The 122,229-nt window shown below is 46.2% G+C and overlaps 7 protein-coding genes and 2 long non-coding RNA genes across 18 annotated transcripts; 2 read left to right on the forward strand and 7 right to left on the reverse strand.

Annotated features, from left to right (window-relative positions):
* Positions 1-14,749: 14,749 nt before the first annotated feature.
* LOC114084049 (major vault protein) lies at positions 14,750-38,142 on the reverse strand. Of its 3 annotated transcripts, XM_071605673.1 has the most exons (16): positions 38,045-38,104; positions 37,147-37,299; positions 28,821-28,965; positions 28,480-28,675; positions 26,870-26,993; positions 26,620-26,751; positions 25,170-25,264; positions 24,646-24,882; positions 23,059-23,340; positions 21,802-22,046; positions 21,530-21,727; positions 20,041-20,427; positions 18,852-18,968; positions 18,569-18,695; positions 17,693-17,881; positions 14,750-17,305 (listed from the first exon to the last, which is right to left on the reverse strand). In XM_071605673.1, the coding sequence occupies exons 3-16, from the start codon at positions 28,943-28,945 to the stop codon at positions 17,087-17,089; spliced, it is 2,673 nt and encodes an 890-aa protein (XP_071461774.1). In that variant the 5' UTR covers positions 28,946-28,965; positions 37,147-37,299; positions 38,045-38,104; the 3' UTR covers positions 14,750-17,086. The 3 variants fall into 3 exon arrangements, with proteins under 3 accessions (XP_071461774.1, XP_071461772.1, XP_071461773.1); XM_071605671.1 differs by lacking the exon at positions 37,147-37,299 and having other exon boundaries at positions 38,045-38,142; XM_071605672.1 differs by lacking the exon at positions 37,147-37,299 and having other exon boundaries at positions 38,013-38,110.
* Positions 38,143-39,265: 1,123 nt separating this feature from the next.
* Pagr1 (PAXIP1 associated glutamate rich protein 1) lies at positions 39,266-42,155 on the reverse strand. The gene is made up of 3 exons (XM_071605674.1): positions 41,251-42,155; positions 40,966-41,048; positions 39,266-39,657 (listed from the first exon to the last, which is right to left on the reverse strand). Exons 1-3 carry the CDS (start codon positions 41,727-41,729, stop codon positions 39,458-39,460), a joined length of 762 nt encoding a protein of 253 aa, XP_071461775.1. The 5' UTR covers positions 41,730-42,155; the 3' UTR covers positions 39,266-39,457.
* A 221-nt stretch (positions 42,156-42,376) lies between these two features.
* Prrt2 (proline rich transmembrane protein 2) lies at positions 42,377-45,934 on the reverse strand. The gene is made up of 3 exons (XM_034636376.2): positions 45,840-45,934; positions 44,217-45,161; positions 42,377-43,923 (listed from the first exon to the last, which is right to left on the reverse strand). The coding sequence occupies exons 2-3, from the start codon at positions 45,096-45,098 to the stop codon at positions 43,654-43,656; spliced, it is 1,152 nt and encodes a 383-aa protein (XP_034492267.2). The 5' UTR covers positions 45,099-45,161; positions 45,840-45,934; the 3' UTR covers positions 42,377-43,653.
* Positions 45,935-47,085: 1,151 nt separating this feature from the next.
* Positions 47,086-52,221, reverse strand: Maz (MYC associated zinc finger protein). Of its 5 annotated transcripts, XM_027948447.3 has the most exons (7): positions 52,135-52,221; positions 51,408-51,494; positions 50,470-51,320; positions 50,005-50,068; positions 49,556-49,727; positions 48,522-48,746; positions 48,117-48,203 (listed from the first exon to the last, which is right to left on the reverse strand). In XM_027948447.3, exons 1-6 carry the CDS (start codon positions 52,168-52,170, stop codon positions 48,544-48,546), a joined length of 1,413 nt encoding a protein of 470 aa, XP_027804248.1. In that variant the 5' UTR covers positions 52,171-52,221; the 3' UTR covers positions 48,117-48,203; positions 48,522-48,543. The 5 variants fall into 5 exon arrangements, with proteins under 5 accessions (XP_027804249.3, XP_027804247.3, XP_027804248.1 ...); XM_027948448.3 differs by lacking the exon at positions 48,522-48,746 and having other exon boundaries at positions 47,086-48,203; positions 52,135-52,220; XM_027948445.3 differs by lacking the exon at positions 52,135-52,221 and having other exon boundaries at positions 51,408-51,671.
* Positions 52,222-52,928: 707 nt separating this feature from the next.
* Positions 52,929-65,999, reverse strand: Kif22 (kinesin family member 22). Of its 2 annotated transcripts, XM_027948687.2 has the most exons (14): positions 65,861-65,999; positions 60,424-60,619; positions 58,763-58,890; positions 58,522-58,676; positions 58,125-58,334; positions 57,812-58,042; positions 57,538-57,691; positions 57,298-57,433; positions 55,429-55,597; positions 54,691-54,859; positions 54,271-54,338; positions 53,344-53,556; positions 53,193-53,252; positions 52,929-53,068 (listed from the first exon to the last, which is right to left on the reverse strand). In XM_027948687.2, exons 1-14 carry the CDS (start codon positions 65,916-65,918, stop codon positions 53,021-53,023), a joined length of 1,995 nt encoding a protein of 664 aa, XP_027804488.1. In that variant the 5' UTR covers positions 65,919-65,999; the 3' UTR covers positions 52,929-53,020. The 2 variants fall into 2 exon arrangements, with proteins under 2 accessions (XP_027804488.1, XP_027804487.2); XM_027948686.2 differs by having other exon boundaries at positions 53,193-53,556; positions 65,861-65,980.
* Positions 66,000-66,096: 97 nt separating this feature from the next.
* LOC114103051 (uncharacterized) lies at positions 66,097-67,295 on the forward strand. The gene is made up of 2 exons (XR_003584595.3): positions 66,097-66,256; positions 66,985-67,295. It is a non-coding gene; the product is annotated as an uncharacterized lncRNA (long non-coding RNA).
* Positions 67,296-81,507: 14,212 nt separating this feature from the next.
* Zg16 (zymogen granule protein 16) lies at positions 81,508-84,078 on the reverse strand. Of its 3 annotated transcripts, none has more exons than XM_027948551.2 (4): positions 83,983-84,078; positions 82,940-83,001; positions 82,646-82,778; positions 81,508-81,927 (listed from the first exon to the last, which is right to left on the reverse strand). In XM_027948551.2, exons 2-4 carry the CDS (start codon positions 82,992-82,994, stop codon positions 81,627-81,629), a joined length of 489 nt encoding a protein of 162 aa, XP_027804352.1. In that variant the 5' UTR covers positions 82,995-83,001; positions 83,983-84,078; the 3' UTR covers positions 81,508-81,626. The 3 variants fall into 3 exon arrangements, with proteins under 3 accessions (XP_027804352.1, XP_027804350.1, XP_027804349.1); XM_027948549.2 differs by lacking the exon at positions 83,983-84,078 and adding an exon at positions 83,887-83,976; XM_027948548.3 differs by lacking the exon at positions 83,983-84,078 and adding an exon at positions 83,682-83,867.
* A 17,630-nt stretch (positions 84,079-101,708) lies between these two features.
* LOC114102976 (uncharacterized) lies at positions 101,709-106,522 on the reverse strand. The gene is made up of 3 exons (XR_003584586.3): positions 106,439-106,522; positions 103,485-103,590; positions 101,709-102,746 (listed from the first exon to the last, which is right to left on the reverse strand). It is a non-coding gene; the product is annotated as an uncharacterized lncRNA (long non-coding RNA).
* Positions 106,523-106,549: 27 nt separating this feature from the next.
* C19H16orf54 (chromosome 19 C16orf54 homolog) lies at positions 106,550-109,055 on the forward strand. The gene is made up of 2 exons (XM_027948485.3): positions 106,550-106,659; positions 107,286-109,055. Exon 2 carries the CDS (start codon positions 107,286-107,288, stop codon positions 107,961-107,963), a length of 678 nt encoding a protein of 225 aa, XP_027804286.1. The 5' UTR covers positions 106,550-106,659; the 3' UTR covers positions 107,964-109,055.
* The last annotated feature ends 13,174 nt before the right edge of the window (positions 109,056-122,229 follow it).

Consider the following 122,229-nt stretch of genomic DNA (forward strand, 5'->3'; position numbering starts at 1 on the left):
GATTTGTCATGGAATTACTCATTTATGAGTACTTTTGTTAGATATATGATTGATTTACAAGGTTAAAATGCTAAATTTTAAATATACCATTGAGTACTCTGAACTCCTTGAATTGCATTGGGTAACATTATTGATGTTTTTGTAAGTTGGTAAATGAAAAAAAAAAAAAAAGCTTTAAAGTTTTTCATCACTGACACTTAGACGTTGTGTTTTCATGAAATGGTAAACAGATGTGATTCTAGATACAAGGGTTTATAGAAGATTTCTATATACAAAGGCCCAAAAGTTTCAACTGTTACAATTAAGATTAATGTAAGTAAAATCAAGTATTTCTTTTTATTAAAATGAAATAATCTGTCTAAATTCAGAAATTTACAAGGATAGTTTCAAAATGTGAAGAGAAAAGGAGGTTAACAGATGGAAAGGAGAAATTAGAAGGTTCTAGGTATGGAAATCATATTTAATAGAAGAAAAGCAAGTGTTCCTGGATAAGAAAGTCTTTATGTGATGAAGTAAATAAGAGAGTTTAAGTAAGTGATAAAGAAGGTCTGTGTAAGTTTGTTTTTACAATCAGTCATATGTTAAAAGGACAAAGATTTCTTAAAACATTAATAAAACACAATGTTATAGGTAAACTAAGTTTTGTTTCTTGTTCCTAGAGCAAATAATCTTAAAGAAATTAAACAGCTAGTTAAACAAGAACTGTTATTTTAGAGAATTGTGCTATATTATGTCTTTAAAAGCTAAACTTGGTTAATATAAAAACATCAATGTAATTGTGTGCTATTAATGTGTTCATATCTTCCAGGTGTACAAGTCTGTAAGGTAGAAGCTTTAAAAGAGCATTATATCAAGCTGGTGTGTGGGAGGCCATCCTCGCACGTGATTTTTTTTTTTTTTTAAAGAAAGAATTTTAATATTTATTTTTTAGTTTTCGGCAGACACAATATCCTTGTTTGTATGTGGTGCTGAGGATCGAACCTGGGCTGCACGCATGCCAGGCGAGCGTGCTACCGCTTGAGCCACATCCCCAGCCCCCTCGCACGTGATTTGAGTTACCTCCCTGGCTGGGCAAGAGGCGCTTAGACACATCCTTGTGTCCAGAGCTTTCCCCACCCTTCTCAGGTCCGAGGGCTTGTCCATGTGGAGGCGTGTCTGGCCACTAGCCCGAAGACCCAGTCGTCGCACCTGACCTTGGGACACTGCCCCCCTTAATCTTCATTGGATGGGATTTTCCCCAGAATTTCTTGTTCCCCAATAAAAGTCCACTCCCTGGCGTGTTCTCTCTCTCTCTCTCTCACTGGCCTCTTCAGTAAACCTCGCTACCACAGTAAGTAGCTGGAGGCTGGAGCTAGGAGAAGCCATCCTGGAGCTGGTTTAAAGGTAGTTAGAGTCTGTCTCTTTAATTTAAAACTCCCTAAGGATTTCTCACATATACTGAACCTTCATCTATGAAGCCTGTGCTGGCCACGGGCTAAATTTGCCACCCAACATGGGGCATGTGAGTCAAATCCTCTAGGTTTAGTGGGGAAGCGCGCTATAGAAATTTAGTAAATTGTGAAAATTTTTAGGGTCATGGAGGTACCAGGCAGTTTTGTGGGCTAAGGTCGTTAAAAATTAATAATGGGAAATTCAGCTTCTACTGATAAGGACATGTATTTGACCATTTTAGAGACAATAATTAATCAGAAGGGAAAGCAGGTCAGAAGGACCCAGCTACTACATAAAGACTCTTGGTGAATTCTGTCCTTGGTTTTGTGACCAAGATTCACCGGGTTTACATACTTGGGACAAATTAGGAAGGAAATTACATAAAGTTTGTCTTTCTAATGAATTACCTGGTAATACTGAAAATATTCAAAAGGTTAGGACTGCATTAGAGATTTGCCTTTTTGATTACATGGGTCAAAGTCCTTGGCCCCCTGAAGATCTATTGAAAGGTATTCAGAGAGCCATTAAGTCTATGCAAATGGAAAAATTGCCTGAGGCTAAAGGAATCTCTCTTCCTTTACGAGGTTGAGAGCAAAATCAAATTCCATTCAGGTGGAAAACCTTGGTGCCAAGCCCAAGACGAAAAACTTAGCTTTACCTGACCAGACCATATTAGTCGGGAGGAGAACCATAGAGAAGAAGCCTCCGGAGGGATAGATAATCCCTCTTGGAGAGAGGAAAATCAAGAGGAAACTCATAGCGAGGCAGAGAGTCCTCTTCCTCCTAGAGGCTTTGGAGGACAAAGTCAAGATGGCGACGGGGAAGAGCTCACAGGTGGGTCTCGGACTGAGGGAGAAAATCAGACAATGAAGTCCAGGAATTACCAGGAAATTTTAACAGATTATGCCTAACAGGACTTACTACGGCCATTCAAATTCGGCCGCTTCCTGTTAGGAGGACAAATTTTAACAGATATGCTGAACTGGCGATGACCTTTCTTACGCTATTACTGTTACCGCTGTTGACCGGTAACGAGAGTCCTTGCTTCCCCAATGTTGAAGAATAACACCAGAGAAGCACGCCGAGGCAAGGTCAGAGTAGAAATTAGAAGTTTATTAAAGGACAGCAGAAAAGACTTCTCCCAGAGGAAGAAGGGGACCCAAGAGGTAGAATCCATGGAAGTGTGGTTGTCTCTCCATTTTATAGTTTTTGGTGATGGAATGTAGGTGGGAAGGCCCGAAGGGTTGGGACACAGGTGGGCCAAAGAAGTAATCTGGGCAGGAAGGACTTCATTAACATTTCTTTGGGATGGGCTATCTTTAAATCTGCTGGGGCTGTTCATTAACATTTCTTTGGGATGGACTTTGGGCCTAGGGCTTTTCTTGGGACTTCATTAACTTTAAGAGTTGCTCAACTTTTCTGGAAATTCATTCTCAACATGGCCTCGATTTAAAATTTCACTCGATATTAGACCCGATTTACCTAACTACACTGACTGCCTAATTTTAAATCTGGCTTCATTCCCCTGCTCTAATTTTGGGAGCTCCTTACTGCTGTAAGGAAAGGGGGCGAAGATCGTTCTGGCTTTTTCAGGCTGAAAGGGGACGATGTTGGGCAAGCAGTTTGGAGTCCCCTTTAAAAATCGGGTCTATCGAGTGGTCCACGATAGAAGTCCGATTGAGAAGTAATAGGCTGGAGGGCCATTTGAGTGATGGGTGGTCTATAAGAGAAACAAGAATTAATTAGTACTGGAACCAGATTGATGCAGCAATAAATGCCACAGCACAGGAATATGCCAATGAGTATGATGCCAAGACAAAGACTAACAATGTTTTCCACCAGGAAGTAACAGAAAACCAGGAGCTAAGATATTGTTCCCATGACAAAGTTGGTGAGGACATGGCTTCTATCTGAACATGTAAATCTTTAAGGATATTTGTCAAATTGCCAGAATTGTCAGGGATGTAAACACAACATTTAACTTTTAGGGTTATAGATGTCCTTTTTCTTAAGATACAGTTTAATAATTTAATGTCATCTGATCTTGCAAAATCTTTTTTCTAGTATGACCTCTGTGTCTAATAGAGAAACCTTTAATCTTGTTACTCAGGGCTGGATAATCATACTAGCAAACACCAAGCCTACCTGTGTAGGTTAGAAATAGCTGTAGGCCTTAAACTAAAAACTACTCTGGCAGTTCCTTTTGATAGTTATCAAGCATTTCTGTCTGAGAACCCTTCTTTGTAGCCTCCAGTCTTACTTATTTTGGGAGGCTAACATAAAGTGTATACCTTAAAATATTATTATTATTATTATTATTATTATTTAAAATGTCCAGGAATGGCTGTGTTTTGGTTTTAACTGTCTTTGCTAAGTGTTTAAGATGAAGCAGTCAAACTGACTTTTGTTTCTATCTATTGTTAACAGTCAGCTGAGTTTTTATGGGAGTCATTCCTGGGGAAATTTGAGAGCAGCTTCTCAGTTCTGCTAGTGCCATTTGCGCTAGGATGGGTCCAGGTCTTGCTTGACCATGTGGCTTCCCTCGGAAGCATCAGGGATATCTCCCTTTTCTGATGACCCTCCTCTTCATAGCAAATGCACTGATTGGCTTTCTGTTCTCCAGTGGTCTCATTAATCTCCCTGATTGGGAGGTTATGAGGCCCAGAGTTGCAAAGCTCTTTGGAGAAGTCCCCTGCTCCCTGGATTCAGACTGACTCAGAGGGCAAGAACCAAATATTGGTTTTCTTGGCCCTTTTAATTTAACTTTAATTTTAAAACTTAATCTTAAACATCCAGCAAATAAATTTCAACAGCCTTATATTAAGAGTACTGGGCTTTAATGTCTATCTCTCTATCCTGTAGGTGATAACTCATTATCTTAAATCAACCCAGGTTGTGTGTTCTTAAATGAGTGTTCTTAAATCTCTGCAAAACATTAACAGGCAGTCTTTAGACCATTTATAAGAAAACTACAAAATAAAATTATCAAGAGTAAAAACATATTTAGTTCATGTAATAGCTACCTTGAATTTTGGCAGAGTTATACATTATATCCCCTGTTTGAGATCCAAGTAATCTTGACAAAAACCAACTTTTGGACACAACTTTAAATGTACTGAAATCTGGCCTACTTCTTTTGTAGTCATTTTCACATGTAGTGAGATGGGACATAGAACCTTTTCTCAGGTAAGGCAGGGCTCTTTATAAATCTTAAGTACTATAGTTCTGAAGCTGATCTTTGTTTTTTAGACATTGTTTTATAAAGCCCACATAAATTGTTGCTCAAGTTTACAAAAATATTAACTAACACAATATAATATCACATCTAAAACATGAATTAAAGAAAGACTGAAAGATTTTAACCTTTTGTAGAAAAGTAGCAAAGTACTTTTGTGTTTTGCAATAAAACCTTTACATAGATTAGGCTCTCATTAACTTAAAAATACTTTTAAATTGTATCTTATGTAAAGTTCTATGTTACTTTTTACACTATCTTATTGATAACAAGTCCAGCAAGTCCAGTTATAGAACACAAATGATATAAATACACCTCCAACATGTTTTTTTTTTTTTTAAGCCTAAAATTACCATACAACTTTAGAACACCAGCTTGATATAATGCTCTTTTAAAGCTTCTACCTTACAAACTTGTATACCTGGAAGATATAAACACATTAATAGCACCACAATTACATTGATGTTTCTATATTAACCAAGTTTAGCTTTTAAAGAAATAACATAGCACAATTCTCTAAAACAACAGCACTTGTTTAACCAGCTGTTTAATTTCTTTAAGATTACTTGCTCAAAAAACTTACACATATAACCAACTTACACAGACATTCTCTATCACTTACTAAAACCTTTTGATTTACTTAATCACATAGACTCTCTTATCCAGAAACACATTTTTCTTCTATTAAATCTATATCTAGAACCTTTTAATTTCTCTTTTCCATCTGTTAACCTCTTTTTTTGTTCACATTTTGAAACAATACTTGTAAATTTCTGAATTTAGTCAGATTATTTCATAGACATCAACATTAGTTGTTTTTTTTTAATCACCTAGGAAAAACTTATAAGCTTAATTTTAAAGACATCTTTACTTTTATCTGTTTACCCAATTTAAATTGAACCATTTGAATCATGTGAATCAAAGATATTTGAATCCATTTTTTAAATTTTTTTATGAGCGTTCCTCATATATCTGCCAATTGTCATATCACTGCATGATATATGGACATACATACAGACATACAACATATAACACAAGTGTAACACATAACATAATAGTAAAGGCCTTGTAGCTTTTCTCAGGTGAAATCTCCATTGCAATGTTCAAAAAACTCCACAGTTGATCAAAAATAGAACTGATCAGAAAAACATTAACTTAGGTCTGTAGGATCAAAATCATGAGCTCAAAAAAATACAGAATCTAAGAAAAAGCAAGAGTCCTAGAAAAAATGACCGGCCAGTAATTAGTAAATACAATACAATTTACTTTTTGGTCTAGTTTTGAGTTCAGGTAAAAGACACCTTTACTTTTTTTCCCTTGGGCCTCAGATTAGTCTCCTACTGAGCTCGCAGGCTTCTTTTATTGCATTTCAACTTAAGTCCTGGCTGAGGTCTGGAAGGAGCAAGAAAAATTGGAATTCTGAGCAGAAACCTCATGCCTAAGGCATTTTAACCATAAGTCACAATTTTCAGGTTTGGATGTTGAAAATTATGATACAAGTTTAAGATACAATTCACAAAATTTCATACCTCTATATCTTCCTACACTAGAAAACCTTGCTCACACAAAACTGAAAATAGGATCTCACTTGATAATATAAAAGCTACCATCAGAAGAAATTCCTTCAGGATCATTAAGCCACTTCCTTTGTTCTGAAGTTTCTAAAGTAGTATTAAGTTACATTAAATCACCTGAAAAATTCCAAAAGAGAACCACACACTACCATGTATATCCAAAATTAAGCTTTAAAAATTTCCAAGACTGTTGCTATTTAATGTCATTTCAATAAGCCAGACCAACGTCCCAATCCAACACTTTTCTTTCCTAAATCGTACACACTGAAGGGAACAGATACCAAATCATAATTTACTATTCTTGCCCAAATTAATGCACTGGTACACCTAGTGAAATCTTCTCAGGCTACCCAGTTCAAAAATTGATGAAAAAATAAAACTAAATGATTGGGAGTTACTTGCCAACTTGGAAGTAGAGTTTTTTTAATTTTACATCCTAAGTATTTAAGTTCTCTAGCATGAACTATTTGAAATCATAAACTAAACAATTACCTAAACCCAACTTTTAACTGTAAGATTATGCAATGCTTCAAAAACTCATTCAGATACCAGATTATTACAATAAAAAAAAATCGTCTTTTAGACACACATTTAGCCTAGATTATCCCCAAGAAACAATTTATATTAACCTTTAAAACAGATAGACCAGATAAGAGAAAATCTCCCCAGGTTTCTAACTCCTATTTAATTATGACTCCTACATCAGTGGCACCATAGATTTCCCCACGAGTGGACCAGATGTTTTCACATAGGGGCAACTATAGGTGTAAAATCAAGGGTCTCAGTGTGGCAACTTTACTGCATTCAGTGTCCCCTTCTTTTTAAGTAGACAGAGATGGAGCAATCCTTACAGTGCAGGGAAGAAATAAGGGAGGTTCCCCGAAGCTCAAGAGGCTTCGGTAGCTGCTGGGAGTCCCTCAGTCTTTTTACTTACAGGATTAGCTCCTTTGGTTAGGTCCAATCCCAGGCAATCTGGCTTATCTCCTAACTTTCCAGTAGCCAGTTTTTATCTGCCTTAGGTCTTGAAGGGAGAAGGGGGTATGTACTTTGATCGGCTCAAATTTTCTTCCTGGCATCTCCTGGAGAGGTAATATATTTGGTTTGCCTGTTGGGGCAGACGCAGAGAGGCCAGCAGATGGAGATTTTGTGGGTCCTCCTGATTCTTTTTCCTCAGTGGGTCCTCAAGATTTTCTCTCTTCATGGCAGATATCATAGCTAAGTCTACTTTACACTGTTGGCATAATTTAGGATTTTCTCTTAGAGCAAAGAAAACCTGAACATATGGCACCTCACACCATTTCCCTTCCTTTTTGCAAACTTTATCAAGCTGTAAAATTGTATTAAAATTGATACTTCCCTCTGGTGGCCAGGTTTCTCCATCAGAGAGTTTGTATGGAGGCCAGGCCAAGAAAATGAGGTGCTTTTTCTTGAGCGTCTGAGGGTCAAATCTATCCCAATTTTTCAATACACAGGTTAGTAGTGTACCTGGCGTATTGGAGAGAGAAGCTCCCATTTGAGTGAGAAGAAAACAGGACTCAGGCGCCCACGCCGCACTGGAGAAAACTGTTCTCATTAGGGACGTCTCCCTAAGCTTGAGCTTCCTAAACGGTCCAGAAAACCCATCTCTCACCTTGCTTTGCCAAGGGTGTTTTTGGTCCCCTTGGGCAAAGTGCTAGGTCTCAGTTTGCCCTGTGCCAGAAACCCTGGGAGGATTCAGACTTAAGGGCATTACTGTTTATCCTCCCGGCCACTAAAAACCCATTGCAAAAGAGAATCATGCACTCTTTTGTTGCCTTTGCTCTGTAGACTAAAGGAATCCCCTAAGGGTAAGGGATATCTACTGGTTGTAAGGTAGCGCTTTCTATCAGAGAGATTACCGGAGGAGTTGATTCTAAAAATGCCTCTCTAGCAGCTTCAAGAGAATGATACCGCTGTTGACCGGTGATGAGTTCTTGCTTCCCCAATGTTGAAGAATAACACCAAAGAAGCACGCCGAGGCAAGGTCAGAGTAGAAATTAGAAGTTTATTAAAGGACAGCAGAAAAGACTTCTCCCGGAGGAAGAAGGGGACCCAAGAGGTGGAATCCGTGGAAGGGATGTTGTCTCCCCTTTTTATAGTTCTTTCAGTGATGGAATGTAGGTGGGAAGGACCCAGGGGTGGGACACAGGTGGGCCAAAGAAGTAATCTGGTCAGGAAGGACTTCTGAGTCAGCACCTTTTTGCTGGGGGCTGTTCATTAACATTTCTTTGAGGTGGACTTTGGCCTAGGGCCTTTTCGGGACTTCATTAACATTCCATGAGTTGTCCTGCGTTTCCTGGAATCATTGCCAGCATGGCCTCCATTTTAGATTTCACTCGGCATTAGACCCGATTTATCTAACTACACTGACTACCTAACTTTAAATCTGGCTTCAAGAACATAGCACATTTTAAACATTGGGGCGGTAAAACAGACTAGTGAAAGTTACCTATGCACCTTAGGGAACCTGGGCAGATTTTACTAATTATCTCATGCCTTTCTCTGAGTCCTACAACCTGAATTGCTAACATTTCTGACCTGCGAAGTAAGGGGAGCATCCAGGAGGGAATGGATGCGGGGTTGGGAGTGTTGCGTAGCCCATACGGAAGCAAATGTAATTGGGGCTTTCCCTCAGTGCCATTCATCTACTGATCACCTAGATACCCTTTAGGGCTGTCGGGAGGGGGCTCAAGAGAAACAAACCTTAGGAATATGTCTGAGTGTAGCCCAGACCGGAATTCCGCAGTTGTTCCAAACTCTTTCCTCCACCTCCACGCATCCAAGGCAGATCGGGATTTAGGGACACTGTGTACTCATGCCAATTGCTCTCCGGGCCCAGACAGAAAAGTTGGAAGCGGCTTTGGCAAAACTCAACGTGCCTGCTCTGTATTGAACAGGTGAATGAGAGCTGCCTAGGCCAGGGAACCTCTCACCTGAGTCTTGAAGAGTGGCAGCTGCACTAATTGCATTTAAGTAGCTGTCGGGTGCCCATCTTACCCTCCAGAAAGAGAGAGAAAGATGCACCTCTAGATGTAGGGTGCGTGGAGAGGCTCTTACCTCAGTGTAGAATCTCGGTGGAACCTCCAGTATGTTACTTCTGTTGATCGGTGATGAGTCCTTGCTTCCCCAATGTTGAAGAATAACACCAGAGAAGCACGCCGAGGCAAGGTCAGAGTAGAAATTAGAAGTTTATTAAAGGACAGCAGAAAAGACTTCTCCCAGAGGAAGAAGGGGACCCAAGAGGTAGAATCCATGGAAGTGTGGTTGTCTCTCCATTTTATAGTTTTTGGTGATGGAATGTAGGTGGGAAGGCCCGAAGGGTTGGGACACAGGTGGGCCAAAGAAGTAATCTGGGCAGGAAGGACTTCATTAACATTTCTTTGGGATGGGCTATCTTTAAATCTGCTGGGGCTGTTCATTAACATTTCTTTGGGATGGACTTTGGGCCTAGGGCTTTTCTTGGGACTTCATTAACTTTAAGAGTTGCTCAACTTTTCTGGAAATTCATTCTCAACATGGCCTCGATTTAAAATTTCACTCGATATTAGACCCGATTTACCTAACTACACTGACTGCCTAATTTTAAATCTGGCTTCATTACAATGAGGTTTTAGAAAGGCACAGGAAGCTGGGGAAGACATTAATGGATTTCAGCTTTTCCCAATTTTTGAACATGTTAACGATCAAGACCAACATGTTCATGTCCATGCAGTAATTCCATTTAAAACTATTAAGGAGTTAAAAAATGCTTGCGATGTTTATGGTCCTAATTCGCCATTTGTACAAAGTTTGCTCGAAACAATTTGCAATCAGCTACTCCCCCCAGCGTTTGGGTCTCCATTGCTAGATCCTGCTTGAGTCAGGGGGATTTTTTGCTTTGGCAATCGTACTGGACTGACTTTTGCTCGGAACAGGCAGAAAGAAATCGAAGGCAAGACATTCAAACGCCTGTGGACATGTTTTTGGGAATGGGCAAATTTATCAATTTGGAAAGGCAGCTAAATTATGAATTTGCAGTGTACGGTGAGATTACTGCATGTGCTAAACATACCTGGCGCCAAATTGCCTCCAGGGACCAATATAGCTTAGTTCTAACTAAAGTTAAGCAGGGTGCCAATGAACTCTATTCTGACTTTGTCTCAAGGCTCTACCAGACCGCGAACTGGACAATTGGAGACCCAGGTGCTTGTGAATTTATTGTTAAACAGCTAGTATTTGAAAATGCAAATAAATTTTGTCAGGATGTTCTCAGACCTCATAGGAAAAAAGGAACAGTTTCAGAATTCATTGGCTTGTGTTCTAATATTGACCCAGCTCATTTACAAACTTTTACTCTTTCTGCAGCTTTAAAACAAACATTCCAACCACAGGAATCGGTTCGCTGATCCTGTGGGCGATGCTTCAATTGAGGGAGAAATGGCCACTTTGCACGAAACTGTAATGTCCACCATTATAAATCCAGAGCTCCCCGTTTCACATAATCAATATTACAGAGTTAGATACCACGTGGCAGGGGAAGAAGATGACCAAGGTGGCGTCCACCTGCCTGCATTTTGGCCTTCACTTCCGCCTAGTAGGGAGTCAAAAAACTTCCGGTCAGCCCCTCCCCAGGCTGAAAAAAAAGGGGAACCGGAAGAGAGGTTGCGCAGCCTAACATCATCAGGGCCGACCATGGGGAGCCGCCATTTTTACCGGTGCAAGCCACCTAAAGGATTCTTTTACAACCATCAATGGTAGTTGATTTAATTCCTGAAAAACGACCACAACATATCCCTACTGGGGTGTTCAGGCCACTCCCTAGAAAAAATATAGGATTAATTTTGGGACGTAACAATTTAAAAGAGGCACTTGAGGTGATACCTGGAGTGGTGAACTCTTGTTTTAAGGGAGAATTAGCAGTCACTGTAAAATCAAATTATGCCATCCGGCTTTCTCCTGAAATTATAATAGCTCAATTAATCCTTTTACCCTGTAATTCCGCTGAATGTCTAGGAAAAACATTTAGCTTCCAAACCGCTGGGACAGAGTGCACTGGTCTCAATTAGTGCGGCATGAGCGCCCCCTACTGGAACTTAAAATTAATCATAAAAAATCCAAAGGTGTGGTGGACACGGGAGCCAACAAATCAGTTCTGTCCCGTCATTTCTGGCCTAAGAACTGGCCTTTACATATAGCTCCAGCTAATTTAGAAGGAATAGGGCAAGTCTCACAGGCTGCTCAGAGTGCCCACTATCTTTGCTGGGAGGACCAAGATGGAAATAGTGGAGCTTTTAAACCCTATGTGTTAGAATCTTTACCAGTAAATCTATGGGGAAGAGATATATTAAGCAAAATAGGATTATTATTAATAACTCCAAATTCTATGAGATCATTTGAAGAATTCAATCAAGGGTTTCTTCCTGGAGATAATGAAAGATTATCAGGACGAGTATCTGCTTACAAACCAGTCTCCTCAACAAAGATTAATAAATGCTCCAGACCAAAATTTTTACTAGGGGCCCTGAGTGTCTCCCGGATCCAAAACTCCACAGAAAAAAATCACCTGGCTCACAGAAGAGCCTATATGGATTTCTCAGTGGCCCACATAAGGGGAGAAATTTAAGATAATTCATATGTTGGTTGAGGAACAACTTCAGGCTGGTCATATAGAATCAACGCTTAGTCCTTGGAACACCGCTATTTTTGTTATTAAGAAAAAGTCAGGTAATTGGAAGTTACTACAAGATTTAAGGGCAATAAATCATGCAATTCAGCCTATGGGACCATTGCAGCCTGGACTTTCTTCTCCTATGGCAATTCCTTTAAATTATAGCTTAATGGTGATAGATCTAAAAGATTGGTTTTTTTCCTCAATAAAATTGCATCCTGAGGATTGTGAAAAATTTGCTTTCAGTGTCCCAGCAATTAATTTTAAAGAACCAGTTAAAAGATATTGCTGGAAAGTTTTGCCTCAAGGAATGCGTAATAGCCCAATTTTGTCAAAAATTTGTGGGTCAAGCGATAACTCCTGTAAGAAATAACTTCCTGATGCATATATTATTCATTTCATGGATGATATATTATTGGCTCATCTAATCCAGAACTACTTTCAGAAATTTTTACTCAGTTAGAGGCTTCACTTATAGCAATGGGTTTGTGCATTGCTCCTCAAAAGATATAAAAGATGCCTCCCTTTCAGTATTTGGGTCAGATAATTCAAGGATGGATAATCCTTCCTCAAAATCTACAGATAAAAGTTAAGGAGTTACGTACCCTTAATGATTTTCAAAAACTATTAGGAGATATCAATTGGCTGAGGCCATCCTTAAAACTAACTACTTCTGATTTAAGTCCTTTATCCCAGATATTACAAGGAGATCCTTCTCCAACTTCTCCTCATCAACTGACAAGAGGCTAGAGCAGCTTTAAAAAAGTTTGAAATTAGCAGAATACAACAGTCACTAATATGGCATTATGTAAAAACGTGGATGTGTAATCGATGTGATTCTGCAATTTGTATTTGGGGTAAAAATGGGAGTTCATAACCCACTTGAATCAAATGTATGAAAGATGATATGTCATGAGCTTTGTAATGTTTTGAACAACCAATAAAAAAAAAGTTTGAAATTGCAATTAAAAATACACAACCTACTAGAATTAATCCTCAAGAACTGGTATATTTATTAATATTTCCAACTGCTCATGCCCCCACAGGAGCTATATGGCAAAGATTGGGAGTTATTGAGTGGATTAATTTAGCCCACTCTCCCCAAAAGACATTAATTCCTTTTCATGACTCTATTGCTCAATTAGTAATTAAAGGTAGAAGGAGAGTTTTACAACTAGTTGGATCTGAATCTGATGTAATCATTCCATTTTCTCTTCAACAGAATAATTGGCTTTTTTAAGCTTCTAGTTTATGGCAAATAGCTTTTGCTGATTTTCCTGGTCAGATAGAAAGTCGTTACCCTTGTGATAAAGTTATTCAATTTGCATCAATAACATCATTTATTTTTCCAAAAATTGTACGTGCCCAGCCCATAGGTGGAGCCCTAACAGTGTTCACTGATGGTTCAAGCTCAGGTAAAGCAGGTTTTTATAGCCATGTCCACACAGAGGTAATACAAACCTCATATACTTCTGCCCAAAGAGCAGAGCTACAAGCTCTCATTTGTGCCTTAAAATTACTTTACAAATGAGCCTATTAGTATTTATTCTGACAGCTTATATGCAGTTGGAGTTACCAAAAATATTGAAACTTCACTCGTTGGATATACATCATCACAAGAGCTATTTAAATTATTTCATAATCTACAAAAGGCAGTGCAAATGCAAAAATACCCATGTTTCATAGGACACATACGAGCTCATACTAATCTTCCAGGACCTTTAACTTCAGGTAATAAGATTCAAGAGACTGAAAATTGACCTGAAGAAGCCTTCCCTCAAAAAGAAGAGATATCGAAGAAGAATGAAGAAGACCCAGCTGAAAAGCTGATCTCATGGGAAGACGTGAAAAAGCTGACAACACACGCTTCACGAATGATTCGACTCCTAGGGAGAAATAAGACCCCATTGATGATGGTAGCCCTGCTGGACTGAAGGTAAAAGGGAGTCGAGCAGACACTTACTGGACATATTTCCCAGGTCCACCCTTAGTACACCCAGGTGTGTGGACTGGAGAATTTATTCCAGTGTTTACTAATGACACTCGTATTACTCCTAATCATGTGACTAGATTTAATTATTCTGGCTACACTGCCCAATTAACTGTGTTGGTCCCACGATAAACATGCTGTCTCAGAATATCATTTGAGGAAAAGACAGCAATTGGGAGACTTAGACTGATCGTACTATTGATGGAGACTTAAAACCTTATACTAGATCAGTGATCAAAATGGGAATTTCCCATAACAAACCAGTCATTTCTGCAAAACCTTCACAAATTCCTCATTGTCCTAATAGTTCTACAATATAAATTGGCACCTTTCCTAGATGGATAGATTGTGTAAATACCTTTCCAGTGCAACATACGGTGTCTAAAGATACTGGGTATATTTTAGATTGGTCTCCAAAAATTGATAAAAGACAATTGCGAAAAAGTTCTGCTATGACACCTACAGGATTTGTTAGCAATATTTTGACCTACAGTTGCTGAGAGCCACGGCTGAGTCTGTATGGCCCCTGGCATTTTGCCAACAGTATTGATTGACAGGCGAGGCATTACTATCCGCCTCTGCCGCAACTTTTGAGTTCTCGCACTATTTTGGAGTTCTCGCGGGGATTTCCGGGGATTCCCCGAGAGTTCCCATTGGTTGGGGAAGTGCAGGAGGAGGGATTTCCGGGAGAGATATTTCCGGCTGGGGGTTCCTGGACAAGCCTCATGGCGTTCAGGACGATTCCCCGGGAGCTGTGTGAAGTGTTTTCCTGCAGTTTAAAAATAAAGTTTGTTCCTGCTTCAGTGGCTAGTGATTTGTGCCCAGCCAGACTGCGGCATACAGTGAGAGTGGTATTCAAAAGGATGTTTGGCACTTTATTGCTGCCTCAGAATTCTTACATTTTACAGACAAGCCTTTACAGAAATTTGTTGGCAAGAGCTGTAAGGAAGGTTCTTGCTATGGCTTACAAGCTGTGTCCAATCTCTTTACATTTTAATCATTGGAAATGTAAAAGTTAAATGGATAGATGACAGATATATTGTAACATGTAACAAATGTAACCTACCCAATTATATTACTAGATATAATAGAGGAAAAGGAGTGCTGGTACTTCATCAGCCCTCTTTTGTTTTATTGCCAGCTAATATTTCAGAGCCATGGTACGCTGATGCTGGTTTTCAAGTCTTACAACAAATTCATACTCAGCTAGCAAGACCTAGACATGCCATCGGAATTATAATTGTGGGAGTTATAGCCTTGGTTTCTTTCACTGCATCCACAGTCACAGCTTTGATGACTTTATCTCAAAATATTCAACATGCAAAATTTCTTAATAATTTAGCTCAAAATACTTCCAAGGCTCTGCACAATCAAGTAAATATTGATGAAAGGATTGAGACTAAGTTAAACGCCTTAGAGGCGACTGTTAAAAATATAGGTAATGAACTTTCGGCTTTAAAGAAAGGCTTAAATGCCACGCAAGTTATAAATATGTGTGTGTTACAGCTGCCAAGTACAATGCTTCTCTCTGGGATTGGGAGAAGGTTAAAAACCATTTGTTGGGTATTTGGCAAAATAACAATAATAGCTTGGATCTTTTGGAACTCCATCATTATATCCAAGATATTCAAAATAATAGAGCTGATTTTTCAGATCCTTCTTCTTTAGCTAATCAAATATTAACGGAGTTAAATGGATTTAACCCTGGAAACATTCTTAAACACTCAGAGACAAGGAGTTAGGGGAGGTTTCATATGAATGAATTACTTGGACAGATCACAGATGCTAAGCTGGGTACAACTGAAATGACAAGGGATGGGGGCTCAAAAAGTGGTTGGAGTCAAGGTCACTGAAGCTTTAAGTGGAGGTTCCAGAGGTGGTGTCATTGCTAGTAATGCTAAGCAAGGTGGAGGGATGCCCATGGTCAAGGTTGGCCATGCAGAAAGGAACATACCCACCATGCATAATCTTACTTGCTTCTGTCACTAGTCCCCAGAGGCCCTGGTAATGTACAGCCCTAACACAGCAGCACTTAATATGTGCCAGGTACCAGATGAAGAACCTTAAATTAATTATCCCTGGAGGGAAGAAGTGGGAGACTGTGGGGGGAGGGAGGGGCTGAGTCACTTGCCTATTCCACAGTCAGCTTCACCTTGCTGTGAGCCGAGTAAGTAGTCCCTGGTCTCAGCACGCTCAGACTTGAGTGGAGCCACTGATCCTACAAACGCAATTCAACTTGGAGGTCAGTCCACAGAGGGGAAATAAGAATAAGAATAAGACCTTAGAAAAGAATCATTATATTTGCATCAACCCTTTCCAGTGCTGGCCCACTGCACAGATGGGGAGAGAATAGAGAGGTTGTGCAGCCTTACTCTAGCCACACAGCCCAAGCTTTCCTCTCCCTCCCTAGGATCTTTTAACTTCCTCAGTAGAGATGGGGTGGGCTTGGCACCTACAGCTCGACCTGCCACAAAGAGCTGGTGTGCTTAGACTGACTATGCCTGGATCCTCCCAAATAATGGGCCCTTACTGGTTGTGGGGGAGGTTGGGAAAAGGGAAAAGGGTACCCTTGGTGCTCCTGATTATCCCAGACCAGAAAATAGTTCCTACAACCCTTGGGCATAGTCCTCTTCCTCAGTGCAACATCCCCATCTGAGAAGGGAAAAGTGTACAGGTGCTGGTACTGGCCTGGCACACCTATGGGTGCTGTGGACTGCTGGTATGACCAGCAGGTGGCGCCAAAGGGGAGTTGCCTAAATAGGCTGGGGGGGTGGGCTCCATGGTGGCTGGGGGTAGATTCCAGAACTGCCAGGCCACCCTGGGTTCTTAGAGGCATGAATGGACGGAGAGGTTGCCAGTCCCAGCCATCCCAGAGGGCTTGGCAGGCAGACTGCATTCTCCCACAGGTGACATCATCTTCCTGACCTGGGATCTAGGAAAGTTGACTCCTTAAAGGACAGACAGCTTGCTAAGGCTTTGGGGATCCCATTGTGATCAGGGCAACTTTGGGCTCATCTCTGACTCCGTTTCCTCTCCACTTTACAGATGTGCATAGTCTCTAGTAATTATCTTCCAGATGTCAGGGGTACACTTCCCTCCACCAGTAAGCTCCCTTGTAACCCAGGCTTGAGATTAAATTCTTTCTTTAAGGCCCAGAAATGTCCACTTTATTGGTCAGTTGTGAGTAAGAGCTAAGGCACAATTTGGTTGCCTCCAGCAGTCTGAGGGGCGGGAGGACCCTGAATATGTAAACCATCCTGGGGGCTGAGCCCACTAGCTGCCTTTCGGGCCTGGGGCTGACCATCAGACCCTAGCCCCAGCAGCCCAAAGGCTGTGTTGAAGAGGTTGATGGGAGAGGAGCCATCAGTGATCAAGGTGGATTTCAGACCAAGGGACTGGAGCAGTTTGACCTGGAGGTGAAGAGGAGGAGGGGGAAGGAAAGAAGACAGGGTTAGAAGTTGGTCACTTCTTGCACTTCCAAGTGACCCTCCTGAAACCAACTGATTTGAAGTGTCAGCTCCCCTTCATCCCATCACCCGGCCAGCCTTCCTTGGAAGCATCGGTCACAGACTGACACCCCAGGTATTCACTGTCTCCCCCAAGAGTTCCAGCTCTCTGCTGAGTCTAATACAGTGCCTGATGTTGACACACATGACACTGTGCTCAAGTGACAAATGATAAAAGGACGTCTGCTCACTCCCTCTCCCTGACATTCTAGATGTCATTTCTCTTCTGCCTTCTTAGTTCCAAGGCTGGTCCCAAGCAAACACGCCTCACCAACCTCCCCTAACCCTCACCTGCATCTCTGGCCCGGCCACAGCCAGGTCCCTGATGGTGCTGGGGCCCAGGGCCTCTGTCATCTGCTTGAACTTCTTTGCCTCCACCTCAGCCAGTTGCTGGGCCTTGCTCACTTCCAGCTCCAGCTGAGCCCGGGCATAGACCAGTTCCAGCTCTCGTACTTTCTGGACCCGCTGGAGCTCAGCCTCCTGCAAGGGAAGAAACGTGGCTGGCTTAAGATCATGTGGTCCCTGGGAACTGTCCAGAAAGTCACCCTAGCCAGCGAGCCTGAAGGAACTGAGGCAGAGGGAACACCGCTCTAATCTTTTAGTCAGCAGGGTGTGAATCCTCGCTATGCCACTGCTTAGCTAGTGACGCACAGGTGCTCCTTAATCTGAGCATCAGTGCAGTGGTGCTCATGCCTGTGATCCCAGCTACTTAGGAGGCTGACACAGGAGGATTGCCAGTTTGAGGCCAACCGGGGCCACATAACAAGATCCTGTATGAAAATAAAAAAGGGCTGGGATGTAGCTCAGTGGTAAAACACCCCTGGGTTCAATCTCTGGTACCACAAAAAAAAAAAAAAAAGATAAGACTTACCTCAATGGGATTTCAAGCACAAAATAAGAACATGAATGTAAAGCACATGCTTCACATACTTGGCACAAAGGTGCCAGTGCTTGAGTCCTAATCTGTAAAATGGGTATAATAATCTTTACTTTCAAGGAATGGATTAAATGCATTGCTATAGGGCAAAGGTCTTTGTAAAACACAAAGTACTTGAAGAGGGCTTTATATTAGGGTGCTTGGTATCCTGCTTGGCTTCAGGGACCATAATGAATGGGTCTCTTCCAGGTTCCAAGGCCACACCCTTTCACAAGCAGTCCCCAACTCACCGTCTCAATGGCCAAAGCCTGTGCCTTCAGCTTGGCCTGCAGCACGGAGCCTTCACCCTCAATCCGCGCAGCCTCTGCACGGGACTCGGCTTCGGCCTTGGCAGTCCCGGTGCTCTCTACCGCCATGCTGGAGGGGGAGGCAGAGTCCCATAAGACTCTAAAGAAAGCCCTGACCACTTGGGGCCTTGATTTAGGCCATGCAACATGCTGTTCCATCTCAAACACACCCTGGTGCCCCCACCCACCATTTCCCAAGACCATCCTCCTCTGGTTCTCCACCCACCTCAAAGCTTCAAGCTCCAGGAGTTCTTTGCGAGCTTTTTCAGCTTCTGATTGGTCCAAGATCTTCTGCCTCTCTAGACGGCCTCGGGCTTCTTGTTCTAGTCTCTGGGCCTCGTGCCTGGATGAGATCAGGGACAGGCTGAGATGCTGGCATGGGGCCACAGCTGGATAGGACTGCCAAGGGCAGAGACTGCCAAGCCTTAGGGAGCCAGGACAGACCCTGAACTCAGAGGGCACTGGACACGCACCCCCACTCAAAACAGCGTGCACGCTGTTCGCATCCCCAGGGTGGCTCTAGACCTGGGGAAGGCAGCATGCTCAGGGCCCCTGCTTCACCCAATATCCCCTCCAGTGGTAAAAACAAGTAAGCAAGGGCAATTTCAGATAGAAACAAGCACCTTGGAGATGGTAAAATGGGTGTCTAGGCAAAGAGGGTGCTACTGCAGACATAGGAGAAAGAAAAGGAGGCGACCTTCAGACTGAGATCAAGAGGAGGAGCCTGGTTTGAAAATGCTCTGGAGGAAGCGCTTTCTAGGCAGTGGAACAGGCTGTGCAAAAGGCTGTTGGGCTGGGCGCAGTGGCACACGGCTGTAATCTCAACTGCTCAGGAGGCTGAGGCAGGAGGATCTCGAGTAAAAAACAGCCTCAGCACTGGCGAGGTGCTAAGCAACTCAGGAAGACCCTGTCTCAAAACAAAATCAAAACAGGGCTGGGATGTGGCTCAGTGGTCGAGTGCCTGGGAGTTCAGTCCATAGCACACCTCCCCCAAATAAAAGGTGGGGAAAAGCTGCATATGTGGGGACAAGAAGGAAGTCAGTGAGGCTGGAACATTTCCGTCCCCTAGGGAGGCAGGTTGGGAGTTGGGATGCAGGGAGGCCAGACTTGGAAGCCCTTAGAAAGGAATTCATTTGCGGTGCCAGATGGAACCCAGGGCCTCATGCACGCTAGGCAAGCACTCTACTGCTAATCCGTACCCCCTGCGCCAGTAGAAAGGTGGGAAGCTAAGGGAGTACACGTGACACCTTAGTCACATTTTTAAGTGGGTCACGTTATCCACAGTGTAAAGAGGTCCTCGAGGACAAGGATGCAGCAGGTGGACATAATGGACTCCATGCTACTCACGCCCTGGGAGTATAAGATGCAGACCTCGGAGAGGCATTCTAGGCAGCTGAGCCCCAGGTGTCACTCACTTGGCTGCTGCCTCCTGGGAGTTGGTGGTGATCTCAATGGCCAGCTGGACACTGCGTTGCAGGGCGTCCCGGGTCCTCTGGTCCACAGGCTCCACCGACTGCACATCCACACTGCTGACTACCAGCCCATTTTGGGGGAAGACGGCCTGGTCCCGGGGCTTGGGCAGGCTCATGCCATCAGAGCCCTTGACTTCTGAGGTCTCAAAGCCAAAGACGGCTGTGCGAATGATGCGAGCCGAGTTCTTATGGAAGTCATCGAAGGTGACGGAGGCCACAGTTCCTCGCACCCGGGAGGCGATGGCCTTACAGGCATCCCCCACAAAGTCAGGCACCGAGAAGAGCTTGGCTGCCTCCTGAGGATCATTCCGGTCACTCAATTCAAAGTGCCTATGGACAATGAGGTCCAGAAGAGAAAGCTGTTTTCTTAACCAGGCACAGTGACACAAGCCGGTAATCTCAGTGGCTCAGGAGGCTGAGACAGGAGGATCACACATTCAAAGCCAGCCTCAGCAACTTAGCAAGGCCCTAAGCAACTCAGCAAGATCCTGTCTCTAAATGTCCAAATAAAAAATTAAAAGGGCTGGAGAAGTGGCTCAGTCCCTGCCCCCCCCCCCCAAAAAAAGACTTTCTCTGAGTAGAATTTCAACACTCATCCCCTATAGTGGGCAGGGCCCCTTAGAATAGATAATGCTAACTTTTACCCAGTAAGGTCCCAAGGAACTTACCATGTTTCCATTTAATCTTCTCAGCTACCCTGGTAAGCGGGGATAAACATTCTCCCCATTTTACAGAGGTTAACTCACTCGCTCAAGATCATATAATGTGTGGCAGGAAGGAATTCTGAATCCAGGCAATCTGTCTCTTAATGATTATGCTACAGTGCCCTGGAATATGCCAGAACCATCCACCTCACATGGTATTGGCTACTCTCAGCCAAGAAATGAGAAACACACACTTGGGAGTTGGTAAGCATTAGTTCTGCAAGTAACTTATCTCACCCTAATTCTAAGGGCTGCCATTGGAACTCTTGTCATATACAGGGACTGTTCTAATTCTCTCAGCACCCTGTCAACAGCCCTGTGATGTAGGTGATGCTGTTACACATAGGTAAGCTGAGGAGAGCACCAAGTGGTTTGCACAGGTCCATAGCTAGGGAGAAGCAGAGCTAGGCTGTGGTTTCAGAACAGGTGCTTTGGCCACATGGTCTGCCCACTCCTGCCTGCTGTATCCCATTGATCTTTTAATAACCTTTCACTTGTGTTGTGTTAAATGCATGTTGGGAGTTTCCCTGGGGTAGTGTTCAGCTACTGGTTCCCCATGTCCCAGAATGTGAGTGAGCCCACAACTTCCCTGGATTTACTAATGCCTGGCTTCCCTCTGCACCAGGCATGGAGTCAGGCATTCTGCCCTCATTAGGAGGCATCTCTCTTTCTCAGGGTTCCCCAGGACTGCACCCAGCAGACCCTCACCCAAGACTCCCAGCCCTCACCAGTTGTAGGCGAGCTGCAGCTGCAGTCTGGCATGATCCGCTGTTTCTATGGTGATGACATCTGTAAAGAAGTCAGGTCCCAGCAGCAGACAGAGGGCTCGGCGGGCATGGGGACGTTTGGGCCGCCCCGCCGACAGGGACAACACTGTGAACTGCTCCTCAGGACCCAGGGACACCAGCTCTGGCCCAAAGACCACCCTGAAGGGAGAGCCAGAAGTCAGGTGGGGGGAGAGCCTCCCCTACCACCCCGCAGGCTGGGGCCAGCCGCTCACCGGGCTCTCTTCTCTCTGTAGTCATACACCTGCACGGCTGCGTTGTGAGGGACGCGGTAGCTGACCACACGCGTCTTGTTCCGGGGAGCTGAGGGCTGAAGGGTCTTAGCTGTGTCCTCCTTGCCCCTGTCTGCCAGAGGGTCATGCCTCTTGTTCAACAGCTCCTCCACCCCAGGGGGCAGCTCCTTCTCCCACAGAACTTCATCCTGTGTCAGCATGTAGGTGCTTCCGATCACAGCACGTACCTTGAGAGGTGGGGACAAGCAGAGGTCTTATCAGTGAGGGTTAGAGGGACACCCCTGTCGTCTTGAGCAAAGCTGATCTATCCTGGAGCAGCACAGGGGGTCAGCATGGTCCATACAGCAAAGCTTCATCTGGGCAAGCTACTCGAGCCTTTGCTTTGGGTTCTTCATCTGTAAATGGACATGACAGTGGCCACATTGTGGGGTCAAGGATCTAACTGCTTCATGTGTCCAGTTCAAACAACAACACTTGGCATACAGCAAGTACTTAATATTATTATTCCTGGGATGCTTAGAGGGCATCACAGAGAGATGCAATGCTAGGAAGTACCTCCTCAGATTCTAATGTGTATTTCTAGGTTGGATTCTTAGAAAAAGAGGTTGGAGATGTGGTCCACAGTCAAACCAAGGTTGAAAGTTTTAGGTGAAGCAGCAAAAAGGAAATCTTTCACTAGCATATGGGCATGGGGGAGGAGGGTATTATTGCTCCCAGGTCACACTCCAAGCTAGGACCAGATTTGCAGTGGGGCAGAATCCCCATCCCAGTACCAGGCTCATCCCCGCAGTTTGAGGTTTTGGGTTTTTTTTTTTTTTTTTTGCTACCAGAGATTGAACCCAGGGAGCTCTTTACCCCTAAGCCACATCTCCAGCCCTTTTTAATTTTTGAGACAGGGTCTGACTAAGTTGCTTATAGTCTTGCTAAGTTACTGAGGCTGCCCTCAAACTTGTGATTCTCCTGCCTCAGCCTCCCAAGTTGCTGGGATTACGGGCATGTGCCATCATGCCCGGCTTCAGTTGCAGTTTTGAAGTAAGATATTTTAGACAAAGAAATGGCAAATATTCCATGGAATGCCCTCGAGTCCACCAGCAGCCCACACAGATGCTACTATAGATATTGTGGCGTCCCCTCCCCCATGCCCACCACGCCTCTCTCCAGCAGCATCAGATGCTTGCTCAGAGGAAGTCACCACCATGGTCACATAGCAGTGACAGCCGCCCATCCCTCAGCAGTTACCCTTCCAGTCTTGACGTCCTGCACATAGATGCCCTCATTCTCGTCCAGAGGGATGGCCTGCCGCTCCTCCACCACCTCCACCTTGGCAGATGGCACATACTCCAGGGGCCCTCGGATGAGCCAGCGGTCCCCTGCCTGGTGGGAGACCTTCTCCTCCTCCTCCCCCTCCTCCAGGGACTGCAGAGCCCTCAGCAGCAGCCCCTGCTGCTCCGACAGCACATACACATCTTGAATGCCTCGCTCCAGCCTCTCCCCTGGCTGCAGGAAAAAAGACTTCTCTCCCTGGTGGCGAGACAGGTGAGGAGAGGGTTAGGAGCAGTTGCCACCCAGGGATACAGGTACCTCCAGTGGCACCTCCCCAGCCCTTTGCTATCCTGGGCTTTTGCTGAGTACAGGAGCCCCAAAGCATGTCCCACCCCCACATTATAATACTGTGATGCACTATCTGGACTGTGAGGCTCTTAAGGCTATAGAATCTCACTTAGTCAAACATGTCTCTGAAAGATTCTGTGAACTGTCACACCTGGATCATTACAAGTTAAACTTTTTTTTTATAGCAGGGATTGCACCCTGGGGTGCTTCATCACTGAGCCACATGCCCAGCCCTTCTTACTTACTTGTTTTGTTTATGTGGTGCTGAGGATCAAACCCAGTGCTTCACATGTGCGAAGTGAGCACTCTACCACTGAGCCACAACTCCAGCCCCCTTTTTATATATATATTTTTTTAATTTTAAGACAAAGTCTTGCTAAGTTGGTGAGACTGACCTCAAACTTGGAATTCTGTTTCAGCTTTCAGAACTGCTGGGATTACAGGCATGCACCACGACCTCACCCAGCTCCAAGTTAAACTGTTTAGAGTTAACCTATTCACAAGAGTTACAAAGCTGGATATGGTGGTGCATGCCTGTAATCTCAGCAATTCAGGAGGCTGAAGCAGGAGGATCACAAATTTCAGGCTAGCCTGGGGCCATTTAAGCAAGATCTTGTTCCAAAATAACAACTAAAAAGGGCTGGAGATAATAGTTCAGGGGTAGAGCGCCCCTGAGTTCAATCCCCAATACCAAAATAATAGATAAATAAAAATAAATAAAACAATGCAATATTCTGGGAACATGGCGGCCTCCTCTGTTTACGCGTTGTCTGGGCTGCATTTACAAGACAGCAGCTGAACCTTTGGGCTTCAATAGCAACCCTGTGCTATAGGCAGAAACTACCTCCTGCACAGCCCTTTAGAGGAAGTGTGCGGTCCCTGGAATCCCCACATAAAGTTCATGGAGCAGGGGAGAAGGGTAAACTGGGATTTGTTTTACACAAGATGACCAAGGTTCCAGAACACAGAAGAGACAGGGTTTCAGGGTCTTCGGGCATGGGGTGGGGGGCAGGATGCAGAACAGGAAGCACGTCCCTGAGGTTCCCTGGAGGCTGCCCGGGTTTCAAATGGGAAGGGTCCTAGGCACACAGAACTAAGTGTGCAAAGGCACCAAGGGTGTTTCTAGATTGTGGAATGAATGGAAGTCAGAAGCCTCCTGTCACTCAAGAGCACTTACCCTCATAGGACAGGCTCTGGGGAAAAGGAGGAACTCACCTTGATGACCCGCTTTTGTCCCAGCTGGTTCTTGCCATCTGGTCCGACGGGGTCAAGGACCACACAGTAGTTTTGGGGGCCCAGTGTGGTGATGGGCACGACTCCTAGTACTTCCTCATGAACATCGGGCACGTGAGCTGCTGTGTCCTGGACTGTCACCAGCCACTCCTCCCCAGTGCGGCGGGTCACTCCACGCAAGTCCTGGAAGTTCTGCCGAGCCCGGAGGTGCAGGGCTGTCTGCAGAAGGAGACGCTGGGTGTTCAGTAAGTCTCCCTCCAACTTCCTCCTACCACTTCCTTGGGGGATTCTGGGAACACCACTGGCCACTAATTCTGCTCCCAGGTCTGAGTGACTTTTTAACCCTTCCAGATAGCCAAGATAGTCCTCAGTTGATGTGACCTCTGGGGGTTTTATAGTGACCCTAGTAATGTCTTCCTTTCACTCTCACATTGTCTGCTGCTATTCTCTGCCACTAGGAGCATTCCCTAGCCCAGGGTCCCTTTTCTCATCCCCAGGCCACAAACCTTTTCCGTAAGGATTACAGCATCCACCAAATCCAGAACCTCCTCGAACACTGCTGGGAGATACGCACCCACAGAGCGGACCAGCCATTCTTCTCCTGGTCAAGGGCAGGAGGTCAAGGTCAGAAGTTATGCAGCCTCCCCCAGATGTCTTTTCCACAGCTTAGATAACAGGACAACAGGACTTCAAAGGTGAAGAGAAGTCACTGCCCCCAGGTTCAAAGGCCTGACAGGAGCCCTTGGACTCATTCCTTTCTCCCTCCAGAATTAAAGGGAAAAAAAAAACTTCTAGAATGCTCAAGGAGTTGCTACGCGAACACTCTGCTATTCCTTCTCTATGCCCCAAAGACTAAGTTTTTCCCTCCCCTAAAATGGGCAGGAAAAGTGCCTCTATTAGCCAGGCACGGAGGTGCACACCTGTAATCCCAGCAGCTCAGGAGGCTAAAATAGGAGGATTGGGAGTTCAAAGCCAGCCTCAGCAAAAGCAAGACACTGAGCAACTCAGTGAGACCCTGTCTCTAAATAAAATACAAAATATGGCTGGGGGTGTGGCTCAGTGGTTGAGTAACCCTGAGTTCAATCCCTGGTACCCTGGTGCCTCTAGTAGAGTTGTGGGTATCCTTTTGTTTCCTGGAGCAGCAAGGACACCCAAGCTACAGCCTTGCCCCATCTGGTCACATATCCTGGGCAAGTCACCGGACCTCTGTGCCTCAGCCTTGCCATATGTAAAATGGAAAAGTAACATCTCAAGATTGTTGGTGGACTCAATAAGCCACAATTTGTAAAGCATTTTGATCCACATCCCGCAATGCACTTGGCTGCATTTGTTCACTGTATTTGAACCTCTGCATTGTTGATCCAGAATCAGATAAGACCTGGCCACTGCCCACAGCTCATGGTGAAGGGTGGGAGAGGGAAAGGCCACACCCATGTGCTTATGATCACAGGATCAGGGCTGGGGCAGAGCCAGTGCTGGACAGCCCTCCACAGTTCTCAAGAAATACCGAGGGCTGGGGATGTGGCTCAAGTGGTAACGTGCTCGCCTGGCATGCGCGTGGCGCTGGGTTCGATCCTCAGCACCACATAAAAATAAAAAATAAAGACGTTATGTCCACTGAGAACTGAAAAATAAATATTTTAAAAATTCTTTCTTTTCTCTCTCATTAAAAAAAAAATACAGAAACACCAGAGTTTTGTAAAAATGAACTCAGTTACTATGCATAGCTATGATGCTCTACTAAAAAAAGGGTGTGTTTTTTCTGGTGCTGGGAATCAAACCCAGGGCCTTGAGCACACAAGGCAAGCACTCTACCGACTGAGCTGTAGCCCATCCCTTAAAAATAAAAGAGAAACCAGGGAAGCACTGCCCTCTGGCTACAAGTGGCTTTCCTGCCTCCCCTGCAAGCAAAGTCCCTCCTGCCCACCCACCATCAGTGTCCCTTGGGGTCCCCACCTGTCACCCTCTCCTTGCCATCCCGGTCCAAGCACTCCTTGCGGGCCCTCAGCCTCAGTGCCTGATTCTGTCTGATGACAGTAGCCTGAATGATCTCCACAACCTCCACCTCCTTCCGGGGGATGTACGTGCCTGAGAAAGGGGAGATGGAACAGAAGCTGAGGATAGAAGAGGTCAGGGCGATGGTGGGAAGGCAAGACCCTGACCCCAACCAAAGACCCTGACCTCTCCCAATGGAGAGTTAACTCACCCGGTCCCTCAAATAGCCATTCGTCTCCTGCTACTATCTTGTATCCATCCTTATCCTCAAAGTCCAGCAGCGCCTTAAGATGCAGGGCAGTGTTGGGCAGGACCACTTGCAGTGGTGTGATGTCCTAGTGGGGGAAGAAGAGGCCATGGGCACTCAGTGCTATGACCTTGAGGGTTAAACCTGATAGTATGAAGGTCAGAACCTATGGCATCAATCTTTATATGTCCCAAAATAAGACCCAGGTGGAATACCCAAGGTAGAGGTGGTCCCAAGGACATCTGATCTGAAGAACTAAAGGATGGAGTAGATCAAGTAGGAGGATACTGTCATTGATGAGCTCAGGAGTTGTTTAGAGCTAATAATCTAAGAGGGATATTAAGTAGAAGGCTTGAGATGTGTTAGAAATATCTGGGAAGCTGAATCAATGAAATTTCCTAGTTTGTTGTTCACCGGTGCTCTCTAGGGATTATATGAAGGTGGGAAGATATAAACCATTATAACATTAACAAGCAAGTTTTAAGCATGGTTTTGCCTCATGGTTATAAGATAGTTATTGGTGTTCCAATCATCACATCTTCTTCAGATAAGAAGGCAAAAAAAGTAGATGCACCTTCTAAAAATTTGTAGAAATGTCTCCACAAACATGAATTCATTTGATATTTGACAATGTTCTGAGAGAGAGAGGAAAGGAAAAAAAAAAAAAAGGATCACAGACATTAGGAGACACGATCAAGGTCACACAGCCAATAAAGAATGGAATCAAGACTTGAATCCTAGGGAATCTTGCCTGCTCTCCTGACTCCAACTAAACTGGCCCTGGGCTGTGGAAGATGGAGTAACCACTCTGCCCTCTGGCCACACACTGGCTAGAGTCTCCCTTTCCTTGTTCACCTCCCATACACAGGATACTCTGGTCATTGTGACTGAGGACACAGCCTCTGTCTTCATGAAGTTTCAGTTGCAGCAGGGAGATAAGGCAGGACTATTCTCCCCAGACTGCAGATGTCAGGGAGGGTGGTTCTGCAGAAACTCACTTGAAGGAGAAGTTTGGGAAAGCCCTTTGAACTGGGGCTTAATGGAGGAATGGGCTCTTTTTTTTTTTTTCTTTTGGTACTGAGAACTGAACCCAGGGGAGTTTTCCCACTGAACCACATCCCCAGTCCTTTTTATATTTTATTTTTATTTTGAGACAGGGTCTCATTAAGTTGCTGAGGGTCTTGCTAAATTGCTGTGGCTGGCTTTGAACTTGCGATCTTCCTGCCTCAATCTTCTGAGTTGCTGGGATATCCAGCTAAGAAGTTAGATGGAAAGGAGAGAGAAGTGAGAGGTGAGAAGAGCCTCAGGAGATAGAGGATGGGTTGGGCTCCATCACGTCCACTTGATGGAGGGGAAGCTCCCCAAGGCTCCAAAGTGGAGACAGGAGAGGAGGGTAGGTTGGGGACACATAGGAGGAAGCAGAGGGCTGGCAAGGCGAGTAGAAGGATGGTGAGTCAATTTTGCCCTGGTGAGAACCAGCAAATGTCCCTCCCAGCCCTTCCCACTGTCCCCTCAGAAGACAGTGCAGAGCCCTAGGACAGGCAGAGTGGGGGATGGGGAAGCAAGCCAAGTACCTTTTCCAGCACTTCCCCTGGGTACAAGGGAAAGGGGTCCTGGGCCAACCGGATCTCTTGGTCAGCGTGGCGAAGCCGTACTTGCCCTGTGACATCGAACAGCACGGAGCCCTGGGCATCCCGGGACACAGGGTTGGTCACTGTGCAGTAGTGGCGTGGGGGGACTGTTACCATGCGCACGGGGGCAAACAGCACCCTGTTAGAAGGCGAGAAGGGGTGTGAAGACTCAGGTCCCCGTTCCCAGAGGAGACAGCAAACAGGAGAAAGCTCCCTGCCACCCAAGTTTGTGAACAGGGCAGAGACCAATGCGCCCTTCTTGGCCCTGAGGGCCCCACACCAACCTCTCATTATCCTGCCGGATGTAGGTCTTTGGCCCGATCTCCACCCGAGACACGTTGCTGTTCTGGTCCAGTACATGGATGTAGTGGTATGGGGGGATGCGGATGATGGACTCTTCAGTTGCCATGGTGACTCCTAAGCACAGGGCTATGACAGACAGATGGGAAGAAGACACAGGATAAGCACAGGGGACCTGGGATGAGGCAGGCCCCAGTCTAAAGATGGCCTATGGGTGGCCCTTCATTTTTCAGCTCAAATGACGTCTCCCATTTCCTGTCCCCACTCCCACATCCCCTTTGTTTTTCCCACCCAGGACACCAGAGCCCATCCACAAAAGGTTAGATCAAAAGGTTCCCCTCTAGGTGCACAGAGTTAGAGCTACCTCCAGCTGGAAGTGTAGATCCGTCTATGGGGACAGCGATGTAGCCTCTCCCAGCACACAGTGGGAAGCAGCCACTCTGCAGGGCGCTCTGGCTCCTCCAGAGGCAGGCAGCTTTTGTTTCAGGGGATCCCAAAGGCCAGGCAACATAAAGTGTTAGCCCGCGGCCAAAGAATATCTGCATGATCTTTTTCTGCCCCCTCCCCTTCCTTGAGCATTATGCAATCCTGGGGTGAACAGGTGAGACGTGATCCACCAGGGAAGGGATCCCTGACCGAATTGATGCTCCCATAGAATCACCCAGATTGGTAACAGCCAGTCATTCTAGTGTTTGCCTCTAGTTCCCTTTCTGGTCTGTTGTCACCCTGTTGTTATGGGATTGGGGAAGGGAAAAGGGGGCAAATAATTTTTGTATTCCACCCACCCCAGGCTACCTGCCTCCATATCTGGGTAGTTTCATCCAGAGGCTGGCCTGTTCAGGAACATCACACACATGACCTAATGCCCATCCCTACATCCGGCATCCCTTGGACTCTGGACATGTTTTTATGAGTCAGCAAAGGAAATCAAGTTTACTATGCAACTCTAAGCCTTGTCCTTAGATTACAGTCAGATTTTTTTCATTCTTCTGTTTGCTTTTTTTTTGGGGGGGTGGATATTGGGGGGTAGGTAATAGACGTGAGCCTTGGGAACATGAGGTTTAGGGGATAATTCTATAAACTGGGTCTATCATGCTAACCCCACATGCTTTCTTTCAAAAAGTAAACTACCCACCTAGCTTAAGAGATGCTACATTCCTCACGAAATACCTGTGATCTGCAGGAAGAATGCTGAACACAGTTACCCTGGGGAAGGGACACTTTTGTGACCCTTACACAGACCAGATCCCTGAACTCAGGGAGATAAGGATAATTCCCCCTAACTGGTTCCAATTACAACCGGTCAGTGTGGGCATAGCTCACTCAAAGTTGCCTCTAGATCTTTAGCAGGTCATTAAAATGTAAAATCTCCCCTCTAAGGGTAAGACCATACAAAGTATGGACATCTGGTGCAATCCTGCCTTCCCTGGGGCCCCCATTAAAATTGGTGGGCGGCAGGGGTATGTCATTGTCCTGAGAGGACCCCCACTCTCTTGAGAGCATGCCCCCTTTTACCTTTTCCTATCCCTTCTAATAAGCTCCTGCTTGTTACTCTGAGCAACGTGTCTGAAATCATACATACAACAGGGCCCTGAATTCCACCCTGATATCACAGAGCAAAGACTCGCCATTCCTGAGATGATCCCAGGAATGGCGAGTCTTTGCTCTCATATCAGGGTCGAATCCAGGGCCCTGTTTGTAAGTACTCTACTGCTGAGCAGCACCCTCAGCCACCACATATTTCTGAAGTCACCACCAAAAGGAGTGGTTCTTCATTTATTCACTCAGGCAGTTTTCCATTTGGGGAACAATGAAAGTAAGATGGTTTTGAGTGGTTTCTCACAGGACAAATAGGCAGAAGCCCAGAAATTACAGAATCAAAACTGGAAGAGAGACCTGAGAGAACAGTTTTACTTGATTTTAGCTGGGCATGGTGGCACATGCCCATAATCCCAATAACTCAGGAGGCTGAGGCAGGCAGATTGCAGTTTGAGGCCAGCCTCAGCAGCACAGTGAGATACTATCTCAAAAAACAGAAAGGACTGGGGTGAAGACCACCCCTGGTTTCAATCCCCAGTATAAAACCAAAATAAGACAAAAGCCCCAAACCAAATCATGAACTTTTACAAGCTCTGAATTCCTGCTTTTCTTAATGCTTTTGAGACCAGCAACACAACATCCACATTTCCAGGTGGGAAAGTTGGCAAGAGCCAAGTAGCAAGTACACCCCTGTTCTTTCTTTTGGTGGTATTGGGAACTGAACCCAGGGTGCTCTACCACTAAGCTACATCCCCAGTTCCCAGTCTTTTTGGGTTTTTTTTGGAAATGCTAAGTCACTGAGGTTTTCTCTCTAATTTGTTGAGGCTGGCCTTGAACTTGTGATTCTCCTGCCTCAGCCTCCCCGAGTTCCTGGATTACAGACTTGCACCAGCATGATTGGCAAGCTGCACCCTTTCAATGAGACACAAACTTTTCTGCTCACCCCAGTCCCCGGCACTTCATATTATCTTATACCTGAGCAGCTGCATGCATATCAGCTCCCTGGCTCCTATTTACAATGCATTAACTCGGGCAAGGGTTGTGGCTCAGAGGTAGAGAGCTCGCCTAGCATGCGTGAGGCACTGGGTTCAATCCTCAGCACCACATACAAAAATAAAATAAAGATATTATGTCCACCTATAACTAAAAATAAATATTTTTTAAAAATCCTTTAACTCAGCATTATCAATAGAACTTTATACAATGATGGAAATATTCTAAATCTGCTGTCTTTAGACTAATCACATGTGACAACTGAATACTTGAAATGTGGCTAATTTTATCTGCTGGGTGTAGTAGTGCATGCCTGTAATCTCAAGGACTCTGGAGATTGAGGCAGGAGGATCCCAAGTTTGAGACCAGTCTCAGGAACTTAGGGAGACCCTAAGCAACTTAGTCAGATCCTGTCTCAAAAAATAAAAGGGGCTGAGGGTGTGGCTCAGTGGTAAAGCATGGGTCTGGCATGTATCAGAGCCCTGGTACTCCCCGGCCATTTTGTTTTTATACTGGGGTTTGAACCCAGGGGTGCTTAACCAATGAGCCACATCCCCAGCCCTTTTTATTTCATTTTTATTTTGAGACAGGGCTTTCCTTGCTAAGTTGCTGAGGCTGGTCTCCAACTTGTAATCCTGTGATTATAGGTGTGTGCCACCATGCCCAGCCCCTCAAATTTTTTAAAATATTAAATAGAAAAATGAGGCTAGCTGATCCTATAATGAACAGTATGGCTTTAAGCAGTTGAGACCCAGATAGAGTCAATGAGTCACTCAGGGCCACAAAACAAGTTAGTGATACTATCAGCATTAGATGGATTTCTGGTCCTTTCTTCCTCAAAAGGTGCAGTGGGACATGAATTCAGACTGCCTGGGGTTACAACTTGTTGCCTGCCTCATCCATTTCCTGCTGGTCTTATCTCCCATTTCTCCCAGCTGGTGGCTTTCCACATCACATGGTGGTTACCCTGCTACTTAATCTTTTCTTTTTTGGTACTGGAAATGTAACCCAGGGGCACTTTACCATTGAGCCCAAATCCCCAACCCATTTTTGCTTTTTATTTTGAGATGGGGTCTCACTAAGTTACTAAGGCTGGCCTCAAACTTGGGATCTTCCTGCCTCAGCCTCCCGAGCTGCTGGGATTACAGGCATGTGCCACTGTGCTGGGCTTCTCATTCTTTTATCTTGTAATTTTGTATGGAATATGACTTTGATACTTTCTCTGGCTCATTTTTACTTGATGTTAATTTCCCTAACTTGTAGGAAGGTGGTTTTTTCAACTTCAGGGCTCTCTTTCCTGTGTTTGGAGAACCAGGGGCTCCATTTTCAATCTCTTGGCCCTGTTCTCCAACGGGCTCTTATTCGAGCCTTCTTTGCTTTCTCTTGCTCGTTCTGCTAGGCTTTGTTTCCATTTTCTAGTTGTTCTACAACATGATCTGGGCCCTACCCTGGAAGGACTCCTTGCAGGAATCCACCAGCTAGCACTGCCTGGACCCTGGACCCTGGATGGTGGCTCTAATCCCTTATTCAATGGGTGACCTTATGTGAGTCCCTTTGACCTCCCTGAACCAGCTTCTTTGCCTACAAAAAGTGGACAGATAATAGCCTCTTATTTCAGCATCCTGAGATTAAGTTTATATACAAAGTGCTCAGAGCAGCTCCAGGTTCTCCTTAAGCACGGAGTATTTTGCTGTGGAGGGACAGTGACCAAGGCCCAATTTCCCTACCCAGCACCACAGGTCCCTTCTCCACCTGGCATTCTGGCCTAACCCACACTTGTTTGCTGACTAGGAAAGTGACAAGTCTTGTGTCACCCCAGCTGCAGGACTAGAGGCATAGCAAAGTAGGGGCTTCTGACAGCCAGGTGAAGCTTTCCCAGGGACTGCTTTGCCAGGATCTCTGCAGGGTGGAATCATGGCCAGGAAACCAGATGGGGCAAGAGGAAGTGCTCCGGCTGTAGGCACGGAGGTGCGGCAGGGTTCTGAGGCCCCACAGGGAAGATTTGAACTCTAGAAGGCCACATAGGCTGGAAGCAGGCTGTGGGAGCAGCCTCGATTGGCTCCTTATTGGGCCATCTCCCCCTCCCCGAGGGCTGAGGCCTCTTCACCATCTGCCACTCCAGCTGGGCCCAGTCAGGGGGGCCAGAGCCTCGCCCAGCTCAGTGACTCAGCGAGAGTCCTCCTCATAGCTGATCATGCTGGGCTCCTGCCTCACTGGGAGAACAAGCCTGGGCTTCAGTACCCTCAGGCCCCCATCTTATCCCTGACCACCTCACCTGCCCTAAAATTGCCTTTCACCTAGACTGCTTGCCAAATTCTCTCAGAGCAGGTCTTGACATTATACTATGCCTGCGATCACATTTGTGACAAGTCTCAGATTTAGACTTTTGTGGCTTACCAGATGACATGCACAACACGTTAGAGCATTTTATATCCAATATATCAGGGCCCTCAAAAGTTAATGGTAGGTTGGGCGCAATGGTGCATGCCTGTAATCCCAAAGGCTCAAGAACCTGAGGCAGGAGGATCATGAGTTCAGGGCCACCCTCAGCACCTTAGCAAGGCCCTAAGCAACTTAGCAAGAACTTAAGTCAAAATAAAAAAATTAAAAAGGGGTGAGGGAGCTGGGGTTGTGGCTCAACAGTAGAGCGCTTGCCTAGCACGAGTGAGGCCCTAGATTCAATCGTCAGCACCACATAAAAATAAATGAATAAAATAAAGTCATTGTGTCCAACTACAACTAAAAAATAAATATAAAAGGGGGGAGGGCCTGGGGATATGGATCAGTGGTTAAGCACCCCCAGGTTCAATCCCTGATACAAAAAAAAAAAGGTCAATGGTGAAGGATGGTGTTGGCTTTTGGAAGGTCTAGATTTCAGGCCTGGCCCTACCTCCCCAGATCTACTCCCCCACCCATCTCCCTTCAGTCCCTTTGAGACCTGTCCCCTAGTTGGCTGGGTGGGGGGTATGGAGAACATGCTCAGCCTGGTCTGACCACAAGTGCCTCAAATGTCATGAGGTTTTCTGAAACAGCCAACATTCACCTGAAGTCTCAGAGACCACTGTTCCCCTAACACAACACAGATAATGGATGTCAGGATGGAGGGGCAGAGAACTAAACAGCCTGTCCTGTCTTCAGCTGAAGCTGGGTTCATCCTCTATTTTTAAAAGGGGCTCCTGGGCTGGGGAGTAGCTCAGTAGTAGAGCACTTGCCTAGCATGTGCAAGGCCTAGGCTTGAATCCCCAGCACTGTGAAGACAAAATAAAACAGAGGGGCTCGTGATCCCAAGCTCCTATCTTTAAAATAATACCAGGCTTCAGCCAAAATTAAAGAGTCCTGAATCCCTACTTATCAGGGGCCTTCAGAATCACCTGGTAGATGCAGTAAATTGGAAACAGCAGATGCCCAAGTTGTGTATGTGGTGTGCAGTGAGCGAGTGGCAGAGCACCAACTAAAAGCTTAATAGTGATGCAGAATCTTGTCCCCATCCCCTAACTGTAGAATCAACCATCATTTTTACAAGATTCTCCGAGGATTTGGGCACACTGCAAAGTATGGGAAGAGCAGGTGCATAGCAGCCACACCCAACCCAGGCTGCACAGGAGAGGTACCTGGAGATCTTCTAAAGCCACCCATTTCTGGGCTGGGGAAGGGTCCAAGCACTGGTTCTAATATATAGTCAGGACTGAGGACGAGTGGGGAAAGTGTCAATCTGGCAGGTTCTGGCATCACCAGCACGATCTTGGGTCACCTACTAGCACCTGAGCCTTGCTCTGCTCAACTGTGAAGTGGGAATAAATGATGCTTCCTGAAGCTGCAAGCATTAATTAGAGAGAAGGAAGTCTGGAATGCATAGTAGAAGCTCAACAAACAGCTAGGAGCAAGAGTGAACCTGAGATCAAATCAGAATGCTCCTGGAGGGCAGGGAATTTCATTTATTCTCCTTCAGCCCTTCCCCTGTCCCAGCTCTAAGCAGCCCCTTTGTCCCCACTCCTGGGGTCTCTATCCAAGTAGGCCTGAAGTTGGAGGTGAGGATGGTCACCCCAGCTCTGGCACTCGATCTCCATCAACCTTAGGTTTAGAAAAGTGTGTGAAGTTCAGTTTAAACAGGAATTTTTTTTTTGGTCAATGGAGTTTGCCTTCATGATTCTGAGTTAAACATTCTATTTTATGAGTCACATGACTCCGAAATTGCAGAGAGCTTGTTTTTCATTTGGTGGTTTCCCGGTTTACCAAAACCATTTCCTGCTTTAGGGGACTATTAATGGGAATTGAAAATGTGTGGCTGAAGTCAAATCATTTTAAAATTTTTTGGTGGCAACGTCTTGGAAGCTTTTCTTCTTAAGAAAACCCTCCCTGAGATCTAACCCACTTTGGGGGAAGTGGAGTAGCTCAGTGGCCTCAAGGGGGGCAGAGCAGTTCTACCAGCCCCAAACCCTACTCCTTTGATCTCCTGGATGCTGCCAATAAAAGCCAATCACTGAAGATAAGGATTGTAATCTAGAAGTGACCCAGAAACCAGGATTCAGACTCTAAGCTAGATCAATATTTTCTTTTTTTGGGGGGTGGGGTGGGGATTGAACCCAGGTATGCTTAACCACTGACCAACATCCCAAACCCTTTTTTATTTTGAGACAATCTCACTAAGTTGCTGAGGCTGGCTTCAAACTTGCCATCCTCCTGCCTCAGCCTCCTGAGTCACTGGGATTATAAGGCTGCACCACCCTGTAATAAACAGCCTGTCCTGAACCCACCTTCAGCTGAAGACAATACTTCCTAAACACCCCCAATCATAGGACTTGGATGCAAAGGGGTCCTGTCTGTCACTCAAGCTGGCCTTGAGCTCCTAGGCTCAAATGATCCTCCTGTCTTAGTTTCCCAAGTAGCAGGAACTACAGGAACATGCCACCATGCCTGGTATCTGGCTGGGATACTTAATCCGTTCATGCCGTTTCCCAGCATGAACCCACTGGGTCAAGGTTTCCAGGAGAGACTCCCCAACTTGTATTTGAGAAAAGTACCCTCACATAATAGCTCTTAACTTCAATCCTGGTACAGGTTAGGTTTGCAGTAAGTTAAGTGCCTTTAATCAACTCATTTTTCCTTCCTAAGAACTTGGAAGTTATGGAACTTGCTCAGGATCACACAGCTCTCAAAGGCTGGAGTCAGAATTCCATCTGGGGCATTGTGACCAGAGGACTCTGGTTTTCCAGGCAGAAGCATGAAGATTTGAATCCTACATTGAGGACTTAAGAGCCTGGGTGCTTCCCAGGAAATAGTGCGAGTGGGGGTTCATAAGTGAGCATTTTCTTGAGTGCAGGCAGGATCAATGCCCACTTCTGCTCCTTCAGAACCTGAGAGAGCAACACCAAACAAGGAGGCCTGAGCACCCCGTTTCCTTAGAGCCCTGAGGTCGTCTCTAGGCTATCCACTCAAGGTTACAGAGAACTGTCCTAACCAAACAGCCCCACCCCAGGGCAGGCCAGGTGCTCTGTGTGCCAAAGGCTGTTCACAAGTGGGAGTTTCCAGGGAGAACCACCAGGCACACACCACAGGACATATCTTTCCCCCATATCCCAGGGGTTTCCCCCAAGCAGAGTACACAGGGGACATGTGTCAACTGCCACCACCACCCCCTCCTCTGCTCTAGAGTAACAGCTCCAAGATCCCCAGAATCACAGGCTGGTGGGTCCAACTGAGCTTTCTATTTTTCACTTCCTCCTCCTCAAGAGAAGAGAGCCTCTCTTACCAACTCCACCTTTTGGAAATCAAGCCCACCTTAAGATCACTCTGGGGCTGGGGATGTGGCTCAAGTGGTAGCGCGCTCGCCTGGCATGCGTGCGGCCCGGGTTCGAGCCTCAGGCCCTGGGTTCGATAGAGGTTTGATCCTCAGCACCACATACAAACAAGGATGTTGTGTCTGCCGAAAAACTAAAAGATAAATATTAAAAAAAAAGATCACTCTGCCCATGATCTGTCCAGTGACTGGCCAAGGCTCACCACTTGCACAGCCCTGCAAAGGCAGTAGGAAAGCCTAACATTTGGCAGTTAAGGAACCTTCAACGGGGACAAATCACATTCTAGGAACTTGAAGGGACAGGCCAGAACCCAGGTCCCTACAGGGTGAAGGATGAGGGCAGCCAAACCAGTCTAGCTCCAAGATAGAGTCTGAATGGACCCTCATATTTGCATGTGTGTGGGGGTGGGGTGGTGAGGGTGGAAGAAACCCAGGCCCTTGTGCATGCTAGGCAAGTGCTCTACCCCAGAGGTACAGCCCCAGTCCCTACCTTTTAAGAGAGTGTGTATGTGGGGGGGCGGGGCGGGGGGTGTCTCACTATGTTGCCTAGGCTGGCCCTGAACTCTGGGACCACAGCTACATACCACTGTGTCTAGTAAGGTCCCCATCTTACTTTGGGAGAGACTTCTTACTGAAGTCAGAGAGAGGCCTGAGATTTGAAGAGTGGGAGTGGTGGCCCTAATCTACCTATACTCCAAAACGCAGCAAACTCCAACAAACAAAACCTCCCAAAGCAGCCTCCTTGCTCCTTTCTTCCCCGGGTTAAGGGAGGTCTTAGCTACCCCAGCAAAAGGCCCAAGAAAGCAGGACAGGGTCAAAGAGAGCCTTGGAAGAGACAGATACCCACCACTGGTTTGGGGGCCAGTGTGATGTACTCACATCTAGAAGCCAGGCTAGCAGCAGCACCCTCAGATCAGGAAACTCTCTCACAGTCCAGGGAGCACTTCCCGGCTGCAGAGGGTAGGGCAGGGCAGGGCAGGGCTGGGCTGGGCTGGACGAGGGAGGTGGGGCAGGGGCGGGGCTTGGATGTTTAAAGGGCCCCTGCCAAGGGGCTCATTTTCTCCTTGGGGCTACTTTGGCTACAGCTGGTGGCACCATAGTTCATTCCACACAGGAATTTCTGCCTTAGAGCCAGCTGGCGGCACTGGAATGAGACTAAGAGGATCAGAAGGCCCGAGATAGGAGGGCAGATGGTGACTGAGTTCTCCTCTACCACATGTGGCTTTCATTGTCCAATCTGGGTGAATAAGATTCTACCTTTCTGCTCAAGTGTGGCCAACTGTTTGGGCTCTAGCTGCAGCCCCCTCGAGAGAAGGTAAGTTTGCATATTTTATTTTAGATTCAGAAAATTTCACCCAAGTTTCCAAATAGACATTCAACCCAATATACACACACGCACGCGCGCGCGCACACACACACACACACATACACACGCACACATACATACACACACACACACCCTCTTTCCTGCTGAAAAACTGATGTGACTCCATTTTTGAAAATAAATAACAGCAGCTTCTACCTCAAGGCCTGTCCTAAGGAAGGGGACGTGACCCTTGTCCTTGGAAAAACCCACAGAGCACTCCTAGGCACATACCCACCCTGCTGAGTTGTTTGTCTACAAATAACAGGAGAAATCTGTGGTGCCAGGTGTCCCTGACTCAGTTAAGCTAGGTGAGGACCCATAGCAACCCCCTAAGGACTTCCAGTCAGCATGAGTCAGGGAAAATACCTGGGATGCCAGATGAACCCCCCCCCCCCCGCCCCAGTAGTTTATGGTGGTTGATAACATGTTGGGAAACCATGTAGTTTAGCAGGTACACCCCTCGTGGCCTAAACCAATCAGTTCAAAGGAACCCCCCCCCCCAGTACTAACCAATCACCCCTACCTAACTTGTTCCCGCCAGTGAATGTGCTAATCAATATTAAGAGCTGTTGTTTGATTTTTCAGCGATATGGAATGATTTGCTGTGTGATGTTGTGAAGCATAGAGTATCCCCTCAAAACCTATAAAATCTCACTGAACTCACTTCCTGGGACCACTGCGCCGGAAACGGTTGTAAGTCCAGGCTCGAGCTTACAATAAAGACTCTTGTGTGATTGCATTGGATTCGGCTCCTGGAGGTCTATTGGGGTCCCACGAATCTGGCATTACACTGCAAGGTGCTGTGTTGGGAGCTTGGGGTTCTTTCTCCCAAGTTTCCCAGCATCCTGGGTTAGGAAAGTTAGGAAAAGAGGACTCAGGCCCTAGCAGATACAGTCTCTGCATTCTAGAGGCAGTAGAAACAACAGTCAGTATTTCCGCTGTCGAGGGAAGAGACTACTCCCCGATGACCGGAGTGGGGGGCTGGCTGGGCTGGGGTCCTCTGAGTCCAAGCTGAAGAGGTCCCTCCCAGTACGAAGAATCTGCTCCTCCAGCTTCTTGTGTCGCTTCATGTCTGAGAGGACCTTGTCCAGGCGGGCCTCCCTTTTTTGGCTCCGGGTTGAACTTCCTAAAGAGGAAGGTAGGAAATGTTGAAGAAATTGAGGGAGTGGATCTTACTCATCACTTGGGGAGCTTCCTTAATACCCAGGTTTCCAGGCCTCAGCATGGGGATTCTAAGGAAACTGGACCATAAATGGGGAGAGGGGCACAGCAATGAAAGTCTTGAGTTAAGAGAAGGCACCACTAACGTGATGAGCAAGCGTGATGGCCTTGGGGCAGGAAGAAAAGTTTGTTCAGAGATGGTAGGGGGAATCTCAGATGCTCTCCCCCCAACCCTTGCAATGGAATCCCTGGAGATGTTAAGCAGAAAAGTGACATGAATTCTGTTTTAAAAGGACCACTCTGATGCTGAGACTGGAAGCAGGGAGGTAAGTTAAGAGCTACTGTAACTATGTGGCAAGGGAGATGGTGGCATGGATGAAGGTATGGAGCTGAAGGCAGACATTAGCAGATAGACTTGGAAACGTTGTGGAGCAGAGCTGGTGGTACTTGCTGCTGGCTTGAATGTTCAGGTAAGAAAAAGAGAAATCAAGAATGACTCAAGAGCCAGGCGAGGTGGTGCATGTGTGTAATCCAAGAGGCTCAGGAGGCTGAGACAGGAGGACCTCAAATTCAAAGCCAGCCTCAGCAAAAGTGAGGTGCTAAGCAACTCAGTGAAATACTGTCTCTAAATAAAATACAAAATAGGGCTGGGGATGTGGCTCAGTGGTCAAGTGCCCCTGAGTTCAATCCCTGTTACCCCCTCCCCCCCCAAAAAAGAAGAATGACTCAAGAGTACATTCTAGAATGTCAAGGAGGTGGGAAATTGGGTCAGATTAAGTAATTTACACAGTAGTACAGGGATGTGGCGCTAGATAATAATGAACAGGACTTGGACTTTTGAGGAGAGGATAAAAGGAACGGGAAACATAATACAACTATCTGTAATAGTCTATCAAAATAAGACAAGGACAGGTATGGTGGAGCACACCTGTAGTCCTAGGGACTCAGGAGATTGAGGCAGGAGGTTCACAAGTTTGAGGTCAGACTCAAAAACTTGGTGAGGCCCTAAGCAAGTTGGTGAGATCCTGTATCAGAATAAAAAGGGCTGGGATGTGACTCAGTGAATGCCCATTACAAGAGAGAGAGAGAGAGAGAGAGAGAGAGAGAGAGAGAGAGAATGAGAATGAGAATGAGATTAACCTAAGCTCACTGGAGCAGCTACAAGTTGTATGACAATTGAGGCACCCAGCAAAGGCCTCTTCAGGGGAGTCATTTTTGATGTAACTGAGAGGAGAGGCCCTTCACCTCCTCCCCAAACTTTTCCCTCTTGTACCTGGGGTGCGTCTCCGGTCAATCAAGGAGTCCTTTGGTGTCATTGGCTCATCATCGAAGTCAAATTCCGTAGGCATGTGAGGTCTGGGACAGGTGGACAAAGAATGAAGGGTAAGAGTAGTCCTCCCAAACACCCACACGTTTTTCCCCAACCTGTCGGCTCTTCCTTTCCTGTTCCCTTCCTCCACTTTCTAAGCTCCTGGGTCCCACTTTTTTTTCCCCTCTCTATTTTCTCCTGGCATCAGGAGAGCAGTCCCAGTGACAAAGTGTAAGATTGTGCTCTCACTTTTCCTCTTCTTCTTCCTTGGCCTCCGGCTCCTCATCAGATCTCTCCTCTTCACTCTGGGCTTCGGGTGTAGGGGGCCGTCGGGGCAGGATCTCCGCTTGAAGCTCCAAGGTACCTTGGACAGCCAGCAACTCATAGAGCCGCTGGATTTCAGAGGGCGGGGGCATCCAGGGCTGTCCGTCCTCGGGCAGCTCCACCTCCTCGTCGCTGCAGGGCACGCACCAGTCCTCGGATTCTCCCTCGACACGCTCCTCCCCCTCGGCGCTGGGTACTTCTGTTGCCTCCTCAGTCCCGGGCCCGGCATGCTCGGCCTCCTCCTGTCCTCCTTCCCCCTCTTCCTCGGCCTTATTGGCCAAGACAGAGGGACCTCCGGTATCCTCCACGGCCAGAGCCTGGAGGCCGGAAGTCACTTCCCCTTCTTCAGACAGAGGCGCCGCCGTGGTGGACGCAATGTCTCCATGACCCCGGGCAAGGGACATAAGCCACTAGGGAAGGGGCCTAACAATATAGGAAATGCTGGAGTACCAAACCAGGTCCTCCCGCCCCAAGTGATTGGGATCCCCAGGGTTTTAGAAAAATCTCTCTTCAACCAATCAGGCTCCAACAGTATTCTAAGTGGCCAGAGCGCCTATCCCCGGGAGGGGGCGCTCAGACCCCTGCAAGGTAGGGTCCCACCCCAAAGATCGAGATCCGGCACTCTGACGGTCCCGAGGACCCGCAGAATCCAATTTCCGAGTCAGAGAGGGGCGGAGCCACTAGTCTCGCCTTCATATCACTGCTTTCCACAAGTGGACCCCGCACCCTCTCTCCGGACCTCGCAGTTGGGGGCCGCGTCGACTCAGCCGCGGTACGCACCTGGAGCTAAGACCCGCCTCCCGGGCTGCGCAGAGTCACAGTACGCAGGCGCATAGAAATGGCGCGGGAGGCTCCGCTCTAGTCAAAGCTACTTGGGATAGGAAGGCAAGGGAAGGTTTGCACATGCGCAGGTAGGCCTCTGGCATAACAGGCTTTGGCCCACAGTAAAGATGGCCACCACGCCGGCGCATGCGTATACCATCCTTTGGGTTCTGCCGGGAGGCAGTGCTCTGGCCGGGCAGACGAACGCAGGGACCAACAGAGACTGGAGGCGAGTCTCATGCAGTCTCCGTTTATTGGTGTTTCAGACTCATGCAGCATTCAGCATACAAAAAGGGAGAATCAGTTTGATATATTTTTCTTAAAGGAGTTTTAGGGTTTTTTCCCCCAGACTTTTTTTTTTTTTTTAAGAAAACAAAAAACCCGCCAACTCTGAACCTCGTCGTAGCTGGCTCCCTGCCTCCTCAGTGGCTGTCGCGTGCAACCAACCTCCCTCGTCCTCTTGGAAAACAATTATAGAAGTCACCCGCCCCTCCCTCGCTCTGGGCTGCTGAAAGCTTTGGTCCTATTTTTTTTTTTTTTTTTAATTCTTTCCTTACAAAGCACGCAAGTGGCCCGAGCCCTTACACCTTCAAGGAAGAAGCTCGTGGGCTGAGGTTAAAAGACCCAGGTGGGCCGGTCAACCCTGGCTGACTCCTCTACCGCCGCGCCTCTCCCTACTTCCCTGTGTTCAGAATTGCTTCCACCATTGCACAAGTCCCCAGATGGGGCCTGGCTTGCAGCTCTGCGACCCAAAAGGCGCCCGGTGAGGGGGTGGTCTGAGCCTGGGTGGTCCCAGCAGAGAACAGTCGGAGCCCCAGGCTAGGTAGCCCCCTCCCAATACTGCTCCCTTTCCCCCAGCCTGATCTAAGTGCTGGAGCTCTTGCAGAATAAATGATGGCAGGAGGGTGGAGGAAAGGATGCTAAGGGAAGATGAGGAGGCAGAAAGAGGAAGGGGGTGGGTGATGTAAAAAGGGGAGGGAAGATGATAAAGGAATGGAGAAAAGGAATGGGGTTAGATGCCAAGACAATGAAAGTCAGGAGAAGGAAGACGAGGATGAGGTTCAGAGAATTCAGAAGGCTGGGAGAAGTGCAGGGAGGTGGGGAGAGATGCAGGGAAGCTGAGAGCTCAGAGAGTTTGGGAGATGTTCAGGGAGGCTTCCAGAAGTAGGAAGGTTTCCAGAAGTGCAGGGTTAGGGAGGCCAAGAGGCTGGAGGGGCTATCCACAGGCAGAAGTGCAGGGAGGTTGGAAACAGTGCAGGGAAGAGGGAGGCCTACGGTTGGCAGAGGAGCCTGGCAGGATGCAGGAACAGGAGAGAAGCTGTAAACAAGGCCGCTCAGGCTCCCTTGGTCCCTAGGGATGGGGGCCAGGGCCATCAATTGGGCTCCCCCCAAGGGAGGGATGGGCCCAAGGCAGCTCCCAACAGGAAGAAAAGTCTTGGAATGCAGGGCAGAGCCCCTCACTTATACACTGTGGGAGAGGAGAGGGAGGGAGAGACAGAGACAGGGTCAGGGAGAAAGGGGAGACAAGGAGAGACAAAGGAGAAGTAGGGAGGACAGACAGGAGAGAGCAGGGGCAGGGGTTAGTAAAGCTGCCCTTGCCAACCCTTCCACTCCTCCCCTGCGTGTCCCTGACCCCCACTCACCGCCCAAGTTGATGACGCAGGAGGCGATGATGATGAGGACCCCCCCCACCAGCGCCACGATGCTTAAGAGCTTGGCCACACGGCCCAGACGCTGGGCCCCATCCACGTCCCCCTGCTGCAGACTGTTCCGGGACTGGGGTTAGGGTGTGGGGTGGAGGTACCATGGCCCAGGTCAGGAGAAGCCAGCCCAGCAGGGATCAGGTGAGTCGTCCAGAGGCCAGCCCCATGAGGTTACGGGAGGAAGGGGGAAGAGGGCACAGGTCAGTGAGGCTGTGTGACATGTCTCCATATTCCTCCCACCGAAGGGGTAGGGCAGTGGTGGCTCAGAAAGTTAGATCCTGGGCAGGACCAGCAAAGGCTGTATAAGTGGGGCAGTGGGAACCATGCAGAAAGGGTAGGGAAAGTGTGGTTTATCCTGGGGCTCACCATGACGGCATAAGCGAAGGCCACGATGTTGACAGGCCACATGGGGCAGAAGCAGGACAGGATGGCAAGGATGATGTAGTCACGAGGTTTCTGGGTGCCTTCACCTCCCTCCACCCCAGGACCTGCCAACTGGGAGCTGGGGTGGCGGCTTAGGCTACCAAGGGGAGATCCTGGATGCCCACTATGGGCCCTTCCTATTCTGTCCTCCTCAACCAGCTGCTGCAGCACACGGGGGGGAGCCCCATTGGCTGGGGGCGTTTTTGTTGAGGGTGAGGAGTGAGGCTGGGGTGCTGGGCCCTCTTCCCCATCCCCAGCCTGTAAAGGGATCACTGCCCCATTCTCTTGCTTTTCCCCTACACTTTCTGTCAGGACCTCAGGGGTGGGGTCCTCCTGGGTAGGGGGCTCTATTTGAAGGGCTGGTTTGGGGGTGGGCTGGGAAGCTGGCTGAGGGTCTGACTGGGAGTCTAGCTGGGAAGCAGGCTCTGAGGCTGGCTTGGGAGGGGCTCCAGACTCCTGCTCAGACCCCTGGTCTGCAGTGGCTTCTTTGTTCATTTCTGGTTTGGATGCTGGCTCTTTGCATGCCTCTTCAGGGATGGAGTTGGCTTTTGAGTCCCCTCCTGGGCTTAAGCTAAGGTCTGTGGCCTGAGCTGTTTCTGGGGCCCCAGCTGGGGTGTCTGTAGTTTCTGGAGCCAGCCCAGCATCAGGCCCTGAGTCCACAGGGGCTGCAGTGGTGTCTGGGCCTGGCTGTGGGGCCTCTGGCTGGTCTGGGACCTCTGCTAGGGCCTGGAGAGGGCCAGTTCCAGCTTCAGAATGGCCAGGCCCTTCTCCCTGGGTCTCCGGACAATCCTCGACCCCCTTCATCTCAGAGCTGCTGGCTGCCATCTTGAGATGGGAGAGGGGAGAGAACCCCTGTGGGAAGGAGGGAACAGCAGACAGTAGCAAACCCTGCAAGAGGAGGAGACAGGCTTGGTGTGAGGAGAGAAGTGGGGCTGTCAGCACTGCAGACCCAAGAGGGCCAGGCTCCTGTCTCAAGGCCAGCCTTGTGCTGTCTCTGGGACGAAGAAGAAAAGTTGGGGTTTCCTTTGTTTTGGGGTGGGACATCCCTGGGGGAGAAGTGCTCTACTCAAAGCTTCCTGCATGGGCGCCGGTGGAAGAAAATTACTTTTATAAACAGGACTCTCCTCAGGGTCTCATCTTTGGTCTGCCCAACAGAATCCAGTCTCTCACATCCCAGCAGATACCCCAGCACCCCCAAATCAACAAACTGTGCAGCCGCCACCGGGAAACTCCGACAGGCAGATTGGGCAGGGGATCTGACACACACACATTCCACTCCCTCGGCATCCTTCTCTCCTCCCTGGACGCCCAGGCGGTGCCGGTATTCTTGCTGCGCGTTTGGGGCGCAGACGCCCCTGCCTTTTCCTAGGGGACCTGGGCATCTCCTGAGTTGCTTTTGAGCCCCTCTTAGGGATTTCCTCGCCCTCCGCGGGCTGGCACCTCCTCCTCCCCATGGCGCGGGGCACCCAGCACCACCTTCCAGCTCGCCCGGCGCCCGCATTCCCGTGCAATCAGGCCGTCTGTAGGTCCACTCCTACCCGCAGCTTCAGTCCGTCCCAGTCTCACCTCGACGCCGGCCTTCAGACTGCTCCCGCCGCCGCCACCGCCGCTGCCGCCGCCGCCGCCGCCGCCGTTGCAGCAGCCGCAGCCCGGGAGGGAGCAAGTCAGCTTAGGAAGGAGGGAGGCGGCGGGTCTCCCCTCCTCTCTCCTCGCGTTTGCTCGTCCCCTCTTCTCTGGTCCCCTCCCCTGCGCTCCACTGCCGCCGCGCGCCCGCCCCCGCCCCTTGCACGCCTCCGGCCCCTCCCGGCCAGCCCAAGGGAGCCTCGCGTGCCAGGCCCTGCGTTACCAAGGCAACAGACCCAGGGACCACTCGCGACCCCTCCCTGCCCCTTCCCACGCGCGCCTCCCGGCGGGACGCCCCCTTCCTAAGTCCTCGGCCCCTCCCGCCAACGGTCACCGGGGGCCCTGGCAGAGACCGGGGGTCTGCGAGGAGAGACGGGACTAATGAGGCAGGCAGGAATGGGTGGAGGCACCCCTACAGCAGAAAGAGGGCAAGGGAGATGGGGCAAAATTTGGGGAGGCTGCAGAAAAGCAGGGTGGGGTTTCAAGAGAAGGGAGACTGCAGAACAGTAAATCTTCCTATCCCCAGGGAAGGAGCAGCAGAAAATGGATATTGGAAGGCTCAGGAAAGGGTTCTTGGAAAGGACGGAGCTAGGCAAGGAAAGGGAATTCCAATAGAGCCTGCAGGGACAGCTTGGAGCAGGAGGGGCTAGGACTGAGGATCCACCGCAAATGCAGGGCGCCGATGCGGATGATGCGGAGATCGTGCAGGTGGAGTGCAGTTATTCTGAATCTTCCTGCTCCTGGCCCCAGGGCTCAGGCCCCCTCAACCTTTCTGCACCTACATTACCCATGATGGCTTTTCAGGGTTAAGGGTGTGCAGGTATTTGTCCAGGGTCCTGAGCAGCTGGCAATGAGTACAACCAAGGGAGAGCAGTGTTTATGTTCAATAGCTGTTTGGATGCCTAACCTGGGCCTCTTCAAACCTTTAGTGGTTATTCTGGACCTGCCCAGATTATTTCCCCAGAAACCTGGGAGCCCTAGAACTTGCTCTCCACATCCATTGGAGCTTTGGCCACACCCTAAATCTGTGCTGCCACCCCGAGGGCTGTCCTTGGGGAAGGAGGAGCCAGAGCACAGAGCTATATACAGCAAAGCAAGGTTGGGACTGATACCAGGCACAAGAACCACCCCCTACGAAGTAAGGACAAGGGGCTTAGTGAAGGAAATTCATTGAACCCAGAGCCAGAACCAGGTTTTATTTAAAATTTATTGTAATAGGGTCCGCGCAAAAGGAGGGGGGTGGAGGGTGAGGAACATGCAGGGGACACAGGAACACGATGACATGGCCAGGGCCACAGCTTCTGTCATGGGGAAGAGGGATGAAAAGAAAAGACCAGGGCAGGAGCTGGGGTGGAAGAGGGAAGGGGGAGACACTGGTTGCATTCCCCCTGCCCCCAGGAAGCACCTCTAGTCCCTGGTTCCCCTTATTTACCCTGGGCCCCTCAGATTCCATCTCCTGTTCTGCCTCTGGCGCTAGTGGCTCCTTCTTTTGCCCCCTTTGACTTTCCCCACCCCCACAGATTTTCAAGTAGGATGACGTTTAGGGACTAACCCCCAACAACCCTACCTAATGAACTTCTGCCTTCCCTGCTTCTGCCCCTTCTCTAATCTCAACTTTCTCCTTCTCTGGGACAGAATCTTTGACTCCCCTCCTTCCTCTCCTCCCTCCCCCTGGAAAACAAAACAAAACAAAAGAAAAAAGAAAGAAAGAAAAAAAAAGCACCAACTCCCCAGGGAGGGGCAGCAGACAGAAGGGAGAGGACTGGAAGGAGGAGAGCAAGGACCATGGAGGGAAAAGGCTCACAAATCCCTGGGAGGGCAGGGCAGGGGATTACAGAGAGGAGAGGGGGTGAGGGCAGTGGCTGCTCCTGTCCTCTGCCACCCCTGCCCACTGTCCAGGGGACTTCAACACAACCAAGGGAACAGGTGTGTATAGGGGTCAGCTCTGGTAGGGAGAAGAGAGGAGCAGGAGAAACAAATCGTTAAATCTAGTGAATTCCCCTAAGAACACATTTCTCCCTCCTTTCCTTCTGGAGGCTCCTTGGTTGGTGAGGGAGTAAAGAGAGTTGGTGGGAAGAGAGGGGGAGAGGAGATTGTACCAAGGGGCTTTTCTCTGCTCTCCCTTCTCCCCCCACCAACTTGGAGCTCACCAGGGCTGGGAGGGAAGTGGCTGAGAGCTCACTGGCACCCCCTCGGGCCCAGAGAGGGAGCCCACAGCTGTGGGAGGGGCTGCCACTGCTGCTGCCGCCGCTGCTGCCGCCGCTGCTGCTGCTGCCGCCGCCGCCATTGGACAAACCTCACCAGTACCTGCACAGTGAGAAATACCAAGGATCACAGCGCGACCTGAATGGCAAGAGCCATACCCCTTAACCCAGACTCTTTTTCCAGACTACTTCCCCTGGGACACAGCCGTTGGTCACTTCCTATCTGGTCCCCAGAGGCTTTGGCCTGACTCCTTACCCAGACAGAGCAGTTCTCCTGAAGGGCCCTCCCTGGCCCTGGAGTCTCCCTAACCTGAGTGATAGATTGGTATCCCTAGCCTTCCTGAGATCCCCTATAGGGCCCTTTGAGCCCTCTTGTCCCACACACCCCATCCCGCCCCCCCAGCCATGCCCCACGCCTTGCCTGGTGGGTGCGGGGGTCCCCCTCAGCAGGTGGGCTGTGGCTGGGGGGCATCTCCCGGGATAGGGGGGGCGGCCCCCCCCAGATGGGTCTGCATGTGGCCGGCCAGCTGGGCAGGGGTCTTGCAGTGCACGCTGCACAGCTTGCACAGGATGCGGTCAGCCCGCGGGGCCTGGAGCCCATGGTCCTTCACCGCGTGGATGCGCAGGTATGCTGCTGTGGTGAAGCCTATGGGGGGGTGGATTGGGATGGGGGGTGGGGGTCAGCCAGATGGAGACCCCAGAGACGGGGCTGTTCTCCTAGGCTGGGGACGCCCTTCTCAGATGGCCCTGTCCTCCTCCCACCACATCCTTGGTAGCCTGGGGCCAACTACTCTGCTGGAGCTGGTGGGGCACAGGCAAGGCCCCTCCCTGAACCAGGGGCCTGATTTGAGTGGTGCCTACTTCTCAGTCTTGGAAAGCACAAAGCTCATTCTTTCTTCATGGCTGGGAGATCTCTCCAGGGACAATAGGACACTGATTCCTAGCTACTTTAAGGGTTGACTCTCAGGAAAGACGGCTGTGTCCCTTCCCTCCAGTGTCCCACAGTCTCAGCCCAGTTACTGAGTTAAGTGCATTTAAAAGAAACTTTTTCTGCTACTGGGCCAGGATGTGTGCTTGTTAAACCCCGGCCAGTGTACTCCATTTGCCCAGGAGCTGGAGACAAGAACTTGTGGCTACATGGCTGAACCTTGCCTTCTGACCCATGGGGACTGGCTCTCTTGACTAATTCTTTCCCAAAGCAGCCATGTCCCACTTCCAATTCTTCCCCCACACACCCAGGAGGTTCAATCTTTCTGGTAGATCGTCTCTTCCAGCTATGGCTTCTCAGAATTTAGCAATGTTCAGTTGTTCCCAATGCTGCTTGGTTTGCCTCCCAAAGGGCTCTAGATGCCACGAGCTCTTGGCTACAGCACCTTTAACCCACATCTGTGGAAGAGCCACCAGCTTTGTGCCTCCCCTTTTTCCCTGGCCCTCTTGACATCCCAGAGCATGTACCTTTGTTGCAGAGCTCACAGACATGGTGAGGGCCCTGGCTGTGCACCTTCATGTGGTCCGAAATATAAGCCGAGCTCAGCATCTTGCCACACACATGACATGGCACCTTCTCCTCGTGTCGTACTGTGTGCGCCCGGAGTCGATCCTTCGTAGCAAAAGCTGCCTCACATTTCTGGGGAGGGGGGAGGGGCGTGGGGGGTGTCACAGGAGAGTTAAAGTTTCGGGGAGTAGGGAGAAGGGAGCAAGAGGTTAAAGGGATCAGAGCCTTGGGGATCTTTGATCTGTAGGAAATGGGAGTGTGATGACGAGGCCTTGAGGAAGAAATGAGAAAATGGAGTGAAAAGGCAAAAAGAAGAGAGAGAAAAAGGGGGTCTGAGAGGCTGAACTCAGACAACTACAATGAGGCTCAAAATCATGAAAACCAGGACAGGAGGAGGCGGGCTTCCTACCTCACATTTGAAGGGCCGCTCTGTGGAGTGCACTTGTCTGACGTGACTGTTGAGGTGATCCGGCCTGGGGATACGTTCGGGTCGGGGGTTAGGGCCGAGGCCCTGAGATTGGGAGGTGCTGCCTCAAGTCTTGCCTAGCTGCCCATTGCAGGCTGTTTAAAAGTCCCTGCGTTTTCTCCCAAAGACTCATGGTCCTACACAAGCAGGAAATCCCTCCCATCCAACCCGGCTTCCTCCTCCTCCTCCCACGCGAAGCTATCCTTCCACCCAAAGACCCACCTCCTTTGCAAAGTACCACCCCCTGCTCCCTGGTAACCAGGAGAGGCTTTCCTCCCTCCTCCCTGGGAGTGGCTCCCCTTCCCCATCCTCGGAGCCGCTTCCCTCCCCGCCAGCCAAGGCCTGGCCACCTCTGTAGGCGTCCCTCCCTCCCCACCGGCCTAGTGGGCGACCGTGGCCCCTGCACACCGGGAGAAGCTCTTGCCACAGTGGGAGCAGTTGTAGGGCTTGTGCACAGCGCCGTCATGTGAGCGCACGTGGTAACTCATGCGGTCCTTGCGCTTGAAGCGCTGCTGGCACACCGGGCACTGGTAGGGCTTCTCGTCCGAGTGCGACAGCTTGTGTCGGTTCAGGTGGTAGACGTCGCGGAAGGCCTTGCCGCACATCTCGCAGGCGTGGTTCTTCCGGATGCGCTTTCCCGAGGCGGTCGTGGTCACTACGCCACCGGCGGCCACTGCAGCCGTGCCGCCGCCGGCACCCGCTTCTCCCCCTCCCCCGCCGGCTCCGCTCAGCTGGGGCACGCTCAGGAGGCTCAGGGGCACCATGGTGGGCATCTTCATAGCACCCGAGGGGACCCGGCCGGCCTTGGCTCCGGTGTGGATGGCTTCGTGCCTCCGGAGATTGTAGCCGTTCTTGAACTCTTTGGCGCACAAGGCGCAGATGTAGGGCCCCTTGCTCTTTGTCTTCTTCTCCAAGGCAGACGCAACAGGGGCCACGGCGACCGTCGAGGTTGGGGAGACGACAGCGGTGGCCGCCGCTGCGGCGATGGTGGCGGCAGAGGCGGGGGGCGCGGCCTCGGCGGCGGGCGCCGACACAGGCGGGGGTGGCGGAGGGGGCGCCGGGGGCTGCTTCAGGGCCGCTGTGTCCACTGTGGAGGCGGCGGCGGGGGCCGGGGGTGCAGTAACCACGGCGGCGGCTGCAGCCGCGGCGGCCGCAGCAGCCGCTGCGGATTCCTGGGCGGCGGCAAGGACCGGGAGCAAGTCCACCTGGAGGGGCTCGGCCGCCGGGGCCTGGGGCGTGGGTGGGGGCGCCGGCGCGGCCTGCAGAGACAAGGACCGTGTGGGCCGCGGCCGCGAGTCGGCGCCCTCCCGGCCCGCCACGGCCCGCCACGGCCGGCCCCTACTCACCTGGAATGGACTCTGGGCGCAGCCCTGGGAGGCAAAGAAGCGGGACTGGAGCTCAGCCCCGACCTGCAGGGGGTTCTGGGCGTGACCCTGAGGTGGCGGGAAGGAGTTCATGAGGCCGCCCACCCCCCGGGAGTCCAGGCCCAGCACGGGGAAGGGGGGGGCCAGCAGCGTGCAAGGGAACACGGGGAACATGGCCTCGGCCACGGTGGGGCCCCCGGGGCTCAGCGGGGGCCGGGGGCGCGGGCCGCGCGGGGCCCGGGCTCGGGGCGCCGCCCCCGGCCGGCCGGGCTGGGCCGCGCCGAACGCATGGCCCGCGGGCCGCCCCGCCGCCCGCGCACCCCGGCCGGCGGGAGGGAGGGAGGGAAGGAGGGCGCCTTGCGGGCCGCGGAGCGCGGCGGCGACGGCGGCGGCGACGCCCCCTGGGTGGGGGCGGGAGGCCCCGCGGGGCCGGGGGCCGGGGCCGGGGGCGGGGGCCCGGCGGCGGCGGCGGCGGCGGCGGCGGCGGTTGGAGCCTGGCGGGGCGGGGTGGGGGGAGCGAGGGAGCAGCCTCGGCCCCCGCCGCGCGCGCGCCCAGCCGGCGCCTCGGGGAGGGCGGGGGAGGGCGCGAGGGAGGGAGGGGGACAGCTGCGCGCGCACCGGGCGCGCGGAGGGGGGGTGGGACGGGAGGGAGGGCGGGCAGGAGGGGGTGTGGGAAGGGGGCGGGGGGGCGGGGGGAGGGGGTTGTTACCTGGAAGATGAAGCTGCTCCAGTTGCTGGGATCCATGGCGGAGGGAGGGAGGGAGGTGGCTCGCGCTCACCCTGGGGCGGGAGGAGGAGGAGGCGGCAGTGGGGGAGGGGGAACCTGGGGAGGAGGCGCGCGGGGCGGGCGGGAGGGGGGAGGAGGAGAAGGGTGGGGGGAGCGGAGCACACTGCGCGCGGGGAGGGCGGGCGGGGGGCGCGAGGACACACAAGAGGCTGGAGCGGGCGCGAGCGCGAGCGCGCGCGAGGCCAGCGGGAGGGGGGAGGCTCGGGAGGGACTCTGGCGGGAGGAGGGACGGGGGAGCCACCCGGCAGCCCAAGTCGCCCCAAGCGCGAGACCCCTGAGACGGCTGCTGATTGGCTGACGATGGTGCAGGTGGTGGGCGCGCGGGAGACAGGGCGGCTTCTCTTACCCCCCTTCAACGATTCCACCCCCCCCACCTCCCTGCGCCAGCGGCCGTTATTTCGCGCGCACGCGCACACAGCACCGCTGTCGTTGCTGAGCGGGAGAACAGGGGAGCGCGCGCCGGGGTACGGATGGGGCGGAGCCAACTTAGGCGCGCGCCCGTCTAACGGTCGGCATCCTCTGGCTTTCGCTTAAGCTTTTTGTTTCTTTTCGGCCACCGTCCACTCCCCTCCTCATTCCAGCGGTTTATTTACAAGCCCGTCCTGGTTCGTGGCTTCCTGAAGATGGCGTCCAAAGAAGTTTGCCGGCACCGCTCCCGTCCGACCCCAAGGGCAATTATACCTCAGCCCCCCTCCCCCCAAAAAACCAGGCTGAAGCACGGGAGGAAAAGCTGTATTTACAACACGCGGTGATACAAGGACTTAAAATTATATATATATATATAAAAGGCAGCGTGAGGAGTTGGCTGTCAGGAGGGACCACAGCGCTGGCCGGCGGCCAGGCCCAGGATGTTCGCCTGCAACACAGGAAAGAAGGGGACAGCAACGTTAGCGCCTAGGGGCAGAGCAGAGGCCAGGGAGAGCGCGCGCGCGCGTGTGTGTGTGTGTGTGTGTGTGTGTGTGTCCACATTGCCAGATTACCTTCAGGAACGACTCCATCTGTTTCCCGGAGATGCCCTCCACGCGTTCCAGGTCCTCCACCTGGCAGGGCAATAGCGATGGCGAAAGAGGCCTGGGGGCCACCGCCCACCTTGCCCCACCCCCAACTCAGCTGCCCACCCAGGGTTGTTACCTGAGTAAAGGGGCCATGGAGCTCCCTCCAGCCCACGATGAGCTGGGCCTTCTTCTGGCCAATGCGCTGCAGGCTGCGCAGATCCCGAGCTGAGCCTTCGTTCAGCAGATCAAGTATTTTTTGGCGCCCATGGGCCAGCAGCTCTGGGCTGATCTGTAGCTCCCAGCAGTCCTCAGCCTTCTCCTGGGTCTCTGAGGCATCCAAGGACTCCAGCTATGAGGCAAGGGGAGGTGAGTGACAGAAACAGCAGCAAAGCGCTTTGGACTCTGCCAAGACTAGGAGCCTAGCAGCAGCTACCTCCCCGCCCTCTCCAGCCTCTTCTCTCCAGTCAAGTGTCTGACCAAAAATCCTTCCCTAATCTACTTCTTATTTTAGTCAATTTTTAAGAATGGTGATACCAGCACCTTTCTCAGAATTCTGGTGATCCAATGAAATTAGTGAATGTAAAGCACAAAGCAAGAATGATCTTTCCTTTACTGCTGGAAGAATGCATGGGAGAAAGCCATAAATAAACACCTCCTCATAGTCCTCTCTGTTTGTGGGTAGTTCTAGTGGTGTTTCATTTTGGGCACAGGAGCTTGTGTGTGTTTGAGTTTCTTGCGACCTTAGGTCATATTCCTGTAAGTGGGCTCCTAAGTATGTAGAGGGCAGGAGCAAGGCTACACATAATCAGCAGCTGAATGAGGGAGGGAACCATTCAGAAGGAAAAAAACCTGCCACCTGTCAACCAATATGATAGGGACATCAACATTGTTGCATTTCACTCTTAACTGCCTTAACAGGTACCATCACCACACACAGGGTAAACAAGCTGGAAGGTATCAGCCAGGATGTATAATTTCAAGGCCAGTGCTCTGCCCCCTACAGCTCACTCCCCTTTACCTCTGTTAGATTTGATGTGCATCCTAAACCTCCAGCTAGTCTTACCTTTCTCTTCTGGCCTTTCTTCTTTAGGATATGGATCTCAGCACTTGGGGATGCTGCCTGTTCCTGAACTGAAAACAGGAATTGTGAATTGGAATCAGGGCAGAGGCCACTTCCCCCCCTCTGCTGGAAGCCACCAGGTTCTCCCATCTGATTGCCCAGTTCTCTTCCACCCTGGTTAACCATTTGTTGGGTTACCACATGACCTTATTTCTGTATTGGAAAGTAACCTCAGTTAGTCTTATATTATCACACTAACCTCTCAACCCAATGTACTAAACACGTGAAGGCAAAGCACCCAGCACTGCTTCAGATCCTCCCCAGCCCTCCCTGAGGCCAGTATATGCTGGAAAGACATGAATGACATGGTGGCTACTCCTTCCTTATGGGATTGCAGTTATCTGGCCCCTAGATCCAACTTACTGAGTTGTAGGGGCATCACCACAGCCTTTTTCAGGGGTTTTGCTGTTGTGACTGTGCGACGGGGAAGGGGTCGGAGCATTGTGAGAGAGCAGTTCTCCTTCTCCTTTGCGTCTGAGGCCTCCTGAGCCAGCACCTTGGCCTCCAGTTCTTTTTGCTTCATCTTAAGCCTCTATTGGAAAGGTTCAGGAAAATATATGAACTAGACCCCACCCCAGAGCAGCAGATTAGGAAGAGGAGGCAGAAATCGAAAAGAAGAAGCTACCAGGAGACAACTGGGCCTAAAATAATTAATGGCTTTCAAATGATCCAGAGGTGGAACAAGACTGTAAATACTGAAGGGAAGACTGTTCAAATAGGGTCCTCACTTAATGTGAGCTGGGTTTTAGGAAATACAATGTAAAATCTCTTTGGAATATTTTCCTCTTACCTCCTCACATCTCATCAAAGTTGTTTTTTTCAAAGTTCAATCATATTAAGGATATTCAAGCAGAAGTCTAAGAACTTTCAGTTGAGAGTGAAAACTGGACTCTAGTCTAGCCTGAGTGTCCTGCCCTGTCTGGAGATCCTGGGATCACTTCTCAAGGCCATTAAAAACCCTAGCCCAGGGCTAGGGTTGTGGCTCAGTGGTAGAATGCTTGCCTAGCATGTGTGAGGCACCACATAAAAATAAAGGCTTAGAAAATAATTATTAAAACACACATACACACATTATTATTATCACACACATTAAAAACTTACCTCAATCTCCAAGTCCTTCTCCTCCACTGTCTTAATGAGCACCATCCGCTCCCGCTTTGGGGTATTCAGCAGAGGGGTCCCTTGGGTCCCGTGGGAACCCAGCAGGCGGTCCAGGCTCAGGAGGCGTTCCAGCATGGCTGGATCCATGCTGCTTAGCTTCTGCAGGGGGCTGAGCAGTCAAAGAAGTTATTCCCCATTCTCCCGCCTTTCTCATTACTTTTTCCAGCAATAAGATTCTTCTTGTGGCTTAATTTGGTGTATCTGTGATTCCAGAACCCTGATGTTTAGTTGCTAGACAATCCTGAACAAGTCATCCAGCCTGACTATAATGTTTTCATTAGGCAAAGTAACCTCGAAGAGATGTCAGTTAAGAACAATCATTTAATGAACACTAGAGTGCCAGGTATTAGAGATCTATGACAGTGCCCTGCCCTGGAGGCGCTGTCTAATAAGTAAAGAGATCATAATAGGTGACAGCAAGGACTCAGGCGGAAGTCATCTTTAGCAGGGCTATAAGAGCCCCTAAAAACCTCAAATGCCAAGCCTTTATCATGTGGGAAGCAAGAAAGGCCTATCTTCAGTCCTGGCTGAGCACAGAGATGTCTATCACTCATTTCTGCCTGGAATATCACTCCTCATCTGTCACTTCTGACCTGAGTTATCTTTCAAAGTTAGTCTGATGCTGCCTTTCCTATGATGTTCAGATTGATTGTTCATCTTCTTTACTACACTAAGGACTAGCTCATCAAGGACAGAGACTATATCCTGTTCTTAATGTGCAAATGCCTTAGAAGACGAGGATCACAATACATGGGGGCAAACGCTAAAAGTTATTTCTTCCTTCTTTGCTTTCACAGAACAAGCAGCTTACTCTCTGTACTACATACCTGGCATCATACGCTAACTTTCCCATCTTACTTACCCCTTTTGAAAAGTGAGACCTCAGGTCTTACTATGATGTGCTACATCTCTGAGCCTCCCCTTACCAGAGTATCTATTTGGGAGACAACCTTCCTGTTCATATAATACACTTGTGTAAGTTTCTCTAAGTCTATGCACATAGGGGAGGGAAATGCTAACATATAGCTTGGGAAGGACAAGATTGAGAGATGGGACTGTGAATAAGCAAGCACCTTTTGTGTGTAGCATCTTCCTCAACTATAACTGCTCCCTGAGGTGTGCAGTGATCCTTGGCATTCTTAGGTCACCTCTGTTCAGTAGTCTTAGCACTTACATAGAGAGGCTCTATTTGGGCTAGGGGTCAAAATGAGGCAAAGTGGCTCCTTGGGATCAGGAAAGGTTAAGTGTCAGAGAGAATCCAAGGCCACTGAACAGAAGTGATCTCAGAATTGGTATATATTGGGCATGAGATAGGACAATCAGAAATGGGGAGGGTAGATAGCAACTAGTTCCCTAGAGAGTTCTGGAGAGGCTTGCCCCTAACACACAGACTGAGAAGTCTCAGTGAGGCATCTGTCTTCATCTTATCTCCTTTGCTTTGCTCTCATTCTCTGAACCTGAAAAATCTCATTGATTATTCTTGAACAAAAAGTAAAACTGCTCATCCTTCAAACAGTTGCCCCCAAATTTGAAGTTTTGCTGCAGTCATGTAAAGGGACTGGAAAATGGAAAGGGAGGGGGCCATAAGCCCAAGAAAGAGGCTTCCGTAGTTCCCAAGGCAGTGGCACCAAGAATAGACTGATCTGAGCACTTCAGTATTTCAACAGAGTATGATTTTGTGTGAATTCACTGGGAGAGGAACAAGTTCACAGCTATCTTTGCTCAAGGATCTGACAAGATAAACCCACTGCTATTCTGCAGCTGAGACCCAGCAGGAATGGGGGTACATCCAAGGGCATCACTTCTCACCTGAGTTTCTGGGAGGCAGAGACTGGAGCTACTGTGGGCTCAGGGCTTCTAATCTCCTCTTCCTCAGAACCTTGGGCTTGCTTCACCTCTGATGGGCCTAGCAGTTCTTTCTGAGACGGCTTAACAGGTGCCAAGACTAAAAGATTGGGGCAAGGTGTAAGAGGGGTGAAGTGTGGCTTCAGCAAACTTCCCTACCTGTCCAGACCTGGCCTTTCCACTCTTGCATCCTCTAGTCCTCACCATGAAGCTGTAGGCTCTCATTGGTGAAAGGCCGGTTGATGACCTCCTTGGACCTAGCAGCAAAGTTGAGTGCAGAGACTGTATCTAGGTAGAAGCGTCTCTCAGGGGCAATGTTGGCAATGAGTATGCTGTGGGCAGAGCCACCCAGAGAGTCCTGACAGATGGGGATTAGAGTAGATGGGTCAGAATCTTAGCCTTCCCGTTCCTTTACTACTATTCCCCCAAACCCCAGCAGGCCTAAGAACCTCCTTTCCTGGTCCCTTCTGGGCCTGACCTGCAACAGGCGAGTAAGCTTGCTGTCCCGGTAGGGTACACGAGGGAGGCCCTGGTTCAGCGCATCCACCACCTTGCCCAGTACAAACAGGGAGGTGTTGATGGCTCCACTCTCTTTGAGCCGTAGACCCTGGTTGCCTGTGCGCCGGTTGTCCTCTGAGCCAGCCAAATCAATCAGATAGAGTTTTCCCTCCCGCTGCCGAAATGGGGCCAAACGTTCCCTCTGATCCACCTGAAGGGGAAGAGTAAGGGCAGTAAGCTTAGCTCAGGCTTCCAGAGCTTCCCAGGGCCTCCCCTTTGTCAATGGCTCTCACCTTAACCAGGAGCACGGCATGACTGCGGGAAGAACGCTGGTTGAGACGGGTGGCTCCTACAGTCCGATTTCTACTGGCTGGCAGGAAGTGCCGCTCAAAATCAGCAAAGCTAGTGATGGGTTTCTGTGTGAGGCCTGGAATCAGGATGTTTCCTCTACAGTCTTCTCGGATCACCAGGTCTCCTGATGCAGGGTCCAAGAGGTCTAATACCTGAGGAGTAATAGGTAGGGCCAATTCTCCATGCACAGGCTTCTTATTTCTTGGGGACCAGTCTCCTTTTCTCTGTTGGATTCTCAAAGTTATGTAATCTGCTACTCTGACCAGAGTAGAGCTTCACAGTCTAGAACCCTGTCTTGGCTCTTTGTTTCTTCCCTCCCCAACCAGCGACAAGCCTCACCTTTTCCTGGTAGATCTCTAAGTAGGACATAGTAACAGAGAGGGCCCATGGCCGGCCCTCAGCACCTTCCTCCCTTGTCATCTGTAGGAGGTCCACGAGAGCCCGGGGAATCACTCCAGGTAGCTCTGGGCTACCCAGCATTGTGTGAGTCTTCCCTGGGGAAAGAGTGGAGGAAGCTAAGAGGTTTCCCTGTTTCCTTAGCCCTTTCTGACCCACAGCTGTTCCCCTCTGGCTCCCTCACCTGCCCCAGTAGGTCCATAGGCAAGCACACTGGCATTCTGTCCTTCTAGCAAGTGCCTCAGGATGGGCTGCACTGAGCCTGCATAGATGTCCTGCTGAGAGCTCTTCTCCCCATAGAAGGCATCAAATCTGTAGGCAGGAAGAAAGAAGTTTTAACAGGGTGTTCTGATAACACCCAGAACCAGAGCATACTGATTTTAGATTAAAAAGAAAATCTATGTCCCTTTTTTTTTTTTTTTTTTTAGCTCAAAGACCTTAAAAGCATCCACTGAAGAGCTCCTGTTTCCCAGTCTTTGTATTGGGTTAGAAAAACTGAAATAAATCTGATGTTGCTACTCTTGGGATTTTGCAATCTAGTGGGATAGACAAATACCCATACTTTGCTATGAAACAGAAAACAAAAATCATACTGGGAGTTAATTAATTCTACTGAAGGAAGATTTTGCCAGAAGAGAAAGAAATTTACCGGGCATAGTGGCACAGGTTTGTAATCCCAGCAGCTTGGGAAGCTAAGGCAGGAGACCACAGTTTCAAAGTCAGCCTCAGCAACTTAACAGGGCTGTAAGCAATCTGGTAAGACCCTGTCTCAAAATTTTAAAAAATTGGAGCTGGGTATGTAGCTCAGTAGTAGCCTAGCATGCATGAGGTTCTAAGTTCAATCCCCAGCACCACCACCACCACCACCAAAAAAAAAAAAAAAAAAATTTTTTTTAAAGGGATGGGGATATGGCTCAGTGGTTGAACACTCTTGGGTCTAAACCCTGGTACAAAAATAAATAAATAAATTTAAGTATAAAGAGTAGCACATAGACAAGACATGATGTGAAAGGGCTCAGCTTCCCATCTGTTTCATATGGCAGCACATATAGAATAGTATTTGTAGGGGTACTTAAGAGGATGCTGTTTAGGAATTGACTGAACACACACCTGCAGCTCATTTACTTGCCCTGGCAGAGAGGCTATGGTTTAGACTACTTACATTTAGTACATATTGACAGGATATGCCTGTAAAGAAACTTAAGCCAAATTATTAAGGGCCTAGAATAGGAGACAGCAAACTTCTGTAAAGAGCCAGACAATAAATATTTTAGACTTTATGGGCCATGTGGTTCCTTTCACAACCACTTAACTCTGTGACTGTTGTCCAAAGCAACTAGGACAATATGTAAATAAGTGATAAAACTTTACATAAAGACTCCTTGTCAGATTTGACCTATAGGCTTACCACCCCTACAGGCCAAGGAGTTTGAACTTTGAATCCCCAATGGAATTTTCAAGTAGTTGCCTTTATGAGTTCCATTTCCCAAATCTGCGTGATCCTCTCTGATACTGCCCAGCTGTACCTTGGTTGGCCTATATTCTCATATCCTCATATCCCCCAAACCCTACTCAAGGATCCCCTGCTCCCCTTTGCTATTTCTTCCTCCATTTGTGCCAGTTTCCCCTATAAGAATGAATAGTAATATATGTCAGATTCACCCTCCAGTCTTTCCCTGTTAGCATGTGCATCCATGAACATTTCCTGAATAAACAAATGAAGGTTTAGAGAACAAAGCTGTGCTGAGGAGGGAGCAGGATCCTAGGGAGACAGATCTAAGAAACTGACTAGGAAAGTGATATGATCAGGCCTAGGAGAGGAAGGAGGAGTAGCCTGAACCTTACTGGTATTTTAGAGTCTCTTGGTAGTTCCTCCAGTTGGCAACCTCAAGAGAGCAGCTATCTATGCCTCGCACACAGGGGGTTTCACTTGTTCCAGATGTTCCATCCACAAATGGCCGCAGCCGCACAGCCACCCTTACTCGAGCTGGAGGTGGGCGCCGGCCAGACCCCATCTTGCTTAGCCGACAGCGACCAGCTCCTGGAGAAGAGAAGGTATAAACATAAAGTATGGTGGTAACACAGAGGAAACAGAGACCAACTTTGCTGGGGACCACAGCTCACTTAGAGGAAAACTCTTTCCATGCTTGGTTGTGCTGTGGGTGCCCCCCACCCCCACAAGCTCAGGCCCAGTTCCTGCCCTCTCTACAAGTTCACTGAGGTGCAGAGGCTTCTCAAACTATACTGTGTATATAAATAACCCATATTTCCTTGTTAAAATTCAAATTTGGCTTCAGTCCATAAGGTGATGCCTGAGATTTTGCATTTCTTTTTCTTTTTTTCTGAGGTGCTGGGGATCAAACCTGAGATTTTACATTTCTTAAGAAATTCCTAGGCACTCTTGCTGTTGGGGCTAATGTTGAATTGTCAAGGTGTAGTAGACTAGTACTTCACAGGGTTGTTCTAAAGAATAAAACAATATCCAGGCTGGGGATATAGCTCAGTACCTCCAGTAATGGAAAATTAAAAAAGCAGAAGAAAAAAAGAAACAAACAAATTTGACATCTGAGCCCACCTAAAAACAGTCTTAAGTTCTCTGTAATTTTTTTTTTTTTTATGGTATTGAGGATTTAACCCAGAGGTACATTATCGTTGAGCTATATCCCCAGCCCTTTTTATCTTTTGAGACAGGTCTCAGTAAGTTGCTGAGGCTGGCCTTGAACTTGAAATCCTCCTGCCTTAACCTCTCCAGCTGCTAGGATTACAGGCGTGTGACACTGCATCCATCTGGGTCTCTATTTCTTATCTGAGGTTATAATATACTCACATGTCTCCCTAAACTATTAATAGAGGTTTTCTCCTGGTGGATGATTATGTGGGTTTATTTATTTATTTTTTTTAATGGTACTTACTTCTGTAATGCTGTATCACTGACATTTAAAAAAAAAAAAAAACCAACAACATTGTGAATGTCTTTCTTTGGAAGGAATCAGGTTGAAGAGCAGCCCCTAGTCCCCTTCTGTCCTAGTTTAGTCTGAAAAAGGTACTGATATATAATTCTTCTCTCTCATAAGCTTTTCATCACTTGCTTCCGATGATTAAATCTAAGTTATTTGAGGAAAAAATAGCAATTATGAATTATTTTTATCATTAGAAAACACAGTGACAAATCTGAAGAGGGTATTACTCTATTTTATGTTGGAGGATAGAATAGTAAAGCTGATAGCTAGTAGCAGAATTCAAACCTAGATCTCTTCACTCCCAAAATTCTGTTTTTAACAAGGATGCCATATTGACTCCTTTTTATGTACTACCATGGAAAGCTCTTATCAACTCTGAATTTCTCTTCCTTCCTGGTGGTAGCAGCTGGTTGCCCAGAGCCAGAGGCCCCTAAGAAGGCAAAAGAATGGTTGGTGTATGCAGTCATCATTACCCCTGGAAAAAAATTTTATACATAAGTAAGGCATGCCCATAAGTAGATGGCCTGTTTGAAAAACTAGCCTTCTGTTTCTTCATCTGACAAATGGGGTCAGTAACTCTGTTTCCACTGCACGGTTCACAAAGCACTTGGCTATCTAGTCCTCGTTTGTTCCTTGTGGCAATCCTGAAAGTCGAGAGGCAACAGGTAAAAACCTTCAATTGCATGTGTGCAGATACAAAATTGAGGTGCAAAGAGCTTTGCTGTCTTGTCAAAAATGTGTGCAATAGCCTCCTGTGTGATTTTTTTGAGAGAATAGAGAAAGAAAAGATACACTTAGGGAAGCTCAGTGATCCATATAAGAAGAAGTCAAGTCCACAATGAGGAAGAGTATAGATTTTGGTCAGACAGCTGTGTTTAAATTCTAGTTCTGGTCAGGCGCAGTGGCATATGCCTATAATCCCAGCTACTCAGAAGACTGAGACAAGAAGATCACAAATTTGAGGATAGCCTGGTGAAACTTGGTAAGACTCTGTCTCAAAATAAAAACAGCTGGGGATATAGCTCAGTGGTAGAGTACTCCTGGGCTCAATCACCAATAACATTAAGAAAACTAACAAGAAAACAGAGGTGGGGGGTGTAAGGATTTTATGAGAATTTAAAGGAATAATTGCAAAATGCCAGTACAGTGATTAGCATGTAGTCAGGAGATTCATTATTCAAGGTACAATGGCCTGGGTTCAACAAATTGAATAACCTAGGGAGACAATTTTTCATTTCTGTGCCTCAATTTCCTTAATCATATAATGAGAATAAATTAAAAATACCTATTCATGGGTTGTTAGGGGAGAAAGTAATTCATGAAAGTGCTTAAAACAACATCTGGTACTTGATTAAAAAACAAAAACAAAAACAAAAAAACCCTCAGTTTTTGAGGCTGGGGCTATAGTTCAGTGGTAGAGTGCTTGCCTCCCACATTTGAGGCACTGGGTTTGATCCTCAGAGGGAGGGAGGGGAGGGAGGGGAGGGGAGGGAGGGAGGAAGGAGTTGTGTCAATCTACAACTAAAATAATAATAATTTTTAAAAAAAGCTCAGTTGTCTTATTTTATATTCATCCCCCATTCCCATTTTCCAAATAAGGAAACCTCAGAATAGAGAGGTTAATATATTTGCCCATGTTCAACAGCTAGCAAGTAACAGCTTCAAATGAAAGTCTAACTTCAAAGTCTATATGTGAATCCCTCCTCAGTCCCTTCCATCTTTGTATCCCTGTGGGACTTTGAGTCAGAGGCAAGTTCTACCTATTAGCTGTGTCATCTTGGAAAGGTTACTTAACCACCCCAAAGTTCAGTTTCTCTTTATAAAAATAATAACAGTAACTATCCACATAAGATTGATTCAAAGTAAAAATGTACATGTTTAGCAAAGTGCCTAGCAGTCAAGTACTCAATAAAAGTTAGCTGTCATTATTATAATTATTATATGTTCTTGCTACTTACACTTCAACCCCTGCAACTTGCTTCTGCCCTTATTATTCAGCAGTGTCACCAATACCTCTCTACCACAAGATACAGTAGACACCTTCAGTCCCAATCCGATCTGACTGCCCAGCAGTATTCAATATTCTTTGGAGACACACTATTCTCTCACCATGCCATCCACTCCTCTGGTTTTCTTACTACCTCTTAGTTCACTCCTTGGCCATTCTTAAATATTTATCCTCTTTCTAGACCACGGTCTCTCATCATTGACATTATGGGCTAGATAATTCTTTGCTATGTAGCTGTCGGGTTTTCCCCTGCTCTCCTTTCTATTCCCGATGCCTGGCACAGAATAGGTTCTCGGGAGCACTTGCTGAAGAAATTAAGATTGGATAATCTGGCTTGTTCATTTCACATTTTCATCATTAAAATGTCTCACTGCTATCCCTGCCCCAGAGCTCACAATCTAGGGGTGAAGGCGAGGCACATGTTAAGAACTGCTTACAGTACAAGAATCTCTCTCTCTCATCATAAAAACAACTCTGAGATTGGTTGATGCTAGTACTTCTTTTAATTTTCTCCTCTCCTACAATTCCCAAGTTTCATCAACTTAACTCTTCTCTCCTTTATGCATGAGGAGACTGAGCCAAAAGAATGTCTTTGGCCTTCTTTACATTACAAATAATACTTGGTGCTCTTTTCTTATAAATACTTAGCAAACTACTATTCAACCTTTGACACTCACTTCAAATATCACATCACATCTTTAGTGGGGCACCTGTAATCCCTTATATTTAGGAGGCTGAGGCAGAAGGATTACAAGTTTGAAGCCAGCCTGGGCAGCTTAGACCCTGCCTCAAAAACAAATTAAAAAATAAAACAAAAAAGGCTGTAAATGTAGCTCAGTGGTAGAGCACTTACTTAGCATGTTCAAGGCCCTGGATTCTATCCCCAGTACTGCCCTCCCCCCCAAAACTAAACTCTTTAATGAAGCCCTCCCAGAACAGAATACCCAAGGGTTTATTACAGATTCCACACTATCTGTAGCAGTTTATACATATCTCTCATAGTACATCTGTTCATGTTACTACTGAAACAGACTGAAAGCTCTCTAGGGAAAAAGCAATTCAAGTATTTTAATATCTATTAAGTATCAGACACAATAGGTTTAAGAAGGGTGAAGGGAAGTATTGCCCAGACAGGAACAGCAGGTACTTGGGCATAATGGTTAGAGGCAGAGACCCTAGAATCAAATTGCCTGAGTGTGAATTCAGACCCCACCCACACTTACTAGTTTTGTTAACTCTGAGCAAGTCATTTAACCCACTTATGCTGCAGTTTCCTCATGTCAGAAACAAGGACAAAAACAGTAACACTGTGTGAGCATTAAATGGTTCATCACCATAAAATGCTTACAACTGTGCCTGGAGCACAGCAACAGCTCAACCTGTGTTAGACACTCTCCTAAATACCTTTGTTTCCCTGACAAACTGTAAGAAGCTCAAATAATTTGCTCTAGTATCCACCATAATCACGGATCAGAAGAGAGGAGAGGAACATGTAAACAAATACTTGTATACACGTTTCTAAATATCCTAACAGTCTTTCAACCCTAAAACAGCATTCACGCTGGGCGCGGTGGTGCACGCCTGTAATCCCAGCAGCTTGGGAGGCTGCGACAGGAGGATCGCGAGATCAAAGCCAGCCTCAACAAAAGTGAGGCGCTGAACAGCTCTCTAAATAAATACAAAATAGGGCTAGCATGTGGCTCTGCAGTCAAGTACCTCCGAGTTCAATCCCCGGTCCCCCCAAAAAAAAACAAAACAAAAACAGCATTCACTTCCAGGATTAGAGGGAAAGGAAACAGTCTTTTAATTCCCTTTTCTGTGATCTCGGCTCATTTTGTGCTGTTAACTCACAACTAGCTGCAGCCTGGTGCGAACCTCAACCAGCTCGCCTGCATCTCCAGGGATCTCTCTGCACCCAAACACCATGTCCTGCACAGAAACGTTCTCCTCAGACGACCAACCCCTTCCTTCTTGTCCTTACGATCACAGCGTTAGCCACTTTTCCCTTGATTACTCAAGTAACCCCCAAGGATGGGGTCGTTGTTCCTATTTTTCAGACAAAGAAGTTGAAGCTCAAAAAAGGAAAAATGCTCCAGGTTCAAACCCAAGCAGTTAGGTCTAGGTCGGGTCTATTGACCCGAGCCGTAAGCAGGAAGCAGAGAGGACCAGGGCCTGACGCTCGCAACCCCCACTCCCGCTTTCTCTCTCTCCCGGTCCCTGCGCCATCAAGGACTCTTCCTGGCAATCCAGGGAGCCCAAGCCAGACTTTGACGCATTACCCCATAAAGCTCCAGACCTTGTCGGGTCTGTATACCTGAGGTAGCCGCCGCCATCTCGCGTCGCCTCAGCAGCGAGGAGGACCCAGCAACCATTCCACTCCCTCCTTCGGGCCCGCCTCTCCCATTCGAATTGCCCGGTGACCCGCCCCTCTCCCAGGATCCACCAATCACGGCTACTCGCTGCCGGAAGCCTCTGCCTGTGATTAGTAACTAATCCGCCTTCTAGAGCTGGTCTGTGGGTCCCGCAAGTAAAAGTTTCCCCTGGCGGAGGACGCATGCGCACGCACATCGCCAGCGCAGCCGTTAACTTCGGGCATGCGCTCGGGCGCGAACCCGGATGCAAAAGGCATAGATGACAGTGGCTGATGCCGGTACTGGGAACCGAGCCCGGCACCACCTTCAGGCTTTCAGGTTTCCAGGCATAGATTTGCGTGAGTATTTTCTTCTCATTTTTTTTCCCTCCTCAGCTACGAATCAAGTAGACAGTGATCCAAGGCACTTGATCGATTCCTCCAGAAATGTCCTTGTGCTGAATACAATTTTCACTATTTTAGTGGCAGAGAGGTGATTATAGGTAAGAAAGGGAAACAGGACAATTCTGTAAACGATGGCAGTGATCCTCACTTTGTACATTTTATTGCCTCAGAAGTTGTTTCATACGTCTGTGTGGTGGGGGTGGTTTTGTTAATTGTGGGAGTTAAGGGTGCCGCAATATCCAGTCAGTTTTATAGATCTGGACCACCCTGTGTTCTGGACAGTCACACTGTATTCATCTCTTGCTGATCCCAAGGCCACTGTATGTCCCCTTGTGTCACATGTCTGAGCTGAGGAGACCAGCTCAATGGAGATTAGCTCGATGTCCTTATTTTAGAAGTTGGCACATCGAAGTGAACTTTATGTAAATCTTTACTTGTTACTCCCAAAATGTATCCTTAGGGGTTCAACAGTCTTAAGTAGTTTTCCATCTCTTCTGGAAGTTTATCCAGGGATGACCATCCCATCAAAAATACCGTTTAGGGATGAGGATATAGCTTAGTTGCTAGAGTGCTTGTCTCACATACACAAAGCCCTGGGTTCAATCCCCAGCTCTGGAAAAAAAAAAAAAAAATATATATATATATATATAGTTTAAAGTGAACAGGAAAATTACCCAAAACAGATCCAGTGGGCCACAGGAGAAGAGAAGTGGAAGTCCTCACACCGAGATAGTGGTCATTTCGGCTTCTGAAACCAGGCTCCCCACCACAAGCTTCCTGCCCTATCCTAGCTGCTGTTCTGGCTTGAACAACCCCTACTTGCATACCTACCTATTAGAAGCCAGGACCACTTTGTAACCTGATCTCCTGCACTGCCTTATCTCCTTGTAACCGGATCTCCTGCACTGTGCTGTAACCCCACTGTTTGGGTCCCAGAATTTTCAAGTGTGAGCTCATCTGTGTCCGCTAGCATAAATAAACCCAAGTTCTCCTACTTCAAGTGTCACTTGGTTTCTTGTCAGTCTATTTTTCCACATTTCTTGAGGCACCAGCAAGATTCCAACCATTCTGATTCCTCGAGCCAACAGCCAGTGGCTGGACTGCACTGAGTAGGAAGGGACTCATTAGGTGGTGCACCACCCATAGGTATTCTAGTTCCTTCTTCACCCTGGAGTGCCAACCCTCCAGGCAGCCTTGCCCCAACCAGACTCCAACAGCAACTCCAAGAAGAAATCTACCAACTCACCTGGCAACTCGTCCGGACCCAGTAAGACCCTAGAAAAGTCAGTCCCCAGTCAGGTCCCATCCCACTGGGCGGAAGGGGAGCTTGATCAGTCCCCAAAAGAAACTCTACAGGTCAGGGACCTCCCAAAGTGGGGAGGAAATCCAATAACCTTTGATGTGTGAATGTGTGGATGAGCGATCTGATTTGCTGGCATCTCAGATTTGAGTTTGTTGCTCCATGGCAGAAAGCTACAGAGTCTGAATGGGTCTGTTCTGCAATTCCACGGTGGCCCTCATGTAGCTTAAGGTGGCATCTGGGCAACCGGATCCAGAGTCATGAGGCTGACCCCACCATTGATGCTAAGAGGCACCTAAGTTCTTTTTGAAGGCAGCCAGGCAGACATCTGGTTGGTCTCTTCTCTTGAAGGGGCACCCTCCCTTGTTTGTCTTTGTATCACCAATTCAAAGAGGGGAACACATAGGGTGGGAAATAGAGAGCACTACCTGACTACCATGGGTGGAAGTTCCTTGAAACCTTAGACTTAAAAATTTCAAGAAGGGATTCTCAGGAGACTATGGGATCAAATGTCTCCAGGAAAGTTGCACACACTGTGCAAATTGGAATGGCCCTCTGAAGAAGTACTGTTAGGGCCGTCTATCAGGTTGTAATAGGGATCCCCAGATACCCAAATCAGTTCCACTGTATCCTGGCTTCAGATAGCCCAAAGCGTGCCTCCTTGGGTCTGATGTGCTAACAAAAAGGGACAAAGCAGCTTTTTTTTTTTTAACCTGCAAATGCCATGATTTTATTCTCTTTTAATGCTGAGTAATATTCCATTATGTATATATATACTACACTTTCTTTTTTTAATTTTAATTTGTTATATGTGACAACAGAATGCATTAAAATTCATATCACACATATAGAGCACAATTTTTCTTATCTCTGGTTGTACGGGCAAAGCAATTTTTGTGGCCCAGGTAAAGAATCCCAAAGACCATGAGCTGATCAAGCTTGTTTTGCAAGAGGACCCAGAGGATGAGCCAGCTGTGCTGCCCCCCAAACGCTCCTAGCATGCTGCCACCATCGAGGCAACCAACACTGCATCTCCCAGACACCCTGCTGCCTTCAGTGAGTCCCCCTCAACCTTTTCAGCAGCTTCCCAGTCCAGACAGCACCCCAAGCTCTCCTCTGGCCTGGAGGCCAAGTCCACAGCCCATGAGGCAATGCCATTGTTCATCCCAAGCACCATCCCCTTTGACTGTGACCCTCAAGATGCCACTCCAGGAAATGCAGGGGCTACCACAGATAAATGGGACAGACAGCATTGTCCAGCCCAGGTGCTCTATCCTGTATTACCAATCTTTTAGTACCACAGATCTCCTAAACTGGAGACCCTACACACCATCCTATTCAGAGAAGCCCCAAGCCATGATCAGCCTCCCAGAGACCATATTTCAGAACTACCAAGCTACTTGGCATGATTGCCACCAGATCCTTCCATATTTCAACATGGAAGAGTGACAATGAATCTTGACAGATGTTCACAGCTGGCTCCAAGGGGAAAGCCCCAGCAGGAACCCTAGATGCAGAAGCTTGGGCAACTGAGGCATCCCTGATGCTTGGCCTGCCTGGGACTTCATTATAGTGGATGGACAAGGAGCCCTCAGTCAGTACTGTGGTGCCCTCCTACAGGCTTGGCAGGAGCTAAAAAGCCAATAACACGTTCAAAACCGCAGCAGTTATCCAGAAACCAAAGGAGTCATCAGCTACTTCTACAAGAAACTGCGTGAGGTCTTCTGAATGTACACTCTTTTTGATTCAGAAACATCAGAAAACCAGTGAATGGTCAACATAGTGTTTGTGTGGCCCAACCTACACTGACATTCACTGGAAATTCCAGAAACTTGAGGGCTCGCTGGAATGAATGTCACCCAGCTGATAGAAGAGGCAAACAGGGTCTTTGTGAATCAAGACCATGAGGCTAAATGGGAAGCCAAAAAGAAAATGAAAATCAAGGTATCTTTATTGGCTGCAGCTCTAGCAAAATCTGACCAGGTAGTCAGCCCCACCATGAAAGGGGGGACCCAATAGAAGAGCCCTGCTCTGACAAGACCACTGAGCCTATTGCAAGGAGACTGGCCACTGAAAGAATGAATGTCCTCATCATAAGGGACCAATATAAGGACCCAACAAGACTGCTCAGGGAAGAAGACAAAAATGGCAACCTAAACCAGAAACTAGAACCTCATTGGTCTGGCCAGAATCAAGGCAGACTAGGGAAAACCAGGCTCCTTACTACAGAGCCCCTGAGAACCCACAGTCAAAATGAAGGTGGGTAGCCAGTTAGTGACTTTCGTGGTTGATTCAGTCACTGAACACTCCATGGTCACTGTACCTGTGGCCCTACTCAGCACAGTAGTCGGTACCACCGGCACCTAAATTACCCAGCAGTTGTGTGAATCCTGGATATGCCAGCTAGAAGGACACATGGTGACTCACAAATTCTTGTACCTACCAGAATGCCCAATTCTCCTGCTGGGAAGAGACATACTAACAAAGCTCAGAGCCCAAATCACCTTCACCCAGGGAGGGCTCACAAGTCTTACATTGAGGGAACCAAACATCCTTATCATGACAGGATTATACCTATAGAAGATGAATAGCAGCTTTACCTCCAGGAGAGGGGGAACCTGATGAAGCCCACCTGCCTGTTGGAGGAGTTTCCTGATGTCTGGGCTGAGAAAGGGCCCCCAGCTTGGCTCACAACCATAGACCCATAATGGTAGATCTCAAACCTGGGGCTCTCCCTGTTAGGCAGAGACAATATCCAGTGCCATGGGAAGTATGTCTGGGGATTCATGCCCACTTGCAGTGGCTTAAGGATGCAGGAATACTGGTTGAATGCCAGTTGCCGTGGAACACCCCACTGCTGCCTGTCAAGAAGGCAGGAAGAAGTGACTACTGACCTGTCCAGGACCTAAGGGCAATCAGCAATGCCTTTATCATGCTGCACCCAGTGGTTCCCAACCCCTATACTCTTCTGAGCCTCCTGCCACCATAAGCAAGCTGGTTCACCTGTCTGGACCTAAAAGACACTTTCTTCTGCCTCTACCTGACCCTGGCTAGCTAGCCTCTATTCACTTTCCAGTGGGAATACCCCCAAAGGGGGAAAAAAACCACAAATGACCTGGACTAGACTGCCTCAGAGATTCAAAAACTCACCCACCCTGTTGTGAGAAACCCTAGTAGCAGACCTGTCAACTTTTTTGAAAGAAAACCCAGGCTGTACCTTGTTCCAATATGTGAATGACATTCTCCTGGCAAGTCCCAACTTTGAGAAATGCTGGGAAGGAACAAAAGCATTGTTAGCCTGCCAGGCAGGCTACAGAGTTTCTTGGAAAAGGGCCCAATGTGCCAGCAAGAGATCCAGTACCTTGGGTTCATCATTTCCGAAGGATGACACACCCTAGGTCCAGAAAGAAAACAGGCCATCTGCTCCATTCCACAACCAAAGACTGAAAAGGATGCCTAAGAATTCTTTGGAGCAGCAGGGTTCTGCCGCATCTGGATACCTAGATATTCTAGCCTGGCCAAATCACTCTATGAAGTCACAGCAGGTTCTGAAAAGGACCCTCTGAACTGGAGACAGGACCAAGAAAAGGCTTCCCAAGAGGTAAAGAGAGTGTTTGAATCAGAGTCCTTACCCAAACAGTGGGTCCATAGCAGCGGCCTGTGGCCTACCTGTCAAAACACATGGACCCAGTTGCCTCAAGGTGACCACCATGTTTTCAGGCCTTGGCTGCTATGTATGGTAACCTTAATCGAGGAAGTCAAAAAGCACACCCTGGGATAGGATTAATGTTGAGATTTCCCATGCTGTCGTGGCACTAATGAATGGGCAAGGACACACATGGTTAACCTGTTCCAATGTAGCTCATTATCAAGGACTACTATGTGAAAACCCATGAGTCAGGTTTGAAATTCAAACCCTGCTATTGCAGGGAAACAGATGACCAGAAACAGCAAGCAGCACTCAGAGAGGAGAACTCCAAACTTTATTTTACACTGGCGGGCCCAGAGGAAAACAAAACTCCAAATTCTGAGCCCTGGTCCACAGTTTTTCACAATATTTATAGGTTATTTGACATCATCTTAGACCCATCCTATCACTGGGGCTTTCCTCTTTAAAAAAAAAAAAACAGTTCCTAATCTATGCAGCTGAAGACCCTGTGCAGGGTCTCTAACATAAAGGATGCTTACAGAAACAGATAAGAAAAACAGCTCTTTTCATAGGCATCTGTTACATTTCAACAGATTCCTAGGGCAGTTATTTACAACCCAAAAGGTAGGGGCCCATGATTAATTAGGCTTCCTGGAGAGAGGGGAACAGAACTGACCCCTCCCCAGGTATTGGTTTCTTATTGTAATGTTTTTGTAATTTCATTTCATAACCAGGTCTGGTTTTGCCATCACACTGCTACTTTCCTGCCAACAGACAAAGGGCCTCCAGATCACAACTGTGAGGAAATGATGGATGGAGTTGACTCTAACAGACCAGACTTAATGGATGTCTCCCTCTCAGATTCGAAACTTGAACTCTTTCCAGATGGAAGCAGATTTGTCCAGAGAGGACAATGGAAAGCTGGGTTCACAGTCACTACTGCTAACGACATCACATAGGCTGAAGCCCTGTTGCAAGGATGGTACACATAGCTAGCTCAACTTTGGGCATTGGCCCAGGCATTATGATGGGCAAAAGGGTAACAGTGAACCTCTATACTGATTCAAAGAATGCCTTTGCCACCCTGCACGTGAATGTAGTGATCTACAAGGAAAGAAAGCTACTGACATCAGAAGGAAAAGAGATTAAGAAGAAGGAAGAAAAAATCTCCAAATGTTGGATGCGGTCTGGGAGCCATCCCAGGTGCAGGGGCCACGAAAAGGGCTCAGACTGTGTCAGCAGGGGAAATCACCTGGCTGACCGTGCGACAAAGGAGGCTGCAGAGAAACTAAGTTCCCTCAGAGAGCTGAATCGAACCGCCAAGCTCTTGAGGGCCCCAGAGCTGCCTCCTACCCCTAATTATACTAAGGAAGAGGAACAGTGGGCAAAGGAATAAAGGAAGAAGGTAGCTGGTGGAAGCTGCCTGACCAGAGACTCTTTGTCCCCAGTATTGTAGCACATGTGCACAAACTAATACTAAATTAAGCCCCAGGGTACAAACAACAGGAACCAGGCCTTTCAAGGATGTGCAGATAGATTTCACAGAGGTCAAGACCTGTTGGGAATACCAATACCTCCTGGTCCTTGTCTGTACTTATTCAGGGTGGGTTAAAGCTTTTCCTAGATGCACAGAAAAGGCAGAAGTAGTAAAGGCCCTTTTGAGAGAAATTATTCCCAGATACAGGCTTCCACTCTCTATCGGATCAGATAACAGTCTGGGCTTCATTGCAGAAATAGACCAAGGCCTGGCTCAGATGTTAAAAATAAAATGGAAACTCCAAGCAGCATATAGACCTTAAAGTTCAGGTAAAGTAGAGCACATGAATTGGATCTTAAAAACCACTTTATCTGCGCTCTGCCAGGAAACTCAGTCCCCCTGAATGGAAATATTACCATTAGCCCTACAAAGAGCATGCTGTACCCCACAACCCTCTGGTTAACCACTCACCCTTTGAGATTCTCTATGGCAGATCCCCCTCTCAGGCTTAGGGGAGACCTCAAGCAGATTGGAAACTTGGAAATGTCTTGACATCTCCAAGCCCTGGGAAAAATCCTACACCATACCTTCCAAGAAGTTTCAGAAAGGACCCCCATCCCCATGGGTAACTGGGCTTATCCCCACCAAACAGGAGACATGATTTGGGTAAAGGATTGGAAAAAGGAGCCATTCCAGCCTACTGGTCCCCATCTGGTAATATAGGCAACTCCCACTTCTGTTAAGGTTGCAGGTGTTACTCCCTGGATCCATCACTCCTGGATGAAGAATGCAATTCCAACAGACCTTAACAATTGGCAAACAGTATGGGACCCAACTACCCCCATCAAATTAAGCACAGAGAATGACCCAGGAATCCACAGCAAATAGAACTCCAGCCCTGCTCTGACCATACTCCAGAGGCTGGTCGGTCAGTGCACAGCAGAAGCTTGAGGATTCACCTATCAAAATATAAATGAACCCCCTCTGTTACATCTATCCCTTGCTGCTAATAAGCACTGTTGCTATATGCCTTGATGTTGGATTAGATGTCACTGAACCCCAAGATTGGAGCATGGGTCAGAGATTGTGACTAGCCTCCTGCTATCTCCTTAGAATAGGAAGTTGTGCTGCTGTCTGGTTGTCTGTAGCCTGAACACACTCCCCTCCCCATTCCTTTCAGCTATTAATGCTCCTGGATTACACTTTGCCACCTCTCTTTTATGGGTTACTATAACCCTAGCAAACTGATAATGGGAAAAGGGGCTTATGTTGTTACCTATCTTTCCTACTTTGTTATCATAAAATACATACCTCCCTTTCCACACACTACACGTGCTCCCAGTACACTGACCCCAGCACTCATTTTACACCCTGCCTCTCCACAGACAACCATGCAGACATAAGGGGACAACTTATGTTTATGGAATGGCTACTGTGGAACTTGGGGAACTACTTGTTACCTTCAACCCAGGCCTCATCATCCCTTCAGTCTCTTGGGTGGGCCCGGACTTGTGCACCCATTCCCCACTCCACCAGAAAGCCCCCTTATTCCATACAAACCACCCACACCTCTTAATTTGGACTCCCAGTTGGACCTGTTGCTAAGTGCAGCCCCACTCCCTTCTTAATGATACCAACCTTCAGCTGGCCAAGTATTGCTGGTTGTGCTTATCCATGGAAACCCTGCATTACTTAGCCTCGCCAATACTATTGGGAAATTTTACAGCCACAGAGCCCCCTCCACATTTATCCATGAGGCCCATTTAGGGGCAGTCATACTGATTCAACAGGCTCCTGAATGCATGACAGCAATGAAGGGGCAGAGCCTTCATTGGCAATTTAACTAGGGACCAACGTGACCAAGCATTAACAGGTGGATGGCCCACAAACACAACATGGTGCCACCCCCGACAAGGCCTATTTATTATATGTGAGACAGATGGCTTATGTATGCCTGCCCACTAATTAGACAAGGACCTGTGCTTTGGCCTTCCTTATCCCTCAGATGAACATAGTACTTAATAACCAAACCCTCCCCATAACCTCTGTCGGCTTGTCTACAATCAAAGAGAACCATCCAGTTCATACTGCTGCTAATTGGATTGGGGATAATAACCAGAATAGGTACAGGCATAGGAGGAATCACTTCATCAACCACCTTTTACTACAAACCATCTAAGGACTTAACATGATACTGAACAAGTGGGCCAAATCATTAGTACCCCTACCTGGCTGAGGCAGTTTTGCAAAATCGGAGGGGAATAGACTTAATAACAGCTGAAAAGAGAGGAATCCGTCTCTTCCTAAATGAAGAATGCTGTTATGCAAACCAATCGGAGATCATCAGGGATATGGCCCAGCAACTATAGGACTGAGTCCCACATAAATGACAGGAATTAGCAGATTCCTGGAGCCACTGGAATAACATCTGGAGTTGACCTTCATAGCTCCTCCACGTGACTGGCTCCCTCCTCATAATCCTATTGGCACTTTTATTTGGTCCATGTATCCTCAATCTCATTACCTGCTTTCATCCATGATTAGAGTCAATCAAACTGTAATTATTGGTAACCCAATATAGGCCCCTTGGCCAGGAGGAACCTGATGAAAATGAGGGGTTTCACTCTCCCAACAGGCCTGAGGTTGATGCTGATCCACAAGTTGGAAAAAGCACCAAAAGGGGGGAATGAACAGGAAAAATATCCAAAACAGACCCAGTAGGCCACAGGAGAAGTTATCAGTTAAACCAGAGGTGGGCCTAGAACCAAGTGGAAATCTCTACACAGAGATAACTGCCATTTTTGCTTCTGTAACCAGATTTACTTACTGCCCTGCCCTAGCCGCTGTTCCCACTTGAGCAACCCAAATTTCAAACCCACTTGTTAGCAGCCAGTACCACCCTTATAACCCAATCTCCTACACCGCCCTATAAAAACCCTGTTAAGCTCACTGCTTAGGGCCCAGAATTTTCAAGTGGGAGCCCATTGAGGTTCGCTGAGTGTCACTGAGTTTCTCACCAGTCTGATTTTTCCATAATACTAGAATCAGGCTAATACATAGAATAATATTCCCATGAGCTCAATGAAAGGGGTTGGTTTTATAGACAGGCTAAAGAAAGCAGAAACAGAATAAAGAAGGGATTGGTCATTTCAAAGTTAATTTCCTCTCAACACAAAGTGGTGATAAGAAGATGAAACCATAGGAAAATAACTGATTTGTTAACAAAGTTACTTCAGATTACCCTTTGTAAGAAACTTCCTTATCATGTCAATTGAAACTGGCTATTTAGGAAATTTGAGGTTTTTTCTCTCCTGATTTCTTGGAAGGCTGGCTTCATTTTGGGTGTAGAACTTTAGCACAGATTACTTCATTTTAATTTTTAGTGTGGACTGTTAAGGCTTAGTCCAAAACAGTGGACTTCTATAATTTTTATTATTTATTTATTTAGGTACTGGGGATTGAAGCCAAGGGTGCTTTACCATTGAGCTACATCCTGAGGCCTATTTGTTTTTTATTTTGAGACAGGGTCTCAATAAGTTGCTGAAGATCTTGCTAAATTCCTGAGCTGGCCTTGAACTTTACAATCCTCTCGCCTTAGCCTCCCCAGAAGCTGGGATTATAGGCATACCCTACCCCCTGTGGCTGTAATTTTATTGAACACAATAAATTCCTGTATGCATATGTAAGCATGTCTCCTACTGGTCCTGTTTCTCTGGTAGAATCTGACCGATATAGCAAGTAGCCTTATTTATTTAACTGAACAAGTAAAGGTTAGCTATGAATTCCCTTGTTTTAGTTTGTATACAAACCAAGCTGTAATCCCACTAATTATAATTTCCCCCCTTTTTTTCCCTCAAAGTTTCCTGCTTCATTATCTTCATAAATTATCCTCTTCAATCTTTTTAAAGACTTGATCCCATCATTTTTCTCCTTTTTCCAGAATCTTCAGCCTCTTCTATTTTTCCTTCCTCTTTATCTTATAAACATTGATGTCTTTCCTGCCTAAGAAAAAACAAAACCTCCTTCCTTGCATCCCCCTGTAACTATGACTTACTAGTTAATCTTCTGGCATTCTATAGCCAAATTTAAAATATTCAACTCTTGCTGCCAGCATATCCTCACTTCCCATTCATTTCTTAACTATCTGCAGCCTGGCTTCAGCTTCTCCCAATCCACTGCAATTCTTTTTTTTTTTTTTTTTTGCCAAAATAACTAATAACTGTATGGTTGCTGAAACGTCAACAAACATCAAAGGGAGGAAACTGAAGTCTCTTCTTGACTTGTCCGTGATATTAGCCACTCATTGAAATTTCTCTCTTCCTTTCCAGTGTATTCTCTTTACCTCCCAAAACACTCCATTCTCTAGTTCTTTAACTGATTCTACTTCTTTGCACCATGCATCAAATGTTGGTATTCCCCAATCCTCTGACTTCAGCCTTTTTCTTATTTTATATACCCATAGTTTTCTTGAGGTTATTTCTTTCACATTCATCACTTGAATGTCATTGTTTCTATGCTAATGACTCATGAATCTGCTTTTTAATTTTTTCTTTTGGTACTGGGAATCTTACCCAGGAGTGCTTTACTACTGTGCTGCTGAGGCTAGCTACAACTTTTGATCCTCCTGCCTCAGCCTTCCAAGTTGCTGGGATTACGTATGTGAATCACCTCTGTGCATGACTCATGAACTTAGGTTGCTCCATTTAAAATCCGCTCCAGGGCTGGGGTTGAGCTCAGTGGTAAAGTCTAACATGCATGAGGAACTGGGTTCGATTCTCAGCACTGCATATAAATAAAGATCCATCGACAACAAAATATTGAAAAAAATCTGCATCAAGGTTTATTCCTGGGGATAGGAAGGGCAGTAGAATAAAATAGGGATTATTATTGCTGTATGTATATAGGTGACTGTATGACCAATGTGATTCTGCAACCTGTACAATCAGAAAAATGAGAAATTATACCCCATTTGATTCAAATGTATGATTTGTCAAGATCATTGTACTGTCATGTGTAACTAATAAAAAATAAATAAATAAATAAATAAATAAAGATTTATTCCCAAATCCTGTCATTTGAGATAACATGGATGGACCTGGAAGACATTGTGATAAATGAAATTAGCCAGACAAATACTGCATGGTCTCACTCATATGGGAAATCTAAAGGTATTGAAAAGTGGGAAGTGGGATGATGGTTACCAGAGGCTGGCAGAGGGTGGTAGATGGGGAAGGGAAGAGATTGATCAAAGGATTCAAAGTTTCTGTTGGACAGGAGAATAAGCTTTAGTAATCTGTTGCAGGAAATGGCAATTATAATTAGTAAGAATGCATTGTATAGGGGTCAGGGTTGTGGCTCAGTGGTAGAGCTCTTACCTAGCATACATGAGGCAGAGGCACTGGGTTCAATCCCTGGCACCACATAAAAATAAAAATAAACAAAATAAAGGTATTGTGTCCTTCCACAACACACACATATATATAATGCATTGTATATTTCAGAATTGCTAAAAGCAGATTTTAAGTGTTTTTAATCACAAAAAAAAATAGCACATGGCCAGGCATAGTGGTGCACACCTATAATTCTAGCAACCCAGAAGGCTGAGTCAGGAAGATTACAGGTGCAAAGCTAGCCTCAGCAACTCAGAGGCCCTAAGCAAATTGGTGAGACCTTGTCTCAAAAACAAAAACAAAAATAAAAAATATAAAAAGGGCTTGGAATGTGACCCAATGGTTAAGTGTTCCTGGATTTAATCCCTGATACAATATATATATATATATATATATATATATATATATATATATATATATATGAGGGTGGATTTTGTTAATTAGCCTAATATAATTATTTCACATCATGAACATGTCAGAACATCCTATTGTACCTCTTAAATATAAATAGTATTTGTCAAAAATAAAATGTTAACAAAAACTTTATTCTTCGATGCTACTTTGCATAATAATGTTGTATCTCAACCAGGATTTACCAGATATCTCAGAATTCAACAAGTCTAAGAACTAATTAGTTTTTCCTTTTTTTATTCCCCATCTCAGAGGATGATACCCTTCTCTTCCCAGTTGCCCAAACTACATCCTCAGCCCTTTCTTTAAATTTTAAAAATTTTGAGAAGTTGCTGATGCTGGCCACAAATTTATGATCCTCCTGCCTCAGCCTCTCAATTTGCTGGAATTACATGTGGGAATCACCATGTGCAGCATGACTCATGAACCTAAGATCCATTAAAAATGATGAAAGTATCTTTCACTCACCCTCAAATGTTCAGTGTCTACCTTCCCTTCTACCCCCTATCTCTCCAATTCTTCCTCTTCTCTCGGTAACTGCCTTTGTTCAAACATTCATCATTTTTTATCTAAACTTGGTTTCTTAACTTTCTTATCTCATTCTGTTCACCTTTATTATTTAAAATTTAACCTTTATTATTTATTTATTTTTTAATGTGGTGCTGAGGATCAAACCCAGTACCTCACCTGTGCTAGGCAAGGGTTCTACCACTGAGCTATAGCCCCAGCCCTCACCTGCAGTTTATTTTCGCCACTTACAACAGAAAAATGATGCATTCATATAAGTCCTACTAGTCTTCTGGGTAAACTGTTGGATCAATGCCTCCCTATAGCCCATAAAATAAGGGTTAAATTATTTAGCATGACATTTACAGGCCCTGCCTTTTCATAGGTCTTGTGATCCTTTGCATTTTAGATGTATTGAATCACTTGTGGTCTTCTTTTCTTTCTTTTTCTTCCCCCAGGTATTGGATCCAGGACCCAGGACTGAGTTTATGCTAAGTGTGTGTTCCACCATTGAGTTATAGCCACAGCTCTGTAATTTTCATATCTTCTTATTCCTGTGTCATGTGGACCCTAGTCCTGCTTGCCTGCATCCACACATACACATATGCGCACTCCTTCCTACACAAAGTCTTTCCCGACACCCCCAGCAAAAACTAGTTGCCCTTTTTGTGCTCCTTTAGCATCCTCTGGAAAATATGTTTGTAACAGCATCAATAAAGTCATTTGACTAGCTGCACACTGTGGCACTTGCTTATAATTCCAGCAACTTGAACTGCTTTCACAAGTTTGAAGCCAGTCTGGGCAAGTTAGTGAAACCCTGTCTCAAAATAAAGAGAAAAGAGCCACATTATGGTATTATTCCATCTGTATGTGTAAAATCCAGAATAGGCAAATCTGTACAAAGTAGATAAGTGGTAACCAAGGACAACAGAATAGAGTGTGACTACAGATGAGTACTGGATTTCTTTTTTCTTTTCTCTTTATTTATTAATTTTGGTACTGGGGATTGAACCAATGGGAATTCAGCTACTGAGCCACATCCCCAGTCCTTTTTATGTTTTATTTTGACACAGGGTCTCACCAAGTTGCTGAGACTGACCTCAAACTTGCGATCCTCCTGCTTCTACCTCCTGAGTTACTGGGATTATAGGCATGTGCCACCAGGCCTGGCTGGATTTCTTTTTGGGGTAATGAAAGTATTCTAGAATTAAAGAGTGGTGATGATTACATAATCTTTTGACTATACTAAAAAAAAAGGCTGGGGTTGTGGCTCAGTGGTAGAGCGTTTGCCTAGTATGTGTGAGGCTCTGGGTTCAATCCTCCACATATAAATAAATAATATAAAGGTCCATTAATAAATAAAAAAATATTTTTTAAAAACTACTGAATTACACACTTTAAAGGGGTGAATTTTATGTTTTGGTTTATATCTCAATAAAAATAATTACGAAGGCATAATATTCTGTTCCATTAATTATTGAAAAGCAAGGAATTATAAAAACAGGCTAGTCATGAGCTCATTTCTAGAATGTGAATATTTATAAAATTACATGTGTGAAACTGTTATCTTTGTCTAGTTGAAAAGAAATGGGACTCTAATTGAGAAGAAATGTGACTCTGACATTTCCTGTGATATGAATAAATCTGTCAGAAGCAATGTGTAACTCCCCACCGCTACCAACAAAAAACTGTTAGTATTCTAAGACTGGAAACTAGAGTCCTAAAAATTATTTCCATAGCAACTTTATATCCTTTCTTAAAGCATCCAGTTACCCTGATGCTTCCCCTGAATTCTAACCAACCCTTATATTCATGGCAACCCACAATGAAAATCTTTCCTCTTTAGAATTTCCTTTTTTTGAGCATGGTGCTGACAAGCTTCTACACTGTTGGGGAGGTGGTTATTGCCTGAGGAAAGAGTCCCAGTTCTGAGAGAGGTAAACAAGGATGTCAGGGCTTATGGGTAATGGTGAGAAGAACTGGGGTGAAGTAATAGGGTAGAGTCCTTCAGCATGAACTTAAGCTAAACTTCAGGAGTTAGGTGGATTCTAGAAAAGGACAAAGGATAATGATCTATGATTACTACATACATTGACTGGGTTTGGGTCAATAGAGTAAGGTGACATTCTTCTAGCAGATAAGCACTTTTTTTCAAGAGAAGGACCAGGGGAGAGGAGAGCTGGAAAACAGGACATCTCAGGTTTGGGCAGTAAGCCACAACTAGGCCTTAGCCTAGCCTCAGACCTCCTATTTGGGTAAACATTCTTAGGATCTATCCTTGAAAAGAGTTGGCACAAGCTAAAAATATCTCCTCTTGATAAATGATAAAGAAAAGTCCAGTATTTTTTAATTCCCTCCCCCATCCTCCTACTTTTCCAGATTAGTATCCAACAGACAGCCAGAAATGTGAGTGGCATGTTCTTATCAAAATCAGGAGGCCTAGATCCCAACCATAGACACCCACATACATGATAGTTGTAACTAGTTTTTTATTAAGCCAATTGGATGGGGGTTATTATAAGGAAGTTCTCATGCCCCACCGCAGTGCCCTGTGCCCCAGGGAGGAGGCTGGAGCTCAGCTGCTGCTGCAGTCAGCAAGGGTAGACATCCCAGTGCAGGCCGATGGCATCAATGACAGAACCAGCTCGGCCACTGATGAATCGAAGGACGGTGTTGGGGTGCAAGGGGACAGCATTGAAACTTGTGCCTGTGTCTTTCCCAAAAGGCAGGTAGCGGCCCTTGTCTGTCACAAAGACCAGCTTCCTCAGATAGTTCTTGTATTTGCCAGACACCTGAATCACTGATTCACCAGGGTGCAAAAAGATCTCCTCCAGGTCTCCTGATTTGCCACCCACATAGTCACTCCACACCTTGCCATAGCGCACCTGGAGACTGGGGACAAGTGGAGAAGGAAGGGAGTCATTGAATAAGGTTATCACAACTCAGGACCTCTGGGCCTACATGCTGAGACCTTCAAACTGGTGACATGACATTTTTAGTCCCATGGAATGTAAACCACATGAGCCCTAGAAGATCACACAGGGAATTTCAACTCTTCATTTTGCCAACAAACAGCCTCAGAGAGAAAAGAAGTTGCCCGGAATCACCCAGACAACAGTGTTAGAACTTGAATTTGGAGTCCAGGGTTCTACTGTGTCCCCACCTCCCACCACCCCCCACCCCCGTTTGAAACAGGCAAAATAATTTCCAAACATTTGAAAATCACCTGGATCAGAAGGAAACACATTTTGGCTCTGCATATCATAGTTTTCCAACTCTATGAAAGAAATGTGGCTATCTCAGGAGGGAAACAAAGCAAAGATGGAGGATGCCCGATAGGAATACTGCAAAGGAGCCCCCTCAGATGGGGGGTAGAAAACTTCCAGGCCCCTGAGACTTCATGGTTATATGATTTGCCAAGGTCACATGTGTTGTGGGAATTAAGGAGTTATGACAGGTCTAGAATCCCTGTCCTCTAACAACTTTCACCATATCATGTTTTACCTCTGACTTATTGATTGAAACAGAAGTGATCCAAAGCTAATGAGAACTTGCCAATTTGATAAGATCCTAGAGGGTCCCCAAACCACAGAAAATCAAAGAATCTTACCCTACAATGTAGTATCGACTGACACGGACACGAAGGGCAGTGATGGGGCCATCCAGCTGGTTGCCAGAATGGGAGAACCGCTGTCCTCCACCACCTCCATACTCTCCATTGTAGGAGGAGGACCTAGCCTGAACTGGAGAGAAGAGAGGAGTTGGAGCGAGAAATCCCCAGGGAACTCAGCTGCTCCCCACCACCCCTGTTCCTCCCACGACTCTGTGCCCACCACCGAGCCAACAGCAGTTCAGGGGCTGCCTTCCCATGATCCCATTCCCAGGCTTGTGGTGTCACACTTACTGGCATTGGCAGAGGCTGAGGCACAAAGAAGGGCTAGGATAGCAATCGTCAACATTCTGGGGCTGGAGTGGGAAGAAAGGAAAAATGAGGCTGTATCCTTTTCCCATTGGACTTCATTTACCCAGGCATCCCTGGTCTCCAGTTTAGACTTGGATTTTTCAGAACTTCAACTCAGATCTTGCCGGCTCAGTCTTGAACCTAAAGAGGACTGTTCATCTATGGTCTTGTTCCTTCCTTCCAAACAGTACCTTCTGGGTTTCCCTGGTCTGCCTATAGCCAGTCCTCTTTCTCCCTTCCAAACCAAAAGATCAGTTCTGACTCTGTCCGGATTTTAAGCTGTGTCAAGCCCCATTCCATCTTGGCACAAAGCAGTGTTCTAAAGAGGAAGTAGAGTACATCTCCAAAGCATAGAGAGGGGTGAGTTTACCAAATAAGAAGCTGAGCAAAGCCTAACTGCACTTGGTCAGTTAGTAGATTAGCCTGGTTTATGGAGCATCTGGGGCATGGTTAAATCTCTAGTTTTACCATGGTCTCAAATCAGAAGGAAAGGAATATTTTAGAGGTGCCTCTGTCACCTGGGCTGAAGTGGTAGTAGAAGAGATTGTGCTGGTACCAGCATCTGAGCAGTTTTGGTGAAACTGAGAGAGACTTAGAAATTACAGAAAGAATTGTGATGAGCTCAAGACGTTAGATCCCAGGTACCTGGTCTACTTGTCATAATCCTTTCTCCAATAACACAAACCTGACCGTTTTCATTTCTCTGAGCATCACAAGTGTCCCCATTCCTTCAGTTGAAATCAGGCATCTTTGCACCTCATGTAGATCAGATTCAGGTGCCCCACTTAACTGACATTCAAATGCCCCCGTCACTCAATCCAGGCATCCTCTTATCCAGCTTAGATTTGAAAAACTCCCAACTCAGATCCAAGCATCCTGTCACCCCTCACCTGGCGGTTTCAGATGCAAAATAATCCCCCAGAAACTTTCAGACCATTTATACCAGGTCCAAGCCCTTCCCTTGCTCCTTATCGTGTGAACCTCACCTCCTGAACAAACATGATCAGCCTCTTAGGATCAGGTGTCGGGCAGGGTCTGGAACATCTTATCCTGCCCTTCCCCCAAGGGTTACAGGTGGCAAGGTGGAGTCCACTCTGGGCCAAGTGCCAAATCTCTGAGGGGCAAGATAAACTTCAGAAATGTCACCAAAAGGCCAGAAACTTTGAGTTACTGCAAAGCAGCTAGTCACCTCTGGGGTGTAATTTAAGGAGCTCTGTGGAAGGTTCTCTCTCCCCAAAAGGTTTGAGAGGCTCTCACCTGAAATCTGCCCTTTGTCAGGATAACTATTGCCCTCTCTGGGCATTTGAAATGTACATTCTCCCAAAAGGAAAATGCACTCCCGGTACCTTATACTGAACAGTGAATACTATTTGCCTGACAATTTTCTCTCTTCCTTCTGTTATTTTATTACAATAAATTCAAACATGGTAAAGTTCAAGGAATTACATAATGAACACCCATATGACCACCATATGGATTAATATTTTGAGTTAGTTGCTTTTTTAAAAAATATTTATTTAGTTGTAGATGAACACAAAGTATCTTTATTTATTTTTATGTGGTACTGAGGATCCAATCCAGTGCCTCACACATGCAAGGCAAGCACTCTACCACTGAGCTACCATTAGTTGCTTTTTTCCTTGTTCACTCATCTATTCATCCTCCATCTATCTGAGAAAGGTCATTTGGGGCTGGAGGTGGACCTTGAACCCCTCTCTAAGACACAGTCAATCTAGTGGGCAAATGGGACCCTGAGGAACCAAGGGTATGCAGGTCTTCCTCTGTGGGTAGTTCTGCACTTTGGACTCTCAGCATTCCTGGACACCAAGGCCATATAGCCCAAACAAGATAATTGCTACCTTTTTTAGGCCTGAAATAGACCCAAGAACAATATCAGATTTCTTCTCTTTTTAGGCCTTCTGTTCTAGAACTGAGTTCTCTAGACCTAAAATCCCCAGAACCAACCCCTAGTGCCTGACCCCTCTAGGACTAATCCTCTGACTCCTGAGAGTCAGCAGGGTCTTCCAAGTGGAGAGAAGGATGGAGCCCGGGTGAGGGGTTGGAGGGGGTTAGAATATACCCACAGCCCTCTTTATTTATGTATTTGATTTTTCCCCTATTACCAGAGTTCAAACCCAGGCCGTCATGCATGCTAGGCAAGTACCCTACCTCTGATAAAGAACACCCCAAACCCATTTTTTATTTTATTTTTTGACAGCGTCTGGCTAAGTTGCTGAATAACTGGCTCACTGAGTTGCCAAGGCTGGCCTTGAACTTGCAATCCTCCTGCCTCAGCCTCCCAAGTTGCTGGAATTCCAGGCTAGTGCCACTGCACCCAGCTTGTGTCAGTACTTAATCACATGGGTGGGCATTCAGCACACCTCACCCATCCCTTACAGGCTGACCATCTGGGGCTGAGGAGTTGTCCACTTAGCAAAGGAAGACCTGCCCGAGGAGCCGGAATTAGGGTGGGGCTCCTAATGGCGAGATTCCTGGAGTAAAGTTGTTTCATGTCTCTTCCTGTCTCCTTTTCTCCAGGTTGAAGATAAGCATATCCTGATATCTTAACTTTTTCCTCATTCCAATTGTTTTATTTTGTTGTCCCTTACTCTCTCAATTTGCCTTTGTGCCTAAACCTTTGTTACTCATTTTGTAAAGCTATATATAGTTTCTTTACATTTTGAGTTTAAGTGCTGAGGTGGAATGAATCTACACCTTGTTTGTACAAGTAAACAGCTACCATCTGCTGGACACAACCATAAGGCATAAACTGATAAATAAATGAATCATGCTAATAAGAATGTCCACCTGTGAATTCATCAAATTAATCAGAAGCACGTGGATACATGGGCCTATCAAACTCATATCAGAAAAACCAGACCCAAGAGCTTATCCAACACACCAGACCACCAGCTGGTGGAAACCTCTCACTTAAGACCCATAAAAGGAGGGGCACCCTAAGACTGGACATGACAGCACTTTGACCCCCCATCACCTGGTCACTTGTCACAAGCCTGGCCCAGGAAAATTGCCACATCAACAAACCTCCAAATCTTGGTCCTCAGGCTTTAGCAGAGTATGCTTTCTCCTTCCCTTGACAACCACACAAGTCCCACTGCAAGTTGACACCTCAAGCATACACTGAAACTGCCATCCACCCCTCCATCCAAACCTTGGCCTAGAATAAGTTCCTGTGCTTTGATAGCTCTATGCTCTGAACAAGTTCTTTGGCTGGTTAGTAATTTTATCTGACCACCTACCACCTCTTTGCATTCATATCTACTCTATGCCTTTGTTCTCAGTTCAGCCTTCAGAACCCCTGTGGCTGCCTTAGTCCTTTCTTAGCCTTTCTGTAGTGTGTGTGTGTGTGTGTGTGTGTGTGTGTGTGTAAAACCATGATCCACAGTAAACTTTTCCTCCTCTAGTTTGTTCTTGTTGAGTAGTCTAGTCATTGTGATACAAAACTGTGTGACTTAAATGTTATAGATATTAGAAATTAAGATTGGAATAAAAGAACCTGTGATTGTCTGATTTATGACTACCAGGTGACCCACAAGTGTTCAGTGAACTGCCACTGATAAAAGTGGTGTAGCCTGTGAATTTATTGTTATTTAATAAATTCTGACATTGTGGAAAGACACAAACATGTTTGGTCTATGTTAATGATATAGTACACTCACAACACCCTTTATGTCCTGATCTTTACCAGCATCTCCTGCTCTTGAGGGTTTTCTTATTTCCCTCCCTCCCTCCCTCCCTCCCTTCCTTCCTTCCTTCCTTCCTTCCTTCCTTCCTCAGCACTGGGGATTAAACCCATGCTAGGCAAGCGTTCTATCACGAAGCTACAAACCCAGCCCTTTTTTGCCATAATTTTATATTGTGACAGCGTCTCCCTAAATTGCCCAGACTGGCCTTGAACTTGTCATTCTCCTGCTTAGGAGTTTAGCTGGGATTGCAGGTGTGCCACCACACCTGGCTAGGTTTTTTCCTTTATATTTCTTCTCTCCACGCCTTTCCCCTGTCTCTCATCCTTGCCTCTGTGTCTCTCCCAGGTCCTCTCTGTAGCTCTTTCCTCTCTCTAACTGCCCTCTGTCTCTCCTTATTAGGGGCACACCACACAGTCTGTAAGCAAACTCAGGAAAGTCCAAATGGCATCCCAGAGAGGTGTGAGGTGAGCACCTCAGGAGAATGCCCTCATGTTTCCCAGCATGACAGACCCAGACCCTAAGTCTTCACAGCTCCTTTTCTAAGTGCAAAAAATGTTCCTCCAGTGAAGGGATCTCAGCCCCTGTCCATTCCAGAAAACAGGAAGGCCACCGTATAGCTACTGTGGGTACCTCCAGAGTCTGCTCTTGTCATGGGAGAAGAGATGTCTCCAAAGAAGGGTCCAAAGGAATTGCCAGAGAGATGGGGAAACTTGACTCAGGATTAGGGGGTTCTTGGCTTACATGATGGAAAAGAATTTCAGTGTGTGCTTGTTAGAGGCATAGATAGAGGTTTATTAAATAAAGAAGATTAACACATTCAAGGGAGAATGGGAGGTGACCTTACAGAGAGACAGCTTTGGGAGTAAAGCAAGGAATACACACTTAAGGAAGAATGTGGGCCATCTTGAAAATGAGAGATGTGGTTTGGGGGGTTTACTGTTTCCTTTTTTTGTAGATAAATAAATATATATTTATTCATATGCATTCTTTCTTTTTTGGCGGGTATCAGGGATTGAACTCAGGGGCACTCGACCACTGAGCCACATCCCCAGCCCTATTTTGTATTGTTTTTAGAGTCAGAGTCTCACTGAGTTGCTTAGCACCTCACTTTTGCTGAGGCTGGCTTTGAACTCTCAATCTTCTTTCTTACCTCAGTCTCCCAAGCCGCTAGGATTACAGGTGTGCACAACTGTGCCTGGCTCATACACAGTCTTTTTTTTTAAATTTTAAGTATATATTATTTTAGTTGCAAATGGACACAATACCTTTATTTCATTTATTTTGTTATGTGGTGCTGAGGATTGAACCCAGTGCTTCATAATTGCATGGCAAGCTCTCTGCCACTGAGCCACAATACATGGATATATTACTTCAAAGTGGGAGTAGTGAGAAAGCAGGATTTTTAAATGTTTAATATATAGAGATATATATGTATGTATATTATTAATTAGTTCATTATAGATATACATAATTTATTTATTTATTTTTTATTAGTTGTTCAAAACATTACAAAGCTCTTGACATATCATATTTCATACATTTAATTCAAGTGGATTATGAACTCCCATTTTTACCCTGTATACAGATTGCAGAATCACATCGGTTACACATCCACGTATTTACATACTGCCATACTAGTGTCTGTTGTATTCTGCTGCCCTTCCTATCCTCTACTATCCCCCCTCCCCTACATAATATTTTTATTAGAGCTTTATAGTTATACTTAGTAGTTGGATTCATCCCAACAAACTCATAAATGCATGGAATTCAATTTCAGTTCATGATCCCACCCTGTTCCTCCCCGTCCTGGCTCTTTTAAAGGAAACTTGGTAGGGGGGTGGGTAGGGCAAGGTAATGGAGGAATGATGTAAGTCTGGTGATTTCAAGATGGTTTCTGGTGGTCTGATCAGTGTCAGGATCCTTAGGCTGGCATGGTCTTTCTTATCCAATCAATAGATAGCACTGGAAAGTCTCCTAAATAATAGGTTTCTCAAACTATAACCCCCCCCACACACTTAATCTATTTATTGGGAGTTCATTAACAGTGCAAAGGTAGATTTACAAATTCCCTAGAAATTTGGGAGTGACATTCCTGAAAGAAAGACTGGCTTAGGGGATGATAGGTCTGGATAAGTATGCAGAACTACTAGATTAAAATCTTATTTCCTTATCCTTCCTTTGTGTCTCCTATTTCTTGTTCCTTCTACCTACTTCACTCTGATGCAGTATCTGAAGAGCCAGAAGTCAGGAGCACCAGGCTTCTACTTCATCAATAAATAGGCCTTAATTTAATATATGTGCCAACCAGGACTTACCCATCCCCTAAAATCTAGATGAAATTGTCTTAAACCTCATCCACCCCCAGGCCTACAGGCAATGAAAATCCAAAGCCCTTCAAAACTTTCTGCTTCTACGGGGCAACTAATAACTGGTATTCTCTTGTCTCCTCTGCATTTTTGGCAAAGAGTGTCACTCGACACATGTTGAACTCTGTTTTGGAGACCCTTCTATTAGATGCTGTAGATCTATGTAGATGAGCAAGAGACCCAACAGTCTACCTCAAAGAGCTTTCACTCCAGAGGGAGAAGAATTGGATAAATTGACAAAAAAGTTTCTACTTAATATGTCAGGGAGCAGTGAGGATTATGACATAAATAGAGTGAGAACATGAAAGGAGATGGGGAAGCTGCTCTTGAAGTTGGGAGGTTTCTTGTTTAACATTTGGAAGAGACCAGATTAAAGTGGTGGAGAGAAATATAGGTATTTGGGTGAACAGTGGGCCAGGCAGAGGGAACACCAAGTTCCAAAGCTCTGAGTGGCAAGTGTGTGTGTGATGAATTTGGAAACAGCAGGGAAGGCAGGGTGGCTGGTGGTAGTCAAGGGAAACCAACAGGAGATGACACATGGCTAGCCACCAGTGGGCAGATGGTACAGGGCCTGGGAGACCAAGGTCAAGAGTTTGACTGGCATTCTGAAAGTGAGGAAAGTTACAGAAGGGAATGGTTTTGAGCAGGGGAGTACATGAACATATTTATATGTTAGAATTGCTCTCTGGATTTGTTTTTTATTTTGGTGGTATGTGGGATTGAATGCAGGGGTTCTATACTACTGAGCTACATCCCCAGCCCTTTTGATTTTTTCATATTGAGACAGAATTTCACTAAGTTGCTGAGGCTGGCCTTGAACTTGAGATCTTCTTTGGAGTCACTGGGATTTTAGGCATGTGCCCCCTTGCCCAGCTACTCTGTATTTTGATAAGGTACAAAATGGACTTGGGTAAGGGTGAGAGTGGAAATTGGGGGCCACAGCAAGAATATGTGAATATTCCCTCATTTCACTGGATCTCTCTTTTCTCCCCTCTCAAATTGCCCAGAAAGCTACTCAGTCTCTCAGGTGAAGCAACTTTGCCTTCTCAGTGTCTTAGTGAAGGTGGGGATCTGCCTCTTCCTCCTGTCAAAAGACATAATTATAATAAATTTAGTATAAAGATCTTAACTGGATTTTTAAAAAATTGGCTTTTATTTGCAATTCTAAAATCAGGTAGTCCTTCATTTGTAAAATATTGAGTGTTTCAATGAGCTAAGCAGAGGAAGTTGGTTTTATAGACAGAAAAGGACTGAGGAAGCAGAAAGAGAGAACACAAAAATGGGTTGGTTATTTTGAAGTTACTTTCTATGTAACAGACTGAAACTGCTCTTTTTGGGAGTTCAGCTATATTTGTCTATTCTAATTTCTTGGAAGGTCAGATAAACAACTTAGTTTTGGCTTGGTGATGTGGAACTTCAGCATGAGTTTCTACATTTTGATTTAGTTTATTGGGCCTCGTACAGGAGCTCAGTCCAAATCAATAGTCGTCTGCAAATTTTATTTAACAACCCCATAAAGAATGTTTCAAAATATCTGGTGGAGCACAATGGTACATGCCTGTAATCCCAGTTACTCAGGAGGCTGAGGCAGTAGCATCCTTAGTTCAAGGCCAGCCTGGGCACTTAGTGAGACTCTGTTGCAAAAAAAAAAAAAAAAAAAATTTAAAGAGACAGAATGTAGCTCAGTGGGAGAGCACATGCTCAATGTACAAAAGGCCCTGGGTTTGATCCCCAGTAGGATAAATAAAAAGTTTCAAAATATTTTCTGAACAAAGGAAGATATTTATCCTTTTTAAATTTTTCCTTTTCTTTCGTTCTTTTCTGTGTGTGTGTGTGTGTGTGTGTGTGTGTGTGTGTTGCTAGGCATTAAGTCTAGAACCTCACACATGCCAGCTGAACTATATCCCCAGCCCTGTATCCTGTTTAGAAAAACAAACAAAGAAAATGTGTTGTTGTGATGCTGGCCCGAGGATTGCACATTCGAGATCAGCCTCAGCAATTTAGTGAGACCCTGTCTTTTAAAAAGGACTGGAGATGTTGCTCAGTGCCCCTAGTAACCCACCAGTTCTCTACCTCATTTACATACTGGGCTTCTGTGCAGGGTTTCACTGGAACAAGGGGGTCTCACCACAAAAATATCTTTTTTTCCTTGAGTACGGGGGATTGAACCCAGGAGCGCCTTACAACTGAGCTACAACCCCAACTCTTTTTATTTTTTATTTTGACACAGGATCTCAATAAGGTGCTGGGGGCTGCCCTCTAACTTGCAATCCTCCTACTTCAGCCCCGCCAGTTGCTAGGATTACAAGTGATCACTATTGTGCCTGTTTTACGAAAATAAGTTTGAACATTGCTTTTCTGTTCCTCCTTGACTGCACCAATGAATAAACTGAAGTCTAACAGAAGAGACTTCACCAAGTTGCAAATGCCCCTAAACCCTGTCTTCTAAGCCCCACAGCCTAGTACCCACTGTAGCCTGCAGTTGTTCATCTTCACTCCAGATATCTAAAAGCCTTTCCTCTACCCACCTCAGGTCTGTTCAGAGGATCCCACCAAAACCCCGCACCCACCTTGTCTCACAAAGGCCTCAGCTCTCATCTCTTCCCAACCCCCTCCCTTCCTTCCCCTGGTCTCCTGCTGTGCTTCCTACATTCTATCATGGCTCTAATTACCCTGCACTATAATTTATCTGTTTACATGGAAAACCCTAAGAACTCATTCTAAGGCAGGGACCAAGTCTGATGTATCTCTGAATACCCCACCCCTAGCATCACACCCGAAACTGAATAGGCATACCATATAAATGATTGTCGAATGAATAAACAAGACAGATCTTTGACCTAGGCTTCACCGAGATGTCTACTAAATTTCCTCCTTGGCTCTTCCCCACAACTATGTCTATCTTCTTGCAGGGTTTGTTTCTTATTTTTAATTCTTTCTTCTGTATTGAGAAAAATACTGGACATAAACTCACAATTCTGGATAGAAGTCATCAATCCAATATTCTTAGCTATGTGAACCTAGAAAAGTCACTTTATTCTCCGGAGCCTATATTTCTGCATTTGTAAAATGAGATGGAAAAATTAATTCTACCTCTCTTAAAGGGTAAGATTCAGATGGGCACAGTGGTGCACACCCGTAATCCCAGGAGCTCAGGAGGCTCAGGCAGGAGGACTGTAATATTGAGCTGGTAATTTAGTGAGACCCTCTCTCAAAAATGAAAAATAAAAATAGCTGGGAATGTAACGCAGTGATAGAGCATCACCGGGTTCAATCTCTCCTTAAAAAAGAAAGGAAGTTTCAAATGCAAGTTCTCTAAATAAAAAGACTCTTTGTTCAAAACTGTTGGGTTATGACACCCCTAGGGCATCTTGGTGGCTATAGCAGTACTAGAGTGATTCCAGAGACCAGACTAAGGCCAGGTAAATAAGTGTAAATCATTAATCATTTTTAAAGTCAAAAACCTATGACAGGGGCTGGGGTTGTGGCTCGGCGTAGAGCGCTTGCCTAGTACCTGCGAGGCCCTGGGTTTGATCCTCAGCACCACATAAAAATAAACAAATAAAATAAAGATATTGGATCCAACTACAACTAATAAATAAATAAATAAATCTTAAAAAAAAAAAAACTATAACAATGTGGTAACAAGAATTCATGACAGAACCAGCTGTGGTGGTGCACACTTGGCTCTCAGAAACTAGAGAGGCTGAGGAAGGAGGATTGCACGTTTGAGGCCAAACTGAGCTATTTATTTATTTATACCAAGGATTGAACCCAGGTACACTTAACCACTGGGCCACACCCCAAGGCCCCTTGCTCCCTCTATTTTATTTATTTATTTATTTATTTTTTGAGACAGAGTCCTGCTAAATTGCTAAGGCTGGCTTTGAACTCGAAATCCTCCTGCCTCAGCCTCTGGAACCACTAGGATTACAGGCATGGGCCACTACAGTTGGCTCAACCTGAGCAATTTAGCAAGACCCTGTCTCAAAAAATAAAAAGGACTGGGATATAGTTCAGTGGTAGAGTGTCTCTGGATTCAATCCTCTGTATTGAAAAAAAAATATCATGAACAGAATGTCTCATGAAGAGACATGGATTTAGAGTTCGGCTGTGGCCCTTCCCCACTGTGTAACCTACTACGCTTCAGTTTCTTCATCTGTAAACTGGAGGTAATAAGACCAACCAATTTTTGTCAAACCCCTGGAACAAGTGTGGCCTGAGTAAATGTTTCTTCTCTCCCTTTAGAGTTCACAAATCATAGTACCTCAGAAAAAGTTCTCTTGCTCATCCACCACTAGCTATATTTTGTGGTCTAGTTTGACTTCAGATGATAGAGATCAAATAATAGAGAACTGCAAAATAATTTTACGTAAGTTAGTGTAGACAACTTAAGTTAAAATTATTTGTGAACCAACCTGTCTTTAATTTCCTTTTTAAAATTGAGATGCAATTTGTATGATAGCTTTTTTTAAAAGAAAACCTCTGTGATTCTTTTTTTTTTTTTTTTGTACCAGAGATTGAACCAGAGGCACTTAGCCACTGAGCCACATCCCCAGCCCTTTTTGTATTTTATTTAGAGACAGGGTCTCACTGAGTTGCTTAGGGCCTTGCTAAGTTGCTGAGGCTTTGAACTGATGATCCTCTTGCTCCAGGCTCTCAGGCCGCTGGGATGCACTCACCGTACCTGGCAAATCTCTGTGATTTTGCTTTCACAGTCTCCTCATCTCTTACTGAATTGCTTGATAACTGAAATTCCTATTTTTCCTTTGAGTTTATTTCCCCTTTGTTCACTTATATTATGTGACAATATAATATCCTAATTAGAATCAGCCACATCTAGTGCTCATCTATGCTAAATAAGCTGCTGTCAAAGCGGGACTGAGGTGAAGTCCTTCCACTAGGATGTACTTATTCTTGCTTTGTGTCAGGGATAATTTATCTAAAAATATGAGCTGATTTGGTTTCCTTTATATATCACACAAAATTTAAGTAGTCTGTATTATTCTGTTCTCTGTTGCTGAAACAAAATACCTGAAGCTAGATAATTTGTAAAGAAAAGATGTTTATTTAGCTCACAATTTTAGAGGCTAAGAGTCTATCCGTCAGCATCTGGTGAAGGGCCTCTTGTCTATATCACATTGTGATAGGAAGATGTGTGAGAGGAAGAGAGCAGTCACATGGTGAGATAGAAAGCCAGGGACATTCAAGGGATGCGTTAACTTTTTGTTTCTTGTGGGTTTTTCTGGGGTGGGAGCCTCACTCTTTTTACAACCCACTCTCATGGGAACTAACTGGGGTTCCTAAGGGTATGCCCCAAATGACCTAATCAACTTCCTCTAGGCCCCACCTCCTTAAAGTTCCACCACCTCACAACATTACTCTCCTGGGCACCAAGCTTCAAGCATAAGAAACTTTGAGGGACACACTCAACCTATATCCAAACCACAGTCAGTCATGGCTATAATGTGTGATATATTATGCACATGCCTTAAGACAGAAGCGGTATGTGTTCTGGTTAAGGCACAGACTCTGAGCCAGACTGTGTTAGAATCCAGAAACTATGTGCCTTGGCCAAGTTATTTTACTTCTTTTTTTTTTTTGATATTTATTTATTTTTTAGTTTTCGGCGGACACAACATCTTTGTTTGTATGTGGTGCTAAGGATCGAACCCGGGCCGCACGCATGCTAGGCGAGCACGCTACTGCTTGAGCCACATCCCCAGCCCTATTTTACTTCTTTGGGCTTCTGTTTTCTCATCTTAAAAAAAAAAAATGACAAGCATTTTAGCTTTGCTGTGATAATTTTTCTTTCTGGTTGTTTTATTTTATTTATTTATTTATTTGGTATTGGGAATTGAACCCAGGGGCACTTTACCACTGATGTACATCTCCAGCCTTTTTCATTTTTTTTTTTTTTTTGTTGTTGTTATTTTGAGACAAAGTCTTTATAAGTTGCTTAGGACTTCATGAATTTGCTGAGGCTGGCCTTGAATTTTCCATCCTCCTGCCTCGGCCTCAAGAGTCACTGGGATTTCTGCCATGCATCACCACACCTGGCCATTGTTGAGAGAATTAAATGATAAACATGAGTGAAGCTCTAAAACACTACCTGGTGCCCAGCTAGTGTGAAGGAAGTGTTTCTATGTGACCTGAGTCACAAGATGAACAATATTTTAGCCTTATGCTATAAGGAGTGCTTCTATCCTTAGAAATAAGAAAAATCATAAAATTCCTAATTACCCCTCATGTTTTAGCTATAAACTTAATGATGTATTTCTAGAATTCTATATATATGCTGTGACATTGTTATTTCCCTTCCCAAATGAATACACTGCAGACAAACTAAAGTCCTGTGTGTGTCCAGCAGAAACCAAAGTCACTTGATTTCAGCATCCACGGTGCTTCTGAACTCTGTTCCTATTGTACCTAGTTTATGAGATCTCCATCTTTTCTCTAGTATCATCACTTTTTCATATCCACTCTTTTTATGAAAGAATAGTGACAAAAGGCTCCACTAACCACAGGACACTATTAAACAGGCAAAGACAGCCTGAACTTAACGTGATCCAAAGCACTTACTGAGTGCACTTGGAACATGGAAATGGAGTCCACGTTGCCCTCTCAGAGCCAACAGAAACACTTCTTCACAGCGCACTGAGAGTACAATAGAGGCACGTCCACATACAGTCAAGCATAGAGTGGGGAACACAACCCTACCTGTGGCCGGGCAAGTGTGGCCACCAATGCCAGAAGAGCAGAGTGAAAGGATTTCAACCTTTGATAGCAGAATTTGTACTGACTATGTACGAAATTTTTATGATTTTCTACAGTCTTGACATCCATATTGAATATAAATTTAACTTTCTCATTCCAGAAACAGAACCTAGTACCCTTGACACAATATCCAGTTCTCCACCTCCTCTAGTTCCTCAGAGTTGTCAGTCCAAATATCTGCCTTTTATACAGGCATCCTAGTGAACTTTTGGCAGTTTTGAAAGTTTGGGAGGCACTGCAATAAATGACTAAAGCAGCTGCTGCGGTGGTGCACACCTGTAATTCCAGTGGTTCAGGAGGCTGAGGCAGGAGAATCGCAAATTCAAACCCAGTCTCAGCAACTTAGCATGGCCCTAAGCAACTCAGTGAGACCCTAAATAAAATCCAAAATAGAGCTGGGGATGTGGCTCAGTGCTTGGATGTTTGCCTAACATTCTACTGGAAGAAAAAAAAAAGTATTATAGAGTTTGGGGAAGGTGGGGAGTCAGAAATGGATTCCCGGGTGTGGACTCCAGGAAAAATAATTATCAATAAGATAAGCAGATGGAGTGGAAGAAAGGGAGGCTCCAAGCCTCAGGAATTGATGGCCAAATGTAGAACAAGCCTGAATGGTAAGAATGTGGGTGCCTTAGAGTGGAGGCACAGAACCTTTTATGGTCTTTCAGAGATGACAAGCAATTCTGGATTTATGGTGCAAGAAAAGTAAGTGTTGAGTGCCTATTTTGTGAGGTGGTTTATGTAAATGATCTAATTTAATATGAGGATTAGTGAAAAATAGAAAGTTTGACCCAAATTAAGCAGGTTCCCAAGAGTCTCACAACTATAGAGCAGAGAGGCTCAGATGTAATCCCAGGGCAAACTGACTGCAAACCCCAGACTCTTCCCACCCCAGATTTCCCCCAAAGAGGAGATACTTTCTTTCACATTCTCATTGTTTTTATCAGCTCTCAAGTTTGGCATCTTGACAGCCAAATAGATGACAGATCTGGCAGGCCTTGAGTGGTGACAAAACTCTGCTGAGCTCAGCTCTATTCCTTGCTGGCAGCAAGATGACTCTGAGTGAGGGACTCTTAGCTGAGTTAGTCTCAACTGCAGAGAGGGAAAGAGCAAAGGGAAGAACAACAGGAAGCACCTGGACTCTCTTGTTGTAGATTTGAATGTTTCATATGATTGACAGCTTGATAAGTGATTGATTCAGCAGAGGGAGGACTTTGGAGATGGTCAGATCTGGGTTTAGTGTGTACTTCAGCACTTGCTAGTTGTGTGACTTTGGATGTCATTTACCAACTTTTTCAGTTTGCCCAAGATTATAGAGAGTTTGGTGCTAACACTAGAATCGTGCTAGGCAAGATGGGATAGTTGGTTAACCCCGACAGACCACATACTCCCTGTAAGCCTCAGTATGTAAGTATGAAGTCTGGCTGTCTACTTACTGCTTGCTTGCATTTAACTTGGGCCTGCTCTCAGGGCTTCTTCCTACCTGGAACATAAGGGCTGGAGCACCACTGAATTCTGTCTGGAAGGAAGCAGGCTCAGGGTTGGCCACATGCTACTTTGTCTGCTGAAGCTAAACTTCTGAAGTGAAAAGCAACCCCCCTCCACCCCGTACTAGGGATTGAACCCAGAAGTGCTTAACCAGCCCCCAGTCCCCTTTTTAGCTTTCAAAACAGGATCTCACTAAGTTGTTTAGGGCCTCACTAAGTTGCTGAGGCTGGCTTTGAACTTGAGATCCATTTGCCTCAGCCTTCTGAGCTGCTGGGATGGATTATAGGTAGACACCACAAAGCAACTTTTCAACAATATTCTGTTTGGAGACCTTGGGTTTTGTTCATATTGTGATTTGAACCACAAATCATGAATCTCTCCCTTTGAATCTGTCTCCTACCGTGCTTGACTTTTGCTTTTGTCACCAAGTGAATTTGGCAAGGCTCAAGCACATAAAGCTCAGTAAGGAGTGTGAGACGGATGTTGGTTATGCATGGATAGAGGTGGCTTGAAAGATAAGATAGGACTCTAGTCACAGTAACATTGCACAAAAAGAGGTGTTTTGGTTTCAGCCAAGAAGGTGGCATAAGTGTGACAGGCAGAGAGCCAGACAAAGTCTCACGGAAGGATTGTTCTCCACTCCCCCACCCCATGCCTGCTGTCAATTCTCATCTCACATGAGACTGGTGGCCTCCACATTATGTCTAGTAATAATCATCAGGTTTCTGGTGTTTTCTTAAAACATGTGGAGGAGGATGGGTGGAAGCTATCATTGCTGTAGAAGGGTGCATTCTGAGTAGAAAGGAAGAAGTGGGTAAACTTAGCCATTGTAAATTTGGCCACCCACAGTTCCTCAAAAGTTAAAAATAGAGTTGCCATGTATGTGACTCACAAATTCTACTCTTAGGTATGTGCCCGAGACAAATTGAAAACATATGTCCACACAAACACTAGCACATAAATTTTCATAACAGTATGACGTATGATGGTCAAAAAGCAGAAACAACTCCCGTGTCAACCAAAGGATTAATGGATAAACAAAATGCAGTGTACCATACACTAGAATACTAAGCAGCTATAAAAAGAAATGAAAATGGGAAAAAGGAATGAAGCACTAGTATATACTACAGTATAAATGAGCCTTAAAAACCTTATGTTTGGGCTGGGGTTGTGGCTCAGTGGTAGAGTGCTTTCCTGGTGCTGAGAATCAAACCCAGTGCCTCCCACATGCTAGGCAAACACTCTACCACTGAGTCACAACCCCAGCCCGAGTTGTAAAAGCCCAAATTCACTTTTGAAGCGTGAATTTTATGGTGAGTTATTGCCCAAGAGAATCAATAACAAAAAATTCGACCACCCCAGTCCTGCTGCATATAGAAGGTCCAGCAGTGGCATAATGTATGTCTTCAGGATCCACTTGATATCTGCTTGGCATCGGAACGAACAGAATTCAGATGAACGAGTCCTTGAGAGCCAGGTTACATAGGTTTCCCAGTTGGATCTCAGGTGACTATTGTCTATGGAGAGAGTAAAACTTCCTGAGAAATGGGGGCAGTGATGACCAGGTAGGTTGTTGATATGGTTTGGATCTGAAATGTCCTCCAAAAGCTTCTGTGGTGAAAGCATCGTCCCCTGTGCAGCAAGATTCAGAGGTGAGGCATTTAGGTAATGATCAGATTATGAGGGCTCTGACTTCATTGTCAGATTAATCCATTGATATCTGAATGGACTACTAGGGGGCGGGGGACACATTGGAAGAAGTAGGTAACTGAGGATGCACCCCAGCCTCTTCTTACCCACTTCCTGGCTGCCATGAGCCGAGCAGCTTTCTTCTGCCCTTCTGCCATAATGCCTCTCTGCCGCGGAGTCAGACAACCATGGACTGAATCCTCGAAACCACGAACCAAAATAAATCTTTCCTCCTGTAAATTGTTCTTACCAGATGTTTTGGTCACAGCGATGAAAAGCTGACTAACAGAGTTGTAAAGGGTTTTTCTTGAGAGCATCTGTCTCCACCAAAATCAGGCTAAGAGCCTGAGTATGGTCAGGCCCTTTGTGCATAGGAGTCTGGGAAGGATGCAGTAGTCCCTTGGGCCTTCTTGCTCCTGGGAACACCTCATGGACAGTTCTGCAGCAGAAGGGTGGGCTAGATGCTGGCCACTGAAAGTTTCAATCTGCAGCAGCCCTCAGTGACTCTCCAAGTGGGACAATGGCACAGAGTGTGGCCATGTGAGTAGGGTGTGCCTACACATACTCAGCTCAATTGATTGCTTCTTTCTTGGGGGGCAGGTCTCGGGTCCTATTGTCTCCTGATAGGGTTCATGAGCTTCAGTTTTCAGCTTACATCTATCTGCAGAGGACTATGAAGGTGTGGGGTGGCCAGACTGGGAAGGCAGGATCCAAGCCAAAGCAAGGGAGGTTACTAGGGTCAGTCAGCCAGCCCTACAGGCTGAATGCAAGCCAAACCTCAAGGGGTCCCAACCCCCCAAATCTCTGTTCCTCTGAAGACTACATCACTGGACCTGTGATCATCTGTACCTTCTGATTAGAGAGGACAGAGACCAGAATTGTGATCCCCAAGTTTGCAAAACACCTGTTCCCCCCAGAGAGGCTGCTCTGTTGGAAGAGCCTGCTTCCTCCCTTCCTCTGTCTGCTTACGTCAGATAGATTTGTCAAGGAAGCTTTCCTAAAAATTCTACATACACCAAAGTGGCAAATAATTAAGATATGCTGAGACCAGTAGGGGCCTGGGCTGTAGTTGTTTCTAGGGCTCAATATACTAGATTATGATTGCTTGGTTCCTTGTTTGTCTCCCCCAACCAAACTCCACAGAACCATCTCTGACTGTTCACTGTTCACTGTTGAATCCTAGTGCCTAGCATGGGGGGGCACCAGGGATTGAACCCAGGGGTGATTTACCCCTGAGCTACATCCCCAACTCTTTTTATTTTTTGAGATAGAGTCTCACTAAGTTGCTTAAGGCCTTGCTAAGTTGTTGAGGCTGACCTTGAACTTGTAGGCCTCCTCCTGAGTTGCTGGGATTACAGGCCTGTGCCCCTGTACCCACCTTAGATTTATAATTTGATTTGTAAGTAAAATGTTTTCAACTCAATGTAGGATTGACAGTGTATGCTTTTCCCAGCAAGTAGGGCGTCCTTAAGGCAGGGATCTATATCTGAAAGTAGCCAGTCTTCTTTCCAGAGCATAACCACTGTTACCCCCAATTGTAGCTCCAATCAGTTGGCATCATCAGGGATTCTGATACCCCAGGCACACACAAGCATAAGCATGTGCACACACAGAGATGGGAGCACACTCATCTGCACACATGCTCCAACCCATGTTGGCTCCTCTTCCTGAAAATTAGGTATCAAGCTTCACTTCCAGGGGCTGGGGTTGTGGTTCAGTGGTAGAGTGCTTGCCTAGCATGCTTGAGGCACTGAGTTCAATCCTCAGCACCACATAAATGTAAAATGAAGATATTGTGTCCACTTAAAACTAAAATATATATATTAAAAAAAAAGCTTCACTTCCAGTATGATGTATCTGCTAGTGAACTTGGCATTGCTGCATTTTTTTGGAAAACCTGGCCAATTCATCCTGGTGGTTCCTGATGATTTTTCTTGGAATCAAGCCCAGAGTGGAGTCATTCCTTAGGAGATCCTGGGTGAATAGTCAAACATCACTTATTCCTGGAAGGCTTCCCTGCCATAGCCTTTCTGCCCATCACAGAGAGAACTTTGTAGCTTTTCCATCTTTAGAGAAGTCATGGAAAACTTCTAAAGGCATGATGTTTTAGATGAGTCTCTTTTTGGTGGGGGGTGGCTATTTATTGGAGATTGAACCCAGGGCACTTTACCACTGAACAACATCTCCAGTTCCTTCTTATTTTGAGACAGCATCCTGCTAAGTTACTGAGGTCCTCATTAAGTTGCTGAAACTGGCATCAGACTTACAATCCTCCTACCTTAGCCTCCTGAGTCTCTGAGATTATAGGTGTGTGCGTCCACAGTTGACAGGATAGTGAGATTCTACCCAACCTCACTGCCTGATAGAACTTTCTGTAATGATGGAAACATTCTGTACCTATGCTGTCTCAGATGGTGGCCACTAGCTGCATGTACCTGTTAAACATTTGAGATGTAAACATTGAAGCTGGGCATGATGATACACAACTGTAATTCCAGTGACTTAGGAGGCTGAGACAGGAGGATAGCAAGTCTGAGACCAGATTCAGCAACTAAGTGAAACCCTGTCTCAGAATAAAAAATAAAAAGGACTGGAGATATAAAGTGGTAAACTGCCCTTGGTTCAATACTCAGTATACCCAGTACCAAAAAAAAAAACAAAACAACAACAACAACAAACCCACATATGTGTGTGTGATGAGACCAGGAAACTCAATTTTTATTTTATTTTAATAAATTTTAATTTAAAGAACCACATATGGGGGCTGGGATGTGGCTCAAGCGGTAGCGCGCTCGCCTGGCATGCGTGTGGCCTGAGTTCGATCCTCAGCACCACATACAAACAAAGATGTTGTGTCCACTGAAAACTAAAAAATAAATAAATAAAAAGAACCACATATGTCTGATGGCCACTGTATTAGACTGAGCAGATCTAGTGGACCTCAATTATGGAGAGGGCATTTTTTAATCTTCTACAAAATTTCTGTTCCAACTCCACTGTTGTTGCTGTTATATTTCTCCCCAGCCTACCCAATTCATACCCTAAAGTGGTGTAAGAATCTAGCAAGACAGGGTGGGGGGACATTGGAATTAAGTGTGAACCCTTGAGAAGATCTCACATGTGATACAGGACTACTGCCCTTAACCCACCTGGTGAGAACCCTTGAAGTCAAGTGTGCCAGTTTTCTATTTCTATGTCACAAACCACCCCAAAACATAATTCCCTAAGATAGCAATATTTCTTTTCCTCAGTCTGTGTTTTGGGCAGGGCTCCAGGCAGGTAGCTCATCTCTGCTTTGCTTGATATCAGCTGAGGTGGCTCAAATCCTGGGGCTAGAGTCATCTGAAGACTTGCCCATTTACGTGTTTGGTAGTGGATGTTGGTTATTGATTGGGACCTTATCTGGGACTTTAGCCAAGGCACCTGTATATATCTTGGGCTTCCTCACAACATGGTGGCTGAGTTCCAAGGGTGAGTGGAGTGGGAGTACCAGGTTGCAGCTCTATCCTTTTTTTTAAATTTTAATTAGTCTCAGAAGTCATGCCGTGTCACTTCTGCTGCATCCTGTCCATTGGATATCAGCATGAAGGCTCCCTGCTTCCTTGTTTCCATATCCTGAGCTGATTTCCTCCTTCACAACTTCCATCATGATCTGCCTCACTTCCAGCCCAGAGCAATGAAGTCAGCCAACAATGGACTATGAGCTGCAAATCAAAATTTCCTCATCTGAAAGAGAGAGAGAGAGAGAAGAAAAGAAAAGAAATCAGCCACTAAGGTCAGCCCATATTCAAGAAGAGAGAACTTAAAAACTCAACTTTTTTTTTTTTTTAAATTGAGATGGGATCTGGCCCCAAACTCCTAGTCTTAAAAGATCCTCCTGCCGCCTCAGCCTCCTGAGCAGCTGGGACTATAGGTGTGTACCACCATGTCCAATTTCAGCCTTTGTTGATAGGAGTGTTAAAGAATTTGTTGTGGTGCACATCAGTGATTCCAGTAATTCAAGACGCCAAGGCATGAGGAGCTCAAGTTAGAGGCCAGCCAGGGCAACTTGGCGAGAACTTGTCTCAAAATAAAAAATAAAAAGGGCTGGAGATGGAGCTCAGTGGTACCACCTCTAGGTTCAATCCCTGGTACTGGGGGCGGGGGGGTGGGGAAACAGGGAGAAAGAATTTGCAAACCACATTTTAAAACCTCCACATAGACCTGGGAGTGAAGAGCACCAAGCACAGAACTCTAAGGAGCTTCACTGTTTTGGGGTACAATGAGCCTCTTCCTACTTAAACCTTCAGTAAGTCAGTAAATAGCAAGCACATGGAAAATCACAAACCAGCTCCGCAGTCAATTAAGAAATTTTTCTGTGCTCCTTCCTGAACACCTGGCCCCAGGAGCAGCCACTTGTCCAGAGTTACCCCCAAGTGCCTATTTTCTAGGCCTCTGATGCAGAGACTTCTCTATTGCACATACTCCTTGAGTAACATCCTGATTCCTTTTTTCAGAAATTCTTGCATAGTAGAGTGGGAGGAGCCTGAGGCCAGGACACCTGGATTCTGATTCTCCATCCTGCACAAACCTATAAAAAAGAAAAGGTTATTGCAAGAGAGTAGACTGTGGGGAATAATTTCCTTCTTCACAGTTTAATTTTCTATAATATTAGTTTAGATAGGCACTGTGGCATAAGACTATAATCCCAGCGACTCAATAGGCCAAGGCAGGAGGATTGCGAGTTTTGAGTCCAGCCTCAGCAGTTTAATGAGGCCCTAAGAAAATTAGCAAGATCCTGTCTCTAAATAAATAAATAAATAAATGAGCTGGGGATGTAGCTCGGTGGTAAAGTCCCCCAGGGTTCAATCCCTAAATAAATAAATTATAATATATATATTTTTTTCATATAAAATATAAGTTTAAAATATTGTGGTAAAGTAAATATAGCATAAAACTTACCACTTTTTCAAATTTTTTTGCAGTGCTGGGGATGAAACCCATGGCCTTGCACATGCTAGGCAAGCCTCTATCACTGAGCCTAACCCCCAGCCCCATTTTAACCCTAAGTGTACAGTTTAGAGGAATTAAGTACATTGACAGTGCAGTACAACTATCACCATTATCCATCTCCAGAACTTTTTCATCTTTTTAAAAAATACTTTATTTATTCATTTATTTTTTATATGGTGCTGAGGATAAAACCCAGTGCCTCACAAGTGCTAGGCAAGTGCTCCCCCACTGTGCTACAACCACAGTCCCTCTTTCATCTTTTCATACTGAAAGTCTGTACCTATTAAACACTAACTCCCCACAAGCATCCTAATTTCTGTCTGATTTTTGACCATTCTAGGCAAAATGGAATTCTACAGTATATGTCCTTTTGTAACCAGTTTATTTTACTTAGCATAACATGTTCCAGGTTCATCTGTGTTGTAGCATATGTTAGAATTCCTTTTAAAAGCTGAATAATATTCCATTGTATATATAGACCATTCAACAGCCAATGAACATTTGGGGTGGCTTCCCCTTTAAGGCTATTGTGAATGATGCTGCTATGAGCATGAGTCCAGAAATAACTATTCACATCTCTGCTCTCAGTTCTTTGGGGTACATATATAGAGGTGGATAAAATAATTCTGTTTTTCATTTTTTGAGAAATCAGTTAAAATTTCTTAAGCTTTGTTTGTGGGGAGGCAAAGTTGGGGGTGAAACCAGAGGTGCTTTACCACTGAGCTACATCCCTAGTCCTTTTTAAAAAATATTTTCTATATTGATACGGGTATTAGTAAGTTGCTAAGGGTCTTGCCAAGTTGCTGAGCTGACCTTGAATTTATGATCCTCCTGCCTCCATCTCCCTAGTCACTGGGCTTACAGGTATGCTAAATTGTTTTTTTTTTTTAAACAACAAAAAATAAGAATCAAAACAGCTTCCAGGCACAGTGGTGCCTGCCTGTAATCCCAGTGACCCGAGAAGGCTGAGACAGGAAGATCACAAGTTCAAGGCTAGCCTCAGCAAATTAGCAAGATCCTGTCTCAAAATGAAAAATAAAATAGGTTGGCGATGTAGCTCAGTGGTAAAGCATCTCTGGGTTCAATCCCTATAACAAGGAAAAAAAAAAGAATAGCCAGTTTGATAGTAGCAGAAAAATCCTGCCATGTCTAATCATCCTGATTTTTAATGTTTACTTATCTAAAGTCTTGTCTCCCCACCCCCCTCCAACCCCGCTGTCCTAAGGATCAAATCCAGGGTCTCATGCACTCTGCCACTGAGCTACTTCCCTAGCCCTTGTCTTTTTTGTTTTTGTTGTTGTTAGAAAGATTAATTAAAAGAGAGCACACTTAATTTTTATGTTTTATTTATTTGCTTATTTAGATTAAAATATAAACATAAAACTTAACTGTCTTAACTATGTCAAGTGTACAGGTCAGTGGTGTTAAGTCTAAGTTTTATTTTAAGGCTGGTAATCTCATCAAAGTCTAATCCCATCAGGTTTCTGCAGGTGTCCTAAGGCTCAGAGTCCTGGGATCCTCCACTTCCACCACTCCCCCCACCCCCACAGTGCCCTATTCTCTTCCTGTCCCCTTCCTCAAAGCCACCAACAGAACTGTCTTGAACCAGGCTGCCCTTGCACTTTCTTTGCAAGGACACTAACACATCAACTTGTTCTTGTAGCCTTTCATATTAATTGGTTGTGACTTTGCAAAACAAAATATGGGTGCCTAATGAGCCGTGTTGTGTGCAAGGAGCTTGTCAGACCAGGTATTTATAACTGTGCTCCCCCTCCAGCTCACCAGCCCTACCACCCCCACCCCACACACCCACACAAAAGCATGTGGCTTGTGTGACTTTGGGTATGTCACCTCCCTTTTTTAGGCCTTTTGTCATCTGTTGATGAGTGAGTCAGAAATCTCTGGAAGATTCCTGGACTCCACACTCCCATTATACTCCATCACACTGTGCTGCAGTCTGCTCTGACCATTAGCACCAGGAGAAAGGAGCAGAGATGGCAGAAGGCTGGGGCCCGAGACACAGGCCTACGCCTATTTTTATGCTCTCAATCTTTCCCAGAGTCCTGACACTGTTACTACTCAAGTCCCACCTCACAGATATTTTCCAACCAAAATTGAGGTTAAATGGTCCGAAAACAAGGAGAGTTGTGTTAATTAAAAGTGGGAAGGCAGATGGGCTAGACAGGCATGAGGGGGGTAGGGGGCCAGATGGCAGGAGCAGTTTTGTAGAGGCCAGTGGGCAGGACAGGGATGGGGCAGCCTCCCAGGGGCCAACAGAGGATACACCATGGTGCTCTGGGAGTAGAATGGCCAGAATCTCCACATCCTATTTCCTGGCCTCTGTGTGAACGTTCTGGGGGCTGGGGGCTGGCTCTGAGGTGACACTGAGTTCAACAGAGCCACTGCCCACTCCCGCCCCACCTTACCAGGAAACGCCTTCTTGCCGCAGTGACCACATCCCCTCAGGTTGCCTTGGCAACACTCCACCGGGGCTGGAGGAGTTGGTGGCCTCCCTTCCGCCCTTATGTGAGGCCAGCCCTCTCTGTGCCTTCAGGCCTTTCAACAACCGCTGAGCACCAACCGGAGGCATGCGAAAGGCAGAGCGGCTCTGAAGAGAGGAAGAGGAGCCCAGGGCTGACCCGAGGAGGTGAGATGAGGGGTGCAGGAGGCCCCCCCAGAGGGAGGACCTGGGGTCGAGAGAAAAGCAGGCAGAGACAAACAAGGGAGGTAGGGACAGGCCCCAGAGAGCGCAGCTGGAGAGGCTGGGACAGGTGCAGAGGTGTCACCAGAGACCTGGCACAGCAGCAAATATGGTGGAGCCCTGAGATGAGACCACCTTCAAGGTGGGAGGTGACTCAGTAAAGGAGCACTGAGGTGGCCGCAGCAGCGACAGCCAGAGAGGGGGTGCCCATGCAGGGGAGGGGGCCGGGAGGGAGGGAGGTTCTCTCATTTCCTCTCCTACTACTTCCTCTCTAGGCCAGAGGACCCGAGGGGCCTAGGAAAGAAGCCCTTGTGGCCCTGAGCTTTTGTCTGGGAGGAAATGGGGCTTCCAGAAGGGGACTGGAGGGCCTGCAGGAGGAGGTCTGCCTGTCCTCTGGCCCCCCGGCTTGTTCTTGTCCCCTTTGGGTTCCCTTTGTCCCTCTGTCTGCGAGCTGGATCCCGAGTCCCCTTTGCCTTGTCCGTTGTTGTTTCCTGGACACTGTGCCCCTGTCCACCTCTTGATTGTGCTGACGTGGCCTTACTTGCTCCCTCTTCTCACCTCTGGGTCTCCAGATGCCTGCAACTCGTGGGCAGCCATCTGAGCACATGGAGGCACCCAGTACATCCGAGACAGCCTTGTGGCCTCCGCTGCCCTGTGGCCCCTGCATCCCCATCATGCTGGCCCTGGCCTCCCTCGCCGCCTTCTTCATCCTGACTACAGCCGTGTTGGCCGAACGCCTGTTCCGCCGCTCTCTCCGCGCAGACCCTGGGACCCACCACGCACCCACCCTGGTCTGGCGCCCCGGAGGGGAGCTGTGGATTGAGCCCACAGGCACTGCCAGAGAGCGCTCTGAGGACTGGTATGGAGCAGCAGTCCCCCTGCTGTCGGGCAGGGCCCCAGACCCTCCTACCCCTGGGGGCACTTTGGAGGCCCAAGCAAGCGCCCCACTTGCCCCTTTAGCCCCCCACTCTGCTCCCAGTTCCTTGGTTCTCCAGACCCCACCTGAGGTCCCAGCCCAAAGCACCTTCTGGGGGCCCCAGTCCCAGGAAGAGAGGCCCCATGCCACGGGCCTGGTGAGTTGGGCTGAGCCTGAGCTGAGGTCAGAGGTCAGCATGCAGTTGGGGAGCCCTAAGGCCTGGAGGCAGAGGCCAGGGAGCCCTGAGCCTGACTGGGGACTCCAGCCTCGGGTCACCCTGGAGCAGATTTCAGCATTCTGGAGGCGGGAAGGCCGGACCAGTGTCGGGTTCTGAATCCCCAGAGCCTGTGTGACTGGCCTCCCAGAGACCCCTACAAAAGGCCCCATATCCAAGGGACCATGAGATCCCAGGCTTCAGCCTCAGGGCTGGTCCTGAGGCTGCCCCAGAGAAGATATTCTCTCAGGCCTTCTGTCTGTATTTCAATTCTCCTGAGCCTGGACGTGGGCAGCCTGAGTGTGGACAGAGTCTGTGCTCCAGGGAACCCATAGGTGCCTCTGCTTAATACTCTGAGCTGTGGTTCAGAGGACCAGAAGTGCTGCTGACAGAAAGCTCCAAGACTGATTTCCAGAGTAAGAACTCAAGGTAACAGACAGGAAATAGTGTCAACCCAGCCACTTCCACCTAATAACAGTGTGTGCCTAAGATGCCCTATGAAAGCAAAGGGGTCCCATGGATGGTGACTTGTGGCCCGGATGTTAGATGTCAAGAGACAGTTGTGTTGGCAACAGATGACAGGAATCCAGCCTCCTGGAGCCACAAATCTTATCCCTCCCGAGCCATTCTATCCCTAACTGCTGTGAGGTCCTCAGGAAAATGCAGAAGACGAGATCAAGCAAAGGAGCCTTTTATTACATATGAACTATGACTTTGACTCTCAAATGGCAAAGGAACTTGCTGACCCAAGCTGAAGGGCCCTTCTCTTGCCTGGAGTTGGGACTTAAAGTCAAAGAACAGGCTTCTCTGCCCATCTGCCTATGGCTGACACATCTCAGCTCTCTGATCTTACTCCAGGGTGAGGAAAACCTGGGCCAAGAAGAACCCAATCTGGTCAAACTTGGAAAGGAGACTTTCCAAAATGCAATCTCTGGCCATCGTCCCTCTCAGCTTTCTGCATAGTCCAGAGAGATAGACTTACCTATGACTGACCCCATAGAAATGGTACCCCAAATGCCTGTGGGTCTACTAACTGACCTCCCTACTAGGAGAGGAGCTATGGGTGGCGAGTTTCTATTCCCTGGTTTTTCAATTTCTCAAATTTCTGTAAGGATTATTAGGATTTTTGCTACATTAGCTTATCAACCTGCACTGTCATTGGCTTTACATTTTTCTTTAAGTTGGCTCTTAATAAATTTACTTTTAAAGGAATCTCTTTTTGTATCACTTCTATAAATGGAAAACCAGTATCACTTGCCATAAATAGAAGGTCAAATATGAAATACAATGTAAATGAAGTTATTAAGTTCCAAGTAGACATTGTTTCCTGTTAGAGGCATTGACCCCAAACTCTGCTCTTTGTTAAAAGAAAAGTATCTAATGGATCAGCAAGTGGGAAAAGTGTCAGATTCTAGCACCAAACAGAACTTCTCCTGGAATGCTGAGGTGGATGGAGTTGACAGTGATCCTATGTTGTTATTTATTTATTTATGGTGGTACTGGGAATGTGCTGGGCACTGAACTACATCCCCATTCTTTTTTATTTTTAATTTTGAGACAAAGTATTGCCAAGTTGCTGTGGCTGGCCTCAAACTGTGATCCTCCTGCCTCAGCCTCCCAAGTAACTGAGATCACAGGCTGGCACAGCCATGCAGGGAAAACTGTATTGTGGCTAGGAGCCTCTCAAGTGCAGCCATGCCCAGGGAACCACTCTGTACTTCCTGCTCAGGCTGCTGAGGAGCACTTGGAGACTCCCCTCTAGTCCCTCGCATGCTAGAAGTTGAAGGAGCAGTCCAGCAACAAGCAGCCCCCAGGCAGAGGGACCAAGAACCCTGTGCCACAGCCTCTGTCCCCAGGTGTCCTCATCCACCTGCATCTTGAACACCTTCTTCTGAGCCAGGTGTTGTAGGAATGAGACCTGCCCCTTCCCTCAAGGAACTCATAGTATCAGGTTGGGGGATGGAGGTAGGGGTGAGATGGGACACAGACTTGAAACTGATGCAAGGCAGAAATCAGGTCAAAACTGACACAAGGGCCAGGAGTGGTGGCGCACACCTGTAATCCCAGCAACTCAGGAGGCTGAGGCAGGAGGAGCACAAGTTCAAAGCCAGCCTCAGCAACTTATGATACGCTGTCTCAAAATTTAAAAAATAAAATAAAAAGGGTTGAGGATGTAGCCCAATGGTTAAGTGTCCCTGGGTTAAAAGATAGAAAAGAAAAGAAAGAAAGAGAAAAAGAAAAAGAAAAGGAAGGAAGGAAGGAAGGAAGGAAGGAAGGAAGGAAGGAAGGAAGGAAGGAAGGAAGGGAGGGGCTGGGGTTGTGGCTCAGCAGTAGAGCACTTGCTTCACGCATGCGAGACCCTGGGTTCTATCCTCAGCACCACATAAAAAAACAAATAAGTGAAATAAAGGTATTGTGTCCAACTACAACTAAAAAATAAAATATTTTTTAAAAAAGAAAGAAAGAAAGAGAAAGAAAAGGAAAAACTGATACAAGATGGAAATCTTGTCACTCATGAGCTGGGTAACTATATCAGTTGTCATGGTCATGGTCATCAGCTGACAAGATGGTTTGTGGGGACTCTGCTCACGAGGAGTAAACAGTCTACTAAGGGAAAAACAAAGAGAGACACTGGGGTTCAGAACTTAGGAGCTCCCCTGCCAGTGCTCAGGAGAGACAGCATGCGCTAGACAGGAAACCAGGGTAAGGTGTCTGGCTTTCAGTTTGACTTTATTTCCCATCACTTTAGAGAGTTAAGAAAAGTGTTTTTGTTGTTGTTATTGTTTTTATTTAGGGCCTCGTGTTCTTTCTCTGTACAACAAGAGACAGGCAATAAAACAAGATGTTCTATTGCAATTTTTTTTTAGCTGTGACACTGGAGGATGCTATAAAATGAAAGGTGGCTGAGCCAATGGATGGGTGGATGGAGGGAGAATGGATAGCTGAGTGAGCAGAGTTGTGGCTGGTGGACAGAAGAACACGTGGACAGGTACACACGATCTTCCTGAGGCCGAGTCCAACTTCCTATCCCCAGAATCATCTTCCCATTCCCAGACCCAGAGCATGGGGTTCCAAGACATAACAGAAACCTCAATTGAAGGAGGATGAATAAGTGGATGGATTAATAGGTGCATTTGTTTTACCTTTTCTCCTTTCTCTTTCTTTTAAACCTCTCTCATTTTTAACACCATATTTAACACCATCTTTCTCATGTTGGTTCACTCTTTTACATCTTTAAGCATTTAAATCATAGTTACTGTACAGTCCTTTACCCAATAACTCTAATGTCTGGGGTTCTAGGCCAAGGTGAATCCTGTTGGATGTTGTGTCTGCTTTGTCTCATTTACCACAGATTTTTTTCTTACATTTTGTAATTTGAGGTGTGATCTGAGCTTCATCAGAGTTTTATCAGTAGGAATTGACATGACCAGGTTTGAGGATACTATACTTTGGATCTTCAATGTCTCCCAAAGGCCCCATGTATTAATGGCTTGGTCCTCAGGGTAGTACTATTGGAAGGTGAAACCTTTAAAAGGTAGGGCCTTGTCTATGACCATTCTACCCTGAATGCACCCAATCTTGTCTAAAAGGTAGGGCCTAGGGGGAGGCATTGGAGCCAGGCCCCTGAGGGAGATTTTGGGACCCTGGCCCATCCAGTCTCTCTCTGCTCTCTGGTTTTTCTTCCACCATGTACTCCTATCGCGAGATGCTGCCTCACCACAGGTCCAAAGCAAAGGAACCAACCTGTCATGGACTGAACCCTCCCGAACTGTTGCCAGGTATGGTGGCTTATGCTTGAAGTCCCAGCTACTTGGGAGGATGAGGTAGGAGGATCACTCGAGCCCATGAGTTTAAGACAACATAGTGAGACTCCATCTCGATAAATAAATAAAATTATGAGCCAAAATATACCTTTTCTCTTTAGAAGTTGTCTCAGTCATTTTGTTATATTTACAGAAAGCTGACTAACAAGGATTAGTCTTTCTAGAGAAGTTTTGTGTTTGATTTTTGCCTCAGATAATTCAGGGGTATTACCAATCCTGGACCACAATATTTATTAAATGTATTTGGGTTTCCCAAACCATGAAGATGGTGTAAATTTAAACCTCAAATCTAAGTGAGGACAAACTGTTGGTTATAATATATCAGGGGACACTTTTTATTGTTGTCAGATCTCAGGGTGAGACAGACAAGCTCTTTTGTGCTCCCTGGGCTGGGAGTCAGATGTCATCCTTTAAAGGTCTAAACTTTCCAACAGGATCTCAGTTTTTAATTCCCCAGGGAAGTGGAACTCAGTAGCCTCTGGAGGCTGAGGCAGAAGGATCCAAGTTTGAGGCCAGCTTTGGCAATTTAGTGACATCCATCTCAAAATAAAAAGGATTGAGGATGTGGCTCATAAGTAAACTGCTCCTGGGTTCCATCCCCAGTACTGGTACTGAAAAAAAAATTCCCCGAGCCTCTTTTTTGCCAAGAGCCTCAACCACCCAGCACCTCCCACAGCTATGGTTTTCTATTTCCTCTTCATGTGCTCCTTCTGGGGAGGTCCCTTACTTTCTTGTGGCTTGGATGTGCTTTTCTTTTCCCCCTGTACTGGGAATTGAGTCCAGGGGCATTCTACCACTTAGGTACACCCCCCAGTCCTTTTTATTTCTGAGACAGGGTCTCCCTCAGTTGCCCAGATGGGGTTTGATCTTGTGATCCTTCTGCCTCAGCCTCCCAAGAAGTTCAGATTAAAGGCATGCACAACACACCTAGCTCAGCTGTTCATCTTAAAGGATGTTTGCTTAATTTTATAAAGTGCTTCTGGATGTTTCATGGTGAAGACATGCTTGGCAAGTTAATCTATTTATAATATTATAAACCCACACACACTCACACAAAACCAATTTCCTCATATAAATGAATTTCAAATCTCTTTCACCAGGTGCTGGGCGTGGTGGTACATGCCTATAGTCCCAGCTACTCAGGAGGCTGAAGCAGGAGGATCACTTGAGCCCAGGAGCTGGAGGCCAACCTGAACAACAGAGTAAGTACCCTGTCTCAAAAAGCAAGCCAACAGATATCTCTTGCACCTTAAAACACAGCCAACCATGATTCGGGTACTACAGTGATGCATGCCTGTAATCTCAGCGGCTCAGAGGGCTGAAGCAGGAGGATGGCAAGGCCAAAGCCATCCTCAGCAACTTAGTGAGGCCCTGTCTCAAAATAAAAAAGAAAAGGGCAGGGATTGTGGCTCAGCGGTAGAGCACTCGCCTAGCATGGGCAGGACCCGGGTTCAATTCTCAGCAACACATAAAAATAAAGGCATTGTGTTGTGTCCATCTACACCTAAAAAATAAATATTAATAAATAAATAAATAAGAAAAGATACAAAAAGGGCTGGGGATGTGGATCGGTAGTTAAGCACCCCTGTGTTCAATCACTGGTACTTAAACACACACACACATGCACACACACACACACACAGCCAACCAACAATGAATTCTCTCTTTCACATATAGCATGAATTCTCATCTCCTTCATAGCCAATTCTGGAAAGAATTATCTAACCTAACAGTCTCAATTTTCTTGCCGGCTTTTCCAGAACTCTACAGAAACTGCTTTTGCCAAAATCATGCCTGTATATTTTAATCAAAGGACACTTGTAAGCCTCTTGCAGGCAGCATTAGACATGGTGATTCCTTGGAACTTTCTTTTCCCTCAGCTCCTATGACTCCACAGAAGCCTGACATCCCTTCTTTCTCTCAGTGGTCACACTCCCTGGCTCTCCTTGCTGGGTGGCAATCTCACCCGTGACTTCAATTGCTGTCTCAGACCCTGCTGATCTCCAAGTCTGTACCTCCAGGTTGTACATGCTGTCTTCCTAAACTGATGATTGTAAAGCAACACAGTATGATTTCTATATTAGTCAGGGTTTCCTATAAAAACAGAATCAACAGGAAGTATGATTATTAAAAGGGGATTTAGCCAGGCACAGTGGCGCATGCCTGTAATCCCAGTGCTTGGGAGGCTGAGGCAGGAAGATGGGGAGTTCAAAGCCAGCCTCAGTAACAGCGAGGTGCCTAGCAACTCAATGAGACTCTGTCTCTAAATAAAATACAAAATAGGGCTGGGGATGTGGTTCAGTGGTTGAGTGCCCCTGAGTTCAATCCCTGGTATCGAAAAAAAAAAAAAAAGGGCTGAGATTGTAGCTCAGTAGTAAATCACCTCTGGGTTCAATACTCAGTACCAGTAAGTAGTAAGTAAATAAGGGCTGAGGATGTAGCTCAGTGGTAGAGCCTTCATTTAGCATGTATGAGGTCTTCAGTTTGATCCCCATCACTACCATCCCAATTGCTAAAAAGGGTTTCTGACTCCCATAATTTCATGAACAGTTTTCTTTTAACGACAAAGCAGCCAAACATGAAAAGACTTATCAACTGCTCAGATACAAGGTGTCTGATTAGAAAGTCCTAAAGCTCCAGGAGTTTCTACTAGGACTCCCAGTGCACCAAGGAGATATAATATGGGTTTTCCCCTTATACTAACTCTAGCATATTTAACTCCATTATAGGAATCTTGAGAATGAAAGACTAAACTAAGCACTTTTCTGTTTCAAACTCAGCAGTGACGTCCCATCAACTGTGAGGTTGAGGTCTCACGGAACCAATCACCATCTTTTGTTTCATTTGAGGTCCTAGGGATTAAACCCCGGGGCACTCTACCACTGAGCAACATCCTTAGCCCTTTTAATTTTTTCGTTGTTTTTTTTTTTTTTTAATTTTGAGATAGGGTCTTGTCTCTTGATTTGTACCTTGTGAAACCCAGAGCAGACAAAGAGCTGATGCCTGATGTATGTGAGTTTCTCACACAATGTGTGAGATAGCAGGTGCCGGTTTAAGCCACTAAGTTGGTAGTATTTGTTATCACAGCAAAAGGAAACTCATACAAGCTCTCTGCCTCCTCTGCTCATCCTTGCCTGCCTTGCTCAGGCTTGGCCTTCTCTAAACTCCTGTCATACTAAACTTTTTTCTTTCCTTCTAGTCCCCTTTGCATATCCTGTTCCCCTCTTACAACAGTCATCTCCCTCCCTCCACTTTGTCCTGGTTATTTCCTACCTTTAAGTCTTAATCAAACCACCATTTTCTAGGGAGGCCTTCTTCAGAGGCAGCACTATTAGAAAACAGACACTATTTCTAAAGTCTAATGTGGCTCTTATATCATCAGGAACATTCTAGGCTTAAAGTAGCAGGGCACTGGTGATTTAAATCCAGTCTTAAGGGATAGGGAGCCGATACATTAGCATTGGGGGACTAACGGGTTGGAAAGAGTGTTGGGGCTTCAAAGCATTGCTGAGCCACCCTTCCAATCCTAAATGACCTTCTAGAAACCTCTCAGCAGACCCTTTACCATTGGTCATAACCATGTCACATGGGCATTAACATTTACAAGGGGGCTGGGGATGTGGCTCAAGCGGTAGCGCGCTCGCCTGGCATGCGTGCGGCCCGGGTTCGATCCTCAGCACCACATACAAACAAAGATGTTGTGTCTGCCGAAAACTAAAAAATAAATATTAAAAAACTCTCTGTCTCTCTCTCTCTGTCTCTCTCAAAAAAAAAAAAAAAAAAACATTTACAAGGGAGTTTGGGAAACCACATAGCTGTCATTAAAAAATGGGTTTGTCACAGGGAACCCAGGCCAACAGTGATTTACCCCTTAGGGCTGAGCTCACCCCAAACAAAATTAGCACTGTGTTAGCAAGAAAGAAGAGTAGGAGGTGGAAATGATGAACATAGGGTAGGTAATGAACCATGAAGGGTATCTGCCATAAGGAGATATAGATTGATGATAGATGATAGAGGGTTCATTTTGCCATATATCACAAAGCACATCACTTTATTAATAAAAAAAAATACCAATTCTTTCAATAAAACTAATCATTTGCTATATAAATCAACCTTGGAATGGAAAAATCTAAAATAAACTTTGATAATATAATAAACAATTAAAATATTCTATCAATAAAAATAAACATGCCGGGCATGTGGCACAAGCCTGCAATCCCAGGGTCTTGGGAGGCTGAGACAGGAGGATCCCGAGTTCAAAGCCAGCCTCAGCAACGGCAAGGTGCTTAGGAACTCAATGAGACCCTGTCTCTAAATAAAACACAAAATAGGGCTGGGGATGTGGCTCAGTGGTGAAATGCCCCTGAGTTCAATCCCCAGTATCAAAAAAAGGAAATAAAATAAAAACTAAAAACATATGATATGGGTGCAGTGGCACACGCCCGAAATCCCAGCAGCTCTGGAGGCTGAGACAGGAGGATCATGAGTTCAAAGCCAGCCTCAGCAAAAAGCAAGGCGCTAAGCAACTCAATGAGACCCTGTCTCTAAATAAAATACAAGATAGGATTGGGAATGTGGCTCAGTGGTCAAGTGCTCCTGAGTTAAATCCCTGGTATCCCCAGAAAATAAAAATAAAAATAAATGTATTCTGGGCATGGTGGTGCATGCCTGTAATTCCAACAACTCAGGAGGCAGGACGATTTCAAATTTGAGGCCAGCCTCAGCAACTTAGTGAGGACCTAAGCAATTTAATGAGACTCTATCTCAAAATGAAAAATACAAATGGCTGGGGATGTGACTCAGTGGTTAGGTGCCCTGGGTTCAATCCCCAGAACCAAACCAACCAAACAAACAAACAAAAAAATGTGAAGCTGGGTTCAGTAGCACACACCTATAATCCAAGCACTTGAGATACTGAGACAGAAGGATCCCTTGAGCTCAGAAGTTTGAACCAGCCTTAGAAACACAGTGAGACCCCCATCTCAAAATAAATAAATACATAAATAAAGTAAAATAAAAACGTGGACATTTAAAGTAAAGCAAAATACTTCTTTAAAAAATTGATATTAGCAAATGATTTAGGAGTAACTTCCTTTTTTTCCTCCTCCAGTTATTGGATTTCTCTGGAAACAATGCTAATACTTTATTAAACACTTGTCTCAGACTGTTCCCTACAAAGTTTCTAGTTTTAATTTGGGAAAAGAACATTCTGTGGTAGATAATGAGAGAAAATTCAAAAGCATAAAATAGTAAGATATACTTTATAGGAAAACTTACATTCATGTTGTAGAGTTTTATATTAATTCTAGAAGTCCAAATCTCAAGCAAATATTAAAATAACTGGGCATGGTGACATTTGCCTATAACCCCAGTGACTCAGGAGGCTGAGACAAAAGGATTTTGAGTTCAAGGGCAACCTCACCAATTTAGCAAGATACTGTGTCAAAATAAAATAAAAGGGGCTGGGGATGTACCTAAATGGTAAAGAACACCTCAATACTGCAGAGAAATAAAAACAAAAACAAATGTATTAATATAAATTTAAAACAGTGCTAAGAGTGGAGGGGACATCAGCAGCTCATACATTAACATGAATTTCTAGAAGACAGAAAATAAATGGTATCATACTGAGAAAGAAACTAGAGCAGTAGAACCTTTGCATAGAACCTACCCAGGAGGGGCTTGGGATGTGGCTCAATACTAGTAGAGTTCTTGCCTAGCACGTATCAGGCCTGGGTTCATCCCTAGCATTGCCAAAAAACAGAACAACAACAACAACAAACAAACAAAACCAAATAGAACCTACCCAGGAGAAGGCTAAGGGAGGTGAGAGGCTCCAAATAGAAGGAACTGGATTTGCAGAGAGGAGTGGGAAGTGGGAGAGAAAATGAGATGATTAATTAAAGGACAATCTCGTAACCACTCCATGGCCATCCCTGTGTATAGAGTCAATATTTCTTCCCTGGACAAAAAAAAAAAAAAAACCCAAGGATCATGAATACGTATATAAAGTGGCCAAGCACATGGCACAGGTGAGGGAAGTGGATGGGAGGTTGTAGGTAAAAAGAGACCACCTGCCTGACTCTAGGGGTAGCTTTGCTCAGTCCGTCTGTTTCTATTCTCTGAACTTCTAGGAAAAGCTATAAACCTGGATTTTTAGTTAAAAGTGACCAAATTGTTGACAATTTCTTGAATATATATGTAAATCTCTGTCCATAAAAGGTACATGGGGCCCATGGACCACCAGATAGAGGTTTCTTCTAAACAAAATTGAATAAGCTACCCTGGAAGTTTCCAGAAGTGAGTCTGTGTGTGTGTGTGTGTATGTGTGCGCATGCATACATATGCACATGCATGCATGCATGCACACCGGTGGGATTGAACCCAGGAGGAAATATTTTTAGACACCTCTAGGGATGTAGAGCAAAATGATAAAGAAATGGGAAAAAAGAGTTAAGCGATGGAAGATCAATTCATTCAATGCAAAACATAATTTCCAGAAAGAGAGTACAGGGGAAATGGAGCAAAAGAAATAATCAAAGACTCTATTTGATGGAGAAAAAGGTGGCTCTCACCTTGGCTGCATGTTGGAATCACCTGAGGAGCTTTTCAACCACTGCTGGAGGACTCCCACTTCTGGCAAGATGGAGGAACAGGGCCCCCACGGGAAACAACCGCCATCACCATTACAAAGACATAACAAAGACAGACAAAATACAGGAAGACAACAGTGTTCCAAACTGTGCATCAGACAATGACAAACAATAACGAAGGCAATGAAATCCCAGAGAGAAAGGAAACATGCAAGGTTTGCCCTTCTAAGATTGGCCAGCTTACTCTCTCAAAAGAGTTCCCAGTGGCAGAGCAAGGAGGGAGAAGTGAGGTGGAGCCCAGAGGACTTTCTGAGCTGAGGAAATGGAGCTGAGGGTCCGAGGAGACCACAGCAGCTGGAGCTGGAGATGAATAGTGGGGAAGAGAGAGTTGCAGAGAGACCCAGAGACCTTCAGAGGGTTCCCTCAAGTACTCAGCAGAGAATTAATCATCACATGTGTGTGAGGAAACTACCCAAGGCCAGGGAAAGAACCATCTGAAAGGATTAGAGGGAACAGTGCCCAGGACTCACACAAGGCCAGGGCCAGGGCATTTTCCCACCAGCCAGGCTGCTAACGTTCAGAATTCACACAGCACTGGGGAGGGAATAATTAACCCCAGACTGAACACTGCTCTGGGCCTGCCTAACAAGTCCTAAAGATTATGCCAATATCTGGTGCTCTACAAAGTTAGATTTACAATATTTGGAAATCAAAGTATTATTAGGCAAAAGAAACAATGCAGAGACAACATACAGGTTGGGAAAAACTATTTACAAACAACACATCTGATGAAGTGTTAATATCCAAAATATATAAGAATCTCAAGGGCTGGGGTTGTGGCTCAGTGGCTGAGTGCTTGCTTAGCATGAGTAAGGCACTGAGTCCAATTCTCAGCACCACATATAAATAAATGAATAAGACAACTAATATAATACAATATATATATATATATATATATATATATATATATATATAAAATTTTTAAAAATCTCAAAAAACCAAAAACAAATATCCTGATTTTAAAATGAGCAAAAGACCTGAACAGACATTTCTCCAAAAGAAGATATACAAATGGCCATCACATAATGCCAGACATGGTGGTGTGTACTTGTAATCCCAGCAACTCAGATGGCTGAGGCAGGAGGATTGCAGGTTTGAGACCAGACTGGGAAATTTAGCAAGACCCTGTTTCAAAATAAAACATGGGGCTGGGGATGTGGCTCAAGCGGTAGCGCGCTCGCCTAGCATGCGTGCGGCCTGGGTTCGATCCTCAGCACCACATACAAAGAAAGATGTTATGTCCGCTGAAAACTAAGAAATAAATATTAAAAATTCTCTCTCTCTCTCTCTCTCTCTCTCTCTCTCTCTCTCTCTCTCTCTCTCTCCTCTCTTTAAAAAAAAAAACAAAAACATAAAGATGACTGAGGGTGCAGCTCTGTGGTAAAGCACCCCTCGTTTGTCAGGTAATAATTAGCAGCGAGCAGTGAAATGCATGCCAAGGCCACAAGTGTTCTTTAAATTGCTATAGGGTTTTCCTTTAAACACTTTCAAGATGGACAAGAAAGCAAAAGATGGTCGTTAATTTGTAGAAAATAAATGAAAACAAAGGAGTTAACTTGGAAAATATGTCAAGAGAAAAGAACTAATGTGACTAAATCTTGACAAGGTCCATTGAGGTTGGTATGAAACTCGGGATTGTGGCTGTAAGTGTTTCTATTGTCTGGGAAGGAGGATTCCTTCAGTGGTGACACGCTAGGATAACCTCTGACCAGCTACTGGCCCCAGTGTCCACATTAACAGGATTGACTTGTAGATGAAGCCCCCCTAAATAGGATGGCCACAATGACAGTTCTGGAGAGGACCAATTAAGGTCAAAAACTCCATCATCTGACGTGAAGGAGGAGGAGTTGGGCACCTGATTGGTGAAGGTTGCTGGAAGAGGACCCCAGTTCTCCTGGTAAACTTCAAACAGTAATAAATTTGGAGGCAGCATTGTAACCCTTGTCATTCTCTGCTGAGAAATGTCCTCTCTCTCTCTCTCTCTCTGAGAGTGCTCTCTGCTTGAGCCTCACTTTGCTTTCACTTTACTTTCATCTCAATTTTCTCAATTTCACTTATAATAAAGTTCTCTTTATGGATTTGGGTGTCTGACTAAATTTCTTTTTTGTCCAAGGTTTGGAGTTTTCGCTCTCTGCTTTCCTGTGACAGTTTCAATACCGGTACCCACACCCTCAGAAAGAAAGAAAGAAGTGGGGGGGGGTAAAGAGGGGAAAAGGAGGAAAAATAATACTTGATTTCAAAAGAAGGCAGAAAAAAGGTAGTGTTGTGACACATGCCTGTAATCCCAGCAACTTGGGAAGCTGAGGCAGGAAGATCACAAGTTTAATACCAGCCTCAGTGAGACCCTGTCTCAAAAAAATAAAAACAAGTGAGGATGTAGCTCAGTAACTGAGCATCCCAGGTTAAGTCCCCAAATCCCCAGTACCCCCCCAAAAAAAGGAGGAAAAAGGGACCAAAGAACAGATGGGTCAAATGAGAAATAAATACCTTTAGTAGTGGCTCTTGCTATAGAGCCCCCTCCTGCTGGTGCGTGAGTACTCGTGTGTGCATGTATGTAACTGTGTACTTCTCTGGGAACCTGTGATGAGCCCAATCAGGTTTGTGTGTATGTATGTGGAGATGGAAACCCCTGGGCCAGAAAAAGAAATAAAAGGCATCCAAAATGGAAGGCTATTTTTTTTAATGCAATAGTAAATATTGAACCCAGGTCCTTGCACATGTTGGGTAAGCACTTTGCTATTGAGCTAAATCCCCAACCAAGGCATCCACTTTGGAGAGAAGGAAATAAACCTGTATTTGCTATCAAGTGTGGTGGCACATGTCTATAAGCCCAGCAGCTCGGGAGGCTGAGGCAAAAGGATCGCAAGTTCAAAGCCAGCCTCAGCAAAAGGGAGGCACTAAGCAACTCAGTGAGACCCTGTCTCGAAATAAAATACAAAATAGGGCTGGGGATGTGGCTCAGTGGTCGAGTGCCCCTGAGTTCAATCCCCAGGACAAAAAAAAAAAAAAAAAAAATCATGTACCTGAATTTTCATAGCATCATGTGGAACAACATACATTCCTACAACTGATGAATAAATAAAATGTGGTATATCTATACAACGAAAGATTCTGCCATTAAAAGAAATGTACTGAGGGCTGGGATTGTGGCTCAGTGGTAGAGTGCTCACCTAGCACAGGCGGGACCCGGATTCAATCCTCAGCACAACATAAAAAAATAAATAAAGGCATTGTGTTGTGTCCATCTACACCTAAAAAATAAATATTTTTTTTAAAAAGAAATGTACTGATACATGATACAACATGAATGACTTTGGCAACAAATGAAAGAAGCCAGACACACAGGGCCACATGTTGTACTAACCTATTTATGTGAAATATTGAGCATAAGCTAATCTGTAGAATCAGGACTTTAACAGTGGCCAGTGGCCTAAGGAAAGTGGGACATGAGCAAAGACTGTTAATGGATATGGTTTCTTGGTGGGGAGGCTGTTAAAATGTCTTGAAATTTTATAGTGGTGATGGTTGCACAACTCTATGGCAATACAAAAAACCACCAAATTAAACACTTTAAAGAGGTGAATTTTATGGTATGTAAATCAATATCTCAGTTTTTAAAACAAAGTATAGAGAAAGGGGAATTTGATAGACTATGTTATAATGATAAGCAGTCGATAGACTATGAATAAAAATGTAAGTAGTGCCCTTTCCCAGGAGATGATGATTGGAATCTACTAGCAGATCCAAAAGCAGGAGTTGAAGACCAGTGAGGACCACTGTCCCAAACGCAGAAGATGGAGACACTGATGGTGAGGAAGCAATGATTAGATCCCTGAATGACAGCTTGGTTGTGAGACTCTCCACTACAATGTCAGTTCCTTGAGGACAGGAATGGTAATCAGTTAGGGT

This window comes from Marmota flaviventris, chromosome 19 (genome assembly GCF_047511675.1).
Source record: "Marmota flaviventris isolate mMarFla1 chromosome 19, mMarFla1.hap1, whole genome shotgun sequence".
Classification (NCBI taxonomy): Eukaryota; Metazoa; Chordata; class Mammalia; order Rodentia; family Sciuridae; genus Marmota; species Marmota flaviventris.

What these genes read in the sequence shown, in the direction of transcription:
- LOC114084049 (XM_071605671.1), bottom strand. Translation starts at nt 28,945, where the DNA reads ATGGCAACTGAAGAGTCCATCATCCGCATCCCCCCATACCACTACATC. An exon ending in TGGCAAGGAGAGGGTGACAG is followed by an intron (nt 25,265 to 26,619) that starts GTGGGGACCCCA and finishes GCCCTTGACCAG; the next exon opens with GAGAAGAATGGCTGGTCCGC. An exon ending in GACAAAAGCGGGTCATCAAG is followed by an intron (nt 23,341 to 24,645) that starts GTGAGTTCCTCC and finishes TCTCGCCACCAG; the next exon opens with GGAGAGAAGTCTTTTTTCCT.
- Pagr1 (XM_071605674.1), bottom strand. Translation starts at nt 41,729, where the DNA reads ATGTCCCTTGCCCGGGGTCATGGAGACATTGCGTCCACCACGGCGGCG. An exon ending in AAGGAAGAAGAAGAGGAAAA is followed by an intron (nt 41,049 to 41,250) that starts GTGAGAGCACAA and finishes CACCTGTCCCAG; the next exon opens with ACCTCACATGCCTACGGAAT. An exon ending in TGACCGGAGACGCACCCCAG is followed by an intron (nt 39,658 to 40,965) that starts GTACAAGAGGGA and finishes CTTCCTCTTTAG; the next exon opens with GAAGTTCAACCCGGAGCCAA.
- Prrt2 (XM_034636376.2), bottom strand. Translation starts at nt 45,098, where the DNA reads ATGGCAGCCAGCAGCTCTGAGATGAAGGGGGTCGAGGATTGTCCGGAG. An exon ending in CCTTCGCTTATGCCGTCATG is followed by an intron (nt 43,924 to 44,216) that starts GTGAGCCCCAGG and finishes CCCTAACCCCAG; the next exon opens with TCCCGGAACAGTCTGCAGCA.
- Maz (XM_027948445.3), bottom strand. Translation starts at nt 51,599, where the DNA reads ATGTTCCCCGTGTTCCCTTGCACGCTGCTGGCCCCCCCCTTCCCCGTG. An exon ending in TGTGGCAAGAGCTTCTCCCG is followed by an intron (nt 50,069 to 50,469) that starts GTGTGCAGGGGC and finishes ACGTATCCCCAG; the next exon opens with GCCGGATCACCTCAACAGTC. An exon ending in CTGTGAGCTCTGCAACAAAG is followed by an intron (nt 48,747 to 49,555) that starts GTACATGCTCTG and finishes ACCCCCCCATAG; the next exon opens with GCTTCACCACAGCAGCATAC.
- Kif22 (XM_027948686.2), bottom strand. Translation starts at nt 65,918, where the DNA reads ATGGTTGCTGGGTCCTCCTCGCTGCTGAGGCGACGCGAGATGGCGGCG. An exon ending in ATGCCGTGCTCCTGGTTAAG is followed by an intron (nt 58,043 to 58,124) that starts GTGAGAGCCATT and finishes CTTCCCCTTCAG; the next exon opens with GTGGATCAGAGGGAACGTTT. An exon ending in AGATGGAGTCGTTCCTGAAG is followed by an intron (nt 53,069 to 53,192) that starts GTAATCTGGCAA and finishes CCTGTGTTGCAG; the next exon opens with GCGAACATCCTGGGCCTGGC.
- Zg16 (XM_027948548.3), bottom strand. Translation starts at nt 83,722, where the DNA reads ATGGGGACACTTGTGATGCTCAGAGAAATGAAAACGGTCAG. An exon ending in CTCAGCCTCTGCCAATGCCA is followed by an intron (nt 82,779 to 82,939) that starts GTAAGTGTGACA and finishes TCTTCTCTCCAG; the next exon opens with TTCAGGCTAGGTCCTCCTCC. An exon ending in AGTCGATACTACATTGTAGG is followed by an intron (nt 81,928 to 82,645) that starts GTAAGATTCTTT and finishes ACTTGTCCCCAG; the next exon opens with TCTCCAGGTGCGCTATGGCA.
- C19H16orf54 (XM_027948485.3), top strand. Translation starts at nt 107,286, where the DNA reads ATGCCTGCAACTCGTGGGCAGCCATCTGAGCACATGGAGGCACCCAGT.